Source organism: Diadema antillarum, unplaced genomic scaffold (assembly GCF_040938485.1).
Source record: "Diadema antillarum isolate AM-2024a unplaced genomic scaffold, OU_Dant_1.0 scf00000095, whole genome shotgun sequence".
NCBI classification, from domain to species: domain Eukaryota; kingdom Metazoa; phylum Echinodermata; class Echinoidea; order Diadematoida; family Diadematidae; genus Diadema; species Diadema antillarum.
In genome coordinates this window covers 2,311,225-2,455,403 of record NW_027270984.1, presented here as the reverse complement: position 1 = coordinate 2,455,403, position 144,179 = coordinate 2,311,225, and the positions used below count along the sequence as shown (strand labels likewise).

At 37.0% G+C, this 144,179-nt stretch overlaps 3 protein-coding genes across 3 annotated transcripts in view; all 3 read left to right on the top strand.

The window, feature by feature from the left end:
- The window catches only part of LOC139718515 (lactadherin-like), a 4,103-nt gene extending 2,832 nt beyond the window's left edge, over nucleotides 1-1,271 (top strand). Inside the window, exons 4-5 of the mRNA XM_071629988.1 lie at nucleotides 387-709; nucleotides 1,101-1,271. Coding sequence (XP_071486089.1) covers nucleotides 387-709; nucleotides 1,101-1,271 — 494 coding nt within the window. The remainder of the gene's footprint in view (nucleotides 1-386; nucleotides 710-1,100) is intronic.
- Nucleotides 1,272-18,740: 17,469 nt separating this feature from the next.
- Nucleotides 18,741-31,957, top strand: LOC139718514 (lactadherin-like). Its single transcript, XM_071629987.1, has 8 exons — nucleotides 18,741-18,744; nucleotides 19,712-19,897; nucleotides 21,444-21,548; nucleotides 21,862-22,191; nucleotides 22,970-23,304; nucleotides 27,358-27,514; nucleotides 28,564-28,781; nucleotides 31,814-31,957. The coding sequence occupies exons 1-8, from the start codon at nucleotides 18,741-18,743 to the stop codon at nucleotides 31,955-31,957; spliced, it is 1,479 nt and encodes a 492-aa protein (XP_071486088.1).
- Nucleotides 31,958-46,496: 14,539 nt separating this feature from the next.
- On the top strand, nucleotides 46,497-141,244 carry LOC139718513 (lactadherin-like). The gene is made up of 7 exons (XM_071629986.1): nucleotides 46,497-46,529; nucleotides 48,082-48,088; nucleotides 131,942-132,064; nucleotides 133,510-133,614; nucleotides 133,933-134,262; nucleotides 134,804-135,126; nucleotides 141,101-141,244. Exons 1-7 carry the CDS (start codon nucleotides 46,497-46,499, stop codon nucleotides 141,242-141,244), a joined length of 1,065 nt encoding a protein of 354 aa, XP_071486087.1.
- The last annotated feature ends 2,935 nt before the right edge of the window (nucleotides 141,245-144,179 follow it).

Here is a 144,179-nt window from a genome sequence, read left to right as displayed (position 1 = left end):
TCGGAAAATAACTTCAATCATGGAAAATAGCGATCCACTAAGAAGCAAAGCTTTGAGTGGGACGTGGATTGCTAGATAAATACTGAGTAAACAATATATTATTCAAGTTTTTTTTACAGCTATTGTATTAAATATAGATTGCTCAAGTCATTTGTAAAAATATAGTTATTTTGAGATATACTGGCTTCGGCAGTAATAAGAAATAAGAATGGAGTATCAATGCTAATAATTACTATTATAATTATACTGTACATGTATGTGTGCGTTTATATGCATAATACTAGTATTTTCATTCATGTATATTCACTGTTTATATATATTTGTTTTTCTTTCTTTTTACTGAACTGAATTAACGGTAAGAATGTTTGTCTCATATTTTCCCTCAGAGAGTCCCAGCATGTGTCCTGGTAGTCCTCTTGGTCTCGAAAATGGCGCCATTCCAGACTCCAGCATCACCGCTTCATCCTGCCACAGGGATGGCCTTTGCACCCAACACGCTCGTCTCAACGGACCCACCTCGTGGAGTACCAGCGTCCTAAACACATCTCAGTGGTTACAGGTTCAGTTCAGATCGAACTTTCTGGTGTCTGGTATAATCACACAGGGCAGGGCGTCATATGACCAGTATGTCACGTCATATAAACAGTCCTCCAGCGTAGACAGCATGGTTTGGACCGAATATAAGGATCCTTTCACAGACAGCGTTAAGGTGAGTTTGATGCTTCTGAAACCAGTGTGTTCATGCTGGCGACACACAAAAAATTGAGATCAAATATAACCATCTGCATCATGCAGATGACGAATGAAGGATTCTCTAAATAAAACCAAATTAATATCATGAATGATAAGGTAATAACTTTTAAACCCAATTTATCGTGATACCATGTATACCTATCGCAAATTCGAAGTTATTATAGTGTGATATAGTAATAATGCTTATAAAAATATTCATGATTTAAAATTTACGTTCGTGTGAACAGCTAGCTAGTTTGAGTTCGTCTCACTGTATGAACTTAACAGATACCTTTTTTAAAGTAATTGTTTATAAATTGTCGCCGTTTGTTCACTAGTGTTTTTCATAACTTTTTTTGCCATCGAAGGTATTCCCGGCTAATTATGATAGGACTAGTCAAGTGAGACACTACTTCAGGAGAGCCATGACTGCGCGATATATTCGACTCCATCCAAATACTTACTACCGGTACAAAAGTCTCCGACTGGAGCTGATTGGCTATGGACCTTTGCAAGATGATAGCGGTAGATATGCTTGAATTTTAGACGTGTAAACACACACTCATAACAGTTTATGCACGGTCCCATCTCTGTCGATGGTTATGTCGAAACCGGACAGCGATGTTAAAACACACTTGTTTTGAAGGTGTGTGTGCGTCCAAATAGTGTGTATATCAATTTTAACAGAACCACTTCCTCCAGCTGGGCAGTCTGTCAAAATTCGTGTAGATTGAAAAAACAAGTCCATCATTTTAAATTGATTGACCGTAGAAGGCATATACGAATGTATTACAGATTCTAATTGTTGGCATAATTGTAATGGGAATGCCTTAAAAAGTTTGCTAGAAGTGGTTCACTTTACCTGTAGGGGGAAGGCATATTAGTTTTGAAATGAAGGTAAACATTAAGACACGATTTGACACACATTCACACACAAACACGCTAATTCCACGTTTTCTAAACTCTTTGCTTTGATTGAGGACAGATGTTTGAAATACAGCTTATGACGATTTTTATTTGTGCAGCATTTCCATGTACTTACTCTGGATTACATTGAAAATCTTACACCCGTGTATTCACTACGTAGCTGTGTTTGCGTAACTGAGTCTTTGTGCGATGGTCTCTGTGTTTTGTTTGTTTGCTTTGTTTATTATTGTTTATTCCGGTTGCCAAGTCTTAAGAAAATAACAAAATAATATGTAGATATACAAATAACAATATATGCATGCTTCGAAGAAAGGCAATTAATCTTATATCAGCTAAATTACCACAATTTACGTCATAGGTATAGATACTGAAACTGTATGTTCGTCTTTATGAGGCCATTCGCTAAATAAAGATATCGACATATGAGGCACAATTTTTGTGAACAAACATTGACATGATAATGGAGCTCACAGTTTCACTTTGTACATGGTAATTAGAAGGTCATTTGTATAATCAGGCATGTTAGTTTTTAACATCACTGGGATAACCATCCTTAATGTAACAAAAATGGTCATGCAATCGCTATAAATGGTGCTTTTGAGCCCATCCGCCTTGCAACCGTGCCTCGTACTTGGTATACTAATAGATAAGGTCGTTAACGCTAAAAACAGTGGCATGAATGTTTACCGAATTTGCAATTTATTGATGACCCTTTCTGGTCACTTGGTCTATGGTTACACGCAAGCTCGCCCTTTGCTTTGAAGTAGTTCCATAGCTAGTTAAGTGAGGCAAGCTTGTGCATTATGCTACTTTAAAAAGTAGTTAAATGCCTTACCAACTGAGAAAAAAAAAACATAACTGAATTGAGCTAACAGTGAACTGGCTAATGGTTATTGATTCTAGCCGCCATTGACCACGATAGCGAGCTCTGTCCACTCGATCGGGGCGTCCCTCTCGGGGTCGAAGATGGTCGGATTCCTGATGCCAGCATGTCGTCTTCTTCTACGTACAACCACGTTACACTGGCGCGGCATGGCAGGCTGAACACAGAACCTGATTTGAGTGGTAACTCGAAAGCATGGACACCACAACCTACTGATCAAGACAAGTGGCTGAAAGTAAGAATCGGTTACTCCCTTTACTTTCACGAGACAAAAACTGGTAGCGGGTTCTCTTAACAAGTATTGTAGCATTTAGCGTTTACCTTCATTTTCTTTTTCATCCACTACTTGATTAGAGCAATTGAAGCGAAAAGCAAAAAAAAAAAAAAATGCACCGGTGAAGTTGCAGGTAAACACAAATGCACCTATATATATATATATATATATATATATATATATATATATATACCGGGTGTCCCAAAAAAAGCGGAACGGTGGATTTTAAGTACCTTGGGGTCTAAAAAGTTATATATCTTTTGACATCATTAGAAAGAGCATCTTCCGCAAAAGACTATGATACCAGAATCATTAAATTTGGTTCAGTACTTTTTATTCTACGCCAATTTCTGAAAATGCAGTCATTGTCAAATTTCGCCGGATTTTTGCGACTTATGAGATAATAATTTGAGCGCGACACGCGATCCATACGGTGAACACTGTGCAAGCTCGGTGATCCATGTCAACAAACGATACAGCTTTCACATTGGGCACGGGCCAGGAAAAAAACAGTGTGTGTGTGTGTGTGTGCGCGCCCAATATGAAAGCGTTATCTTTTGTTGACATGGATCAACGAGCTTACACAATTCACCGTATGGAACGCGTTTCGCACCCAAATTATTATCTCATAAGTCGCAAAAAATTGAAAATGACTGCATTTACAGAAATTGGCGTAGAATAAAAAGTACTGAACCAAATTTACTGATTTTGGTATCATGGTCTTCTGCGGAAGATGCTCTTTCTAATGATGTCAAAAAAATATGTCACTTTTAGAACGCAAGGTACTGAAAATCCACCGTTCCGCTTTTTTTGGGATACCCGGTATATATATATATAGGAGGTAAAAGCATGCTTGCAACGGATAAAAAAAAAATCGCCAGAAGTTAGGAAGGATTAGGAACTTGACAGGAAAGCAGAGCCTAATATATATGACGACAAATCCCGAAAACATGTACAGAGTGGACAACATCAAGAGTCTAAACCTGTTGCAAAAGCAAACATCAAAAAAGTATTCTATGCAAGCATACAAACACACACACACATACATACAAATATCTACACAGCGGATATTTAATGATAATGATAGAAACAATAGAATATAGATAATGATGATGATGATAATAATGATAATAATAATGAAACATTTATAAAGCCCATTTACCCTAAAACACCATACATCTTGAAATGTGCTGTGAATCAAACATGAAACAAGTGAGAAATTAGAAGTTATTGAAGACGATGAGAGATTGCTGGTTGCTGAGAGTTTGGAGTAGTTGATTCCACAGTATTTCACAGTTTCAGAGCAGCAGATGAAAATGCTTTATTACCAAGTGTAACATACATAACCTTCGCTGTGGATTGGTAGAGGGGAATTCTAGGGTGGATTCCTTGTGATTTGTCCCTGATCAAAGAGAAATGGTAAATATTTTTAGAAATTTGCGCCGTGTCAATCTGAACTTCTCGAATCCTTTTAGAATCCGCATTCCAAATGAAATTCATTATTCTGAGACGGAAAACATTCACACACAATGACGTCATTCTTTGCAAGTTAATTGGCGATTTGGTCAATTTCGAAAATGAGAAGATGCTTGTCTCCTCTGAGCATAGGTCATACATTTACACCCAACAGCCAAATTGTATAGTCTCGAATGTCAATTACGACTGACCCGTTCATCATTTTGATTCAAATATAAAATTGTAGTTTTCAAAGCTAAACGCTGCATAAAAAAATAATTGTTATCATCAGAAGAAGAATTACAAACTCACATGACTGACTGAAATTGGAAAGTATCGTAATGGAATGTTTGTTGATGAATAAGACTAGACGTGTATTTTCGGTCAATTTCATTTGCTTTTCCTTTTGTTCATGTGAATTGTACTTTCTTTTGTTTGTATGTTTGAAAAAAAAATGGTAATTTAGATTGACCTCGGGAAAGTGTTCGTGGTCACAGGTGTTGTTACCCAAGGCAGACCAACATACAACCAATGGGCAACGTCTATGTACATATCCATGTCCCTAGATGATACTGAATGGGCTTTTGCAATCGACCCGATTTCCCGTGGACGAAAGGTAGTTCATGTAGTTTGTATTTTCGACTTGCACAATAACTGTCAAAACTAATGCATGCGGTTATTTTATACCCATTATACGCGTGAAATTACTTGAAAAATAACAAAGTATGAGCTGTCAAACCTCAGAATACCGAGGCGAATATGTTTTTAATTCAAACTGAAAACAAAAATTTGGGGTGTTCCAAAAAGTAACCAAAGTTCAAAGATCAGCTATGTCAAGGATATATGGTTTATTCATATAGAATTTTTATTAAAATACAAAGTGGCTAATCCGCTTTAATTTGACACCTTGCTTGCGTCACCATTGTCACGGATCACATAGTTACGGTCCTTCGAATGTGAAAGGTACGAAACTTTTTTTTTCAAGTTTTTTGGTTTGTAAGGTACGAAACCATTTTCTTTTTCTATAAGTTTTTGGTTTCATCGTGTGTTTATTTTTTTTTTTCACACCAATTTTTAATAAAATGATTTCCTTTCTGTTAAGATTTTGCGATTGACTGTTAATTTCCAATCTCTAGTGAGCACATTATTCAGCCCTTACCTTATATGCACCAACACCTTCGACGTGTCCCCTTCCCCTGTCGACACAAAGTGTGTGTGATCGAAGCTGCATGTCTCGCACTGCTCGATAACCATTGCGGGATCATGGCGAAGAACATCCATCTCATGGCGAATACGCGCCTTCAAGTTGTCCAGACCAGGTGGTGGGAATGTGAATGCCCTGCTCTTTAGGTATCCCAGAGGGGAAAAAAAAGTCACAGTATGTCAAGTCATGAGATCGTGGAGGCCATTTCACCTTAAGATAAAGGGCTATTATGCATTAGCAAAATAAAGTATACCAGCGTCTAACGGACAGCTCGAAGACGGTGAGCTGCAGCACCATTCTGTAGACCCTTACCCACCAAAGATGCCGGAACAGTCCTCGATCCTACCTTTCAAAGTTTCTTCCAGCTGGGGCACAATGTCCTCATTGATTAAATCTAAGTACATGCTACCAGTCATGATTCTGTTGAAGAAAAGTGGACCAATCATTTGGCAACCTCTACACAGGCCAGCCCACACACCCCATCTTTGTCTGCTCATGTTAACGTCGTAATTGGATGTCCTGAAGCCGCATATTCCACGATATTGTGGGTGTTCACTTTCCCGTCCATGCTAAAAGCAGCTTCTATGCCAACAAGGTTTTGCAGGAGCAACCTCGAAAAGTTGAGCTTCCTCTGGAAATCACATCTCCGGCAGTTGATGACACTCACTCACTTTGTAAGGATACATGTACTTTACAAACCAAAACTTGAAAAAAGCAGGTTTGTACCCTTCACCTTCGAAGGACCCTAATTCTGTGATCCCCATCAATGTTGACGCAAGCATGGCGTCAAATTAAACCGATGAAAACTTATGTTAAACTGAAATGTAACTGATTAGTTACTACTTTATATGGCATACATTCCACAAGAATAAATTATATATTCTTGACTAGCTGACCTTTGCATTTCTTTAAGAACACCCTTTATATTATATGGTGGTTTTTTTTTTATTGCAGTGAGAATAAGAATCATAAACTAACTTTGCAGAACTTGGTGTACAATATTCTGCCCTGTTCGAAAGGCAGGTAATGACGTCTTCTTCAATAACATCATATGATCACTTTACATAAACAGTCTCACCTAAGATTATTTTCTTTGCCAATACGTGTATGCATGAGTGAATGCTCATTAAATATGTAATAAGTAGGATCACAATATTTTAAAATCTCAAGTATATCTAAGAAATCAGTTTAATTACTTTGATATGAAAGAACATTTTAAAAGAATTATGCCAGTTTTCCAAGGCATATGCCAATCAAAAACCGAATGCAAAAGTCCGCGGCCATTTTTTGCATCTACCTGATATTTTACTGGTTTCTGACCCATTTAGAATACTCGAAAAAAAAAACAGGCGTCGATGAGATCAAAGGATATAGGTGGTTCTTTACAGTGCTGTATAATGATGGAAATGAAATCATAGTATATTATTCAATCAATGTTTCAGCTGTAAACCTGAAAAAAAAAACACCAAACAAACATGTCATTCAAAATGAAGTGTCCCCTATCAGCTGTCATGCTCATATTTTGAACACAAACCATTGTGATCATGAGCTATTGCAATTTAAAAAAAAAAAAAAAACCGGTGTCTCATCTCGTCAAATATAATGCAAAGTGGACATAGAAGTCTGCATGCATGGAAATCCCATGTTTCTGCCTTATTGCCTCATTATCTCTAGTGTTGCGGTCTGACTATTATGCAAAAGTGAGTCTTTGTGTGTGTGTGTGTGCGTGTGTGTGTGTGTGTGTGTGTGATATTTTTTTCCTTAGCTATAGGTTTCGTCAACCTCAGGGTTTATCATCCACTCACCAATCATTCAATCACTGAATTCATTATTACGTAAAGAAGTAGCCATCACAATCAGCGCCAACTCTATGAAGCACATTCTCTACCATCCCCTGTTCCATTTCCCTTGTTCAGCGTGTAGGCATTCTCTCTTTTTCTTTCTTTCCTTCCATACTTTTCATCTATTTTGGCAAGTTGTGTCATGTTGTTGTGTTTCTTCTGTTTTGTCCCGTCCTGTCGTATATCATATTTGTCACAAGTGTTTGTAAATAAGTAATTCATAAGTTTTATGAGTGGTTCACAATCTACAAGCTTTGCTTTTTAGTTGACCTCTCTATTCTATCTTCCTTTTTTTCTTTCAACTGAAGCATGACTTTGTATTTTTTTTTTTTTTGGGGGGGGGGGCCAGTATGCGCTTTTAGGTTTATCGATATCATTTGTTTATTGCAAAGGGAAATGTTTTTTGTTTATGATGTATGATACCTGATTTATCTTGTATTATGTTTTTGTTGAAAGAAAAAAAAGAAGAATGAAAATAAATTAATTGAATTGAATTGAATTGATATCATCCAAGGTGTACCCAGCTAATTATGACAGAGAATCCCACGTGACTTCGTTACTACCTAAACCGGTGAGGGCGCGTTACGTCAGGTTCCATCCAATCACGTTCCTGAGCCATCCATCGATGAGAGTCGAAGTTTTGGGACATGAGATTTGATGACTTCTTTGTATAATGATCCCTCGCGTAAATTAATTTGTTTTATCTATTTGTTCGTATTGTCTCCTTTGTTTGTTTTTTGTTTTTGTCCGTATACGTCCTTTGTTGACAACTCAATCGGCCAAACATGGAATTCTATGGATATGCACTCTTTTGTGGAGTGGACTTGGAACGATTATGTTTTCTCGCCTATGATCCTTCATTATGAAATTGTATTTTTATTTTTTTTTAATTATCAAATCATTCTTTTCATGTCTATGAATTTTTGAATTTCTGTAGCATTATACATGGAAATAATTGCATGTCTGTCATTGTCATGTTATCAAATCAATTTCTATAGCATCATAATATCACTTTGATATCATTGATACAACTATTTTTCAGTTCATATAATCTTTCAACCTATGGGTATACGACCTTTTGTTTTTCCCATTTCCTCCCCATTCAGAACAATGTAAAATAAATGAACTTAAAACGGAACAAAACTACATGCAGCAAAGTTTACGAGGTTTATTTAGATCATAGTTTACAGTTTCTCTGGTTAATTTTCACTTAACTCTCGTCCTCCACAAAAAATATGGTTATTGACTTGAAACCGTAATGCCACCATGGTAAGAGATTCATTGGTGATAATATACGCTCTTGCCAACTATTACCATGGAGCTGCCATGCTTCTCACTATATCTTATCGTTATTGACCATTGAACCTTTTACTGGCATCACTCTCTGTGTTTTTCTAATGCATTTTTCAAATATATATATGTTCGACAACTGAGTGGCCAATTGCCACTTAGATCAGATATCGTGTTTCTTCGAAAGTACTCATAATATCAAATTGTGAGTGACGTAACAGGCCATGATTATGGTGGAGCAAAATAACTTTCCCAAATTTTTCTGGCTGAACCAGAGTATAGAGAATACATTTTGGCAAAACCCGTTGTGGTAAGCAAGTAAAATGGTCGAGAACTCAATATAATAAAAAAAATAATTGCAATATGATATAATTATGATTCTGGAATGGCCGGATGGGGAATGTGTGCATGTGTGTGTGCTTATATCATATCCCTATTAAAATGACTTGAAGTTTGTCATATTGCTGTTAAATAGTAGACTCTAACGAAAATATACTCCAAGTCTCTTGTGTCCTACTGATCATTCTGATTACACTGACTGTATTCGTCATAAGCAACTGTTATAAGATTATACAAACCAATGGATTGACTTTCGCGTTGTTAAAACAAGTTTAATCAGTATCACGTGCGTTTTAAAATGGCGAAACCTATATTCTTTTTTCTTGCGGGTATTAAGGTTGAAAAATCTCTATTCTTAAAATAAGATAAAAAAACTCTGAGAAGATGAAATTCATTTTTGCTCTGGTTTGAACTTTTTGATGTTTGCGTGGTATTGCAATGACAGTTCCCTGTCTTTAAATTAGTACGCAGTCATTACAGTGAAGGAATGATGCAGCTAGTATAGGATATTTAAATTACACTTGCTACACTACTTGACAACACGATATCTGAGCAACAAACTTACAATAAGTAGATATACAATCATGTAAAAATTGTGTTAAATTCTTTGTAACTAAGAAAAAAGGTGGTATCGCATACATCATAAAACTATTGAATGCAAATATCTGCGCCTATATAGGTTGCAGAATCGCTGTCTGAAAAAAAAAATTGTCAGAGAATGTAATGACTTCTTGTTTCGAATTTTCTGTCAGGCATTACATAAATAGTAATTATGATGTTGTGAAAGACGCTATAGCGGTACTTTAGAGGACAATTCTTTATCTATTATTCAGCGAGCAGTGAATGAGTGAAGCAGATCTTACAAGCTTTATGTTAACTTGCGCTTGCTATGCTGTTATATGCTGTATGCAATATGCTGTTTGAGCAAAAAGAAAAAAAATGCCATAAGGAGACAAAAAATTATGTAAAATATGTGCTGAATATTGTGTAATAGAAACAGATAGCATAGGATATGTAAATTACATTCTCTGGGTTTGAACTTTATGTCAAACATGTCATGAGTAGTAGTCATATCAAAAGTTGTGACACGTAATATGAAAGGTACTGAAATGGCAATTTCCTGTCTATTAATGAGTGTGAAGTGATTAAATGTTGCAGAATTTATATTTCATTTCATGTCATGTCATTTATTTGTTTCCACATCCAAATAATACAAAATAATCGCAAAGACGGATAATCAACTCGTATAAGAAGGTGAAATGTCTTATGTCAAATACAAATGCAAACAATAATACAGCTGTATTACAAACGTATAATATTAGGTGTTACAAAAAATTTCCACTTTTGATCGTTAATAGTTCACAAAATATATATCAGATGACACTGGCATTGATATGAACAATAGCTGAATACAATATTTTTGGAGGTATTTAAAAAATGAAACCATAAATCAGTTTTAAGTTAGGCTTCAGATTTTGCTTCTTTTTCAACCCCTGTACAAAACTTTAATTTTGCACAGGGGTCAATTGGTGTGTGTGGGTGTATGTGCTTAACACCCAGACAATGGTCCTGAACAATGGCAAGAGTTTGAATGCTCTATTACATATTCTTCTTCTTTCTCATTCTCTTCTCCTTGTGTGTAAATGTGTGTGCACACACGCTTGTCCAGGTGTACTTGCGTGCGTGCAGAGACTACACTGAGTGTGTGAGTGTAACTGCCTGCGTTTGAATTTCTTTCGGGGAATCTACTCTCACAAGCATCTGCTTCTATGTAGTTTCCTACCACACACAACTGTATCCGTTATCAATGTAATGTACTTGAGATTGATTTGAATTGATTTTTTGTTATGTAAATGTTATTTGTATATGTACTGAACTTATAATAATGTGTTACTTTACATTGTTATGGATGGATGCTGTAAATACAAGACTGTATGATTTGTGTGGAAACTTAATAAATGAAATGAAATGAAATGAGAAATTCCACTATCACAGCTAGTCGTTATTCATCCTGAGATGTAGTGTATGCAAGGACAAGAAAACATGTGCTTATTCTATTCATGTGCATGCATTTTACCCTTTAAACGGGGTTTCACACCGAGATTTGCAAAGAGTTGCGTAGCGACTACTCCGAAATCAGCTGTGTACCCGTGAAAAATAATTATGATATACGCGCAGGACTGGCGTAGTCCCGGCGTAGGGTTAGGTATGGGTGTGTAGGAAGCGCGTATCCACGTAGCGTATTTTGCGTATACCGGGCGTAGAGTTGCGTACATATACGGAGGTCGGGCGTACAGGCCGCGTAGAGTTGCTTACAGTTGTCGCGTGAAATTGCGTACCTCCGGTGTTTGCTCAAATTAATGAAATTGCAGCGCTACTTAAGCATATAACGTTTTGCTTCTCAGTTCACTCTTGCCTGCTGTTCGAACACGTAGCAAAATATCATGTGAAAGGTTAAATCCTTCACTACTATCCTAAGTATTCTCCAGCATTTAGATGCCCTAGAGATTCGCAGAATGCGAACGTTTTCAAAAACGAGAAAAGAGCAGAAAATGAGCTGTTGCAAGAATGGGAAGGAGTGTGTGGGTCAAACCTTGGATCCAGCGTCGACCCCTATAGGGGCAATATGAACAACCAATGAAAGAAATGCATGCCGAATATTTTTTCTTCATAAAATGAGCAATTTCATGCGAATGGCGCCACGGGTATTCAATAAACTCCTATCACGTTGCACTGCGAATAACAAAACACGACGCCAAATTCAGGAAATCTTTGGTGCCTGATACTTGCTGTAACTGTGAGGTTTGTGGCCACTGGTAATAGCAACAAGACCTTACAATATGGATTTCGAGTTGCTCGTGAACATGTCATTAAGAAACCTTAAAGACCGGAAGTTTGTTTTATATTAACTCCAAAGGTTTCTTCTCCAATATCCTGCTGGTAATAGATGCTCACTACAGGTTCATGTAAGTGGACATTGGACAGACTGGCTCCGGCTCTGATGCTTGGGTCTTCAACCAGAGCCCTTTAAAGACAGCCATTAAGACCGGGAAGCTGAACCTGCCTGCAGCAGACCCTCTGTCCCATGATGACCATGCAGCTTCTTGAATACTTCCTTGTGGGACGCTCTTGCGCTAAGGACATGGCTGATGAAGCCTATGTCACTTTGTGACATGACTCACCAGCAGGGAGTGTACAACTACAGTCTTTCACGGGCCAGATGGGTTGTAGAAAATGCGTTTGGGTCTACTATAGTGCTTGCGAACTGTCTGCATCTTGATCACGGACTAGAGGCATGTATAACGAACAAAAGAAGAATTCTTGCCCCTACCACACCTTTTGCTCTTCCTTTTCGGCATTTTACAATTATTAGGCCTACAGGGGAAACAATACAGACTCGGAGAGCACAGGTAAGTATACATTCACCAGCGATTTACAGTCCAGTGGGATGAATGACATCAAGCAGTTTTCCAACATGGGTCAGGCATTTGAATGCCAAATCTGCACCTTATCAGCGTACTCATGCACTATATGGCTTGGCAGACTTCAAGAATAAACTTGCATATCATTTCTCGACCAACCCTGAAGCTGTATGAAGGTGATGAATACCTCTCTCCAGTTGCAAGGTGCGTAAAGGTGCGGGCTAAGTGTAGTCCAGCCTGTAGTGTTTTTCTTTGATTTGTATTATGTATTCCTGGCGAGCCCTGGCTAAACCAGTTCATCAAAAGAAAAAAAATGTGCCGTTTATACTCTAAAAAAATTAAAGAATGATGTATCATCTATCCTCAGTTCATTCATGAATTTGGTGTAGTGTCCATACAATAACCTTCAGTGATAGCTGAACCAGGTAGCAACGTGGTCTTTTGTGCCTCCTTCTCATCCCCCCCACCCCCCCCCCCCCCGAACAAAAGAGATCTCAAGGGCAATAACATTCTGTTGAATAGCTGTAGCATGAAAACACAGCCCAGGGCTGCATCATTGGCAGGAGGTGTATTTTTTTTTTTTTTTTGTTGGTCCATTTGACTTCCTTTTAGATGCGATTTCAGATTATGGCGAAATATCCATTCAGTATTGGATGACTGTCAGATTGCCATCCAATTTCTAAACGATTAGTCTGACAGGTGTCGGGCGATTATCGGATGTGTTGGGTCAGTGTGAGATCATTCCCGAATTATCCTTCAGTCGCAATCAAATGAATCCAATGCAGACAGGGAAAACGCCTGGCAGATATCGGGCGGCTATCAGTCTTTCATCCGATTACTTCGATCAACGTTTCATCTTTATTGGATTTGCAAGAGGACGAGGTCCCCAAAGTTCCACCTGTTGGCTCAGATTCCATCGGAACTTATTATTTGTGAGCTTTTGGAAAATAGCTGAGACTCCAATGGCCAGTGTAATTGGACCTTTTGAAATAGCAGTACTACTTTGTAAAGATCTTAGTTTGAAACAGGTAGTCCATCCTAAACATAAATATGCTACCATGTACGAAACAGCTGGATGTCAATACATCACTAAGAACGAGAGCGTATGGTGCATTGCAGATTAGGAGAGATGAATAGAGAAAGTGAGGGAGACCGGGGTTTAGAGAGAGAGAGAGAGAGAGAGAGAGAGAGAGAGAGAGAGAGATGGGGGGGGGGGAGTGGGTACAATGATATTGAAGGAGAGGGGCTTGATGAGCACAACCAATTACACAATAGAAAGTACAAGGTGACATTTATCCAGCACGTTTGTGGGCACCTAACCTATGTTCTTTAAATCATTCATCTAGCGAGATGAATGCGTAGCTGATTGGATATCTTTCGTCAAGAATATGTTTAATTAAAACTGATTCCTCACTTACGTGAGCTGGTGGCGACAACACACGCAACCGTCGAAACAAAAATCATTGACGAGTTTGTTTTTTTTTTTCAAAATCGGCACAACTCAGTGTTTCAGTGTTCACAGTTTTGTTGTGTATGTTTACATGACATATTAAGGGAAAAACTGCACGTTGGTGAAAACAGTGTGTGCAAAATCTGAACAGGATGAATGGACTGAGGAATCTCTGTAACCAAAGGGTAAGTCGCCACCATTACCTGATAAAGATATCATTTTGAAAAATGGTTGTTTTCAGTTAACGCTGCGAACGATCCGATGCATTGAATACAGAACGCGTAACATGCGAAGCATTTGGAAACTGGAATTACAACCCGCTATCGTGTAGATTCTTGCACGAATCTACATACAATTTTATTTATTTGTCATGAATATAATTTGCTTGAAAATGGTTTCAATTGATTTTGTGCAATGTAAATGGTATTTGCATTTACATACTGAACTTATAACTTACAATTTATGTGTTATTTTACATTGTCATGCATGGATCGATGTTGTAAACATAGCACGTATGATTTGTATGGAAACTTTATAAATGAAATGAAATGGTAAGATATGACTAATACTGGAATATGAAGTATGCATATATTTATCTCCATTTCGGGCAACGTCATCTAATTGAGCAATATGAGGAGAAACTAAGGGTATGATATACAATCGCCGATAAACCAGTGAAGAAAATTAAAGGTACATTAGTGACTCACTGTCCTTTGCTTCGAGAGTAAAAACACCTATGCCGTGTTGCCCTTAACCAATGTTTCTATTATATTTGTGACCGCGCACCTCAAAACGAACATAAAGTCGCACACACTGATTTTGCGTGAGGACTGAAAATAAGTGAAATGGGTCAACCTAGCCGAACTTGAATTTTTCATATTTTCTGAAAGAGCGGGTCTTCTTTTACATTATGCTAAAATTTGGTATCATAAAACGGGCAGAAAAGTGTGTTTTTTTAAGCAGTTTATCTCGAACATTTTTGGTAGAATAGTGGGATTAGGTGTGTCTTTAGAATCCCTTTTTCATTTCTGAAAAACCTTGTCCACACTCTTCACTTTCAACTCTAATAACTTTTGAAAGGATAGTGCTACTGCTTTGAAAATTGGCATTCATTATGAACAGAATGTATTAATGAGGCGTGCTTAATTTCAGTCTAATCTGGTAATCTCTTCATTGTCGTTACTCTGGTGGTTTACTTCCTAATTTTTGTCCCATTCATCGCACAGCCAGCACGGTTTGGTAAAGATTAAGCGCTTGAATAGACACTGTACTTCAAAGCCTCTTTTCTTAGTTCACAGTTTTCCTGAGTGTGTGCTTTCTTTCCAATATTTAGATAGGTAAGGAGAGTCCATTTGATTGGAGTTATACATCATTTTAAAGCTTAAAGTCTGCTCTTTCAGATTATGGTTTTAACTAAAAATTCATGTCTGGCGACTTTTTGTTTGTTTTGAGGTGCAGGGTCACATTTATACTTTCAGTGCTTTTTATAATAACCTGTTATTTGAAACTGGGTATTTATGTGGACACATTTGGCATCTTTCAAGACATGATGTCAGACGATTTATCATTCTTCAATATGCCGAAATCGTTCTTAATAAGCCTATATCTCTACGTCTTAAAAGCAAAAAACAACAAAAAACAAAAATCTTTCTTGTAGTATTTCTGTTGCATTAATTGTTTGAAATGTTTATTTCTCTGTTTCCAAAATTCATTTCAGGGAATTCTGTTCTCACTTTGGTTTTTGTTTCTACTTTGGCGACCATCAGGTACGTAATGTTTTTTTTTTTTTTGTACGTTCTATTGTAATGATAACTTTAACTTGGTGATACATGAAAATAGTGATCAACTATGTCTGAAAGAGTTATTTGCGTACTATTTGTTTATTCATTTATTTATGTACTAATTTATTCATACATGTTTGAATCTTTTTCCTCTCTCCTATTCTTTTGGTAAAGTTTGTGGATCAATTATCTCAAACAGTATGTTGTCTTCTGACTTAAGACCCACAGCACTTATTTTCATGATTTTGGGATGGGGTCACCTTTTCCTCCTATGATCACTCAGACGTGAGTTCTGTTTGACGTCATATATTCGAAAATCACATCATTTTCTGTGTAAGAAATACGACATTACATGTGATTGGGTTCTTGTACAAAATGCAAATGTGTGAAAAAATATACATACCTTAAATGAAAAGGTTTTGTCCGTCTTATCCGTTAGAGGTTGTTGGGGTAAACTATGACCCCCTTTTTAACTTGTTTTTTTTTCACAAATTCTAACTGCTTTAAGGTTTTGAATTATGCGATTTGTGTGATTTGACAGTTCGCTGATTCAGAAAGATAGATTTATTGTTATTAGATATCAGTATGAAATGCAAAAAAAAAAAAACCCTGTACACTATAAAAATTATTTTGAATCGATTGTGAATTGATCACGTTCGTTCAATTGTCAATTGAGCTTACCTTTGTTGATAATATCATGAGGCGCTTTCACATCAGCCCGATAAAAATCCAAGCTCGAGATATTTTTTAACTTCCCAAGTCAGAAAATAGCGCGCTATTTCGAAACATCGGGCTGATGTGACAACGCCTATTGAGAATTTCCCTGGTGGTCTTTTTTTTTTTCTAAAAGATGTCCTTGTTGATTAAACAATGGTTAACTTACATTTTGTCTCAAAGGTTTTAACACATTATGGCTGACAATTCAAGCTCTCACGAGCGCTTCCTCTAACTTGTTTTAATAGATACCAAAACTAGGGGGCAGAATTATTGTGTCTAAGGTGTTGTTGAAGTTGAAACCTATATATAGGATTCGCTATAAGAACATTTTTGTAAAAGGTGTTGTCCATTTAACAGAACCATCGTTGTAATGCTTTTTTTTTCTTTATGAGTATTATAGGAAAAATATTTGAATCTGATTTAAATGATGCATAACTCAATTCTAATGGACTTTCCTAACCTATCAATGCATATTGGAAAGAAGCACAGACTCCGGAAAAGCGCGAACTGAAAAAAATGCTGTGAAGTACACACAGTCTGCTCATGCCCTTAATCATGCCGTGCCAGCTATGCAAAGAGAGTTAAAAACACAAAAAAAAAAAAACCAAAAAACGAAAAACAGGATGTAAACCACCGGAGTAGCAACAATGAAGGGATTATGTGATTAAACTTAATTGAGCATGCTTTATGAAAACATTCTGTCCACGATCAATCCCAAATTTCAAAGCAGTAACATTATCCTTTATAAAGTTATTAGAGTTGAAAGTGAAGGGTGTGTACAGTTGTGTTTGTAGGAAATGAAAAGGGGACTCTTTAAGACATATTTTATTGCACTACTCCACAAAAAGTATTTGAGAAAACAAAAATCAAGACACTATTTCATGTTCGTTTCATGATCCCAAAACATTAGTATATCAATGAAGGAGAAGACTTGATCTTTCAGAATAAATGAAAAACTTAAGATTGCCGAGGTTGACCCGTTTCAAATATAGTTTAAGTCCCGACAAAATCATTGCGTGTGACTTACTGCTGATTTTGTTATGTACGGTCACATATACATGTATATCATATGCCTAATCACCACCAAAAGCGGATTAAACGGATCATACCATTTTACAGACTTGAAAAAGTTTAAAGTCTATATTCACGCTTTTTCTTCTACAGATGATATCCTAACCCATGGCAAAACAGAGTACGAGAGTGGTTTGAAAGAGATGAGAGGGGAAAAAAATGAGTTATGATCCCTCAACAGTATCAAGCGATTCATGACAAGATAAATCTGAGTATATTTATCAGCTTGGTCGGCAACAGGCCAACATGCTGCCTATAACAAAAATAAATAAAATATAATTATGAAGTTCATAATTCATTGTGAAAAGTAAGTGCTTAAAGAAAGAGAGAGAGAAAGAGAGATAGAGAGAAAGAGAGAGAGAGAGAGAGAGAAAGAGAGAGAAAGCATGACGCATGTAGAGAATTGCTTGAGCGAGACTATAGTAAATGTGAATAGAAACTACTTCTGATGTACAGCAATACACCGCGCGCAATACCGACATGCGAAGGCCTAATATTGTTTAAAAAAACATAAATAACTTAAGCCAATCGTTCCACTAATGGAACTTGTCCAGCGCTCTCGTTCGTAATAGAAAAGTGATAAGTAAGTAATCTCCATATTGCTCAGACAGTTGCTTTTATCGTATTTCATAAAACATGAAACTCTCACCGTTTTGTGTCATTCAATCTATTTTTACCCATCATTCCATCATTGATGTTTTTTACGACGGTGGTAGTGGCCACGTTGGGGGGGGGGGGGGGGGGGGGACGGAAATGGAGGGGTAGAATATGTGACCGTGCGTCACAAAACTGACAAAAAGTCGCACCACTTGAATTTACGTGAGGACTAAAAAAAGGTGAAATGGGCCAACGAGTCAATCTTGAGTTTTTCATGTTTTCTGAAAGAGCTGTCCTTTTTCTTCATTATTCTTCAGTTTGGAATCATAAAATGAATGGGAAAGTGTGTTTTCAGCGCTTTTTCTACAAACCTTTTTAGGGGGAAGAGTAAAAATGCATAATGATCAGGTATGTCTTAAAGGCCAATTTTTATTTCTTGAAATCCTCGGCACTCTCTTCACATTGTAGTCTTATAACTTTTGAAAGGATAACGCTACTACTTTCAAAGTTGGCATTAATCATGGACAGAATGTGCCAATAGAACATGCTCATTTTTTACGTTAATCTGATTATGCCTTCAATCATTTTTGTTGCTCTGATGTTGTACATCCTGTGTTTTGTCCCTTTCATGTTTAGACAAGTGCACATTTATTGGTAATATGTATAATGTATCCAGCGTAGAATAACAACAAATGTATGTGCATGCAGGCTCCCTTTATTTCGTTTGGTAGCCATATAGCTTCCCATGACAATGGTCATGGGTATGGTCAGGGAGTATCGACTTGAGGACTTGTCCCCAAGAGAGTCCAGAATGACCCCTCTAACCATGTGAGGGTTACATAATGAGAGATGAGTGTTTGATGTAAGAATTAGTTTGGTTACATGTAGCAGAACTGGACAAAGGACTGACTGTGGGAACTGTAAATACAGGAGTCTGAATTACTTGGGGAACAAAAGAAAGGATTAAGTATAAAGTTCATTGAGGATGAAGGGGTATATTGTGATGGCTGGCTTTTACATGGGGAGTTTGCCTGGGAGTTTAATGACATTGTTGATGAAAGGATATAAGAACTATAAAACTGTGGGAATTGTAAACATGATTTGGAGTGGGCTGTATCTCGAAATGAATTAATGGATAATATCCTATTTTCCATCTTACAATCGTATTACTAAAGACCACCCCCCCCCCCCCGTTTTTGGTCCGGGGTAATGTGCAGTGTAACTCTCAAGCAATGTACCGCATTTAAGCTAAAGCAATATGCTAAAGCAACATTTCAAAGTGAATAATGATTCTTAGAAATTCCTTGCTGATAATTCAGGTCACATTTGAAAGGCTTCTTCCTTTAATCTTGTCTAATTTACACTTCGAAGCAGTTTCTTTAAATTACCTCTACAACTGGCTACTACGTCCATGGATTCAAGAATCCAGTGATCTAAATTTATGCGGTGTTTGGGAATTCGGGCCAATGTGCTTCACTCCACCGTTAATCAGTTTCATTATGAGGATTGAATGATTTGATCCCATTTAGATTTGCAGACATTAAGGACATGTTTGAATCAATGTCACCTTTTCTCTTCAGGTAGTATGCATCATGAACCAGTTTCCACATTGTTTTTCGAATATTTAATAGGGTGACATGTGTTACATTTTTGTTTTCAATTGAAAGTGGTGGAGTGATTATTTGAAATTAGTGACAATGTTTGCTCTATTTAATCTTCTTTTTTCAGTACAATACAATCCGGCAGTGTGCCCCCACCTCACCAAAGCCCCATGCCCTTCTGTGCTGTCGGATAATGGCGCCGTTATTCAGTACATACCTAAACCCGTGAAGTCGCACGCTTACACTTTACAGCAGCTGCCACCAGGAATGAAACTTCCCGAAAACCCGACTGGATACATCTGCACGAGACCAGGTATAGTCCTTAAAGGGGTGACATACATGTAGTTTTGGTTAAGGTGAGATGTCAGCCCTTAACTTTTTACTACATACCTGGAGACCACATTATGAAATGTTAGAGACCATGCGATTGTTAAAGGAATTCAAAATGTATTTGATGGAAATTGGTTTTGGAATGGTTGAGACATCCCCAAACAGTGTAAAACAAAGCGTTCCTAATAGACGGTGGGTCTCGTTTTTTTCATTAGAATCGTTTTGTTTGCTTTGTTATCTTAGCCATTTCGAAACAAATTTTCAACAAATAAACCTTGAATTCCTTCATGTCCTCTGAGGATTTTATTATGCTCTTAAATATTTCACCACAGGTTTTTCATTGTCTAAAAAAAAATATCATCAAAAACTTAGAAAAACCTGAAGCTGTAATTATCTCAACCGAAAATGTACCAGTCCTTTAATCTGAAGTAGGATTTTTACATACTATCAGTGACTATGATGTGCTAAGTGTCGATCACTGTTCCAATGTGCGGCTTGGTACGATACCATATTATTATACAAGCTGTCTCTCTGTACTCTTTGGTATTTATCCAACAGCTCAAGATGATGTGATTGATGTGAAGTCAAATTATTTGTTTCCTCACAACTCATCGCACAGCTGTTGCTGAAGTTGTTGAGGAGGAAGAGTTTATATTAGAATAACATAATTTCACTTAAAAGACTAATGTACCGTTGTACTGACATACAACGTAAATGATGCATCTGCATAGGTACCTATGCAATTCAAGCTGTGCTTGTATAGGTTGCTCACATTTCATGTTTGTGAAATTGTCTTTTCTCTTCAATGATTACGACTTTAAGTCTTTTTTTTTACCAAATACTTTCATCTTATTGTAGTCAGTGGTGTTCAGTTTTTTTTAATTCTTTTTAAAGCACCAACTCGCTGTTTTTGTGGTTGTTTTTTTCTGTGTTTTTCTTGAGGAAAACGTGTTTGGTATGCAAAGTTAAGATTAAGAGTTTTATGTGTAGGTTAATTGGTGTTGTATCATATTCGTATTTATAAGGTAGGGCCTCATCCACGTCAAGGTCTGCTTTTGATGACGATCCCATGTATTGATTTCTTCTTTGTTCACATATAAATATAGAATGTCTTAACCTGCTGCTTTGTAATGTTATTACAGATTGTTGTTGTTATGAAATTGATTATTGTTATGTTGATTAAAATGTTATACGTTCCCTGTTTTGCATACTCTATATCACTTTGTTTTGATTTGTTATTTTACTTGGAGAGAGAAAATGCAGCTATAGAACCAAATCAAGACAAAAATATCTTGTCTGATGTTCTATGGATTGTATTGTTATGTTGTTTTATATCTGTATATTGTATCATCAAAATATTTGTGCTTGGGAGTTGGAACAATAAAAGCAAATAAAAAAAATCAAGTCAACTGCAAGACAATCAAGTAAAGAAATTTTAAAATGAAGTTGCCTTTGTAAAAATAATCAGAGGAATAATATATACTGTCCATGTTTACACATTTATCTTTTATACACTCTTGTGAAAACAGCCTGTCTGTCTGACCCGTGTCTTCATCAGTCCCAGTGTACTGAGACGGACGACGGTTTCAACTGCACGTGTCTCGATGGTTGGCAAGGCAAACGATGTGAAAAAGGTGGGAAACAGAATTTCTTTTTTGGTAAATTTAGTTAGTTATCTTCTTGTTAAATAACTTTATGCAGAAGATAACCTCATGTGGTAGATTCCGTTGTATTGATATTTTGATTCTGATTTTTTTTTTATTATAAAAGGTGTGACAGAAAGGGATGTCGCATTTATTTCATACTCCGTTAGTTTTGTTGTAATCATATACTAGTTTTAAATTGTAACCTACATAATATGGTCGAGGATTTCTTTCTTTAGTTTTCGTATCTATGTATATTTCATTTGAGATATTCTTTTGTGGGACTTCTGATCACTCCTCTCAGCTACTTTCATCGAAACTGTGAGGATCCTTGGAGGAAACAGGAATGAAGGGAGAATCGTCCTTGCACCTCGTTACACCCCAGACAAATTTAGACTTATACACCAACGTGGGTGGACGGCACTTGTATCTCGTCTGGTCTGCCAGTACCTCGGATTCCAGGGAGTTTACGGAACAGTTAATGGAAACTTTTACGGCGAATCATCACAGGATGTGTACGCCAAAGTGGGTGTGGTCAGTTGCCCAACAAATGCCGCAAATATCACTGACTGTTGGATGGACGAAGAGACAGATGATGGTGTAGACGCTACCATCGGCATTGTGTGTTGTTCAGGTGAGATGTTTCATATTTACGTATGACGGTTATGTTTGCGTGTTTGTTTGTCTGTTCTCATTTTCCATCTGCAGATATGGCTGGATAGCCCGTATGCAGCTGTAATATTTGGGCTTCCATGGTGTCCATGCAGTTGTATGAATTTGTGGCGGACCGTATATCCTATGAAATCATATATCCACACACGCACACATACCAATTGCATATGAAATCTTTTTTTTCTCTCTCTCTCTCCATATATAAACATTGTAATAATTATATATGGGCCGTGACGCGAGAAAAAGGCCCTGAGCCAGAAACGGCGCGAAAGTTTGACAAAGCAATACGCGCAAATAAAAAAAAAAAATCAACTAGCTAAATGCGTGCACATGCATAGACGCATACAAATTTGACAGGATTTGGACAAAACATGCTTTTTTGAATGTCGTAAAGGGGTTATTTAGGATTGGAATTTCAGAAAAAAAGGTTTGCATATCTAAATAAGTCAGACTTCCTTCTACAATGTGGAGGTGAAAACTCATTTTCGGTATTTAAAGCCCTCAGGTCCCTTTTCTCGCGCCATGGCCCATATATCATGTATATATGCGTTTATATGCATATAGTAGTATTTCCATTCATGTATAGTCACTTTGCATATTATACACACATGTATATATATATATATATATATATATATATATACACATTATGTATATATATATATTTTTTTTTTTTTTGAGAACTGAATTAACGGTAAGAATTTTCACATCTTATTTGCCCGTGTCATATTTTCCCTCAGAGAGTCCCAGTATGTCTCCTGGTAGTCCTCTTGGTCTCGAAAATGGCGCCATTCCAGACTCCAGCATCACCGCTTCATCCTGCCACAGGGATGGCCTTTGCACCCAACACGCTCGTCTCAACGGACCTCACGCGTGGAGTGCCTCATTGACTACCAGCGTCCTAAATCCGTTTTTGCAGGTTCAGTTCGGATCAAACTTTCTGGTGTCTGGTATCATCACACAGGGAAGGGCCTCATCTGACCAGTATGTCACGTCATACAAACTGTCCTCCAGCTTAGATAACGAGGTTTGGACTGAATATACGGATCCTTTCACGGCTTTTCGCAGCGTTAAGGTAAGTTTGATGTCTCTAAGACCAGCGCTTTTATGCTGAAAAAAAAGTTTCAATATGAAACACACACACAAAAAACCCCTAAACAAACAAACAAACAAAGAAACAAACAAACAAATGAAAGAAAATATAACCAGAGACTCAATGTGTAAAGCGAAATATCACAAAGTACACGAGCATGAACAAATTTATTTAATTTTCTGTTTTGGTATAAATCTCTTTTCCTTATTTGTACTACCGATACAAAGGACATGAAGAGGGATGATGAAGTTCTGACACAATTTTTCTTTTTTACGTACCACAGGATCCCACATTCTTCAGAAAGGGCTTTTGGCAGTGATTATCATGGTATCATGGGTTGATTTTGCGCGAAAATGTTATTTTTTTCCACTAAGTAGTTTAATTCCTTGACAGTCTCTATTGTGTGTTGGAATTTTTGAAATGCCGAACAGGAACTATACAAAATTAGACAAGTTTCCTTGACACTTTCCCACTGAAACACATTTTTTTTTTTTTTTTGGCAAAGCTAAATGGTTATTATTATAATCACTACACTATCATTACACTAAGAAAACATCAAGCAATTAACATGGTTTGACGAAAGAGCTGTAGGATTTTTTTTTCGTCAGTCATTGCTTCTAGTTGGTGATCAAATGACAACTACTAGACAATCTCAGTATATTTCTTTTTTCAATTTCAATTCAATTTAAGGTTGTTGTTTTTTTGACAAGAACATACAAGTTACTTTCTTTGGAATTAGAGAATAAGGTAAGAAAAACTATGTGAAATGAAAAGAGTATACTATGATTGTGGAAGATTTTAAAAGTTCTACATTGTCATGAAAATTGAAGTTATCAAAGCAAAGCAAACCATACACAAAGTGAAAAACAAAACAACTACAGGGACCCACTGAAAAGAGAAAGCTTGTGGGATGTTTGGCCCCTCCGAAAAAACACACCACCAACATAAGATAGATAGTTGAATCACAGACCCCCACCGAAAAAAAAAAAATGTCTGGAAGCCCAATGAAAAGACAGAGTCTGTAACAAACAGACACGCGCATACACACACGCGAATGAGAATGAAACGAGACTGGGACAACAATAAAGCCACTAGAGGAAAAAAAATAATGAGACTAGACAATTTATCGAGACAAGACTAATACAACAGTAAAATAACAGGATAGACAAGAGCGTTAAACAAAGACAGCGATCTTCGTCTAAAGTGTGTCGAAAAATTCAAGTGACGCGTGAAAAGGAAAACGATAACAGAAATAATTTCGGAAAAAACAAAACAAAACTTGGAGTGTCGAATCCTATGGCCAAATAGGTGTGTTAGTAAATTGTGGTAACACACCTTCCTCTACAGGGTAATAAAATAATATTTGCCAACAGACTAATAACCATTCAATTCTGTAGATTCATAGGATTGCAATACAGAAGATTGTTGTCTCCTTTAAAATGAATATTGGATCATGATTCAAGGAATACCTGAATTTGGTCTGGAATAGATAAGTGCATTTTAAGCTTATCAAATCGTTCGTAAAAAGGGTAAATGATATTCATTAGAACGTCCAGTTGGGTATTCATGGAATGATTGATCTTTTAGGAACATTATATAGTCGATGATAGACGGAAGTGAAGAGTTGCTTTGTCATACATGTACATACATTTCCCTAAAATGAATGAAAACAAATCACTAATTCATGACAGCGCATAAGAAGGAAGCAATATATTTGTACAAAACAGTATGGGAAATAGCAAATGACGTGGTGAGCTTTATTTTACAAGAGGGACACTCCATCCAAGCTATAGACTCCGGTAAGGTAAGGCAATAATAATGACGAGAATAACATAAGTAATGATTTTTGAGGGATTGTTGTCAATTTATAACGCCAATGTTATGGCAGCTTGTGTTGCAACTATAATGATCAATTATGTGATTTCCAAGAATAGTTTTTCATATAGAATTACTAAAAGGAATTTGAAATGTGATACTCTTTCTAAATTAGAATCATCCAAAACTATCATCTGTATTAACGTGTCAACAGTATTAGCAAAATCATATCTAGTTTTCTAAAAATTGGGCGATAACTTATTAGCTTTGACCCAATTTGGTACATTTTTGTAATGCAATGTCAACTTTTTGAACAAGAACATGAAGATCACTATGGGAAAAAAATTAAAATGTATAGAGGATCTTACTTCAGGTACCTGACAAAAATCATTGATATTAGGAGTAGATAACCCCCCTAAAAGACTTCTCTTTGGAAAGCCGCATTTAACTTCTCTGACTAATGATGAATTATTTCTCATTGTAACAGACTCTCTTCCTTAAAGCTAAATAAATCCTGCATCCCTATAAGGCCTTCTCAAGTATTCCTTGATGCAGTAATTTGTAGAATATCATCATAATTAATTTTATCGAAGACCTTGGTGAGAGGTCCAAGAAAATATTAGTCAAGTAATAGTATTCATCTACTGCATGAATAAGCCACTTCATCAACGGAATTTAAAACAGCATTCTCACAAGAACCAAACTGAAAATTAGTGAAAAAAATGTGTAGCTTCAAATTAAGTAATAATTCTCTTATAATTAATGATTTTTTTCTAAAACTTTGGACAGCAAGGATAATGGAATTAGACGATAATTACTGATTTCAAATTTATCGCCCTTCTTCAATACAGGAATCACTACAGGCGTTCTCATTTTATTAGGAAACACGCCATTAGCAACACTTGAATATATGGACAAGTGGAGCAGCAACTGAGGATATTACACCTTTGGAAATAAAATTGTCTATCTCATCATAACCATAACGTTCTTCATCCTTGAAAGAAGATACAGTATTAACAATCTCAGATCTATCAGTAGAAAAAAAAAAAGATTTGGGGAAACACTGACTTAGGAAATCAGTAAAATGATTCGTTGTGGCAGGGGTATTTTGAGCATAGCTTTAACCTTTTTTATCACGCCACTCTCTAGAAGTTTTGGGTTGCGGACATTCCTTTCTTTTCTTTTCTTTTTTAATTTCTTCGACGTCTGCATTTCCCTTCTCCATTAATCGTCGTTCCTTTCAACTGTAAAATTTCAAGTAAGAATTCATCTCTTATCAGCATCTGGTAATCTACACCCTACAAGCAATGCTTCTACAATTCTATGTTGATTTCTCATATTTCACATATTCGAATATTCATTCATATATATATATATATATATATATATGTATATATTGGATATGTTTATGGATTATTTATGTAAACCTGTTTTGAGAAATAAGAATTTAAAAAATGTGCATTATATGAATGGTTCATGAATTATTTCATCAGTTAGCATTATTTCAACAACATCTAAATTTTTGCCGGACACATTCAGGCATGTTTTAAACTTGTCAAGTATTTTTCATATCAAACCAATAGGTCAGTAATTGCTGTATGTAATTTCTGTTTTGCCTTTAGTACTTAAAATCTGTGTAAAAGTATTTTCACTATTATCAAGAGTATTTATTTTCAAATTGCTCCTTTTTGTGCTCATTTTCCAATTTCATTTTAATACAACCGTTTTTTCCTATAATGATTGAACGAAGATTGATTTTGAGTCCCACGGTAACCTAGTTGTCTCTAATCTAATCTAATCTAATCTCATCTGCTTTTTTTCGGGGGGGGGGAATTACATCACGCAGATGATGATTAAAGGATTCTCTAAATTAATTAAAAGACAAATGAATATCATCGCTTTCAAACAGTTTCTATCTGTCAACATTGTCAAGAGCCATGTCAAGGCTTCATGCACGTAAGGAAGATAAGGGAATAGCTTTAAAACAAAACTTGTCGGAAAACTGTGCACCTATCGCACATTCGAATTTATTACAGTTTGATATAATGGTAATTTTTCTAATATATTTATTATTCAAAATTTACGTTCTTGTTAACAGCTAGTTATTTCGACTTCGTCTCATTGTTTGCAGTTAACAGATACTTTTTTATAATAATTGTTTATAAATTGTTATTTGTTTGCTTTACTATAATGTTTTCCATAACTTTCTTGCCGTCCAAGATATTTCCGGCTAATTATGATATGACGAGTCAAGTAAGGCACTACTTCAGGAGAGCTTTGACAGCACAATACATTCGACTCTACCAAAATACTTACTACGTTCATGTGAGTCTCCGACTGGAGCTGATTGGCTATGGACCTTTGCAAGATGATATCGGTAGATATGCTTGATTTTTAGACATGTAAACACACACGCATATTAGTATATGCACGGTCCCAACTTTGTATCACGCTATGTTGACACCGCGAACAGGGCAACAATGTAAACACGCATAATGTGTGTATAAAATGCGTGTGTGTGTGTGTGTGTGTGTGTGTGTCCAAAGTGTGTGTATATCGATTTTAACAGAACCACTTCCTCCAGCTGGGCAGTCTGGCAACTTCCTGTAGTCTGTCAAACTGCGTGTAAATTGAAAAAAAGTAAATCGTTTTATACTGATTGACCGGAGAAGGCATGTCCGAATGTATTACACATGCTATTTGTTGGTATGATTGTAATGGGAATATCCTTTAAAAAAGTTTGCGAGAAGTGGTTCACTTTTCCTGTAGGGTGAAGACTTGTTAATAGTGAAAATGAAGGTAAACAGTAAGATACAATATTACTCACTTTCACACACAAGTACACTAATTCCATATTTTCTAAACTATTTGCTTTGATTGGGGACAGATATTTGAAATATATTGTATAGCTTATTTCGATTTTTTGCAGCATTTCATGTGCTTACTCTGGATTAAACTTAAAATCTTATTTTTCACTTTTTTTCACAGTGTATTGGTGTTTGCTTATGAGTCTTTGTGAGATGGTGTCTGTGTTGTGTTTGTTTGCTTCATTTTCTTTTTTTTTATTTTATTCATACCGGTTCCCATGTTTTACCAACAAATGACATTGATTGATTGGTTTATTTTTCTTTTCTTTTCAACATAGTTTTAAAATCAAATTTCCTTTCGGCAATAATCAAAAGAAATATCGATTTGAATATAGATAACAATATGCATGAATCTTACATCAATTATATTACCCCAATCTATATCACAGGTAATAAAGACTGAAACCCTAAATTCGTTTTGATACGAGGCCATTCGCTATCTGTAAAGAAATTATAGATATAATGTGAAGCACAATGCCGACCACCTGAGAAAAGGAGAAAGGTGAATTGACAATTCACATGAGCTAACAGTACACTGGTTAATGATTATTTATTCTAGCCGCCATTAATCACGAGAGCGAGCTCTGTCCACTCGATCGAGGCGTCCCTCTCGGGGTCGAAGATGGTCGGATTCCTGATGCCAGCATTTCGTCTTCGTCGTCGTTCAGCGACACTACCCTGCCGCAGTATGGCAGGCTGAACATAAAACATGTTTCGGGAATTACCTCGGCAGCTGCATGGACACCACATGATGATGATCACGACAGATGGCTGAAAGTAAGAACTGACCACTCCCTATTCTTTCACGAGACAAAAAAAAAATGATAGCGGGTTTTCTTTGAACGTGCCTAGCATTTCGTATTTACAACTATCACATTTCATTCAATAGGTAATAAGATCAAGAATATCAAACAACAAAATATTCTAAGCACGCATACAAACGCAAACACATACAAATACTCATGTTATACATAGTGGGCATTCACACATGGATAAAAAGATGTCAATCTCAGGTTATAATTTCATTGCATATGAATATTCAAAGAATCTGTAAGATGATTTTTGATCATCTGCAAAAAAAAAAAAGGAAAAAAAAATCTGGAAACCCATCCAAGATTTTTTTTTTCGGTCCACTACACAATGTTGACATTTGAAGACCTGAATATAAGAACGACCCAAGTCCAATTTTTGGCCAAATTCAGCTTGACGTGGGAAATTGTAGCTTATGCATGGACTCATCTTGTGTATAAATGATAAATCCTAATTACCCCCTTAAGTGCCTGAAGTAAATGAGTTAAATCTTACATGAATGTAAGAATGAAGGACTTGGGTCATGCTTACATTCATATTATAGCGCCCTCTCTCGTCCTTCTCTCATCTCTATAGCAGAATATCAATTCAATTCAATTCAATTCAATTCTATTTCCATTTCCATTGAATAAACAGAAAAAATATATACAATACATTTACAGAACAAATTTATAACAATTTCAAAGAAAACGTACAAGTGGTCACGAGTAACAACAGAATTTCGTTTCTAAGGTATATACCTAATACAAAGATTATAATGGAAATGGAGGGTCCCACTTAAAAAGCAAAGCTTGTAGGGTATGGGACCCTCAAAAAATACGTACACAAAGTCAAAGAAACCAATGTCAACTGACATGAAATTATTAACAATATTATACAGGGCCTACTAAATGAAATTGGAAAAGGTGGATAATCCCTTTGATATAATGCAGAAACGGTTTAGTGATGAATAATCAAGACCTAACATTTATTTTCAGTCAATTTCAAATTCCTGTCGCAATTGTATTTGCCTGAGTTGTAATAATAATAATTGTAATGAAATTTTTATAGCACATATAACAAATGAATTTTCCCTATGCGCTTAACAATCTCATCTCAAAACACAATGTAATTAACAATGTTATTTGTTGTGCATTGCTTTGTTTGTGTTTTTGCACACACACACACACACACACACACAACTATTACTTTAGATCGACCTGGGGGAAGAGTTCATGGTTACAGGCGTTGTTACTCAAGGCAGATCAAATACTGGACAATGGGCAACGTCCATGCACATCTCCACCTCCCTGGATGATACCAGTTGGGTTTTTGCAACCGACCCGCTATCCCGTGGACCCAAGGTAGAGCTATACGTTTCCGACTTGCACAATAACTAGTGCATGTGCCTTTTTTTTTTCTTTACACCGAAAATCATGCTTATGCAAAAAGAAAAATAATAATGAGATAAAGAAATACTGGAAAGAGGATAAACGATAATACGATATTAGCTGTCAAACCACACAACAATTTCAAAAAGCAGTATCTAATCTTACCAAGTATAATGCAAAGTTCAATTCAAGTTTACTTTTTTTTATCATATTTACATTTTCTCCATAATGAAATTAAATTGAACTGAAATGATATTACAAAGCGATTGACAGTAAAACAAGAATACTAAATACATACAACCAGATCTTTAAACTGAAGAAGAAAGAAGAAAGAAAAAACTTAACACAATTGTATAATGTGACCGTGCACCTCAAAACGAACATAAAGTCGCACACACTGATTTTGCGTGAGGACTGAAAATAAGTGAAATGGTTTAACCTAGCCGAACTTGACTTTTTCACATTTTCTGAAAGAGCGGGTCTTCTTTTACATTATGCTAAAATTTGGTATCATAAAACGGGCAGGAAAGTGTTTTTTTAGCAGTTTATCTCGAACATTTTTGGTAGAATAGTGTGATTAGGTGTGTCTTTAGAATCCCCTTTTCATTTCTGAAAAACCTTGTTCATACTCTTCACTTTCAACTTTAATAACTTTTAAAAGGATAGTGCTACTGCTTTGAAAGTTGGCGTTAATTATGGACAGAACATGTTGATGAGGCATGCTTAATTTCAGTTTAATGTGATAATCCCTTCATTGTTGTTACTCTGATGGTTTACTTCCTGTTTTTTTGTCCCATTCATCGCACAGCCAGCACGGTTTGGTAAAGATTAAGCGCTTGAATAGCAGGGCCTCTTTTCTCAGTTCACACTTTTCCTGAGTTTGTGCTTTCTTTCCAGTATTTAGATAGGTTAGGAGAATCCATTTGATTTGAGTTATACATCATTTTAAAGCTTAAAGTCTGCTCTTTCAGAATATGGTCTTAACTAAAAATTCATGTCTGGCGACTTTTTGTTTGTTTTGAGGTGCAGGGTCACATATGGTCATATCATCTGGATGTCACAAGTAAATACAATATATATATATATATATATATATATATATATATACATATATCCTGGTCGCTGATGAAGAATGCGATGACTAACCTGTTTGGTGTCTTGTTTCTAAAACATGCGCTTAATTTCCTCGCCAGGATAAAGCGTTTTAATGCCATTTTAGGTTTTAATCTCATACATATATATATATATATATATATATATATGTATATATGGGGCCTACATAAAAGCTATAACGCTTGTAAAACTGTAGGTTCCCGAATTCATTGGCATGAAGTTATACCCAGAACGGATATGTTTATCTTGACCAACTACAATTATACCGGTACAAAAATCAGTATAAAGAATGAAGTGATGAACCTCATGAATATCGCTCAAACCAGATTGTACAGATCTCACCGTTTTTGAAAAACAATGTTATACGTTTAATAAAACAAAAGTGGGCAGAGAAGTCTCATGTGTCCTTGGGTAATGCATGCAAACCCCAGGTTTTCGCCCCATTATCTCTAGTGTAAGTTGTGGTCTGACTGTTTAGCTCAAGTTTGTTTTTCTTTGTGTGTGATATCATATCAGGTGTACCCAGCTAATTATGACACAGACTCCCACGTGACTTCATTACTACCTAAGCCGGTGAGGGCGCGTTACGTCAGGTTCCATCCAATCACGTTCAGGAACTATGCATCGATGAGAGTCGAAGTTCTAGGCCATGATATTTGAGGGCTTCTTTGTATAATCATCCATCTCGTGGATTATCTAATTTAATTTTATTTATTTGTATCATCTCCTTTGTTTATGTCCATACTCGTAATGTGTTGATATCTCAATCTGAAAACCTAGGATTCCATGGATATGGATTTTTTTTTCCTTAAAGTTGAGTATAGATAAGTATTAGTTTGACGAGTATTTTTGATGAGTTTAGATGAGTATAGACTTGGAATAATTATGTTTTCTCCCCCAATAATGATCGTTGATTATGAAATTGCATTTTTTTTTTTGCTGTTTTGAATTATCAGATCATTCTTTCCATGTCTATGAATTTTTGAATTTGTGTAACATTATACATGAAAGTAATTTCATGTCTGTCTCCAGCAGTTATTGCCATCATATCAATTTCTGTGTCATCATGATATCACTTTATATCATTGAAATAAATATTTTTTAGTGCACTTACTAGTAATCTTTATACTTAGGTTAGAAAAGCTTTTATTTCTCATACCCCCTGCCCATTCAGAACAGTGCAAAATACATGAATTTAATTAAAACGAAACAAAAACACAATACAACAAAGTTTACGAGTTGTATTGAGCTCATAGCTCATCGTTTATTTTGTAGATTTTCACTTAACTCCCCTCCCGTCTCCCGCACGGTAAAAAAACAGTTATTGACTGGTTGAAAACCTTAATCATAGCACTATAGTAAGAGATTCGCTCTTGCCAACTATTGCCGTGGAGCTACTACTTGTCTTACTTTCTTATCGTTATTGACCATTTATCCTCTAGTGCAACCACTCTCTGTCTTTTTCTGATGCACTTTTTTCAAATATGTGTTGGACAAAGGACAGAGTACTACTAGATCAGATATCGTGTTTCTTCGAAAGTACTCATAATATCTAAATGTGAGTGACGTAACATGCCACGATATACGGTGGAGCAAAATAACGATTCCCAGATTTTTCTGGCTAAACCAGAGTGTACAGAATAAATTGTGGCCAAAAACGTTGTGGTAGGCAAAAAAGAAAAAAAAATGATCGAGGTCTTATCAATACAATAAAGCATTAATTGCAATATGAAATGATTACGATTCTTGAATGGCCGGGCGTGAAATGTGTGCTTATAATATATCTGTATTAAAAGGACTATATGTTTGCCTATATCACTGTAAAGTAGTAGTTTCTAACGAAAAAAAAAATCCTCCAGGACTCTTGTTTCCTACTGATCACACTGATGACACTGACTAAATTCGTCATGAGTTACTGTTATAAGATTATATAAAACAATGAATTGAATGTCGTGTTGTCAAAACAAGTTTAATCGGTATCACGTGCGTTTTAGAATGGCGAAATCTTTATTTTTCTGGGGATATGAAGGTTACAGAATGTTAATTCGTGAAAAAAAAATCTAAGATGGTAAAACACATTTTACTCTGGTTTGAACTTTTTGTCACGCATGCCGTAAAAAGTGGACATAATGAATAATGTATCATTATGTTTGCGTCGTATTTAAATGACAGTTCCGTGTCTGTAAATAAGTATGCAGTCATTACATGTATATAGTGAATGAGTGATGGAGATAGCATAGATGTAAATTACACGTGGTAATTAACACCATGATATGTGATCAACAAACTTACAGTAATACAATCATGACAAAAAATCGTGTCATATTCCTTGTAATAAAAACAAGTTATAGGTAGTATTGCATGCATCATAAAGCTATTGAATGTGAACTATTCTGCGCGTATATATGTTGCAGAATTGCTGTCTGTAAAACACTGTCAGAGAATGTTATGACTTCTGTTATCGAATTTTCTGTCAGGCATTATATGTATAAGTAGTAATCATAAAGCTGTTAAGGACTCTAGCGTGGTACTTTAATTACAATGTATTATCTATTATTCAGCGTGTAGTGAATGAGTGATGCAGATCTTACAGGCTTTACGTCAACTTGTGATCTCTATTTCACAATATGCTGTTTGAGCAAAAAGAAAATTGTAAATTTTTTTGTTGTAAAGAATTATTGTGTAATAAAAACAGATAGAATAGGAGATGAAAATTACAATTGCAACTTAACAAGATGATATCTGAGCAACAAACTTTTTAAGTAGATATACAATCATGTAAAAATTGTTCGAAATTCCTTGTAATTAAAAGAAAAATAGGTGGTATCGCATGCATCTCTCGTATCGCAGGAGACTTTTGAACGTAAACTATTCTGCGTGGATGGAGATTGCAGCATCGCTGTCTGTGAAACACTGTCGGTGAATTTAATGACATCTCTGGGTTTGAACTTTCTGTCAGACATGTCGTGAAAAGTAATTATAATGTTGTGAAAGACGCTATAAACACCGTGCTAATGTGAAAAGTATCTATTATTTAGGGTGCAGTGAATGTGTGATGCGACTGTACAAGCTAATGTTACTTGCACCTGCTACTTGACAACATGTTGCTTGAGCTACAGAATTGGTACTGTGCTGACTATCGTGTAATACTAGGTGTTTCAAAAAACATTTTCCACTTTTGATCATTAATAGCTCAAAAACTATTCATCTGATAAAATTGTAATTGATATAAATAATAGCTGAATAGTGTACAATTTGGTTGAAGGTAATTTGAATGTGAAAGCTTAAATCAGTTTCATTAAATCTAAGATTGATTTTGAAGTAAGGTTACAGATTTTGGTCAAATTCTAATCCTCTGTAAAAAATTAAACTTTGCACAGGAACCAGTGATGTGTATGTGAGTGTGTGCTGACAATGGCCCTGAACAATGGACATGCCTGAACCACCTGTTGACTAGGCGTCAGTCTCGTGCTCCCAGGCACATGAATGCTTAATCAATAATTCATGTGGATTGCCCTGGGCACTGCCAGTCTGGATTCAAGCACGGTAAAGGGTAAACTGCATGCACATGGAAAACGGAAGCACACGTTTCCATGTGCTTGCAAACACCACATTCCATTCCAGCTGGCAATCATTTTAAATTTTTGCTTCACATATCACTAAATTTGGAATATGAATAAGCATAAATGATCTAAAGTTCTTCATTCTAATACAACTGTCTACTAGTAATTAAATATTCTGACAAATTTTTCGCTTTTTGATAAAAAGAAATCATTTTTGGTAAAGAGTTCAGCAGCATTTATCATTGGGGCGATATGTTTCACAGTAGATTTATTCAAGGCTCCGTTTACACAAATGTATACTCTTATTGATTGTCTTTGCTTCCTGTCACCATGTTTACGATAGAACGGAAGGTATTCATTGTAATTTCGTTTGTCAGATGTAGGGAGAGCACTGTCGAGACCCAACGACAGTATCGGCAGGCGTTTGACTTTACACAGATACTGCCAGAGGCTGAATAAAGACTAGTTGTGATAGTGGAATTTCTCATGAATAAATAATGAAGCATTCAAACCCTAACCATTGTTTAGGACCATTGTCAGGGTGTTAAGCACACACTCCCATACCCACCCATTGACCCCTGTGCAAAGTGAAATTTTGTACAGAGGGTTGAAAATAGAGCAAAATCTGAAACCTAACTGTGAAATTAATCATGGATTTCATGAAACTGATTTATGTTTTCATATTCAAACCACCTTCAACCAAATTGTACACTATTCAGCTATTACTCATATCAATGACAGTGTTATCTAATATATAGTTTATGAATTATTAAGAATCAAAAGTGGGAAGTGTTTTTTGAAACACCTAGTACAAGCAGTTTAGGGTGAAATAACATGCGTCTTTGATCTTAAGTACATTTAGCGTGTAGGTGTAGACTGCAGAATCGCTATTATTGTGTGGCACACTCCGTATGAATTTACAAAAAATAGTTCTCATCTAGCTTTGAAATTTCTGACGGGAATGTCATGCATAGTAAGCACAATATTCTTACACACGATGTCGTGGTACTGTTATGACAAATTTCTGTGTATTAATTAATATGCAGTAAATAGTGATGCACATTTTACAGTAGTGATAGATTAATTCTGCTTGCTATTTGAGAACATGCTGTTTCAGCCACAAAGTTGCAATATGTAGACGAAATAAAAGTGTGAAAAATATAGATAGGATTTCGTGTAATAAAAACATTGGGTGAGCCTCAGAAGAAAAAAAAACGATATATATATATATATATATATATATATAGAGAGAGAGAGAGAGGGGGGGGGGGGGGGGGAGGGAATGAGAAACCGGGGAGTAGAGGGGGTGGGGGGGGGGGAGATAGACAGATAATAAGGGAGATGAGCTGATGAGCACGATGAAGCACACAAATTATGGAATTCCCACGAAAAATATAAAATATTATATTAGTTTGAAATCGTTTTTTTTTTTTTTTTTTGATTATAACGAAATATTTTAGTAGTTTATGATATTTACCCATGATTAGTTTACCTGAACTGGAATTGCTGTTGTTGACGTTGTTTTCTTTTTCTTCGCCGTGCATCGAGAATATTCTGATCGGCCTTCGTTCTTTCTACCCCATCTCCTTCTCTCCCCCCCCCCCCCACCCCCGCCTCTTCCCTTGTTCTCTTCCGCCCCCTCATTCTTCTCTGTACTTTATTGGTTGACACATATCCAGGTGACTTTGTTTTGTGCGTTCTTGCTTTCTCTAGCGCCAATGTGAAGGTGCGCGCGTGTATGAGTGTGCACAATGTGTGTGTGCGTGTGTGTGTGTGTGTGTGTGTGTGTGTGTGCATACGTATGCCTCATGTTACCATCGATATAATGATAAGTGTATACTCATTATACTTGCGTTGATTTATTTGTTCGGTACATGTATTGCAGTTTTGTAAGCTTTCTATTAAAATGTATTGTAGTAATGTACGGTAAGTAAGGGGACAGCACGATACAAGTTCGCTTTTTAGCAGCCCCTCATTCTTTATTTCCATCAAGTCCTTAAGGACGTTCCTCAGTTGAGTTTGTACGCATCCTAGCTGCGCAGGTTTCAGTGACGTAACAAAGAGCGTAGAAGCGCACGCACGAGTGATGAGCTGACCAAGCTGAGCTGAGCAGCTGCTACCGTAGTAGATCGCGCTAGAGTGTGGTACGTACGGATACCCCGACAGCTGTACAGCTCCCTACCGCGGCTGCGCTGGGCGGCCTCGCTCGGCTCGCACGCCAACTGTACGCTTTACAATGTACGTACTACGCAAAGTTCAGCGGTCCGAGCCGCATATACATAGTCATGGTAGCACAACACTGATCGACGGAATCGGGAAGCTTGGAAGTGGAACTGAGCTGTTTCCATTTTCAATACATCGATCTGTTTTGTGACATGAAGTTCATTATCTGTTCAATTAACATGGTCAAATCGAGTGCTAAGGTATCTAGGGCCTATAGGCCCTAGTCGGGGACTACTAGTCTACTAGACTAGGTGTTAAAAACAAACAAACAACAGCAACAATAACAACAAAACAAACTATGACACAAATTTCATCTTTAGGTCTTACAACTAAAACAATCTGAATATCTCTGTTAAAATCTAAATTAGATCTAAACTTGTCATTACTACATTACAAAAAAGTGCGGTGACATCCTCCATAGGAAACGAGCGTTTTAAATGCACCGCGCAGAGCGCACAACCAGGTATAGGACACATCCCCGGCCCTCGACTTTGCGAACTCATACCTCCCAGAATATGTCTTTTTGCTTAAATGCACCTAGTTTTTATGAAAATCTAGATTTGAAGCTTGCTCTACATACCTCATTTGTAGAGTTTTGTGAAATTTTTACATCGGTACCTTTCGAGTTGAAAATTAGGTGTCATTTCTCACGCAAACGTACGGAAGCCCATTCTTGCCACGCAGGATAAAACTTTCAGTGGAGCTAACTGGCGGCCGCCAGAAAATTTTCTTCTGGCGGCGGTCAGATGATTATCGTTTAGCGGTATCGATATCGATGATTATCTGGCGGCCGCCAGATAAGTATCTGGCGGCCGCCAGTTAGCTCCACTGAAAGTTTTATCCTGCGTGGCACGAATGGGCTTCCGTACAAACGCAATCAGCTCTACGACAACACGCAATTTTACATTGACGGCGCGTTGTGCCAACTGTAAGCCTGAAGGCCATTTTGGAAGGGCTTTTTTACTGCCATACCTGTTGTTTATGTACAATGCACCTGCCTAGTGAGTTGCAGCAAATACTCACGTGTATTTATACTGATAGTACAGTCTACTATGTCGAAATATTGGATCCCGTGAGATTTTCGTGCCGAAATTGATTTTTTTTTTTTGGCTAACTTGGTCAATTTGGGGGTGCTGAATCCAAAAAACTTTGATTCCATTTTTTCCAACCACGTCTTCAGCCGCCATTTTGAATTTCAAAATGGCCGCCATAGCAAACTGTATTTTGACCCAATTCTCATAATGTGAGCATCGTAGAAGGCTCAAATTTGATGAAAAAAGCATGTTTATGATGTCAGACATTCTGGTGCACCATTTTCTGATACTGTAGATAGTATTAATACAAGTTTTAGGCAGCCATCTTGAAATTCAAAATGGTCGCCATAACTAAATATATTTTACCCATATCTTAGGTTGTAAGCATTATGGAAAGTATAAATTCGGGGTAAAAAGCATGCTTGTGATGTCAGGCATACTAACATATACATTTTTTTTTTAAATGATGGATTATTTTATTGGCGGCCATCTTGAAATTCAAAATGGCCACCATAACAAATGTAATTGGGCCTGTATCGCATATCGTATACATTGAGTAAGGTTGTAATTCGGGGCAAAGAGCATGCGTATGTTATCAGACATTCTGAAACATCTTTTTTTCTGAAACGATGGTTCATTTTGATATTGAAGGTGGCCATCTTGAAATTCAAAATGGCCGCCATACCAAAACGTATATTTTGACCAATATCTCATGTTGCTAGGGGCTGTTGTAAGCAATAAAGAAAATTCACATTTCGGGCATATACCAGGCTTATAATGTTGAACATTCAGATGCACTTTTCCCCTCCCTGAAATTGCAGATCACTTTCGACGCGACCATCTTAACATTCAAAATGGCTGCTTTTCAGCTAGTATCTCTGGTTACAAGCAATGAATTTCCATGGTGGCTTACAGTGTACATTCTTTTAAAAACACACACATAGGGCCTTTACATTCTGTAATAATGGATTATTCGCATTGGCCGCCACTCTTGAAATTCAAGATGGATTTCGACCATATTTGGTGCTGTAAGACCATTAAACTGCAAACCCAAGCATGCTGGAACACTCATGTGTAAGTCAATCACTTCAGTGAATTGCGTAGGCGGGACTACTTCCTGTCCCGTAGGTACACTGCCATGTTGAAATGCAAAATGGCAGCCATGGGAAACATTCCTTTAAAAGCGTAGCGTTTAGGTAATAATTGTGAATGGGAAATCATGTGATTCTGACGTCAAAACAAATGACTTTCAAAATAACCCCTTGATAACTGTGTCTGAGTGACTAAATGCCCCATTTAGACGATTTGGTTGTAGAGTTTACAATATTAGCCCTATATTCTAAAAATTTGTGGGATAGTCACTTTAATAGATATAATGTCTTCTAGGCTCATTCCGTGCATGAGTTTTTGAAGTCACAGCACTTTAAGGCTGTACACGAGGAGGATCGGTTCTATAAAATTCTTCCCGAAACAATGACTTTTGCATTTCGTTGGTGTAGGAAGCTCCAAGTATTTAATTTAACAGTTTATGGATACCCTCTGGAAATAGCTACAATTTAATATATCATATTTCCCTGTAGAAGAGGCACAAATTAGGTTGTGAGAGTTGACGAGGTTTGCTCTCTCGATGTGTTGTATCAAGACTCTACTAGGGTAAAGCGGGAGATTGTCCTGGTTGAAGTCATCCACGCTAAACTTCTGGAAGACATGGACTGTGTCATTTCACATTCTACATGATTTCAGGTTCAGATACTGCTTGGTCCATCTGCTCTTTGAGACATCCTCAAATTTTCAACTTCAGCCAGCACCATGAAAGGCATGAAAAAGCAGACCTTTATAGTTGTTGTTTTTTTCACAACGAATTGCAGAACACAATCTCTCAATAATGTCAATTGTACTTTTATCATTTTAACAATTTTCCAGTGATGGAGCAGACATCATGCAATGCAGTATAAAGTAAAGCAAACTTACAAGATCCATCAGGAGAATTGAAATGTCAGTGTAAACGTAATAATCATCAATATCTCTGATTTTCCCGTTGCTCTTGAAGTAGCATCGAATACAAGCAATGGAATGAGGCTATCTGTTTCTTCGTTGTGAGTGACGGGTGACAGCTCCCATGGCATCTTTGATGAACCCTTTGTTTCGTTTCTTTCCGTGATGTGGTCTCTGTGTCAGATAGAAATGACTGCTAAGTATTTCAACTTTCAGGCCAATTATTTGGCTCAGTTTTGTGGATTTCTAAGGCATGGGTATGAAAAATGAACCTTTGTTAGTGAGAATGAGGAGAAGGCCATGAAATTATGAGATGAAGAGTGATTGTAGAATTACTTAGAACTTATACTTTCCGATAAATGTATCGTCCAGCAATGACTGGATAATGACAGGTCTATTAGACTGTAGAACCTTTAGAAATGTTTTGAGAAGTTGGTGATCCTCTTATGCTTAATGACTTTGGACCCAATCTTACATGGTGTATATTTTGATTGCACGAGCTGAATGTCTGGCCTTTTCATACTATCCGAGAAATGAATATATTTTCATTCTCTTAGATACGAATTCTTTGTACAGAAGATGAAAACTGCCCTTTTCATCTCTTTCTAGAATATCCCCCTTGCATGTTTCCGATAGCTGACTGCCAAACACCATATTCATCAGCTTCAAGGCAGTGACAATTTTTGAGATTACCCTCATGTGATGGTCTTCTAAATTGAGGAGGAATTCTGATACATGCAAAGTGCCACAGAACTGAGCTATTATTGCTCCTTTGTTGTTTTAGAATCATAGGCATCTTGGAAGTCTTAATAATTGAAGATGACCCACTCAAGGGGAAAGAGGCTACTCATTCCTTATTCATTCTGCATTATTCCAGAAATAATATATCTCGTGTCTAGCAAATCTAGTTTCAGTTTGTGGCCAACAAACAAGCTTGTGAATGGGGTGGCTGGTAGGGTGACCGTGGCATTTCTTGCCATTGCGAGACTTTTTCTTGTTTGTCTTCAATCTCTCGAGGCAGCATCACGTTTTTGAAGATCACCTTCAATTGTATCAATGGTTGCTTTTGTACAAATATTTTACTGACTGGGATTAAATGTAATCATTAACGACGTTCCACGATGCAAAGTGATGTGTTCCCTGAGAGGCAAAAACAAACCGCTTTAGCGCGCAATTCGGGAACCGCATATACCCGCCTGGCTATATGGGATATGTAACGCTTACATGCTTGCTTGCTTGCCCACATGTATGGGACAGGGGTATGCCCCCCCCCCCCCCCCCCATGCTCAGTTTTTGCCCCTCAGCATGGCTTGATGACGTCATTGGAACCTCGTCCTTACATTTTGAATTTATGGTGACCATTTTGCGAGATGGCTGTCATTTTGAATTGAGAGATGGCTGTCATTCTGCTTGAAATGGAAATGAATTCGGTCTAACTAGAACTATTCTGGCATATTCATCTAAGGCGCTTACAACAGTATTATATGTTTTCTATATAGCAGTCATCTTGAATTTCAACATGGTTACCTGTCTAATGATCCACAATTAGGAAACAGCTGTACTGGAACGTTGGACACCACAAGCATGCGCATTCTTGAAAACTTGATGCTTCTACAATAATTGCAACCTAGGATATGGGTAAAAACGCTACGGCGGCCATTTTGAAATTCAAGATGGCAGCCTACAAACTGGACAAAACAATGCACAATATTAAGAAATGATATATCAGAGTGTCTGACATCACAACGAGGCATTTTTAACCAAATCTGAAGCTTCTACAATGCTCACTCTATGAGATATGGGTCAAATTAGAGTTTCCCATGGCGGCCATTTTAAAATTCAAGATGGCAGCCTACAAATTGTATCAAAACAATCCACAATATCAGAAAAAAGATACATCAGAGTGTATGACGTCACACTCATACATTTTGCACCAAATTTGAAGCTTCAATAATGCTCACTTTATGAAATATGGGTCAAAATACAAGTTTGCTATGGCGGCCATTTTGAAATTCAAAATGGCGGCTGAAGACGTGGTTGGAAAAAATGGAACCAAAGTTTTTTGGATTCAGCACCCCCAAATTGACAAAGTTAGCCAAAAAAAATCAATTTTGGCACAAAAATCTCACGGGATTACATAGTAGCCTCTACTATGAGTTTGGAGGAATTTCGTGAAACTTCGCCATCGATACCTTTCGATATTCATAAACCATGTCAGTTTAGCCCCGAGTGATTAACCCACCAATATGTTGATACACTATAAAGCAATTTCGCGTCCCTGCGTGCTACTCACTTGAATACGCTACGCTGATTGGCTAAATGTCATTGGCCTTACGACGTCGCATCGGGTCAACGCGTGATCGTGACGTAGCGCGTATGCAAATTCGTGACGTGACAATAGGTGCGCGCGTCTTTATTACTATTTAGATTTCATTAATACATTAGCTCAACGTAGCATTTGCGGCGCGTGATTGCATCATGAATATGTATTATTCTTTAACGCTCAATGCACTGTGATTGGTGGTAAGCAAATGACGGATCTACGTGACAGCTCATTATCTCTTTGTCACCGTTCGCGTGTAGACTTTTTGTAATGAATGCAAAATATTGTTTGTTTGTTTGTTTTTATTTTTGGTTACAATATACAAGGTCACGAAAGTATTATTAAATGTGTATTTATCACTTTCACCATTCAGATATTAATTTTTGATTACCAAATCTGGTGTAACAAAAGGAGAATAAAAAAAAAAAAAAGGTCGGGGGGGGGGGGGAGGTACTCAAGGTACATGTTATCCATAGTTTACAACACGCACTTTACCAACCACTGCAACAACCAACACATGCAACATAATTAAGATTTGTTTTTCCTTTGGAGGACCGTTAAACTAATGCCAAAACTCCCATTTCCTTGTACTTATTCTTTTTCCTCCATTAGAACTTTCTGCACATGGTAACAGCAAGTGGGTAAAACAAACAAACAAACAAACAAGCATGTTAATGTGGAGTTTTCCACGCTTACGTCAACATGATATCATGGCTGTGTAAAGGGAAATAACATAAACGCACTTGGACCTTAATTTCTGGATATTTTTTCCACCATATCACTGCAATTGTGACACGTTTTTGGTTTTTGTTTTTTTTTGTTTTTGAAAAGAAAGAAAGAAAAGAAAGTGGGGTTTTGAGTGAACGACATCGGAGATTCATGCATTATAGCAGGGTATATCCCTACGTTGGTTCCTGACCAGATTTGGGGGTCTTACGATGATTTCTGTCGCAAGGAGGCTCTGCTAGCACAAAAACGAGCGTGTGTTAGTAAATGAACCTCCCATTTTTACAATTGTTCTGCATAAAGTAATCCTTTCTGTACAATTTGATAAAGTTTCGCAAAAATGACATGCGTATTGAATGCACAGCATGACATTCATGAACCCCACCTAATCAGGACACCCGTGTTAGGTTTATAACCACATTTGGGGGTCCTCGGATGATTTCTATCACATGGAGGTGCTCCCAGCACAAAAACTAGCACATGAGCCCCACTTTTCATTATTTTTCTGGAATAAGTAAACCTTCTTTTACAATTTGGTCAAGTTTCGTGAAAATGACATGGGTTTTGAATGTACAGTGTGAGATTTATGAAAGCATCCTGCCAGGACATCCTTGCATAGGTTCCTAACCAGATTTTGGGGACTTACGATGGTTATATGTCGCATGGGGGCGCTACTAGCACAAAAACGAGCACATGAACCCCCACTTTTGATTGTTTTTCTGGAATTAGTATGCCTCTTTATACAATTTGGCCAAATTTCGTGAAATTGACATGGGTTTTGAATGTACAGCATAAGTTTTATGAACCCACCCTGTCAGGGCATCCCTGCATAGGTTCCTGACCAGATTTTGGGGACTTACGATGATATATGTCGCATAGGGGCGCTGCTAGCACAAGAACTATCGCATGAACCCCGCTTTTGATTGTTTTCCTGGTATTAGTGAGCCTCTTTCTACAATTTGGTCGATTTTCATAAAATTGGCATGGGTTTTGAATGTACAGTGCGAGATTTATTAACCCACCCTGTCAGGGCACCCCTGCATAGGTGCCTGACCAGATTTTTGGGACTTACGATGATATATGTTGACCCTGCACCTCAAAACAAACAAAAAGTCGCCAGACATGAATTTTTAGTTAAGACCATATTCTGAAAGAGCAGACTTTAAGCTTTAAAATGATGTATAACTCAAATCAAATGGACTCTCCTAACCTATCTAATTGGAAAGAAAGCACAAACTCAGGAAAAAGGTGAACTGAGAAAAGAGGCTCTGAAGTACAGTGTCTATTCAAGCGCTTAATCTTTACCAAACCGTGCTGGCTGTGCGATGAATTGGACAAAAGACAGGAAGTAAACCACCGAGTAACAACAATGAAGGAATTATCAGATTAACTTGAAATTAAGCATGCCTTATCACAAACACATTCTGTCCATAAAATGCCAACTTTCAAAGCAGTAGCACTATCCTTTCAAAAGTTATTAGAGTTGAAAGTGAAGAGTGTGGACAGGGTTTTTCAGAAATGAAAAAGGGATTCTAAAGACACCCGTAATCACACTATTCTACCAAAAATGTTCGAGATAAACTGCTAAAAAACACACTTTCCTGCCGGTTTTATGATACCAAATTTTAGCATAATGTAAAAGAAGACTTGTTCTTTCAGAAAATATGAACAAGTCAAGTTCGGCTAGGTTGACCCATTTCACTTATTTTCAGTCCTCACGCAAAATCAGTGTGTGCGACTTTATGTTCGTTTTGAGGTGCACGGTCACATATGTCGCATGGGGGCGCTGCTAGCACAAAAACGAGGACATGAACCCTCACTTTTTATTGTTTTCTGGAATTAGTAAGCCTTCTTCTACAATTTGGTCAAGTTTCGTGAAAATGACATGGCTTTTGAATGTACAGCATAACTTTTATGAACCTTGTCCTTTTGCTCACTCCTAACAGAAAACGTCGATGAGAAGGATTTGAGAGATTTCCGCGTGAATGAGAGTGTAAGCACTAACTTTAAAACTTTTCCCTCGTTTTGGGTATCCTTTTCTGCAATTCTTGGAAATTTGGAGAAAATAACGTGAGTTATGGGGATTTAAGTTTGTCATTGCAGACTTTGTTGCCAATTGTGGTCTTGATCCTGTAACGCTATACTATTTTGGTACAGGACGGCAGATTAGTCATATTCTTCAAAGTCCCGTAGAAGAAAAGCAAGGACATGAACCTATGGTTTTATTTACATATTTGGGGTTCGGATGGGTCAAAGTTACGGTATGGAAAGTTGGAAGAAAATAGCATGGACTTTACTTTAAATGAGGAACGTCCTTAATGAAACACGATGCATTCCCACTGATTATGTGCCATTATAATCATGTTACAAGAATGTACCATCGTTTTGACGATTGAGTATCTGAATTTAAGAACGACCCAAGTCCATTGAAGACCATTTCGAGTAAACTTTAAAAAACTTCAGATCTTTTTTATTTGTCCAACAATATTCTATCTAACTCTAATGGGAAGGCAACATTGTATATACAAATTAGAACATATATTATTATGACAATTAACATTTACATTAATTGTGGAGAGGCCATTTTGTGTGATGGACTTGGGTCGTTCTTTGATTCATATGGACTTGGGTCGTTCTTTGATTAATATACATGATATTCCGCTATAGAGATAAAAGAAGGACGAGAGAGGGCGCTATAATAAAAGTGTAAGAATGACCCAAGTTCTTCATTCTTACATTCATATAAGATTTAACTCATTTATTTCAGACACTTCCAGGGGTAATTAGGATTTATCATTTATACATAAGATGAGACTATGCATATTTAAAGCTTCAATTTCCCATATCAAACTGAATTTGGCCAAAAATTGAACTTGGGTCGTTCTTATATTCAGGTCTTCGATTGCATTACCCTTGTGTTTGGAAATGGAAAGAAAACGGAAATGAATGAATAAATAAAGAAGAAATTCCAAGCTGACAAGAGCTTTTTAAAGTACACCTGTTGGCTCTTAGTCCACGAATTATTCTTTAAATCATTCCTCTAGCCAGTTGAATATGTAGCTGAGTGCATGTCTTTCGTCAATAGTAGGTAATTATGCTTTACAGTTCCTCACGTGAATTTGGGAGCCGCGCGACAGCACAAGCAGCCGTAAAAATACAAACCATTGACGAGGCTTATCAAAATCGATACAGCTGAGTTTCATGTCACAACTGAGTTTTCATGTTCATGGGAGAATTTGTCTGAGCACAGCATAATAAAGTTTACATGACATGTTATGAGAAAAACGGCATGTTGGAGAAAAACAGTGTCTGCAAAATCTTCTAATACAAACAAGATGAAGAGACTGAGGAATCTTTGTGACAAAAAGGTAAGTTGTCATTATAAACTGATGAAAACATTATTTTGAGCAGAAAGTGATCAGCGAATGCCGTGAACGAGCCGACGCATTGAAGCCAATACCCACGTCACATCCGAAGCATTTGGAACTTGGAATTATTGAATGATTCAACCCGCTGGCGTGTGGATTCTTGAACTAATACTGGAATAGCAACTATACGTATATGTATCTCAATTTCTAGCAGCATAATCTAATTGCGCAAAATTAGGATAAAACGAGTGTACATTAGACTTTAAATATTAGGCCATCGCCGATGAACCAGATTTGGAAAGTATACTCGACACAAAACGTCTAGAATAGAATATTGTGCTTTTTTTATAACTTAAATATCTTGGTAGAATTTGTCAATTAAACGCGTCATATATTATTGCATGTCGATGTTATTTATTTATTCTTTTTTACTTCCAGATCTGATATCAATATTATTAGATAAGTTCGAAAACCTGTTTCTAAGACACTTGTCTAGATGATGATAAATGACTTCCTACTGGTTCCTTTACGACGGAAACAGAAATAATGTGAAGCACTTCATTTTATTTACCTTGAATTGAATTTGAATGGAATTGAATTACTGAAATCATGAGTACGCCCTGCTTATCTTAAAGTTCACTTTGTATATATGACGTAGGAACAATTTTCCTTTGTTTTGGTTTCTGTCAATTTTTTATCACGCTTTGGCACAATAAGCCAGTCCGTACTTCAACCTTCCCCATGGGCAGAAAGAAAAGATCATCCTTTAAAATACCAACAACCGTGTTGGTTCCTAAATTAACTGGGGTAAGCATCTGTGATGTAATGATTATTCATGTAATCCTTATATGCCGCTTGTAAGCACATCCACATGACAGGAAAGGTAGTATTTGGCAATATGAATAGAACGAGATTGTAAATATGAAAAGTTTGCTCCCGAAAAAAAGCCAAATACATCATTTTTTAATGGATTTACTACCTTCTGTGAGCAAGCTCTTCATATAGTGAAAATCATGAATTGGGCCCTTTCCCAAACGTTAATTGACAAATCATTCTGGTCATCTAGACTACTCCAATTCATTCCTCATTTGAATGAAATCTTATAGATATCATCACTAAGGCTTATTTCACTCTGAAAACAAGTCAGATACCCCTCACCAAATAAGAAGATCGGCCATTCGTACCCATGTGCTTTAGTGGATAATTGAGTTATAATGCTGTTATCATGATATATATAGCACATTGAAGTATCCGGTGTTGCTTCTAGTATTCTAACCAATGTTTTTTAACATAATAGCGGTTTTCAAATAGCCCGGTTGTGGATACATTAATTGGCATCAATGAAGACATGATGATGTCAGACGCCATTATTTTGAATGACTGCTATAGCGTCCATTAGGCCTACTTAGTACTTCTTGAAAGTAAATACAAAGAACAGATCTTACTCGTTATATTTTTGTTACTTATTATTGAGGAACGCTTCGATTTTTTTTTTCTCAATGAATTCCAGGGAATTTTAGTCTCAATATGGTTCTCGTTTCTGCTGTGGCAGCCGTCTGGTAAGTAATGCCTTGTTGTTGTTGTTGTTGTGGTGTTGTTGTTGTTGCTGTTGTTTTTGTTCTCTCGTCAAATAACTGTTCCGTGTAATAAGTAACCAACTGTGTTTGAACACATTGGTGTGTTTGTTTGTTTGTTTGTTTGTTTGTTTCTTTAATTGTTTTCAAACCTGTTTTTTCTTTTTATACATTGCTTGTGAATCATTAATTGTCCCAAGCAACAGTTTAACGTCTTTTGTCATGAAACTTACATCACTTATTTTTCCATGATCTTGGGATGGACTCAATATTTTCCTCCTTGCGATCACCCAACCGTGACATCTGCAAGACGTCATATTTATTCTCCAAAAGCATCGTTGTCTGTATCTCCAGCGCTAGACATTATTTTTATATGAAACCTGATAGCAACATATTTTACGTGATGATCCAGCTATTATATTTATAGACAAATTTCCCAATGTTTGTATATTAGATGCGGAATATGATTATGTTGGGTGGATCTACTGAAATGTATTATTATCATTTTGGTATAATTCAATGAATGATCAGAGTAGTTTGTTTGTTTGTTTGTTTGTTTTTTAGGTGATGTCAGGTTAATTGTTTTTGGAAATAATTTCATTTATATTTTTTACCTCTAACAGCTGATCAAATGTATTACATGTATGCTGTAAAAGTGGATATTTTCGCGCGACTGATTTTTCGCGCTGGGCTGGGTCAGAAGAGAGTGTTTGGTAGTTAATGTGTGAATATATTTGTGTCCTTGTCAATTGTCAGTGGTGTAATGGCAAATTGCATTTTTCTTGACTCCACCACGAAGTGTCGCCGGTTGCATAAACTTGCGTTTGCTCTTATTTATTTTCTCACTTTTCTTGTACACCCATATGCGCATAAGTGAAGAAAAGAGGACACGTCTTTGAATTCGATTGAATTCTTGTGAAATACACAATGAAAATGTGTGAAAAATGTCTACTTTAAATCCGTACCAGCTTGTTAGGGCGAACTATAACTGTCCCAACCACCACCCCCCCCCCCCTTGTTTTTAACAAATTCCACATGCTGATGAGTTGTAGACATGATGGTTCATCGATTCTGAAAGATCAATTTGAATTTATTTAATTAATATTGCATGTAATACAAGAAGAAAAATACTCTCACCTTAGCATATTTCATGTATTCTAGACCAATTTTTACCCAAATTTCCATATGCAGTACCATACGTAACAAATAAAAATCCTTGCACTCATCAACACGATTATTTGATTTGATGACGCTCTTACAATTGAACAGTCAATTGAGTTTACCTTTAAAAAAAGTACTGCTTTGCGTGTTATCTCCACGTCAGTCGGTCCCTTTCAAAATGCCATTACATCTGTCTTTGTTACTTGAGCAATGGATAATATCATTCTCTTCATCTTAAAGGGGAAGGCTAGTATGATAACTGATCAGTGGGAATCAGTGGAAATGCTGGGAGATGATTGTTCCAATCCTTATGGGATTCATTCAAGAGTTCATTGTATATCTATTGTTGTGTGAAAATGATTTGCTTCAGAACGGTCTCATATTCAAGTAATGTGCAGATTAATGCTCCGTCACTGACCAGGGACGCTAACCTGGAAGCAGTAAACTGCACATTGCTTGATATCCAATAAGGACTGCAAGATTGAGGCCCCGCCAACCCCTGCCTCCCCCCCCCCCCAAGAAAAATAAGGGGAAAAAAAGATGTAGAGGAACAGTCAAAGCCGTCTATAGCGGCAACCCAAGGGAAACAAGAAAAGAGGCCGCTATGGACAGGTGGCTTCTATAGAAAGGTCCGTGACCATTTTGAGTTTCAACGCTTGCATTGTATTATGATATAAAATACCGCATGTTATTCTTGAAAAATAAAAGAACCAAGCAAGTAAGTTTGCATGGGCAGCTAGTATATGTTGATTTTCTTTTTGGTGAGTTGTTGTTGTTGTTGTTGTTGTTGGTGGTGGTGGTGGTGGTGTTTTTTTTTTTTTGTTTTTTGTTTTTCTTTTGTTTTTCTTTTGTTTTGTTTTGTTTTGTTTTGTTTTGTTTTTGTTTTTTTTTTTTTGGGGGGGGGGCTATTTCTATCCTTTTTTTAAATTTTTGATAGCATATCTGGCCTGAGCAACTGCATTGGTTCGTACCGGTTGACATGGATGGTGTTCACGTATGAGTGTGAGGGGATTAATATTGTGTGAAGCTGACGTAGGCAACAAATAATGCCCAGACATGAACCCTATTACCCTTAATCAAAAGTATTTTAATCACTAATTGTTTGCATTTTGGTCAAATTCTACCATATTATTAGCAGCTTTCTTTGCCTTTGTAACATCTATTTAGAGCGGCATTACGTTATACTTGAGTCTAGATCTGGTCAGGTTTGAGGTAAGACGGCTTTTCATGGCAAAGAGCATGACTGATTGTGACTGAGGTAGGACTCGGTACAATGCACACAGTGAACGTGAAAGTCAACGTATTCATGGCTGATTTAATGGTTCAGTTAAATTTCTGTGGCTGCTAAACGCATGTAGGTATTCACCACGGGACACCAAAATGAGTGGCCGTTGACCGAGTGAGGCTGGTGACTGCTATATAAAGGGTCCATAATACAGGAATTTCGTGAGGGAGATTTGTCAGTGGCCGCTATAAGCAGGTGGCCGCTAAGATAGGTTTGACTGAACACTATTGGAGGGACACCCCTGAATCCCCGAGAACAACATGGATACTGCACTCTCACCGCATAGATGGAGGAAAACGAAATTGTGACCGTGCATAACAATAAAGAAGAAAAACAAGTAGCTCCCCTTGATTTCACGTGATAACACAAGAGAAACTCAATATTAGGTTTTTCATATTTTCTGATAGAGCTACCCTACTATACTGTATTATTCTTCAGTTTGGGATCTTAAAATAAATGGAAAAGTGCATTTTCATTTGTTTTTTCTACAACGCTTTCTTATATAGAGTAGTAAGATCAGGTATGCCTTAGAGGCCCCTTTTCATTTCTTGATAACCCCTTGCACACTCTTCACTTTGCAGTCTAGTAACTTTTGAAGGCCTGGGATAACGCTACTGCACTGAAAGTTGGCGTTGATCATGGACAGAATGTTTTAATAGAGCATGTTTACGTTCAGCCTGATCTGATGATTTCTTCATTGTTGTTGCTCCGGTAGTTTACACCCTGTTTTCATTTTTTATTTTTGTTTGTCCCATTCATCGTATAGCTAGCACGGTTTGTTGAAGATTAAGCGCTTGAATAGACTTTGTACTTCATAGCCTCTTTTCTCGGTTCACTCTTTTACACAGTGTGTTCTTTCTTTCCAATATTTATATATGTTTAATAGGAGATTTAATTTGAATTGAGCTTTACATCCTTTCAAAGCTTGGAGTCTGCGCTTTCAGAATCTGCGCACATTTAAAAATTCTTGTCAAGCGACTCTTGTTGGTTGTGGGATGCAGGGTCACAATTAAACAAATTGAATCGTCGGCAGCCGAATCACCGACCTTCGCTGTAAAAGAGGACTAATTACGCTTTTCTTTTTTTTATCAGGGCGATTTGCGCTACCCATGATCGGCTGCCGGTATTCTGTAATTTACTAAAAGAAAAAGAAAAAGAAGAAGGAAAAAAAAAATATATCAGATGTCCGATCGCCCCGAATCGATGATTAAACGGATCATATTATTTTACCCTCTTGACAAATTTCCCTATAGCAACCTCGTGTTTTCTCTTCTACTTGATATTCTAATCCATACCAAAACAAAATATAAGAGTCATCTGAAAAAAAGATAAGAAAAACTATAAGCAAAGAAAATAATTCGGTTCTGATCTCTCTTAGCAGGAAGGAGTTCATGACAAGGAAAAATGATCATATTGCTAATTTTGGTATCGAGACCAGGAAGCTGCCTATAACATGAATAAACAAAACGTTTATTCTCTAAATAATTATGAATTGTTAATGGCATCTAAAATACATGCACACACATACATACACACACACACACACACAAACGTAGCGCATATAGGAGATTTGTGCGAACGAGACTAGTGAATGTAAATGTACACTAGTATTATTTTTTATCCAAAAGTTGATGCAGATTATTCATCACCAGACATTTGCCAGCTTATGCCTTGGTATAAAAGAATGAAAATTACCATATGTGACCGTGCATTACAAAAGAAACAAAAAGTCGCACCCCTTGATTTTACGTGAGGACTCAAAAAAGGTTAAATGGGTCAACCAAGTCAATTTTGAGTTTTCCATACTTTCTGAAAGAACTTTTCTTCTTCTACATCATTCTTGAGTTTAAGATCATAAATTGAATGGGAAAGTGGGTTTTCAGCAGTTTTTCTACAACCCTTTTTTTGGGAAAGTATTGTGATCAGGTTTTTCTGAAGAGGCCCCTTTCATTTCCTGAAAATGCTTTGCACCCTCATCACTTTCAACTCTTATAATGTTTGAAAGGATAATGCTACTGCTCTGAAAGTTAAATTTATCATTACCAGAATGTGGTAATAGACCATGCTCAATTTCAGCGTAATCTGGTAATCCCTTAATTGTTGGTGCTACAGTGGTTATCATCATGTTTTTGTCCCATTCCTGGCAAGGGTAGCACGGCTTAGTAAAGATTAAGCGCTTGAATAGACGCTGTACTTCACAGCCTCTTTTCTCAGTTCACACTTTCCAGAGTGTGTGCTTTCTTTCCAGTATTTATATAGGTTAGGAGAATCCATTTGAATTGACTTATACATAATTTTCAAGCTTACAGTCTGATCTTTCAGAATCTGCCCTCAACTAAAAGTCCATGTCTGGCGACTTTTTGTATGGTTTGTGGTGCAGGGTCGTATATGACGTACCCCACAACGCGCGCAATAGTGACATTCGAAAGTCGTATCGAACACAAATATTAATAACTTTAATGAAACCAGTCATTCCACTAATGGAATTTGTCCAGGTCTCTCGTTCATATAGTTGATTAGTAAGTGATCTCCATAGGCCCAAATTCCCAGAGATTTTTTTAAATCGTATGTCGAGAAGCCATGAAACTCTCACCAGTTTTGTGTCATTCAATATATATATATTTTCTATCACCTCCTCGTTACCATTGTTAAAGCGCCGTTACCAAAAAATAAAATCATCTGTCACGTTTATAACATTGTTAGGGCGAATGTGATCGTGACGTTTCACGGTAACGGTGATGCAATGATCAAAATTGCTGCTTTAGCCTGCAAAGAAAAAAAAGAAAGGGGGAGGGAGGTGACAGATATAAATTACATAGCCTGACAGTTACCAATTGTAAGCTTTCGAAGGGCAAAAAAAAAGTACAACAAAATGGAGGGTGGGTGATGGCAATTTCTTCACGATAGTCCAAATACTCCTCGGGGTAGGTGGAGACTTTTGTTTTCAATTCAAAGGTGCCCTCTGTAGCTACATAACACAAAAATAGTCTTCACTCTTGCACTGTGTAGTACTTTTGAGTGCCTAGATTGAAAGTGACACATTGAATATTGACATTCGAAAGTCGTATTGAACACAAGTATTAATAACTTGATTACTGAACCATGCAGTCAGTTCACTAATGGAACTTGTCCAGGGCTCTCGTTCATAATAGATAGTTGATTAGTAAGTGATCTCCATAGGCCTTATTTCCCAAACAGTTTTTTATTCTTTAATCGTATGTCGAGAAACCATGAAACTCTCACCAGACTTTGTGTCATTCAATATATATACATGTATGTCACCGTGCATCACAAAACGAACAAAATAGTCGCACCCCTTGATTGTACGTGAGGACTCGAAAAAGGTGAAACTGGTCAACCCAGTCAACGTAGAATTTTTTGATATTTTTCTGAAAGAGCTACCCTTCTTCTACATTATTCTTAAATTAGGGATCATAAAATGAATGGGAAAGTGCATTTTCAGCAGTTTTTCTATATCAACCATCTTTTTTTTGTACAGTAGTGAGATCAGATATGCCTTAGAGGCCCCTTTTTATTTCATGATAATCTTTTGCACACTCTTCATTTCTAAGTCTGATAACTTTTGAACGGATAACGCTACCGCTTTAAAAGCTAGAATTAATCATGGACAAAATTTGTTAATGAAGCATACCCATTTTCAACTTAATCTGACAGTCCCTTCATTGTTGTTGCTCCAGTAGTTTACATCCTCTTTTTTGTTTGTCGCATTCATCGCACAGCTAGCATGGTTTGGAAAAAAATAAGCGTTTGAATAGACAGATAGACGCTGTACTTCAAAGCCTTTTTTCTTGCTTCACATTTTCTAGAGTGTGTGCTTTCTTTCGTTTAGATAAAACAGAGTCCATTTCAATTGAGGTATACATCATTTTAAAGCTAAGAGACTGCTCTTTCAGAATCTGCCCACAACCCAAAATACATGTCTGGGGACTTTGTGTTGGTTTTGTGATGCAAGGTCACATATTACTCATATATCAATGAGTAATTAATAGTATATAGAAGAATTTAAAATGAATATGTTTTATTGGTATAACAAATTGGTGCTGTTGTTGTTTTGTCCCAGTGTTCCACGTCTTACAAGCTTGGCTTTCTGATAATAGTTGAACATTATTTTCCATCATTGTGATTATTTACTATTTTTGTTGCCATGGCAAAGTCAATTGTTTCTTTTTTATGATATCATTCGTGCATATACTTTATATTGTATTTGAAAAAAAAAATCCTTTATCAGACGAGAATAAGAACAATGAAAAAAGTGTATCACTTTGAATTATGTCAACTTTTCTTTCCTTTTTGATGATGGAAATAAATACACTATTGAATTGAATTGAATTACTTTCCTATCACCTTCTCGTTTTTTTTTTTCTTTTTAAAAGCGCAGTTACAAAATCACCAGTCACGTTAAAACACTGTTAGCGTAAATGTGGTCATGACGTATCACAACAGTGATACATGATCAAAAGCGCTGCGTTAGTGTGCAAAGGGAAAAAAATCAAGGGGGATGAAAGATAAATGACAAAGCCTGACAGGGACCAATCGTAAACTTGCCAAGGGCAATCAAGGGCAAAAAAAGGAGAAAACAGGGTGGGTGGGTGATGGAAATTTCTAAACGATCGTGCAAATATTCATTGGGGCAAGCGAACACTTTCTTATACTGTGTAGTACATTTGAGTGCCTAGCTTAAAAGTGAGGACAAGGCCTGTACTGAGGAAGAAGACCTATCTTCTCCCGGGAAGGGGGTGCTGTTCGTTATTCCGAAGGTTCGCTATTCCGAAGGTTCGCTATTCCGAAGGTTCGTTATTCCGAAGATTCGTTAATCCGAAACACACAAATTCCTGTAGAAAAACTGCTGTTGCTTTATGTGTCTGAAGTAACTGTTCAATAACATTGATCTTGGCTTTGGTTAGGCCTTCTACGTTTAGTTGCAGCACGGAGACGCCTTCCTGTATGACATCAAAAGATGCTTGCCCTGATAACTTTGTGTCAGCTTCAGGCTGTGAACATGAAGGATTCATCTTATTTAGAGCTTTACTGTTGCTGCTGCTGTCTCAGATTGTTGTCATTCACCTGATGAATCAGTCACCTGATCGATCAGTTGCCCCGGGCCCACCACAAGGAGGTTGACAACACGGACCCACAAACACTATTCGGTGCTACTCGATATTCGTGTGTATCGACTGGAAGGCTATTTATAGCTGAAAGTTCTAAAGGAGAAAACAATTCGACGTGTCCTTTAGCTCTTGTGACGTCACAAAAATGAATTGCGTCAAATCTGGCTGCTTACGGGTGCTTTGTGTGCGTTCCTGAGAAAGTTAGCTGCGATGACTGTAAGGGATGACGTCACAATGAAGTTTGTTGGCTGAAGATGCGCACTTGTTGCATGTTTCTAGCGTATACGCCTAAACCAACAATATGGGAAAGACAAGGCCCACACTCGATCTGTGAAACAGGAGACTACCGACCTGTGGCAGGCCCCGGGAGTGGATGGATGGTTGTCGACCCCCTTCTCTCAGGTGGAGTTAGCTAGTGCTTTAGCCCTACTTAGGAGTGGAAAGGCCCAAGGTCCGGACAACATCCAACCGGAATTCCTTATTCATTGCGGGGTCAAATGTCAGAAGTGGTTAACAGATTTCTATTCTTGCTGTTTCACCAACCAAGTCATCCCTAAGATATGGAGAAAAGCCACTGTAATTGCTCTCCCAAAACCAAACAAACCAGTTGATGACCCCAAGAGCTACAGACCAATCTCCCTTCTCTGTGTCCCTTACAAGCTTCTGGAACGTCTCCCTCTGGCGAGGATAGAACCTGTGGTTGACCCACAATTACCAGATGAACAAGCGGGCTTCCGCCATGGTCGGAGTACAGTCCACCAAATTGTCAAGCTGACCAATGACATCGAAGACAGCTTTGAGAAGAATCACAAAGCCGGCGCCATCTTTGTCGACCTCACTGCAGCCTATGACACTGTGTGGCACCAGGGTCTCACTCTGAAATTATTAAAGACAATCCCTGATCGCCACATGGTGAGGTTCCTCTGCAACATTCTAGCCAATAGGAGGTTCCTTCTGAAGACTAGTGATGGACAGTGCAGCAGACCACGCCAACTGCGAAATGGAGTTCCTCAAGGCTCTGTACTATCCCCCATGCTCTTTAACATATACATCAGTGACATCCCCTTCACAACCTCACGACAGTATGGCTATGCAGATGACCTTGCCCTTCTTCACTCTGACAGAGCCTGGTCAAATGTAGAGAATACCCTCACTGCAGATATGTCGCAAATCGCGAAGTACTTCAGGATCTGGAGACTCAAGATTAGCATGTCCAAGACAACGGTAACAGCCTTCCATCTGAACACCAAGGAGGCTAACCGGCAACTCAGTGTCATTTTTGATGGAACACCTCTTCCATACAATGCTACACCAACCTACCTTGGAGTGAAGTTGGATAGGCAGCTGACCTACAAGGAACAACTCAAGGCCATAAGTGGAAAAGTGTCTTCACGTAACAACCTCCTTCGCCGACTTGCAGGCTCAAAATGGGGTGCCAGTGCAACCACTCTCCGCACTAGTGCGCTAGCACTGGTATACAGTGCCGCGGAATACGCCTCCCCTGCGTGGTGTAGGAGCTCTCACACCAAGAAACTTGACTCAGTTCTGAATGACACCATGAGATTAATTACAGGATGTCTCCGGCCTACACCAACAGAATTCCTACCTGTTCTCTCAGGCATCGCTCCCGCCCCCATGCGCCGAGAACATATATACACATATAGGCTGGTCACCAAGGCCTCCAGCAACCCGGACGACCTCCACCACGACGTAGTTGAGGGCTCTGTAACTCTGGGTCAGCGGCATCAGCGACTGAAGTCTCGCCACCCTTTCTCCCGTCATGCAGCAACGCTGAGAGGATCAGACTTCAACATCTGCCACACATGGAGAACAAGCTGGGAAGACACCCAACGACCTGCCCAACTCGTTGTCACGCCCAATACATCTGTCCCCCCAGGAGCAAACCTCCCAAGGAGTGAGTGGGTGTCTCTAAATCGGATTCGAACGGGAGTTGGGCATTTCAATGCAGCCATGCATCGTTGGGGGCTACGCCCGTCAACAGCTTGCCAGTGTGGTGCACCACAACAGTCTGCTCAACACATCTTGAGTGAGTGCCCTGATCTCCGCCCTCCTGACAACATGGACCTGACACACCCTACTCCACAGACTGTAACTTGGCTACAACAACTGAGGGACATTATTTAGCCGCTGCTGCCTCATAAGCAAGAAGAAGAAGACACAAATTCCCTATACCTAGAGGGACGTTAATCCGAAAATGAAAAATGTGTTCGTTAATCCGAACATTTGTGGTGTTATTCCGAAGGTTCGTTATTCCGGAGATTCGTTAATCCGAAAATGAAATTCCGAATAACGAACCTTCGGAATAACGAATCTTCGGGCTAAAGAGCCTTCGAAATAACGAACCTTCGGAATAACGAGCTGTAACCGGGAAGGGAAATGGGTAGAATAAGAATAGATGAAAATGTGATGACTTTTTTCATTTAGACGTGCTCTGCCTCGAAGCCATCCATCCCCATGGTGCCCGGGCCAAACACTTACTACTCTATCGAAGAGCTTAAGTTTGACGACACAAACCGACACGAACTTTTTCACATTCATAATGATAATTGTAAAACAAAAGCTATCAATTACCAACCTTCTTAATATTAAAAAAGAATTGAATTACAGCAGCACTGATTTATTGAAGTAAAAATGATTCTAATCTCCACCATCATAGCCAGAGTTTAGGGCTGGATTAGAAGCAGCGTGTACTGCTGACTGCTCCCCTCCTCCGGTTTACACCATATTCTACACTACCTCGAGATATGACAGGTTGTAGTGCTTGTTAAAAATGCTGGTTTACCAAATCTAGCTGGAAGACCCTAAATACCATAATGTTATCATGACAAATTTATAGCAATAATGTCAGGGCACATATTATTTTAGTACCCAATAGTCCTCAGCATGCGTGCAGAGTGTGTGTAATGTGTGGGTTAACTGTCTGGGTTTGATTTTTTTTTTTTTCTGTAGACCTACTCTTACAAGCATCTGCTTCTATGTAAGTTCTCATCGCACAATTTTATTCATCCGTCATGATTGTAATGTACTCGAGATTGATTTCATTTGATTTTTTGTCATGTAAATTATACTGAACTAATGCGTATATTTACATTGTTATGGACGGATGTTGCAAAATACAACACTCTATATACTTTGTGTGGAAACTTAATCAATGAAATGAAATGAAATTCTACGTTGGCGGCACAGGTTCTGCTTAATTGTATGTGGAAACAAAGTTGAATTGTATTTTGAAACTGTTTTGATAGCTTGGTTAAAATAGTTCCATCTTGATGATAATGGGACAGTTCTATACGAATAAGTCCTACCTCTATATGTTTATATCTTTAAAAAAAATAGCTCAGTAGCCCTGATATGAAATCGTAAGATTATATTTTATATGTTGCACTATTGGTTTTATGTAAACTGTGTTTTACATGTCGAGAGGGTTGCATGTTCGAATTCATTACGAGTTGAATTGAGACAATTTGAAATGCATTTTTTTCGTATCTTACAAACTTTACATTTATCAAATTTGGTAACATTTTCATTCCAAAGTCAAGTGGCCAGACTATGTATTCATCACCTAATACTAAGACTAGAGCATAAGGGTATAAAGTTTAACTCTTATCAACCATTTCTAAATCCATGTAATCTTAATCATAAGAGATGACGAAACACCGTTTATGAAAATAAGCCAGCAAATAGTAGTTTTGCCTTCACCTAGCACAATTGCTGTTTTAATATCTCCTCTCACAAATAAGCGGCTCTAGTGCCCTATGTATTATAGAAGAACCTGTTTTTAGAGGGATACGTATTTAGTGATACTCTCTTCCAATGTGCCGCACTGAAATTAGAGCAATACGTTAAAACAAGGACATTTATTTAGGCTTAAAATATACTTAATTTGATAACTGCCACTCTGTTCAATTAACACTGAAAGCCGTATTCGGCAGAAATCCTTAGGTCATGAATGAGCGCATTGGTATCTGTGTAATTTCGCACACAAAAATCTTCTGTTGAAAAGTCACCTCTACAAACTATGAATTATTTTGTAACCTTCTTTCATCTCCTAAAGTATTAAGACCGCCTTGTATCTGAGTAAAGCTTATCTACATTAATTTGATATACATGTTTTATATATATATATATATATATATATATATATACTCCTGGAAGAAACCTTAGGGAGACGTTCGTGAAATACATACCTTACAGCGACAATATGGTAAACTCTGAAAAGAGTGATTTTGTCATAGTTTCTATTTTTGCATATTACGTTAAAACATTGGAAATGAAGATCTCTTTTTAATCCGAAATATAAATTGGAACCAAGAAAATTCATTTCAGATATTTATTCTAAAAGTGATAATTTTGTCTCCTTTAGGTTTTCTAACCCAAGAGTCCACCTTAGGGAGACACTTTGAAAAATAAGTATCTTAGGGAGACCTTTTTCCATAATGTGCCAATATCAAATTTCATATTTATGTATCACATATTAGGGAGACAGAGTTTAAGTACACACGTATTCATATACATATTGACAGCAATACGTACATTATTTTTTTTCTTCCTTCTTTCTCTTATTATTTTAATAGCATTTCTGTTGCTATGCTGTTGCTATTGTTCACAAGGAAATATTCAATTCTTATGTTGTTTTAATGATTAAGTACTCGTAACTTAAAGTTTCATACCCTTCCCCGTAAGCTTAACCCTTTAAAGCCCATTAAGGGGAGGGGGGCATTGAGCCCGTACCAGATTTTCATTTGCCTTTCCTTTGCCCTCTATCCAGTTTCAACCAGATTTAGTGACTTATCCTAACATCTTATTGCAAACATTTCGATATACATTTAGCTCTATTTGATATTGCTGGCTACCATGGCAACCATAAACTGATAACCATGTCAGTCAGATTCATTTTTTTTTTCTGTTCCACTTTCAATTAACAAAATTACAATGAATGGAATGGGCGTTTCTGGGCTGAAATTTGCTGGAGAAGCAACATGTGAAGTGATTATGGTCCTAAAAATATTTTTCTTATCATGTCCATTGTTTGTATGTGACAAAAGCATCAAACGTTGATAGCGAAAATAAAAAACCCGCTTTTTACAACGATTGCCCTTCTATAATGTATCATTTTGATTCTTACACTCTAGTTATGCCTGTAATATCATTACATTATCATAATCAATTATTATCTATCTACAAACTCAAAATTCCAATATCATGCAAATGTGAAATGTGATAACTATACACGTACGCCTACCTATCCCAGGTCACAGGTCTCAAAATGTATTTTTTATGTCATATGAATAGCGCTCCATGTGATGATCTTGAGAAATTTCCACCATAGCCAATAATGAGATTCTACTTACTTATCATTTGTGGCAAATATGAGAATGATTGGTCTATAATAAGACATGTATACCGAGATGAAGATATTACACAGGAAAATCATGTTTTTAGCATATTTCTTATGTATTTCTTTATCGTTTCTCGTAAATAGCGCCCTCCATGGGTGACCATGAGAAAATTCAAATGTACGGTCATGCAGCATGTGAGTTGCTCTATCCATGTGCCAAATATGACGGTGATATATTAAATGATTAAAATAAAAAGTTAGCCCCCCCCCCCCCCCCCCGCCCCGGGCTTGGGAAGGGTCGAAATAGCTTGGGCTTTTTTTTTTTTTTTTTTTTTTGGTGGGGGGGGTGGGGGGGGGGCTAAATCCTAATAAATCCTAAAATCTGTCAGATGTTGCCACAGACTATAGGTGACCCTGCATCACAAAACGCACAGAAAGTCGCCAGACATGAAATTTTAGTTAAGAGCATAATCTAAAATAGCAGACTTTAAGTTTTAAAATGATGTATAACTCAAATCAAATGGACTCTCCTAACATATTTTTATCTAAATATTGAAATGAAAACACACACTCAGGAAAAGTGTGAACTGAGAAAAGAGGCTCTGAAGTGCAGTGTCTATTCAAGCACTAACTAAATCTTTACCAAGCCGCGCTGGCTGTGCAATGAATGGGACAAAAAACAGGATGTAAACCACAAAAGTAACAATGATGAAGAGATTATCAGATTAAACTGAAATTGAGCGTGCCTTATCAACATATTTTGTTCATAAATGATGCTAACTTTCAAAGCAGTAGCATCATCCTTTAAAAAGTTATCAGAGTTGAAAGTGAAGAGTACGCACAAGGTTCTTAAGAAATGAAAAAGGGACTCTAAAAACACACCTGATAACACTATTCTACCAAAACATGTTCAAGATAAACTGCTAAAAAACACACTTTTCTACCCGTTTTATGATCCCAAATTTTAGCATAATGTAGAAGAAGACTTGCTCTTTCAGAAAATATGAAAAACTCAAGATCGCTTAAGTTGGCCCATTTCACTTATTTTCAGTCCTCACACAAAATCAGTGTGTACGACTTTTTGTTCGTTTTGTGGTGCACGGTCACATAGTGTCATGGGTGTCAATCGTAAGAAAAAAAAAGCTCGCACATTTGTATTTGTAGTATTTTTTTTTTGACTATTCTTCCATGATCAGTACGCAAGCTTATACAATTTGCAAAATCTCACGATTCAATGTTTCAGAATTTAAGTAGCATGACAATGACCCTACCACGAGTACAAGGCATGGGCGTAAATACTAGGGGATGGGGGTATGAATCCCTCCCCCCCCCCCCCCCGAAATACAGGTAACAGAACTGAACAGTATTCTATCTTGTAGGATGTTGTGTAAATACATATTTTTCTCAAGCGCTGAAGAAAGTAATAATCGACATACACTGTAAGGAATGGCCCAGACGTTAACAACGTCAATAGATATAGACCTACATGTAAACATGCTATGACGCGAGCAACTCGGGACCATCTGCAAAATATGTACGAAAAACAAACAAACAAACAATAACAAAAACTATACCGCCATAATTGAACCCTCTCCATTAATTCCTGAATCATTCCTGAGAAACGATGATGACTCTGCTGACTCAGTCAGGATACATCTATGGGTATACTAAGGGATGATCAGGGGCGTCGAATCTATCTGGGGGAGGCAAAGGGGCATTTGCCCCGCCCCTATGGGAGTGTTTGGGCAGACAAATCATTTGTCCCCCACGAATTTTCAAGATGAGGACAAATCTCGAACTCTCTTCATGGAAAATTGACCAAATGCCGCCAGAGCTATGCCCCAGATCGTTGAATTGCACTCATAAACCTGCAAAAGCTCCGCTATATACTGGATTCCTAACAATATACTTTGTACACTTTTGAGATTGACGTATATTTCCAAATAATTTATCACAGAGTGTGCAGCAGATCATTCCTGAGAAACGATGATGACTCTGCTGACTCAGTCAGGATACATCTATGGGTATACTAAGGGATGATCTGGGGCGTCGAATCTATCTGGGGGAGGCAAAGGGGCATTTGCCCCGCCCCTAGAGGGGTCGGTGGGGGGGGGGGGGGTTCCCCAATAAAAGTATCGTGGACAAACATATCATTTTGCTCCTCCTCGTAACTCCCGAGATGTGGAAATGTTCTTACCTTTTTTTAAAATAGAAAACTGTTTTTATATTTCACCAAAAGATGGCGGAATTTCAATTCTGAAAATACATAATCTCCTTCGAGTAAGAGGGGGATAGGCCTAGGCCTACCCCCTCCCATACCCTCCCCGTACACTTCAGATTGACAGATTTTAAAATGTTTCATCTAAAGTGTGCACCAGGTCTGTTACTTCAATTAAAAGAAAATGCAAAAGTTCAGTGGGTGGGAGGAGATATCTAGATGCTTTCAATTTTTGAAGGGTCCCCCCCCCCCTCAAAAAAAAAAAAGTATACACTTCTGGGATTGAAATTTTCCCAGATTACCTTATAAATGTGTTTGCGACATATTTTCATCTGAATTCTAAAAATGCAAGGGGGTACCAAACATATAATTTTGATCCCCAATGATTCCCGAAATGAGGAAACTTTTCTTGCGTTTTTGGATAGAAAACTGTCCAAACATCTTATCCAAAGTGTGCAACACATTGCAGAATTTCAATTCTGAAAATGCGAAAAAAAAAATATCTCGCGTGGGAGGGGGTACCCCCTCCCCTTTCGGTCCTTTTCTTTTTTTCTTTTTAGATTGCAAGATTCCCAAAAGTTTTATCTTAAGAGTGCACCAGGTCTCTCACTTCAGTTACAAGAGAGAACACGACAGATCCATCGCGGTGGGAGGGGATATCTTCTTTGAATCCACCTTTTCCTCGCTTTGTTTCCCATTAAAAACCTTATAGTACATTCTGGGGATTGACAGCTTTCCAAATTTTCCATCGAAATTTTTTCATTTGTATCTGTATTCTAAGAACGCAAAAGCCCAGTTCGTATGCAGGGACGTAGATTCTGGACGACGGGGGTGGGGGCAAACATGTCATTTTGTCGCCAAATAATTCCCGAAATGAGGAAAATTTTCTTGCGTTTGTCTAAATATCTTTTCCAAAGTATGCACCAGAATGCATGCAATGTAAAATCTCTTGTGCTTACGAGGGGGATCGTACCCCTCCTAACCCCTCCCGCTCTGTGTCCCTTTCCTGAGCCTGTTGCATGTGACCAAAAAAAAAAAAAAAAAAAAAAAAAAAAAAAAAAAAAAAAAAAAACTCATTCAAAATTGTTTCATCCAGTAAAACAAACTGGTGACAGAACATTGAGAGATATATTTTTGGAATGCATGTGCAGCTTATCATAATCCTTTCCATATTAGTTCCGACTTCCAGTTGTTTTGCTGGTTAGGAAACATTGATGTGTACACTATACGTAAAAGATTACAGCCGAAATAATTTATGAAATTATCGTGATGTCCATTATTATTTCACACTGTATCTATACAAATAAATAATTTCATTCTTTCAGAATGGCCGTTATAATGAGGAAGAGATAGGCGTAAAAAGGATCACGAATTCAACCATGTCGTCTACCTTTCCAGAACGCATGTATAAAATGCGAAAGATTTTGGGGAGAAAAATACAAAACGCATTTTCAACCCCTGCTGATGCAGACATGGAATACAGCCTAAATATTTAATGTAATCATCGCGATCCCGCTGGGCGCACACAGCGTAAAATACACAACACACGCGAAGAGATTTTTCGGAAGAAAAACAAAGAACACGTTTTCAACCCCTTCTTTTTTATTCTTTTGGCTACGGTATCAACTCACAAATGATTCCTTCTTATTCTTTCTCAATTATAATGATATATTTACTTGTGTAATGTAATAACGCAAAGTGCAGACATGGAATACAGCCTAAATAATTCATGTAATCATCGCGATCCCGCTGGGCGCACACAGCGTAAAATGATTTTGAATAATGCATGTTACTCTGCTTGCACCCATGTTCAGAAAAAAAGTAACAAACGTTTTTAATACAATATGACTTTGCTTATTAAAATTTTATACTGTGTTTCACAAACGATATTTCTATTCTTTCAGAATGGTTCAAAACAAGAGGAAGAGACAGGTGTCAGTGTAGAAAGGATTACGAGTTCAACCCTGCCGTGCACTTTTCAAGAACGCATGCACAACACACGCGAAGAGATTTTTCGGAAGAAAAACAAAGAACGCGTTTTCAACCCCTTCTTTTTTATTCTTTTGGCTTCGGTATCAACTCACAAATGATTCCTTCTTATTCTTTCTCAATTATAATGATACATTTACTTGTGTAATGTAATAACGCAAAGTGCAGACATGGAATACAGCCTAAATAATTAATGTAATCATCGCGATCCCGCTGGATGCACACAGCGTAAAATGATTTTGAATAATGCATGTTACTCTGCTTGCACCCATGTTCAGAAAAAAAGTAACAAACGTTTTTAATACAATATGACTTTGCTTATTAAAATTGTATACTGTGATTCACAAACGATATTTCTATTCTTTCAGAATGGTTCAAAACAAGAGGAAGAGATAGGTGTCAGTGTAGAAAGGATTACGAGTTCAACCCTGCCGTGCACTTTTCAAGAACGCATGCACAACACACGCGAAGAGATTTTTCGGAAGAAAAACAAAGAACACGTTTTCAACCCCTTCTTTTTTATTCTTTTGGCTACGGTATCAACTCACAAATGATTCCTTCTTATTCTTTCTCAATTATAATGATACATTTACTTGTGTAATGTAATAACGCAAAGTGCAGACATGGAATACAGCCTAAATAATTAATGTAATCATTGCGATCCCGCTGGGCGCACACAGCGTAAAATGATTTTGAATAATGCATGTTACTCTGCTTGCACCCATGTTCAGAAAAAAAGTAACAAACGTTTTTAATACAATATGACTTTGCTTATTAAAATTGTATACTGTGTTTCACAAATGATATTTTTATTCTTTCAGAATGGTTCAAAACACGAGGAAGAGATAGGTGTAGAAAGGATTACGAGTTCAACCCTGCCGTGCACTTTTCAAGAACGCATGCACAACACACGCGAAGAGATTTTTCGGAAGAAAAACAAAGAACACGTTTTCAACCCCTTCTTTTTTATTCTTTTGGCTACGGTATCAACTCACAAATGATTCCTTCTTATTCTTTCTCAATTATAATGATACATTTACTTGTGTTATGTAATAACGCAAAGTGCAGACATGGAATACAGCCTAAATAATTAATGTAATCATCGCGATCCCGCTGGGCGCACACAGCGTAAAATGATTTTGAATAATACATGTTACTCTGCTTGCACCCATGTTCAGAAAAAAAGTAACAAACGTTTTTAATACAATATGACTTTGCTTATTAAAATTGTATACTGTGTTTCACAAACGATATTTCTATTCTTTCAGAATGGTTCAAAACAAGAGGAAGAGATAAGTGTCAGTGTAGAAAGGATTACGAGTTCAACCCTGCCGTGCACTTTTCAAGAACGCATGCACAACACACGCGAAGAGATTTTTCGGAAGAAAAACAAAGAACACGTTTTCAACCCCTTCTTTTTTATTCTTTTGGCTACGGTATCAACTCACAAATGATTCCTTCTTATTCTTTCTCAATTATAATGATATATTTACTTGTGTAATGTAATAACGCAAAGTGCAGACATGGAATACAGCCTAAATAATTAATGTAATCATCGCGATCCCGCTGGGCGCACACAGCGTAAAATGATTTTGAATAATGCATGTTACTCTGCTTGCACCCATGTTCAGAAAAAAAGTAACAAACGTTTTTAATACAATATGACTTTGCTTATTAAAATTGTATACTGTGTTTCACAAACGATATTTCTATTCTTTCAGAATGGTTCAAAACAAGAGGAAGAGATAGGTGTCAGTGTAGAAAGGATTACGAGTTCAACCCTGCCGTGCACTTTTCAAGAACGCATGCACAACACACGCGAAGAGATTTTTCGGAAGAAAAACAAAGAACACGTTTTCAACCCCTTCTTTTTTATTCTTTTGGCTACGGTATCAACTCACAAATGATTCCTTCTTATTCTTTCTCAATTATAATGATACATTTACTTGTGTAATGTAATAACGCAAAGTGCAGACATGGAATACAGCCTAAATAATTAATGTAATCATCGCGATCCCGCTGGGCGCACACAGCGTAAAATGATTTTGAATAATGCATGTTACTCTGCTTGCACCCATGTTCAGAAAAAAAGTAACAAACGTTTTTAATACAATATGACTTTGCTTATTAAAATTGTATACTGTGTTTCACAAACGATATTTCTATTCTTTCAGAATGGTTCAAAACAAGAGGAAGAGATAGGTGTCAGTGTAGAAAGGATTACGAGTTCAACCCTGCCGTGCACTTTTCAAGAACGCATGCACAACACACGCGAAGAGATTTTTCGGAAGAAAAACAAAGAACACGTTTTCAACCCCTTCTTTTTATTCTTTTGGCTACGGTATCAACTCACAAATGATTCCTTCTTATTCTTTCTCAATTATAATGATACATTTACTTGTGTAATGTAATAACGCAAAGTGCAGACATGGAATACAGCCTAAATAATTAATGTAATCATCGCGATCCCGCTGGGCGCACACAGCGTAAAATGATTTTGAATAATGCATGTTACTCTGCTTGCACCCATGTTCAGAAAAAAAGTAACAAACGTTTTTAATACAATATGACTTTGCTTATTAAAATTGTATACTGTGTTTCACAAATGATATTTTTATTCTTTCAGAATGGTTCAAAACACGAGGAAGAGATAGGTGTAGAAAGGATTACGAGTTCAACCCTGCCGTGCACTTTTCAAGAACGCATGCACAACACACGCGAAGAGATTTTTCGGAAGAAAAACAAAGAACACGTTTTCAACCCCTTCTTTTTTATTCTTTTGGCTACGGTATCAACTCACAAATGATTCCTTCTTATTCTTTCTCAATTATAATGATACATTTACTTGTGTAATGTAATAACGCAAAGTGCAGACATGGAATACAGCCTAAATAATTAATGTAATCATCGCGATCCCGCTGGGCGCACACAGCGTAAAATGATTTTGAATAATGCATGTTACTCTGCTTGCACCCATGTTCAGAAAAAAAGTAACAAACGTTTTTAATACAATATGACTTTGCTTATTAAAATTGTATACTGTGTTTCACAAACGATATTTCTATTCTTTCAGAATGGTTCAAAACAAGAGGAAGAGATAGGTGTCAGTGTAGAAAGGATTACGAGTTCAACCCTGCCGTGCACTTTTCAAGAACGCATGCACAACACACGCGAAGAGATTTTTCGGAAGAAAAACAAAGAACACGTTTTCAACCCCTTCTTTTTTATTCTTTTGGCTACGGTATCAACTCACAAATGATTCCTTCTTATTCTTTCTCAATTATAATGATACATTTACTTGTGTAATGTAATAACGCAAAGTGCAGACATGGAATACAGCCTAAATAATTAATGTAATCATCGCGATCCCGCTGGGCGCACACAGCGTAAAATGATTTTGAATAATGCATGTTACTCTGCTTGCACCCATGTTCAGAAAAAAAGTAACAAACGTTTTTAATACAATATGACTTTGCTTATTAAAATTGTATACTGTGTTTCACAAACGATATTTCTATTCTTTCAGAATGGTTCAAAACAAGAGGAAGAGATAGGTGTCAGTGTAGAAAGGATTACGAGTTCAACCCTGCCGTGCACTTTTCAAGAACGCATGCACAACACACGCGAAGAGATTTTTCGGAAGAAAAACAAAGAACACGTTTTCAACCCCTTCTTTTTTATTCTTTTGGCTACGGTATCAACTCACAAATGATTCCTTCTTATTCTTTCTCAATTATAATGATACATTTACTTGTGTAATGTAATAACGCAAAGTGCAGACATGGAATACAGCCTAAATAATTAATGTAATCATCGCGACCCGCTGGGCGCACACAGCGTAAAATGATTTTGAATAATACATGTTACTCTGCTTGCACCCATGTTCAGAAAAAAAGTAACAAACGTTTTTAATACAATATGACTTTGCTTATTAAAATTGTATACTGTGTTTCACAAACGATATTTCTATTCTTTCAGAATGGTTCAAAACAAGAGGAAGAGATAGGTGTCAGTGTAGAAAGGATTACGAGTTCAACCCTGCCGTGCACTTTTCAAGAACGCATGCACAACACACGCGAAGAGATTTTTCGGAGGAAAAACAAAGAACACGTTTTCAACCCCTTCTTTTTTATTCTTTTGGCTACGGTATCAACTCACAAATGATTCCTTCTTATTCTTTCCCAATTATAATGATACATTTACTTGTGTAATGTAATAACGCAAAGTGCAGACATGGAATACAGCCTAAATAATTAATGTAATCATCGCGACCCCGCTGGGCGCACACAGCGTAAAATGATTTTGAATAATACATGTTACTCTGCTTGCACCCATGTTCAGAAAAAAAGTAACAAACGTTTTTAATAGAATATGACTTTGCTTATTAAAATTGTATACTGTGTTTCACAAACGATATTTCTATTCTTTCAGAATGGTTCAAAACAACAGGAAGAGATAGGTGTCAGTGTAGAAAGGATTACGAGTTCAACCCTGCCGTGCACTTTTCAAGAACGCATGCACAACACACGCGAAGAGATTTTTCGGAAGAAAAACAAAGAACACGTTTTCAACCCCTTCTTTTTTACTCTTTTGGCTACGGTATCAACTCACAAATGATTCCTTCTTATTCTTTCCCAATTATAATGATACATTTACTTGTGTAATGTAATAACGCAAAGTGCAGACATGGAATACAGCCTAAATAATTAATGTAATCATCGCGATCCCGATGGGCGCACACAGCGTAAAATGATTTTGAATAATGCATGTTACTCTGCTTGCACCCATGTTCAGAAAAAAAGTAACAAACGTTTTTAATACAATATGACTTTGCTTATTAAAATTGTATACTGTGTTTCACAAATGATATTTTTATTCTTTCAGAATGGTTCAAAACACGAGGAAGAGATAGGTGTCAGTGTAGAAGGATTACGAGTTCAACCCTGCCGTGCACTTTTCAAGAACGCATGCACAACACACGCGAAGAGATTTTTCGGAAGAAAAACAAAGAACACGTTTTCAACCCCTTCTTTTCTATTCTTTTGGCTACGGTATCAACTCACAAATGATTCCTTCTTATTCTTTCCCAATTATAATGATACATTTACTTGTGTAATGTAATAACGCAAAGTGCAGACATGGAATACAGCCTAAATAATTAATGTAATCATCGCGACCCCGCTGGGCGCACACAGCGTAAAATGATTTTGAATAATACATGTTACTCTGCTTGCACCCATGTTCAGAAAAAAAGTAACAAACGTTTTTAATAGAATATGACTTTGCTTATTAAAATTGTATACTGTGTTTCACAAACGATATTTCTATTCTTTCAGAATGGTTCAAAACAAGAGGAAGAGATAGGTGTCAGTGTAGAAAGGATTACGAGTTCAACCCTGCCGTGCACTTTTCAAGAACGCATGCACAACACACGCGAAGAGATTTTTCGGAAGAAAAACAAAGAACACGTTTTCAACCCCTTCTTTTTTATTCTTTTGGCTACGGTATCAACTCACAAATGATTCCTTCTTATTCTTTCCCAATTATAATGATACATTTACTTGTGTAACGTAATAACGCAAAGTGCAGACATGGAATACAGCCTAAATAATTAATGTAATCATCGCGACCTCGCTGGGCGCACACAGCGTAAAATGATTTTGAATAATACATGTTACTCTGCTTGCACCCATGTTCAGAAAAAAAGTAACAAACGTTTTTAATACAATATGACTTTGCTTATTAAAATTGTATACTGTGTTTCACAAACGATATTTCTATTCTTTCAGAATGGTTCAAAACAAGAGGAAGAGATAGGTGTCAGTGTAGAAAGGATTACGAGTTCAACCCTGCCGTGCACTTTTCAAGAACGCATGCACAACACACGCGAAGAGATTTTTCGGAGGAAAAACAAAGAACACGTTTTCAACCCCTTCTTTTTTATTCTTTTGGCTACGGTATCAACTCACAAATGATTCCTTCTTATTCTTTCCCAATTATAATGATACATTTACTTGTGTAATGTAATAACGCAAAGTGCAGACATGGAATACAGCCTAAATAATTAATGTAATCATCGCGACCCCCCGCTGGGCGCACACAGCGTAAAATGATTTTGAATAATACATGTTACTCTGCTTGCACCCATGTTCAGAAAAAAAGTAACAAACGTTTTTAATAGAATATGACTTTGCTTATTAAAATTGTATACTGTGTTTCACAAACGATATTTCTATTCTTTCAGAATGGTTCAAAACAACAGGAAGAGATAGGTGTCAGTGTAGAAAGGATTACGAGTTCAACCCTGCCGTGCACTTTTCAAGAACGCATGCACAACACACGCGAAGAGATTTTTCGGAAGAAAAACAAAGAACACGTTTTCAACCCCTTCTTTTTTACTCTTTTGGCTACGGTATCAACTCACAAATGATTCCTTCTTATTCTTTCCCAATTATAATGATACATTTACTTGTGTAACGTAATAACGCAAAGTGCAGACATGGAATACAGCCTAAATAATTAATGTAATCATCGCGATCCCGCTGGGCGCACACAGCGTAAAATGATTTTGAATAATGCATGTTACTCTGCTTGCACCCATGTTCAGAAAAAAAGTAACAAACGTTTTTAATACAATATGACTTTGCTTATTAAAATTGTATACTGTGTTTCACAAATGATATTTTTATTCTTTCAGAATGGTTCAAAACACGAGGAAGAGATAGGTGTAGAAAGGATTACGAGTTCAACCCTGCCGTGCACTTTTCAAGAACGCATGCACAACACACGCGAAGAGATTTTTCGGAAGAAAAACAAAGAACACGTTTTCAACCCCTTCTTTTCTATTCTTTTGGCTACGGTATCAACTCACAAATGATTCCTTCTTATTCTTTCCCAATTATAATGATACATTTACTTGTGTAATGTAATAACGCAAAGTGCAGACATGGAATACAGCCTAAATAATTAATGTAATCATCGCGACCCCGCTGGGCGCACACAGCGTAAAATGATTTTGAATAATACATGTTACTCTGCTTGCACCCATGTTCAGAAAAAAAGTAACAAACGTTTTTAATAGAATATGACTTTGCTTATTAAAATTGTATACTGTGTTTCACAAACGATATTTCTATTCTTTCAGAATGGTTCAAAACAAGAGGAAGAGATAGGTGTCAGTGTAGAAAGGATTACGAGTTCAACCCTGCCGTGCACTTTTCAAGAACGCATGCACAACACACGCGAAGAGATTTTTCGGAAGAAAAACAAAGAACACGTTTTCAACCCCTTCTTTTTATTCTTTTGGCTACGGTATCAACTCACAAATGATTCCTTCTTATTCTTTCTCAATTATAATGATACATTTACTTGTGTAATGTAATAACGCAAAGTGCAGACATGGAATACAGCCTAATAATTAATGTAATCATCGCGATCCCGCTGGGCGCACACAGCGTAAAATGATTTTGAATAATGCATGTTACTCTGCTTGCACCCATGTTCAGAAAAAAAGTAACAAACGTTTTTAATACATATGACTTTGCTTATTAAAATTGTATACTGTGTTTCACAAATGATATTTTTATTCTTTCAGAATGGTTCAAAAACACGAGGAAGAGATAGGTGTAGAAAGGATTACGAGTTCAAACCCTGCCGTGCACTTTTCAAGAACGCATGCACAACACACGCGAAGAGATTTTTCGGAAGAAAACAAAGAACACGTTTTCAAACCCCTTCTTTTCTATTCTTTTGGCTACGGTATCAACTCACAAATGATTCCTTCTTATTCTTTCCCAATTATAATGATACATTTACTTGTGTAACGTAATAACGCAAAGTGCAGACATGGAATACAGCCTAAATAATTAATGTAATCATCGCGACCTCGCTGGGCGCACACAGCGTAAAATGATTTTGAATAATACATGTTACTCTGCTTGCACCCATGTTCAGAAAAAAAGTAACAAACGTTTTTAATACAATATGACTTTGCTTATTAAAATTGTATACTGTGTTTCACAAACGATATTTCTATTCTTTCAGAATGGTTCAAAACAAGAGGAAGAGATAGGTGTCAGTGTAGAAAGGATTACGAGTTCAACCCTGCCGTGCACTTTTCAAGAACGCATGCACAACACACGCGAAGAGATTTTTCGGAGGAAAAACAAAGAACACGTTTTCAACCCCTTCTTTTTTATTCTTTTGGCTACGGTATCAACTCACAAATGATTCCTTCTTATTCTTTCCCAATTATAATGATACATTTACTTGTGTAATGTAATAACGCAAAGTGCAGACATGGAATACAGCCTAAATAATTAATGTAATCATCGCGACCCCGCTGGGCGCACACAGCGTAAAATGATTTTGAATAATACATGTTACTCTGCTTGCACCCATGTTCAGAAAAAAAGTAACAAACGTTTTTAATAGAATATGACTTTGCTTATTAAAATTGTATACTGTGTTTCACAAACGATATTTCTATTCTTTCAGAATGGTTCAAAACAACAGGAAGAGATAGGTGTCAGTGTAGAAAGGATTACGAGTTCAACCCTGCCGTGCACTTTTCAAGAACGCATGCACAACACACGCGAAGAGATTTTTCGGAAGAAAAACAAAGAACACGTTTTCAACCCCTTCTTTTTTACTCTTTTGGCTACGGTATCAACTCACAAATGATTCCTTCTTATTCTTTCCCAATTATAATGATACATTTACTTGTGTAACGTAATAACGCAAAGTGCAGACATGGAATACAGCCTAAATAATTAATGTAATCATCGCGATCCCGCTGGGCGCACACAGCGTAAAATGATTTTGAATAATGCATGTTACTCTGCTTGCACCCATGTTCAGAAAAAAAGTAACAAACGTTTTTAATACAATATGACTTTGCTTATTAAAATTGTATACTGTGTTTCACAAATGATATTTTTATTCTTTCAGAATGGTTCAAAACACGAGGAAGAGATAGGTGTAGAAAGGATTACGAGTTCAACCCTGCCGTGCACTTTTCAAGAACGCATGCACAACACACGCGAAGAGATTTTTCGGAGGAAAAACAAAGAACACGTTTTCAACCCCTTCTTTTCTATTCTTTTGGCTACGGTATCAACTCACAAATGATTCCTTCTTATTCTTTCTCAATTATAATGATACATTTACTTGTGTAATGTAATAACGCAAAGTGCAGACATGGAATACAGCCTAAATAATTAATGTAATCATCGCGATCCCGCTGGGCGCACACAGCGTAAAATGATTTTGAATAATGCATGTTACTCTGCTTGCACCCATGTTCAGAAAAAAAGTAACAAACGTTTTTAATACAATATGACTTTGCTTATTAAAATTGTATACTGTGTTTCACAAACGATATTTCTATTCTTTCAGAATGGTTCAAAACAAGAGGAAGAGATAGGTGTCAGTGTAGAAAGGATTACGAGTTCAACCCTGCCGTGCACTTTTCAAGAACGCATGCACAACACACGCGAAGAGATTTTTCGGAAGGAAAACAAAGAACACGTTTTCAACCCCTTCTTTTTATTCTTTTGGCACCCATGTTCAGAAACAAAGTAACAAACGTTTTTAATACAATATGACTTTGCTTATTAAAATTGTATACTGTGTTTCACAAATGATATTTTTATTCTTTCAGAATGGTTCAAAACACGAGGAAGAGATAGGTGTAGAAAGGATTACGAGTTCAACCCTACCGTGCACTTTTCAAGAACGCATGCACAACACACGCGAAGAGATTTTTCGGAAGAAAAACAAAGAACACGTTTTCAACCCCTTCTTTTCTATTCTTTTGGCTACGGTATCAACTCACAAATGATTCCTTCTTATTCTTTCTCAATTATAATGATACATTTACTTGTGTAATGTAATAACGCAAAGTGCAGACATGGAATACAGCCTAAATAATTAATGTAATCATCGCGATCCCGCTGGGCGCACACAGCGTAAAATGATTTTGAATAATGCATGTTACTCTGCTTGCACCCATGTTCAGAAAAAAAGTAACAAACGTTTTTAATACAATATGACTTTGCTTATTAAAATTGTATACTGTGTTTCACAAATGATATTTTTATTCTTTCAGAATGGTTCAAAACACGAGGAAGAGATAGGTGTAGAAAGGATTACGAGTTCAACCCTGCCGTGCACTTTTCAAGAACGCATGCACAACACACGCGAAGAGATTTTTCGGAAGAAAAACAAAGAACACGTTTTCAACCCCTTCTTTTCTATTCTTTTGGCTACGGTATCAACTCACAAATGATTCCTTCTTATTCTTTCTCAATTATAATGATACATTTACTTGTGTAATGTAATAACGCAAAGTGCAGACATGGAATACAGCCTAAATAATTAATGTAATCATCGCGATCCCGCTGGGCGCACACAGCGTAAAATGATTTTGAATAATGCATGTTACTCTGCTTGCACCCATGTTCAGAAAAAAAGTAACAAACGTTTTTAATACAATATGACTTTGCTTATTAAAATTGTATACTGTGTTTCACAAACGATATTTCTATTCTTTCAGAATGGTTCAAAACAAGAGGAAGAGATAGGTGTCAGTGTAGAAAGGATTACGAGTTCAACCCTGCCGTGCACTTTTCAAGAACGCATGCACAACACACGCGAAGAGATTTTTCGGAAGAAAAACAAAGAACACGTTTTCAACCCCTTCTTTTTTATTCTTTTGGCTACGGTATCAACTCACAAATGATTCCTTCTTATTCTTTCCCAATTATAATGATACATTTACTTGTGTAATGTAATAACGAAAAGTGCAGACATGGAATACAGCCTAAATAATTAATGTAATCATCGCGACCCCGCTGGGCGCACACAGCGTAAAATGATTTTGAATAATACATGTTACTCTGCTTGCACCCATGTTCAGAAAAAAAGTAACAAACGTTTTTAATAGAATATGACTTTGCTTATTAAAATTGTATACTGTGTTTCACAAACGATATTTCTATTCTTTCAGAATGGTTCAAAACAAGAGGAAGAGATAGGTGTCAGTGTAGAAAGGATTACGAGTTCAACCCTGCCGTGCACTATTCAAGAACGCATGCACAACACACGCGAAGAGATTTTTCGGAAGGAAAACAAAGAACACGTTTTCAACCCCTTCTTTTTTATTCTTTTGGCTACGGTATCAACTCACAAATGATTCCTTCTTATTCTTTCCCAATTATAATGATACATTTACTTGTGTAACGTAATAACGCAAAGTGCAGACATGGAATACAGCCTAAATAATTAATGTAATCATCGCGACCCCCGCTGGGCGCACACAGCGTAAAATGATTTTGAATAATACATGTTACTCTGCTTGCACCCATGTTCAGAAAAAAAGTAACAAACGTTTTTAATACAATATGACTTTGCTTATTAAAATTGTATACTGTGTTTCACAAACGATATTTCTATTCTTTCAGAATGGTTCAAAACAAGAGGAAGAGATAGGTGTCAGTGTAGAAAGGATTACGAGTTCAACCCTGCCGTGCACTTTTCAAGAACGCATGCACAACACACGCGAAGAGATTTTTCGGAGGAAAAACAAAGAACACGTTTTCAACCCTTCTTTTTTATTCTTTTGGCTACGGTATCAACTCACAAATGATTCCTTCTTATTCTTTCCCAATTATAATGATACATTTACTTGTGTAATGTAATAACGCAAAGTGCAGACATGGAATACAGCCTAAATAATTAATGTAATCATCGCGACCCCCGCTGGGCGCACACAGCGTAAAATGATTTTGAATAATACATGTTACTCCGCTTGCACCCATGTTCAGAAAAAAAGTAACAAACGTTTTTAATACAATATGACTTTGCTTATTAAAATTGTATACTGTGTTTCACAAATGATATTTTTTATTCTTTCAGAATGGTTCAAAACACGAGGAAGAGATAGGTGTAGAAAGGATTACGAGTTCAACCCTGCCGTGCACTTTTCAAGAACGCATGCACAACACACGCGAAGAGATTTTTCGGAAGAAAAACAAAGAACACGTTTTCAACCCCTTCTTTTCTATTCTTTTGGCTACGGTATCAACTCACAAATGATTCCTTCTTATTCTTTCTCAATTATAATGATACATTTACTTGTGTAATGTAATAACGCAAAGTGCAGACATGGAATACAGCCTAAATAATTAATGTAATCATCGCGATCCCGCTGGGCGCACACAGCGTAAAATGATTTTGAATAATGCATGTTACTCTGCTTGCACCCATGTTCAGAAAAAAAGTAACAAACGTTTTTAATACAATATGACTTTGCTTATTAAAATTGTATACTGTGTTTCACAAATGATATTTTTATTCTTTCAGAATGGTTCAAAACACGAGGAAGAGATAGGTGTAGAAAGGATTACGAGTTCAACCCTGCCGTGCACTTTTCAAGAACGCATGCACAACACACGCGAAGAGATTTTTCGGAAGAAAAACAAAGAACACGTTTTCAACCCCTTCTTTTCTATTCTTTTGGCTACGGTATCAACTCACAAATGATTCCTTCTTATTCTTTCTCAATTATAATGATACATTTACTTGTGTAATGTAATAACGCAAAGTGCAGACATGGAATACAGCCTAAATAATTAATGTAATCATCGCGATCCCGCTGGGCGCACACAGCGTAAAATGATTTTGAATAATGCATGTTACTCTGCTTGCACCCATGTTCAGAAAAAAAGTAACAAACGTTTTTAATAGAATATGACTTTGCTTATTAAAATTGTATACTGTGTTTCACAAACGATATTTCTATTCTTTCAGAATGGTTCAAAACAAGAGGAAGAGATAGGTGTCAGTGTAGAAAGGATTACGAGTTCAACCCTGCCGTGCACTATTCAAGAACGCATGCACAACACACGCGAAGAGATTTTTCGGAAGGAAAACAAAGAACACGTTTTCAACCCCTTCTTTTTATTCTTTTGGCTACGGTATCAACTCACAAATGATTCCTTCTTATTCTTTCTCAATTATAATGATACATTTACTTGTGTAATGTAATAACGCAAAGTGCAGACATGGAATACAGCCTAAATAATTAATGTAATCATCGCGATCCCGCTGGGCGCACACAGCGTAAAATGATTTTGAATAATGCATGTTACTCTGCTTGCACCCATGTTCAGAAAAAAAGTAACAAACGTTTTTAATACAATATGACTTTGCTTATTAAAATTGTATACTGTGTTTCACAAACGATATTTCTATTCTTTCAGAATGGTTCAAAACAAGAGGAAGAGATAGGTGTCAGTGTAGAAAGGATTACGAGTTCAACCCTGCCGTGCACTTTTCAAGAACGCATGCACAACACACGCGAAGAGATTTTTCGGAAGAAAAACAAAGAACACGTTTTCAACCCCTTCTTTTTTATTCTTTTGGCTACGGTATCAACTCACAAATGATTCCTTCTTATTCTTTCCCAATTATAATGATACATTTACTTGTGTAATGTAATAACGCAAAGTGCAGACATGGAATACAGCCTAAATAATTAATGTAATCATCGCGATCCCGCTGGGCGCACACAGCGTAAAATGATTTTGAATAATGCATGTTACTCTGCTTGCACCCATGTTCAGAAAAAAAGTAACAAACGTTTTTAATACAATATGACTTTGCTTATTAAAATTGTATACTGTGTTTCACAAACGATATTTCTATTCTTTCAGAATGGTTCAAAACAAGAGGAAGAGATAGGTGTCAGTGTAGAAAGGATTACGAGTTCAACCCTGCCGTGCACTTTTCAAGAACGCATGCACAACACACGCGAAGAGATTTTTCGGAAGAAAAACAAAGAACACGTTTTCAACCCCTTCTTTTTTATTCTTTTGGCTACGGTATCAACTCACAAATGATTCCTTCTTATTCTTTCCCAATTATAATGATACATTTACTTGTGTTACGTAATAACGCAAAGTGCAGACATGGAATACAGCCTAAATAATTAATGTAATCATCGCGACCCCGCTGGGCGCACACAGCGTAAAATGATTTTGAATAATACATGTTACTCTGCTTGCACCCATGTTCAGAAAAAAAAGTAACAAACGTTTTTAATACAATATGACTTTGCTTATTAAAATTGTATACTGTGTTTCACAAATGATATTTTTATTCTTTCAGAATGGTTCAAAACACGAGGAAGAGATAGGTGTAGAAAGGATTACGAGTTCAACCCTGCCGTGCACTTTTCAAGAACGCATGCACAACACACGCGAAGAGATTTTTCGGAAGAAAAACAAAGAACACGTTTTCAACCCCTTCTTTTTTATTCTTTTGGCTACGGTAGCAACTCACAAATGATTCCTTTTTATTCTTTCTCAATAATAATGATACATTTACTTGTGTAATAACAACACAAAGACTGCTCATAAGTTTGATTCCTTGGTATATGCGACTCCACGCTTATGTTTTTCTTTGTTTTTAGTGCGTACGTTGATAACGAGGAACCAGTTATAATTCGGCGGTCCCACGGACCTCGTTATAAGGGGGTTTCACTGTATATGTTTCTGGCGACTGGCCTGTCTTGCGAGTGTGACTGCGATATTGATTTCTAAGCTTGAGGAGACAGGTCAAATGATATTTTGCTTCCATTGTAATGACATCTCCTACGACTATTCTGGCCATTAGTAAGGTGTCATTGAGCTCTGTGATCATGTCAATGATATTTTTATCAGCGTCGGATGTTGACACTTCATGGAGGACATCCTCCACCCTCTGCTCCTTTCTCACAGAAGAAACATATTTGAACATCTCTGCGCTTGGTGAGCCTTTTTTGGTCTTTATTTGGGGTGTGAACTCTCTTTTCTTTGGCTTCTCCACTTTAGATTTATTGAATTGCAAATGGTAAGCTCTGTGCCATTGAGCAGAGTTTAGTTGTAAGAAAGCTTTCAACACTTTCTTCGTTCCAAAACAGAGTTAAACTGGAACAGCATTAATGACTCGGAACTGTTCGACATTCGACAGGAAAGACTTGTAGGGATCTGTCTTGTCACCACTTGCCCTTGAACTCTTGAAGGGACACTTCAAGGGTTCATCGGTGTCTTGCTGGCAAATTACGCAACGATCCCACTTACCATGATGGATTACATTCTGAAAAGCAAAAGTATTGGAATTTAATCCAATTATCGTATAAACCTTTGAATTCCATTCAATCATTTCACTTAAAGGACAAGTTCACCTTCATAGACATGTGGGTTGAGTGAATGCAGCAATATTAGTAGAACACATCAATGAGAGTTTGAGGAAAATCGGACAATCCGTTCAAAAGTTATGAATTTTTGAAGTTTCTGCTCAGTCACGGCTGGATGAGAAGACTACTATAGCTTGTGATGTCATATGAGTACAACTACATAAAGAAAGTATAAAGAAAATTAAAGATATTCTCACTTTTCTCACATAATAAAAGAACACTCGACTTCTCTCCTTCAGAAGTCAGGGGAAATAATATTACCCCTAACATAAGTCAGTAACATGTCGAAAAAATGTGCATTTTATTGAAAACGTCAAGTTTTGTGAAATTCTCTTTTTATTTTCCTTATATTGTTGTACGCATGTGACATCATGCACTGTAGTAGTCTTCTCCTCCAGCAGTGATTGCACAAATACTTTAAAAATTCATAACTTTTGAACGGATTGTCGGATTTTCCCCTAACTTTCACTGATGTGTTCTACTAATATTGTTGCCATCACTCAATCCATATGTATATGAAGGTGAACTTGTCCTTTAAGGTGGATTAGAGTAATATTGTCATGTATTTGGCAGCAAAGACATTTTCTGGTGAAAATTGATCTCTAGGTATGTACATTTATGATGGCTTGGGCTGTTACAGCAGAAAACACATATACATGATAAAGGTAATCCTCTGGGGGGAAAAAGGACAAAGCGACTATGCCAGTCAGCTAGTTTCTTTCGTCTGATGAAACATTCTGCAAAACAAACCTCCCTCATCCCACAAAACTTCAAACATCTGTAAACACAAATATAGATTATGGCCAACACAACTATGACAAGACATCGTGTACATTTTTCTGTCCTCATTTGGTATGATTATCTGATTCAGTGAAATTCCTGGTAAAAGATAAAGTTCACCCATAATCTCAGAAGGGAAGTTTTCGGTTGCTGAGACACGTTTCGGTGGCACAAGAAGAATAATGCAGTAGCTGAATGTTGTCAAACATCCTCACTAGTGGTTTCTAAGATGTCTATCTTTGGCTGTTTCTAGATGAATAACTTATCTCAGCATGACCTTCCATGACACAACAGGAAGTTGTTCGTGGTTTAAGTAATTAGTAAATCGATGACCATTCAATTTCATGCAATTTAGACCTTGCTAGATTTACGATGGGAGTCAAAATACTGTTTTCTAAAAGACTGCAGTACAATGCACCCCCATTATAACAAACGTCGTCGGGACCAGCAGTTTTCTTCCCGTAATATCGAAATTTCGTTACAACCGAACAGTAAAGTATTAATAGAAGGATATATGATAGCTTTGGGACCTGGTTTTTAAGGTTTATTGTCACCTCGTCTACAGCCACTTCGTCTATTTTCCAATTGGTCTACTGGCATATCGTCTATTACCGATTAGTCTAATACCCATTTGGTCTACATCTCGTTTTGTCCAGTACCCATATTGTCTAATAGCCACTTTGCCCACTACCCGTATTGTCTAATACCCAACTCGTCTAAGGAGCATTTCGTCTACAAATCAATTGATCTAATAGCCAAATCGTCTACACTCACAATGTCTATTTGCCATGTCGTCTATTATTTACTTTGTCTACTACTAGTTAGTCTACTCCCACCTCGTCTACAAGTCATTCAGTCTACATTCACTTTGTCTAGTTATCATATTGTCCAACCCTAGTTTGTCCATACCCAATATGGTCTATACCCATCTGGTCTACTCCTAACTCGTCTACTCCCAATTGGTCTACTCCCAACTGGTCTACTCCCAACTGGTCTACTTCCAACTGGTCTACTCCCAATTGGTCTACTTCCAACTGGTCTACTCCCAATTGGTCTACTCCCAACTCGTCTACTCCCAATTGGTCTACTCCCAATTGGTCTACTCCCAATTGGTCTACTCCCAATTGGTCTACTCCCAATTGGTCTACTAACTCTCTACTTTGTCTACTCCCAACTGGTCTACTCCCAATTGGTCTACTCCCAACTCGTCTACTCCCAACTCGTTTCCTCCCAATTGGTCTACTCCCAGCAACTCGTCTACTCCCAATTGGTGTACTCCCAACTGATATAGTTTTACTCTCAACAATTTACCCAAACTTATCATTTCCATCTGGTCATGCTTATAATGAATATACCACTTTGTCTAGTGTCCAGTCCGTCTCACTGTCATGAACTATTCATATTAAACCTGCCCTTGATTAGCACAAAAATCAATATTACTATTAGACTATTCTAGTTGTTAATTATTCCGCACATGCTGAATATAAAGACATACTAATCAATGGTGAGACATGACTATCCAGTCTACATTCTGGCCGTAAAATAACTAAATAATGATAAACTAGCTCAGTTACAATCCTCCATCACAAACGAATTGTCAGTCATACGTAGCAGAATTACATTTCGACCGACCACCCCAGTCCACCCGTACCTCCATGTAGTTTGCAGGCACAAACCCTTGTTGGTCGTAGAGGAGTCTGCGCCAAGACTACTATATGCACCACTTCGGCACTGTCCCATAGGCCCTGTGTTGTAGCTTCTCCCAACAGCCTTTGAGTCCAGAAACACCTTTTCATGTTTATTAGGCAGAGCTTCATTCTGAGAGGATTGTCATGGTAACCGTGATTGACATGTCCTATGGGGGCCTGTCTGGCTAACCCCCACTGAGATAAAGGTCAACCTGAGTAGAAAGCCAGATGGTGGTTTGAACTGTTATATAACACCTCGGAATGTACTTTCTGGAGCAAGAAATGCTCCATTCTGTCTGCAATGAGAGACCTCCTTGCATGAGGAACCAAGGAACTATCCCAGCCATTCCCTTTCTGTTTATTCGTTTTCTTCTTTTCTCTCTTTTCAAGCTCTCACTAGATCTTTTTTCTTTCTGTCCGTCTGTCTACTCTTCATAATTACTGAATCATGTCAAGACCAACATGATTTTTCCCTCTATTTTCACCTTTCTCTCAATAAATCTCTATATGAAAGAAATACTACAAAAGGCCTAAATCATTCTCTGTTTTTGTACATTGAAAATTCACTCCCCATTTGCATTAATAGCTGAACAAGTTTGTAGGTTTTTGTTGTGTTTTTTTTATATCAGTCTACCTTACATGTATAGTTTTCTTGGCCTCTGGCCGACATACTTATCCAATGTGTCATATAACTCCTTCTTTCATATTTCTATAATATTTCATGAAGGGCTATACAAGATTGTACAAAACTACTGATATGTCTATACGAGCCTAACCTTTATCTGTTTAAGAAAAAAAAAAGATAATAGCTATAATAAGCTTTTACATTGTATGTGACATTCTGATTTAATTGTGAATGCGAGTTTACATATAGGGCCTATATTAAAACCCAAGTTAATTCACCTATTTATGCATGGTGCCTGCTTATCATGCATTTTATCAAATTCGCCTTCTTGGAAGTTTGAGATAAATCTACTAAGGCTTATTCATCTACAGTAATAGATTACTATACTTAATGATTTGGTGACTTTTCCCTTCAGGCCTACGTAATGTCTTGTCGTGCTATTGCTAATGCGTTGTACATGTACCAAAGCAAAATCTCAACGAAATAGTTTGCCAATAGGCCCATAGGAGCTGAGATATAAGATTAGCTATAACCTGGATCAATCCATTCAAGTAAAAATCTGACACCAATGTCAAATTTATAATTGTCATGCATTCAAACTGTTTTAGCTGAATTAGTCAATAAATATAGGCGTTCATGTATCTTACGAATAATGTGGATAATATTATAGAGCCTAATAACAAAGTTATGAATTTTTGAAGTTATAACTTGCTCTTTATCTAACTTTCCTCAAACGGTCACTGATGTGTTTATTGTTCTAATAATGTTGCTGAATTCTCTCAATCCACATGTATTTCAATGTGAACTTGACTTTTACGATATCATCAAAATATTTTTTGCGATTGTTTGATATTTCAATTAAACAGTTTTATGTTGTCATAAAGCCATGACCCTGATAACTGTAGTATTATATATGTTGTAATGCTTTTGGCTAATTTGGGGAGTAACAGAAAAGAGATTAGATATGTTTTGATGATATCGTAAAAGTAAGTACTGCGCAAGTTCACGTTGAAATCATGTGGATTGAGAGAATTCAGCAACATTATTAGAACATATCAGTGACAGTTTGAGCAAAATTAGAAAAAGAAAAAGTTATGAATTTTTGAAGTTTCTATAGCCAGGTCAAAATATCAAGGTCCCACACATAATGTGGGCTACATTGCCAAGGAATATACGCCCATTTTTTTTTTTTTTAACAGAGAATATTACAGTTTAAAGAACAATAGCCTACCTACATTTCTTTCAAAAACAACAACAGAAGTTCATTGAAATGTAAACAAACAAGCAAAAATGTGTTGCTCAGAAAATAATAAGAATGTACCACAGAGGACTGGCAGCAACAATACATGCAATACAGACTAGAACTATCACTAAATGTGATTAATACCCCATGGACCTCAAACTGAGGGAGTTAGGTCAATACACAATGCTTCTGTATGCTTTTTATCAGAAATAAAAAAAGTTGCTACCATGGCAATGCGTTATTTAACATTGACAAAGATGTGTTTTTCAATATGCATATCTAAAATCTATAATGGTTTACCAAAATGTGCTAAATCTAAAGCTATAACAACATTCTCAAAACTGAGGAAAATAGCGTAAGCAATGTTTTTGTTTGATTGATTTTTATTCAAAAAGTTAATTATTTCTGTGGCAAATACTGTCTGTCCCTGACGAAAGAAGTGAATATTTTTTAATGAAAAATGCCGTTACAATGGCAACACGGATTTTCCATACTCCAAAGATTGAATTTAAGTATCAACATGCTATATAGTGGTCACATGTACCGAATATCAAATCAAATGTTCAAAGACTGAGGGAGTAAGCTCTAATATATATATATATATATATATATATATATATATATATATATGTGTGTGTGTGTGTGTGTGTTGATAAGGTAGTCCACGTGTTGGCAAGATAAAAAGAAAAGTAACAAAGCTGCAACAAAGTTCATGCTGTATTCACCAACGGTTTATTTCTTCAACAGTATCAACACTTGAGAAAGGGCGGCGAGACGCTCGAAAATTTGTGTGAAGAAATAAACCGTTGGTGAATACAGCATGAACTTTGTTGCAGCTTTGTTACTTTTCTTTACATATATATATAATTATATATAATTATAATATAGAAAAAGGATGTTGCCATGGGATCCCATTGTTTGATATTGACGAAAGAAATACTTTGAGCAATTGAATTTGTATTGGTGTTATGTGTCAAATCTCAAGTCAAATCCTACAAACTGCTGGGTTTAGCTATTAAAAATCAACTAACAATTTGTATGATGTTTAATTTAAAAAAAAATGCTGTTATCACGTCAATACATTGACCAGCAATGACAAGAGATGAAGTTTGCATGTCTTCACTTTACAGTAGCGGCCACATATATGCGACATTTCAATTCTAATGCTCAATAAGTGAGGGAGTTAGATCAATCCACATAATTCTGTAATTGTAAGATAATACTCATGTCATGGCAACAGACAGACTGAAAACCACACACACACACACACGCACACACACACACACACAACTGTCTTGCTAAAATGAAATAGTAGGCCCTATTAAAGGACAAGTTCACCTTCATAAACATAAGGATTGAGAGAATGTAGCAATATTAGTAGAACACATCGTTGAAAGTTTGAGGAAAATCAGACAATCCGTTCAAAAGTTATGAATTGTTGAAGTTTTTTTGCAGTACCCGCTGGATGAGAAGACTACTGCAGTGTATGAATATTAGATGTCACATGCGTACAACAATATAAGGAAAATATAAAGAGAATTTCACAAAATTCCATCTTTTGAAAAAAGTACACATTCCCCTACCTCGTTACCGATAAATGTTATGGGTAATATTATTCCCCCTGCCTTTAGAAAGAGGCAAGTCAATTGCTCTTTTATTATGCGAAAAAAAGTGAAAATATGTTGAATTTTCTTTTATATTTTCTTTATACTGTTGTACGCATATGACTCACAAGTTGTAGTAGTCTCCTCATCCAGCGGTTCCAACACAAAAATTTAAAAAATTCATAACTTTTGCATCGATTGTCCAATTTTCCTCAAACTTTCACTGATGTGTTCTACTAATATTGTTGCATTTTCTCAATCCTTATGTTTATGAAGGTGAACTTGTCCTTTAACATGCAAGAGTGATCATTATAGTCTCTCAACTTGCAAATCAATTGTTCAAAAAGTGAGCAGTTTGTTCCACAAAATTTTGTATGTTTTTTTTTAATGAAAATGCTGCTACCATGGCAAACACTGTTGACAATGACAAAAGCTAAAATTCTACAATGGCGGTCTCAATGTCATGTGCCAAATTTCAAGTCTAATGCTCAAAAATCGATGGAGATACAAAGTGTAGGTCAGTTCATGTGATTTTGTATTTATCCATAAAAATATTGTTTAATGGAAAGAGGCATATTGAAAATTCTATATGTATCATATCTAAGTGTTGTCAAAAGTCGATTAGACATCACGGTCCGGATACATGGAACACTCTTCCTGAAGAGTTGAAACAGTGTGCCTCCTTGTTTTCATTCAAAGCAAACTTAAAGAAGCATATTTTATCACAGTATACTTCAAATACGAATTAAGCCCGAATAATTTATATGACTTATGTTGGTCTCCCGATAGTAGCAACATCGTAAGTCATTCCCTCTTCCAGCAAACCAATTTTATCATTCCAAATCCCAGCCTATCTGCCCCTGTGCACTCTCAAGCACTCGCACGCACATTCACCACCTTCACACATCAGAGTTTATTTTCCCCTGCTATCCTCGCAGCAGAATTTGTATTGTTTACCAATTTACCTACCTACCTTTTCCTCGGGCCGGCCATCTTTTCAAGCAATGCTTACAATGGCGGCCCTCTCCATTATCATTTCCTAAATATAATATTGTTATTGTAATCCCAGCTGCATAGACATGCATACTGTAATATCATTAATTTCCTTTTATATCATTGTTTATGCAAGTCAAACGACTCTGTTTCAAATATACTTTGTATATTTCCCATGTTCACGATTATTCAGTTTATGTATATTGATTTGCAGAAAATAAAGTATCTATCAAACAAACAAAACAAATAACATTAGGCCAACCATAGAGTGGTCATAATTCCCAAATTGCAACTCAAATCCAACATACAACTCAGCAAAAAGTTTGATCCACAAAATTGTAAATGATTCAAAAAAATATGAATGATGTTGTAAATCATGGCAAAACATTGGACGACAGTGACAAATATTACGTTGTTGCCAACGTACTGCAGGTTCATTTCCAAAAAGCACGTAATTAGATTATTACAGCTATGACACAGTAGATTCAACTCATTTTGAGTGAACACATAACAACTAAGTATTAGCTCTTTCAGTGTTTTGCAATTAATAAAGATGGAAAAAAATTGATGGCAACCAGCAAATGATTTTAACTAGTATAGAATAGAGAATTGCAATCAATTGCAAGTTATGATCAACTGCAGCATCCAGGAGATTTTACATTGATATCTATCAGTATCACAAGTTTTAAAAGATGTATGGATACATACATTCACTCTGGAAATGTATTGTTTTATCAGACCAATGAATAGGGAGGAATTTACAGTGAATTTGAAACACTGTCGGAACTTACTAGGAGAGAGATCAAACTAGGGAGAGAAGTTATACAGAAGACCATCTCTGACTCCACTTATTAAAAATTCCTCCTGGAAGTAGAAAACCTCTTAGAAGTAAAATGTTTTTCTGGGTCTGGTTCCTGCATAGGCACAAGAACTGTTCTTTGCTTTTCAGCATTGATTTTCTCAAAATTAAGGTTTCATTCAGAACCTACACATAATGAAATTCAAGGGTATCAATTTTAGATTGTCATATACACTAGGTTGGCATACACTTACAATGAACCTAGGTTTGTGTTAGGGCCCATGAGTACACAGTATACCAGCGAGAAAAAGAAAACAAGTAGGTGTTAAAGGATGGTAATTTTGGTTGAGATGATGATTCAGCTTTTGACATTTTGCAAGATAGAAACTACTCGAGATATTATTATCAAACAGAAGTTAAAATTCTATTTGATGAAAGTCGGATTTGGAAATATCCAAAAACAAAGTAAAGCAAGGTGGTCCATATAAAAGAAATTTCCCACATTTCATTAGGACCACTCTGTTTTGGGATATCTCGACCATCTCAAATTTGATTTTCGTCTCTTAGAATAATATGTATGCTCTTTTGATAAGGGGAATCTCATGAATTGTTGCAAAAAGTTATAATATGCCTTGAAATCTTGTTCAGAATAGTAAATAATGCCCCCAAAATATCTCATTACATTTTAGTCATTTCATGGTTTACACGTGAATGAATCCACATATATCTGCATAATATGTTACTCCATGGTTTACAAAGATGACAATACGGACTAATGTGCAGAGTAGGAAGAAAAGGTCACCTGATACACCCCTTGGAATTTGGTGCACTGGTATAAGGGTTGTCTGACCAGGGAGGTCACCTCCCTGGTCTGACCAGTGTTGTTTTTATTTCACCCATGGACTGGTGATATCTGCCTAATCTGCCTTTCTAATTATCCAGTTACTGGGTGCTGCCAGACAAGTCCCAAGAGATGGTGATGGACATTGGAAAGCAACCAATCACATGGGTGGAGTTTGATTTTCACCGTGAGAAACTGATTTTAGAAGTCTGTACAAACCCTTGTTGGGAGAGGCTGCAGTGCAGTGGTACGTGTATAATTAGTCTTGGCACATGCAGACTCCTATTACGACCAACAAGGGTTTGTGCCTGCAAACTAACCTACATGCGCGTGCATGCATGCATGCAGCGATCTTGGCGGGATGCGATTTTTTTTTTGAAATTGCCAATTGTGTCACTTGAGCAAAGACTATCAGTGTGCTGGCTGGTTTTTGTACGCATGCGCGTGGACTTCGTTAGGTTCCTCGCGAAACGTGTATTGAGTACATTGCAGGCTAGTAAATTATTCATCTCAGTAGTAGCTATATATTGTACATGAATCATATTTTTGTGCATATGTTTCAACCTTTTTTGTACATTTAACCGTTTACATACATCAGTACGTGGCAGACAGAATAAAGAATACTAAAAATGTACTTCTAAAGTGTTCATTTTCATTTTTACCATACTTATGATTGTGTATCAAAGTTGAATGGATGGAGTGTTGGAGTTTGGACATATAAATGCTGCATGATTGCTTCTGATATAAATTACACATCCACCACAAAAATAACACAGCAAGTTTTTCACACTGTGACATTATCTTTTTTTCCTGAAAAAGTGTCATAATTAGAACATAAAAATTTAAAATTCAAATGGGGCACCAAGAGTGTTCAACCTATTTCACTGGGAAAAAAGAAACTGGATGAAGTAGACTTAAATAACAAAAAAAAACTACTATAACTAGTAGTAGACCAGTTGGGAGTAGACTAGTTGGTAGTAGACGAGTTGGCAGTAGACCAATTGGGAGTAGACGAGTTGGCAGTAGACCAATTGGGAGTAGACGAGTTGGGAGTAGACCAATTGGGAGTAGACGAGTTGGGTGTAGACGAGTTGGGAGTAGACCAATTGGGAGTAGACGAGTTGGGAGTAGACTGACTGGTTATTAGACTAGTTGACTATTAGACAAGGTGGTTGTAGACTAATTGGCTATTAGACAAAATGAACTGTAGACTATTTTATTCATAGACCTAATGATTAATAGACGAAATGGTCAATAGACATAATGGGTGTTAGACGAAATGTGACTTAGACAAATTGGACTATAGATAAAATGGCTAGTAGACGAAATGACAATTAGACTAATTGGCATATAGACAAAATGGTTGGTAGAGAGTTGGTAGTAGACGAAGTGGGTTTAGACGAGATGGCATTAGACTAGGTGGACAGTGGACAGGGTGGGTGTAGACGAGGTGCCAATTTACCGTTTTTAACTTTAAACGAAAACGTTCATAATGACGAAAATTATTACCACGTTCGTTATTACAAGGGTGCACTGTACCTGAAAACAGTTCAAAATCTTACTGCACAATAATTTCAGTGTAAAACAAGTCTCAGATTATGGGAGAAGCAGGGACAGATGCAGGAATTCCGTGAGGGGGAGGGGCGCCTTTACAAAAATAAAAAAGGGGGGTACGTGCTCCCCCGCTATGTTTTTTTCTATTTATTTCTTTTATTTCAACAAAGAAGAGGGGCCGGTGCGCCCTAGTTTGCAGGCACAAACCATTGTTGGTCGTATTAGGAGTCTGCATGTGCCAAGACTAATACACGCAAAACCGCACTGTTGAAGCTACAACACAGGGCCTATGGGACAGTGCCGAAGTGGTGCATATAGTAGTCTTGGCGCAGACTCCTCTACGACCAACAAGGGTTTGTGCCTGTAAACTAGGTGCGCCCCCACCTGGATCCACTATATAGGAAAACCGCTTATGTCAGAAACTATTTTCTTTTTAAACTGTATACATATATTTGATTGGTATGTAATATATGTATTTATAAAATGGGTTCAAGAATGTAGCCAATAGGAAGCGCAGAAATGAGTCACATGTGCTTTGGTTACTCAGTCCCATTGCACTGCGTGTTAAATCCTATTGCCGATCGTCTGTGCGCGCGGCGGCTCCTGCATCACGTCATACGCGCTGTCAATCCTGTAAACAACTTCTAGTTCGGACTGCCGGCCGGCCGGCCTTTCTTCCTTTGTGCATGCATATATATTGTGTGGCGTACGTATCATACGTACAGTGTACAGTAGACCAAGCGTTGTGGGACCGGACGCGTACATGGAGTCACTTTCATTTCATTTTTTATTTCATTTCCGGCCAAACCATATAATATGACATTGCATATACACAAAGTCAGTACAAAGTAACTTTTACATGTCCAAATGAAATTTAAATACACGTCATTTGTTTACATGAAACAAAAAACATATTTTGGTAGAAGAAGTACAAGGACAAAATGTGACTGAATCATAACAAAGAAAAGGTCCGAAATGGAGGGGACTGCTAAAAAGCCAAGCTTGTAGAATGCAGTCCCCTCGGAGTCGCTTTATAATAGTAATACACGAGACATTTTAACATAATCCACGGGAACCAGAACACAAAACGAGTACGCACTCAAACGCACACACATATAACACAGTAACAAAGCAGCTCTCTTACATACACGTGGAAAGGATAAAAAGGAGATAGAAAGGGACAGGAAGACAGAGGGAAGGGCAAAGGAGAAGAGTATTGGGGGTCGATGCAGGACACAGGAAGTTGTTTTCATATGAATGATATAACATAATGGTTATGAAATAAAGTAAACAAAATAAAGGCGTTAGCAGCAAGAGAAATCAGTTAGGAGCTTTCAGAATGCAAATCCCCAGTAATATAAGAATTAATAAGCATTTTCTTTAATTTTAAAGTAAAAGTGTTGAAACTTAGAGATTCTTTTATACTGCTGTCAAGGGAATTCCAGAGTTTAGGTCCAGCGAAGGAGAATATAGACTTTGCAAAAATTGTCCTAAACAGTGGTAAATGGAATTCATTGGTTTGTCTAGTGGGGTATGAATGTACAGTTTTATTTTGGATAAACATAGAGTCAGACACCAAAGGGAGGGAGTGATTTATTAATTTGTACATAAACTGACCTAAATTCAAACAATATAAATCCTTAATTTTTAAAATATTATTTTGATGAAACAAGTCATTAGTATGACATCTCCACGATTCTCTACAAATGATACGAAGAGCTTTTTTCTGCAATAATAATATTCTTTCTAAATATGAGGAGTAAGTGTTGCCCCAGGCGAGAATGCCATAGTTTAGATAGGGTAAGATCAAAGATGAATATAACATTAACAAAACATTTTTCGGAAAATAGAATTTAACTTTATTGATAACACCCACATTTCTAGAAATTGTGCGGCAAATTGAATCGATATGCAAATTCCAGGTGAGCTTATTATCAAGAGTCAAACCTAAAAATTTAATTGAGGAAACTTCTTCAATGGCTATATTGTCTAAATAAATATTCTGAGATAACTTTTGTAAAGAATTATTGAAAAGTATACATTTAGTTTTTTTAAGATTAATTGACAATTTGTTAGCTCTAGTCCAATAAAGTAACTTTTTTATCTCGATGTTCATAGTATCGATCAAATACACTGGATCAGAGCTAGAAAGGAACACATTTGTATCATCAGCAAATAATAAAAAGGAAAGAATACTTGATGAATTTATGATATCATTGATGTAAACCACAAATAAAAGTGGTCCAAGTAAACTTCCTTGCGGTACACCACAAGTGATATCATGCATAGCAGATTTGTGACCATTAATATAAACAAATTGTTTGCGATTGGTAAGGTAACTCCTGAACCACTCCAAGGCCATGCCACGAATACCATAATGAGATAATTTGTAAAGGAGTATTTTGTGGTCAATGGTATCGAAGGCCTTGGAGAAGTCCAGGAACACACCTATAGTATGATGATAATTATCAATGGCTTTGGAGACTTTGTCTAGGAAAGTGAGAACTACATGGGATGTGTTGTGTTGTTGCCGGAAACCAAATTGATTATTTGAAATAATCTTGTGCTTATTGAGAAAATCCAAGAGTCTAAAATGTACAACTTTTTCTAATAATTTAGAGATAATGGATAACAAAGATATTGGTCTATAATTACTGATGTCTTCCCTATCCCCTTTCTTAAAATTGGAATAACCTTAGATACTTTCATTTCCTCGGGGACAACCATTACTTAAAGACAAATTAAACACATGAACCAAAGGATCCACAATGCAGTTTATAATGTGTTTTAAAAGAACATTATCAATATTATCATAACCAACACTTTTTTTACTCTTTAAATTCTGAACTATATCAATTAGTTCATTCCGGTGAGTGGGAGCAAAAAAACAGGAGCTAGAATTGGGCGTATGTAAAAAATCGACAAATAACTTTTGGGACTTGGGAATCTTTCTAGCAAAACTATTTCCTATTTGTGAAAAATATTGATTGAAAACATCAGCTATAGACCTGGGGTCAACAATAATAAGATCATTATGTTTGATTGTAGTAATACGGGATGTTGGTTTGTTTCTATTAATGGCAGAATCAATAACTTTCCAAGTATTTTGGATATCATGTTTAAAATAATATATGTGTGGCGCTCCGACAAAATGAGTCATAAGTCGCACGGGGAGTTTTCCCGTAATGAGCCGAAAATGAAGGGGAAGCACTGCTCGGGTCGAAATTTTTTTATGACGGATTTTGATTCCTTGATGTTTTTTCTGTTTGTACAGAAAATTTCAGCGTGTAAAAATGAGTACAAGTGTCCCAAATCACAGTTTTTCTGAGACAATTTTTTTCGGTTACATTTTTTTCGAACGCTCGCCTTTGCGTTGCGTTTCGCACCTATTGTTCTTGCCCGATCGAGACTCCGCCTCCGTTGCCAGGGTGTATGCTAATAAGGCATTGCTCTTGACCCCATTAAAGACAAAACATTTAACAAAGCATGGTGCGCGCGGCGGCGTCGGCGGCCAAGCGGCGAGGGCTTTAGAATTACGCAATAATAGTGAGCTGACCGAGGCTATCGATTGCATGACCAGCGAGTTTCGTGTGATACATGCACTCCATTTCATGAAGTGGTGATTGATGTGACGCACAAATCGCGCTGAAAACTGAATTTCAACGAACGATCACGCAAAATCTATGATACTTTATCTATGAGCTAATACAATTTTCACATATCGAACTTGAAACCTCTTTATGCGTGTTTGTACTCTTACAACGGTTATTAATTGGCCTCATTAATGGCTTCATTCAAATAATCATAACTTTCGTTCCCTGGTATGTGACTTGCTGTTTTAAGTTCATCTCTGGAGATATAGTAAGGCCTAAGTTGTCAATTATTCTCGTTTTTATAAAGTCGACAATGCGTGTGATAATTCGCAAAATGTATGTAATGCGTACTATTATTTCCCTGGTTAATAAAACTTATTGCCCTATTTCTTATGATGGTTTGGGCCGTGACGGCATGGAGAGAAATCGGAAGACAAACATTATTAATGCCCAAATAGCTCGTGTTCCCTTTGGAGGATATTCTCACCCTTGTCATCTGTGTATTTATTAGAAGTAGGATCTATTTGAGAAAGGGACAGAAAGCTGTGTCGCTACTCAAAAGTGTGCTTCTTCATTTTTTTCAATCAGAATGTTTGTAATGATAGCTGTTTGTCGTGTATTGCGTGTATAGCTGACATGTGAGAGGTCAAGTCTGCAAAGAATTTGGCTAACAGCTTTGCGAAGTAGCAGCGCTAATTGCCCATTGAATTTTGTATTCTGAGGAATTTCGAATGAAAGAACGCGGACGACACTGTTCACGCTTTGTATCCGAGTAAACCCTGCATCAATAAAGCCTTAAACAATGAAAGGTAAACTTCCTGCTATCAAGGGGTGGATAATCACGCAACCAGTATTCTTTTTTCGCCATTGATAGTAGAATCAGTGACGGAATGGAGCAACAGTGCTGGAGGATCGGCACTATGTCTGCTAATTTGTAAAAGAATTTTTCAGTCCCCTTTTATGTTCAGAACCACAGTCAGGGACGCCAACTTCCCTATCTCCTATAAAGCTATCGTTACTATCTTAAAACGTGAATTTTATGAAAGGTTAAAAGTGATCGCGGAATCAGTTCTTCTGCTTGACACATGCAGGCTTTTATAATAGGATACCAAGCTTACCTGTATAGAAAGGGCGGGGATACACACTTATCGCAATCATCCGGATTTGAGAGTGATACACTCTACTACTTTTCTTCATCTTTCCCCCGACAAAGACCATGGTAGTTCAAAACAAACAAACAAACAAACAAACAAACAAACAAACAAACAAACAAACAAGCAGTTGCATTATATCAGAACGTACAGAATTTTTGTTTCATGTATGTATAGGTCATCTCTTGATGTATAGTAGGCATTTGTAGTCGTTTTTACAGCGTTTCCTAATAAATGCCTATAGCGAAAACCCAACACAACTTTTATCAAGGAGGGAAGGGAACTTAAATTTAACTGCAACATAGTTTACAGAAATCAGACATGTAAATAAGGCAATCATATACATCCGCACGGCCGAGTGTAATCTCTTACTTTGATTATCAACATGATCGCCTGCATTTACGTGTTTTTTCTAATTTCTTGAACTTTGCCTCATTTTCTCTTTTTTTTTTAAACAATTGCTCGAAACATTTAAAAATCGTAACACAGTCTGCTGTCCCACAACATAATATTCCATTTGATTTGCCACTTATTGTTGGTCGGGTGACGCCAAATGGTGGAATCTCGACCGATGATACACGGCATTTTGTTTGTTGGTTTTCGTCTCATCGCTCAAAAGAATTTTGACTACGATTACAGAGGTATCATCTACAAGACATAACTGATGGTTTACAGAAGAGATCATCAATTCAGTAAAAATTAGTCAAGTCATGAATTCACTTTACCCATCATGTCTAATCGACCTACGACATTGTTTGGGTAACCGCGCTTTTTTATTCTCGTAGTTCAAACTAATTCTTGACATAATCAAAACAAATAATTCTTTATAAAATTTCTCAAAATACTCAAAAGATGGCCCAAGTCAAAACTTTCTACAAAGTTCCCCCTATGACGATGACTTCGATTGCGTTTTGAACTTGTATCGAACTACTTTCAAAACAGCTATTACCTTTATAGTTCGATTAATAAACAGGTCTTTTGAATTCATAACCAACATTCGTAATCGTAACCATACAGTAACATAATACTGCATGTCAATAAAAGTTGAAAAATGTAAATGCTATAATAGTAGCGCAAGATAAATGAGTAAGGATTATCTTCATACATTCTAATTCCTAAGTGATGTCGCTACGAAAATGACACACGGTTTGACGACTGCTTCAAGCAAATTAAAAAAGAAAGGGAATGGGATATACTTCTAATGATAGTACCACGCCGTACAATGCATTTCACTGTATTTGGTAACGTTTGGTTACGTTTCTGTGCGCTTTACGTACGGAAAATAAAAGGCAGATTGATGCTATTAACATGCTAACACACAACGCATTCAAAATGTTTTTTTGAAATACACCGTGTACTAATGTTTTAGTATACGGTTTGAAACTTTTAATTTGCGAGTCCTTTATAAAGTTATAAGCAGGGTTATTACATTATCAAGCAAAAATTAAAGTATTTAGGGATACGGATTAGCGCAGAAGACTAACAGTCCTATATATGGCGATCGTTCGCAACAGAAACAATCCTCTTCAATAGATACAATGTAATTCTGTTTTCATGAATTGAAAGAGAAACGAAAAGAAGTCAACTTTTTAACTTCATTTAGATTTCTCACCAATTGAACTTGATTTGATCTGCCACGCACGATCGCTGTGTGTTCTATTAATTTTATTAAAATATTATTTAATCGGCGTGCTTGTTTTTTATGCAGAATGTCACAGGTAAGTTTAATTCATTAAAGTTCATAATGTTTGTACATATGGCGTATTCGTTGTTTTGTATTTGTATTTTTATAATATATCATGTGTCAAATCTGATTCTGACCACGAAAATATGGCGACTGTTTAAATGCGGAGCATGTACTGGAAAACTGTAATGTCTCCTGCCAGTATAGACAAACTAATTTCTAGTCTATCCCCGCTTGAAATGGAAATGAAATTTAAAAAAAAAAAACGAAGTTCGACTTTCAGTAGATTTCAACCGTTTTGTATAGTGCCTGATTCATGTAATGGACACAATTCTTTAGCACATAAGCAATCACACAACTTTCGGGAATAGATGTGCGTCTTAATGATTGTATCTCATGGAAGAAAACTCGTCTCCTTGCCTGAATTTTAGCTTTTTCCTGTTCAAGCTTGCGTGAAAAGAAATAGTTGAACATCAATCGCAATCATTGAGAGAGGCACACCCTTAAAAATAAGTACAGGAGTACTGAGACGCACTACGAAATAAAAACGGGCCTTTTATCACTATTGACAACGCATGACATTGAACTGTTTTTTTTCTGGGGGGGGGGGGGGGTAATACACTTGATTATTCTGAAGGTTCGTTAATCACAGAATGAAATATGGTTCACTATTAGCTTAGGTTCGTTAACAAGAAAATTAAATGCGGTTCCTTTCCGGTCATTGCCGGTGGTTCCTTTACCCGAAGTAATCAAGCAATCATTTTTTCTAATAAGGTTTGTGAATACAAAACGAAATGAAGAAGGCCTAAGTATTAATTCCGAATATTTGTCAGTATTATTATCTATACTCCACTTCTCAAATGCAGAAAGATTGTAACTGCAAATGTGATGTTAAAAAAAAAAAACAAACATTCAGCTTAAGCTACAAGTTAATGGTTTTTTATATGCTATGGTATTACAAAAGTGACTAAGAATAAGAAGTATATTTATGATACAATCATTGTAAACCCAACGTGAAGCTGTCAAGCCTATACATCAACCTTTGCTTCCGATACGTATAATATGTGCAGCATTGGCAAGCGTGATAAGCGATAATTACTGTGCACGCAACGCCTATAAAGGAAATGTGCCTAATATGGCGGGAATTCAGAATGTTACGGCTGTATACAGCTGCGGCAGAACAGACGCGAAAGCAGTCTTTGATGCTCTGCAACATTACGACCATGTGCGTAATTTGAGGGTTTTTAGTACACGCAAAGAACACGATCTCAAAAGACGACTATCGTTAATTAACTTCATTGACTTTTTCTACCGATGCTGTCTTTTGAACCCCCGCCTACAATAGGTTCTCGGGTTCTATTTAGGTATTGGTACTTGCATACTAAACGCATCCTCTTTAGTTTCCATTGACAACAACATTGGAGGAGAATGGAAGCGAACGCCCTCGCTACAAGACGCTTCTCGTAAGACGCATTGCGTGCCCACCTACAATAGGTTCTCAGGTTCTATTTAGGTATTGGTACTTGCTAAACGCATCCTCTTTAGTTTCCATTGACAACAACATGGGAGGAGAATGGAAGCGATTAACGCCCTCGCTAAAAGACGCTTCTCGTAAGACGCATTGCCTGCTTTTTTTTTTTTTCTTTTTACTGTTTCCTATTGTTTGTGAGTTAAAAACTTGCGGCAAACCACAACGCAGCCGACACACAACGCGTACCGACTCATTCATGCGGCGGCAGCGGCACGGACACAAACGCACCGAAGTTTACATTCGGGCTGCCGTATTGGTCAGAATCGTTAATGACAGACCTGTCCTGCGATTGGTTAATTATCTTACATACCCAAGCTATCGCCTTATACGGTAGTGCGTGCGATGGAGCGTAAACGCCGTCGCTAAGCAGGACTGCTGTATTGTTTCGTCCCGTGAAAGAAACAGGTTGTGAGCTTGAACGTAGCCTGAACTTTGAGAGCGATTTTCTCCGTTATTTAGAAAATGGACTTACATCATAAACGTAGTTTATATTCGTCTTTATGATCTATAGGGATATCGAAATGAGTTGTATTACATATCAGTGTAAAGCTTAGAGTCTGTAGAATTCACATATAGGCATAACTACGATTTCATTTTTTGCGACTTTTGACTCATTCCGACGGAGCGCATCACATATCTGGTCACTGAAATATTTTCGCTTTGCACAACGCAAAATTTGAGTGAGAACATTCTTATATGAAATATATTTATGACGAGATTCCTCAGTGTGTTTAATTTTATCGGCATAATACAAATTATTTTTTCGGTTAATTGACCGCAGCAAAGACTTCGATATCCACGGAAGTCTCGGGGATCTTTTATAATTGCTATTATTTTTCTTAACTAAAGGAACATGGTCGTCTATTTCAATTTTCTCATGAATAAATCATAAGCATTATTTGGGTCCTCAGCATCATATACCTCAGACCAATCTACTTCATTAAGGCCATTTTGCAACCTAGCTACATTATCGGGGGTAATCTTTCGAAAATACATTGCAGAGGAATTCAGATTACGTTTGCGATTATAAGGAATATGGGTAAATATGGGGTAATGATCGGACAAATCTGATAAAACAATGCCAGAAAAGGGTAAGGGGTTAATATTGCAAAATATGTTGTCAATTAGAGTTGCTGAGTGATCAGTTACTCGAGTTGGCTTTGTTATAAGGGGTAAAAAGGATGAGGACATCATAATATCTAATAAATTCTGAGCTGAGTTTAATGTCTGAAACTTGGATAAATCTATGTTAAAATCTCCCACGATATAACAATCTTTATTGTTGAAAAGTGGACTTTGCAGTAATGATTGCAAATAACTAAAAAAACCTTGCATCTCAGAATTAGGGGGTCGATAAATGACTACTACAAGTATATTCCTAGAACAAGGCACGTTAACTTCAATAAAGAGTGATTCTACAGCTTCACTCATGCAGTTCAATCCACTGTGAATAATGTAATCAAGGTCTTTCTTTACGTATAGGGCAACTCCTCCGCCTTTCTTGTGCTGACGACTGTTTTCTATGAAGTCATAACCGGGAAGAGAGAACGTAGGGATAGAAATCGGACTGATCCATGTTTCACTCAGTCCAATTACAGAGAAAGATGATTTATGAATGTCATTCATAAAACAGCAAAAATTATCGAAATTACGATTCAAACTCCTTATATTGAGTTGCATCAAGGAAAAACTTTGAGATGATTCAGTTAGAGCTTTGAATTGATTAATTGTAAAATATTCAGAACTAAGATATTGTTCATTATCATCTCCACCAAAAGCTACACTTCTAATATGAGAATTGAAATCATAATTTGCGTGGAAACATTTACTGTCGGATTCATTCATTGCATGAGATACCGAGCCATGATTAAACATATCAAAAAATCTTCATTGTTTAGAGAGTGAAAAGGAAAATTCACAATCTGTGACGTACTATCCATCATAAATAAATGGAATTACAACATCCGCTGGTGGTAAGAACAAAGGTACATTCAAGTGTACGAGGCAAAGACCCAGAGAGAAGTGCAGAAGAAGCAGGGGCAGAAATGTAAGTGATATACGGAATGCAAGAGAGCGGCGCATCGACATTTTGAACTCACAACACAATACTAGACAAACACACGAAAAAAATAAGCGAAACAAGGAATACATGTTAAGCCCCCGTTCCACTATCACGATTTGGACCCCGATCTGTCCCGATCTAGCAGATCGGGAGAGAGCGGCAAAAGCGTACGGGGATCGGAAGCATCGTAGCAGCAGCGTGTGGAGGTCGGGGTTGGAGCGGGCAGTTTTTCAGATCGGGAAGAAATTTTGAACCGGTTCAAAATTTCTTCCCGATCTCCCCGATCAAAATTGACATATTTTTAATCGTACGGCAAGCGGGGAGAGCGTAGTGACAGCGTAAACGCAGCGGGGAGAGCGTAATGACGGCGTAAACGCAGCGGGATGAGCGTAACAAGGTCTTTCTGAGCGTAGTAACATCGGCACAAGAACGGGAAGTAATTTAGCTGTAATTTTCGAAGAAGAAGAACAGATGAAGAACAGAGAAGAGAAGAAAGCAGCGAAGCAGCTACCCAAAAGGCGAAGAAAGAGAGACTGCACGTGATGCTGAAAGAGGAGGAAGAGGACATAGCAGAATTTTGAAGAATATGAAATCATCTACAACTGGAGGAAGACGGACTATAAAAGCAAGGACATCAAGAAAAATCCTTTGAAAAATCAGCACGTCTTTGTTTATACAATGCATTGCTGCAAAAGAACCGTGAGTTGAGGAGGCTCTTCAAGTTCAAGTTCAAGTTGATTTATTTCACTTCCAACAAACAAATACTAAAAAATACAAAGAAACGCTCATATACACAGATGTCATGAAATCAGTACCACAATGCGATGAACAGAATAGCATTGTAAAAGAGATACAGGCAAAATATATCAACAGAGATACAAATAACAGTTACGTCACTGTGGTAAATGCATACAAAATATTGCTGGAAATGGAGGGGACTGCTAAAAAGCAGAGCTTGTAGTATTAGAATGCAGTCCCCTCATAGAGAAAAATATATAATTGCAAAAAACAACAACAAATTTTCCTAAGCGGTAGCAAAAAAAAAAATGACAGACAGAGTAATACACACATACATGCACACATGCGGACGCACATTAACAAACACATGGCGGCTCTCTTGTAAGGAAAAAATTGATGAGAGGATAGAAATATATAGTAGTGAAGAAGGTAGTAGGTCCGAGGTGGACAAGGGGGGGGGGGGGGGGAGGAGGGGAGAGGAGAGGGAAATGGTGGGTCATAACCAGGGCACTGGAGGCACAGAAGCACGGGCTCGCTGATGGAGAAAGAGTAGTGAGAATAACGAAGCAACAACAACTTTGAAAATCAAAAGTAAAAAAAGAAGAATGAATCTTCAAGGTCCACAGTATATTTCTTCGGTTCTGCATTGATGCTAATAAGTTGACTGACTGCTGACCCACAGTCGAATCGGGGTACATCGGGGCACATCGGGCACTTTTCAGCTCTCTGAACGGGGTAACAGCGTGATAAGATCGTATAGATCGTTCAGAGCGTAGATACAGCGTGCATTGATCGGATAACATCGGCAACATCGCACTAACAGCGTAGCTACATCGTTCTAAAGCGTACCGGCAGCGGCAGAGATCGCAATGTCTAATTCCCGATCATCGTAGTAAGAGCGTAGCAAGCACTTGGTAGTCGTAACTGCAGCGTACTTGGAGCGTTCTAACATCGTACTGTGTCCAGATCGGCTCAGGTTTTACCCGATCCTTCCCGACCTGAGAAAATTGTCAGATCGTAGCGAGAACGGCATAGTGGAACGGGGGCTTTACATAATGGTAGGAGTAGAAGCTATGAATATAAACTATATACACACTCGACATACAAGGAACTGCCGCCACTCGCTAAAATTGATGAATGTCTGGAGGGTACAAATGCAGTGGAATACACTGGAATGTAATGTAAGCACTGTGATACAATACTCAAGTCTGTGACTTACAGACCATGGAATTAACTAGGTGTTATATAATAACTGCGGAGCAGTAGTGAAACGTGGGCAGAGAGAAAAAAAAAAAACAACACACAGATAATTAAAATTATCAGTGAAGACGATTTATATCCCTGTCCCGAGTGTTGCTTTAGAGTAGGTGATATCATGAGGGCAATGACGTTAATACCAAATACACCGAATTTAACCTTCATACCTTAAATGGTCTATTTAAATACATAGGTGAGTGGTTACCATGGCAACACATTTTCCTTATACTAACACATTGGTGTCTTGCAAAACTACACTTCTAAATCAAAATACATGCTAAATTTGACTTGAATTGCTTGAATACTGTAGGTGACACATTATACAGACAGTCATCCTGCTGTATTTACGTATTCAATGTCATGCCTTATGATGAAGAGTAGCAATATACATGTACAATATGATGACATACGAATTGGCTTTAGCTTGTACGATGGATGTGAAACAATACTTTTCAATTATTCATAACTCTCATTAGGCAGTTAATTAAAGAGGGTGGAGAAGATAAAGAACCCAGTTGGTTACCTGCATTTCGCCTCAAACTATCTGAATCACAGAAATGAACTGAGTGATGTATATTATCTGCAATATTGGAATGTGGGTAGAAAGTTAAAAAAGCAACTATCTCTACACACAGACACCGGTAAATAAAGGTACTGTAGCTGTAACTGCGGAATGCCATCTTGGAGGAAGTATAGTTCAATCACAAGCATTTGGAGTAATAAAAAATGAAAATAAAAAAAATCGGTTATAGCGCTAACAATATAACAAGCTCACAGGTATGAAACAAATAGGCCTAATGTTTATACGATGTGCTTTAAAAAGACAGTTCCGAGGGAAATTGTCGCAGTGACAGTGCGCCAGGAAAGAAGACTACCCAGTGAATCAGTCAATCAGATTATTTCGGTATAATACCAAAATACCAAAACATTAATTAGCAAGGAAAACACAACAACAAAAGAAAAGTAACTGTCCTTTATACCACAAGGTGTAAAAGAGGATAACATTGGGCGATGTAGTACAGGTCATAGATGAAAACAAGACGACATTTAAAACCTTAAAGACTTGCACGGAAAAAAAGATGTCCAATTTACGAATGGTGATGTTCGATCGATGCATAAGCTGATCGTCGGGCATATAAGAGAAAAACACGTGGTACAAATGTAGTGCATATCCCCTCAAGCTGGCCGGTATGGCAGGGGAATACACCGAATAATGAAAACAAAATTCTGATATTCGAAACTGTTATTGCGATGCAGATGAAATTTGGAAACAACTCGTATGGTTTTAGCATTAACATTTCCGTATGTACATCAGTGGTAAATAAAGAGTTGTTCATAATAATTGCAGCTGCACTAATTACTGTCTAAGAAGTGGATCGACTCAGGAAACGAATTACAGACAGGTGCTTACTGAAGATCTACATGCATGCATATTGTATGTCTACACGCATACAATATGATATGTAACAGAAAGCATGCATCCGTGTTATCAATCCAAATTTCACAGCTTCAAATTTTATGTCAAAATATAATCAGGAAAAACTTTACTTCCAAATAAAACATTATATCCTGAACTTCATACTCAGGCGATCGATTACAGTGTGGTCAAATTATGCCATAGGAAAAAAAAAAAAGATTGTGTTAATATGTATGATGTTCCAGAACGCGTGAGCATGAATGTACAGTCAACAGCGTTCAAGTACTTTGCTTTGGATGGTGGTACTGCAGCCAGAAATGCAATTGCTCGTGACATTCACCTGGTGTTTACCGCATAGGGTGGTTTAAAAAAAAATAGCGAAACCCAGGTGGATACCTGCATGCCGACTTGTTGTAAACAGTAATCATGGGTATTTGTTGATAGGGTAGTATAAAAACCAGTCGATCAATTTGGAAATGCTACCATGCCCGACAAACAAACTGGTTGTACGTTAAAATTAAACAATAGAAAAAAGAAAAAGAAAAAGTGCTTGCGTTCGTGTAGAATTTCACGGAGCTTCATACTAGGAATGTACAAGATACAGAGTCATAGAATGCAATTGTACTCTTAGGCATGGTGGTTTTACAGCCAGCAATGCATTTGTTCGTGACATTCACCCGGTGTTTGCTGCATAGGGTCGAAAGAAAGAAGAAGAAGAAGACGAAAAAAAAAAAAAAAAAACGAATCCAGGACTGGTGGTTACATACAATTTTACATATCATCTCAAACTCTCTGAACTGAGATCTGTGTGATTTTTAACTGTCACAAAGCAATCATTACACTGCAATGGCATGCGGGTTCGAAAGAAAAACGACTGAAGTGATTTTTTTTTTTCGTGTGTGTACGTGTGTAGGTCAATCACAGCAATAAGGGCATATTGCTCACCAAAGCACCCCCTCGATACAGTATCTAAATTAACATTATTATGCCGGTTCTTAAAAACCGGGAGACGCCATAAGTATATAATAAGCTCAGAAGATCAATATGGGTAGGGGAAAGGAGTAATTAGTAAACACTACAGTCCGTACTATCTTCTGATTAGTTCACATAGTTGGAAAAACTGATAAAAGCTGTACCATTTTTCAAAGAAAAAAAGAAAAAGAAAAAGCGCCCCCTCGATACAATAATTAACATTATCATGCTGGTTGTTAAATACCGGGAGACGCCATGTGTATAATAAGCTCAAAAGATCAATATGGGTAGGGAAAAAAGAGCATAAATATCTTTTTTGAGCAGTAAACATACAGTCATTACTGTCTTCAGATTAGTTCACATGGTTGGAAAAATTGATAAAAGCTGTACCATTCATCCAAAGAAAGAAAAGGAATTCAAAAACGGTCATCGTTGTTCATACATCTGTTTATCAAATAAATGAAAAGCTGGGAAATTTGTGTTATAAGGTAGGCGTGTTTATCAACAAACTATTTGTTGAATATCTGGAAACTACTGTAAAAAAAATAGGTTAGAAAAAAAAAAGTTTATTTTCAAGAGTAAAAACTCTTATTGGCTGTGACGGAGACTTGAAACAAACAGAATAGACGTTAATTACCTGAATTACATTCATATCATTATGATAACTCATATCAAACAGGGTTTTGTGTAGGTACTGGAGAAGCCAACAGGCTGGATAGGTGACGCACCAGGTATAGGCCTCATAGCTCTATAATTTTCACTGTGAAATGACGGACACATAAACAGCGTGTGGGTTGCACCATTAAATCCAAGTAGTCCAGAGTGAACGTCCTAAACTCATTAAATCGTAATTGTTTCTTATACAATGAATCAAGTCATAACAATCCAACAAATGAACATTTGGTACATAACACTTCAATTAAACATGTCTTTTGACCTGTATACTGTATAGGACATAAGGTCAATCGTCAAAATGACATCCGAACAATCTGCCAGATTACAACCAGGATCACTATGGCCCACAAAAACCAAACAAAAAAAAAGTAAGTACATAAATTATACACAGTCTAAGCCTATTTTATTCTTCTTCTTTTTTTTTTTTTTTGTAGTTTCCGTTGTGTTATGGGATGAAATTTCAACATGACAGTATGGTTATAGGGCCTAGTCCTCATCAAAGCTCACCATTCATTCTTTGTATGGTTGCCACTCTGTAGCACTCTTTGCTTTGGAGAATAACAGGACCCTGGTACCAACGACAACGATCTTGGTGGAGAGATTTTGTTCCTTCCTGAGCTTATAGCTTGAAGGGCAAATCCAACGATTTAGCAGGTTAATTATCACGCCGTTTTCAGAGTATGTTGTCTAGTAGGCCTATATGAGGAGTCTATATCAAGTCTTTAAGGTAAAGGGTGCATATTCTATGTAAAATAAGTAAGTTTTCATGCGGGAACTTAAGTGTCCGGAAACCCAACCCCCCATTATACTTATACTGTATGTGCGGGATTTCCGAGTGCGACGCGCGTAAATGTTTGGGACGAACATCTTCGGACGTCTTGACCCACAAAGGTACGTGAAAAACGCTGAAAAATGCTGTTAGTTTTCGAATTTTGGACCCATTTTATAAAACAAATGACGCACAGGATTATTTCGTGGCTTTAGTGGAGGCGTAGCTCACTCTCGGGTATCTACAATGTAGTGCATGTTTCACAATTGTAAATACCCTCGAGTGCACTATACGCCTACACTAACGCACTCTATCCTGTGCATCATTTGTATAATCATATTTGATCGGTAATTAATTCCACCAACTCCATGTTTCATATGGTTTGATGTTGATCATGGTTTCAAGTTTACGTTAAATATTTTCAATCCATGAAAACATAAATCAATTCACAACAGATCTGAACCTATATGTCACCATATTCCCCTATATATTACGCAAATACGGTAATAGAGAAATATTGAAATTCAGCATTTTCACCCTAAAAATGAAAAAAAAAAAAATCCAGAGGGCTCCTGAGTAGGTCCTAGGGGATCACCTCTCCAAATTTGGTGATTGTATCCGCCCTGTAACGGTAAGCCCAAATTTTGACATTAAGCGACCTATATGGGGGCCGGGGACAATATTCCCCCCCCCCCCAATATTTTTATTGCCAACTGCCCCCACCCTTCACGAGGAAAAATCAGGCGATTTATTAGGAACACATATATTTTACTATCTCTGAAACCTGCGGGGAATGATTGTGCATATACCACCCCCCCCCCCCCCCTGCTATCTACGCCCCTGCTTGGTGGGGAGGGGTGCTCTGGGAGATGGGAACAATATGTTTGCGAAATATGATATTGCTGTAGAAGTAAAGGAACGACCATAATATACATAAATGACAGGTTTATGAACTGAGCTGCCTTCTCCCCCCCCCCCACCTCCGTAAATCGATCTATAAGCTTGACTCTTGTATCTTTTTTTTTCTAGTTCTTGCAGCTTGTCAAAAAAGTTAGTGCTAGTGGCCGTAGATAAAATCTATGCCCTCTCCCCATTCCGCCCTTGGTAAAGCAATGCTATGTGTTGATATCACATTTTGTTGAGAAATGCTTATGATAATACTTGTGTCAATTGTCAACGCTTATTTAATGATTCTATTTTTTTAAATTTCCAGAGTGAATGGCTCAACAGTCCATGTCTTTGATTTGGTTTTAATCCCAATTAGTTGCATAATTTATTTTCAGTTTTTCCACAAAATTTCAAAATGTCAAATGAAGAGGCTTATTTACTGTCGCAATTTATTCCTATAATTTAATATAATTTCAGATAGTTTAAGATGTTTTAAAGAGCAAGTTGCTGCCTTCCGTCTGTCAAATACGTATTCCAGTACTATTCTTTCCATGACAACAATTTGTGGAATATGGCAAATAGCTTACAAATCAGGAAGAATGTCAATTTTTCCAGATATTGCTGTCGTGTGGAAGAGAAACTCAGTATGCAAATCCACGACGCAATGAGGTTGCAAATGTCGCAAAGAAATATGTATATTGACTTGCCGAGTTTCAACAACACGGCTCCTTGTCCCCTTGTCCAAACAACTTGTCATCTTGTTTTCTTGTCCTAAACATGTCGACTTGGAGAGTTCCAACAGCTCATCATCTTGTCTTCTTATCCCCCAAAAGTCAATTTCCGAGTTTCAACAACTCGTTATCTTTTTCAACTCGGCCTCTTATCCCAAACAACTTGTCATCTTGAAATCTTGTCCCAAACAAGTCAACTTACCGAGTTCCAACAACTCGGCTGCTTGTCTTCTTGACCCAAACAAGTCGACTTGCCGAGTTCCAACAACCCGTCATCTTGTATTTTTGTCCAAAGCAAGTCGACTTGCCGAGTTTCGACAGCTCATGATCTTGTCTATTCGTCCCAAACAAATCGACTCAACAACTCGGCTTCTTGTCTTCTTGATCCAAACAAGTCGACTTGCCGAGTTCCAATAACTCGGCTTCTCGGTATTTAACTTGTCTTCTCGTCTTCTTATCTCGTCATCTGGTTGGCGCTTATAAGCTTCCGTAGATCGCCAAACGAGCGTGAAGGTTCGGAAGCGTCGTTAATCGTTCGCGAATATCGTTTTTACTTCAAACCGCAAACTGTTCGCGTACTTTCTGAGGCATTCTCACGCACGTTTAGCGCTTGTTTGGATGACCTACTTTTTCTCCAAACATATTGTAGCATATATCTGAACAACTATTAATAACTATATAGTAAAAAAGAAATTAAAGACCACCAAAGAGAAAGAAATGTTTGATGTACAAAATATCGCAGAATCTAAAGTATGCCAAAACTACATCTGAAACTAGAGATTATGTGTTGGAGAAACTGCCCCCCCCCCCAAAAAAAAAAAAAAATCAAATGATTTACTAGAGGAGATAATTTATGTCCCATAAAAAAACTCTAGGCCAGCACACAATAGAGAAATGAGAGAAAAAGAAAGGAAAATTTCAGGAAAGAATAAAAAACTCAAGACAGCTCCCACCAACTCTTGGGTACATTAAAAATTTGGGTTGTTCGCATTTCCTTCGTGCGTTCTTCGTGCACGTAACATGCTGTACTTTATAGCAATGATACACACGACATTCGCACATAGTACGTCGTGAGAACTTCGCACAAATTGCGCAAGAATGGATTCAGCTTCATTGTCGGAACACACTCGGAGAAAAACTTTTCCGAATATTGGATGTTTCCATTCTTGTCCTTCGCGCGAATCGTTCGCGTGCTTGGACTTTTTCAAGTCGATAAAACACGCAAATATGCATAAAATTGCACAACTTACAACATCAAAATGCAAAAAGTTTTCACCGTCGGAGGAGGACACCCCTCTCCCTCCCACCCACCACCGCCCCCGCCCCCTCGCTCCCTCCGCTCGCTCGTGTTCATGATATTCAGTGTAACGCCCTCCCCACCCCCCCCCCCCCAACCCCACCCACCTTCGCTCGCTTCCGCTCGCTCGGGCTCGGTTGCGTTCATGATATTCAGTTGAAGAATTAATACAAGTTTATTTAAATGATGCTATTAAAGGTAAATTGTTCAATAATACATCAAAATTCATTGCCACCTTAAACAATTGGGACTATTTGAAGTCGATAAAACACGCAAAAACATGCATCAAATTGCACCATGTTCAAAATCTACAAAAAGTTCTCATGGGAGGGGAGATAGCCCCTCGCACGGTGATGATTAATACAAATGTACAAGAAGTTTATTCAAATGATACAATTTTATAGTTAAAGTTGTTCAATGATAATCCACCTCAAAATGTACTGCTACCTTAAACAAAAATGCCTCAAATTGCACCATGCACAACATCATAATGCAAAAAGTTCTCATCGTGGGAGGGGACCCCCCCCCCCCCCCCTCGCTCCCTTCGCTCGCTCGGGCTCGGTCGTGTTCATGATATTCAGTGTAATAATTAGTACACGATGTTTATAAATCATAATATATTATACGCAAAAACTTTCAATAATAATCTATATCACAATTAAGTGCTACCTTAATGATGTGGGACTGTTTCAAATCGATAAAACACGCAAAAATTGCATCAAATTGCACCATTTACAGATTGAAAATGCAAAACGTTCTCACCGTGGGAAGCGGAAGGCCTCCCTACACCCTCCCCCCTCGCTCGCTTCGCTCCCTCGCATCCCCCGGCTACGCCGGTGATAGGCCTTCACAGTTATGTCGCACAGGCGGAGCAAGAGCTGAAATACCCCGATTTAGTCATTCAATTATATTCATTTTCTTTTCTTTTTTGTATTTTTTGACAGAAAAATGCACAATTTCACCAAAAGTGTGCACCATATCGCTGGAATTCGGGTCTGAAAATGCAAAATCTTCCTCTTGTGGGATACCCCCCTCCCACACCCTTCTCCCGCTTGGTCGCTCCTCTTCCTGGCACAGATATTTCAAACACAGAAAAGGTCATCATACTTTTAAGGTCTGATTTTCCGCCGAAAGTCATCTGACAAGCAAAAAAAAAAAAAAAAAAAAAAAACAACAACCAACAACAACAACAACAACAACAAAAGTATTTATATTTTTGCTGCCACTTTCCTCCCACTTTTTATTTTATACAAAAGAGTGGGACATTCAATCCCTGTGAAGTGTGTGTGTGTGGGAGGGGGGCACCAAGCTTCTCTCTCTCTCTCTTTCTCTCTCCCCTCTTCCCCCCCCCCCCCCCCCCCCCCCCCCCCACCAAGGCTGCGCCGGTCCGGTTATGGGCTTGCAATCGTGGTGATGGTGACTATCGCCGATCATCGATCCCCCCCCCCCCCCCTCCCCCCACTCGTCAGTACAGATTTACGCCGTTGGTACAATGTAGAGAATAACGTTAGTAACTGTCTATATTTTAGGTGTTTTCTTTCTTTCTTTCTTTTCTTCTTCACACGTTCTGGGTGCAAGTGTTTTGGTACTGCCGCGACATTATCATGCAACGGCGCGCGCGGGGGAGGCGTACGTAGCGCGCAAGCGGACGAAAAGCCGATCGAAAGCGAACAGTGCGTAAGGGTCAAAACGTGCAATTTCGGGGGCCGTTTTTCAATTAAGTGCATGTTTAATGAACAACTCGGAAGTATATTTGATGATACCAGTACCAGAATGTATAGAAAAGATATATTTGTTGCTGCCACCTTTGTAATGAAGATATACAGTTTCCTCTTCCCACAATAGGCCAAAAACTAAAAGTCTCCTTTATGTCGCTTTATAACCCCTACAGATATACACGATGAGAACAACTAACCTATCCCGTCTTCCACCTTTAAATCATAATACAAGACCGAGTGGTATTGCAGACTTAGGTTGGTTCCCTCTAAACGAAAAAGAGTGCAAAAGACGCCAACATCCTTTCAGCAAGATGGTACAAGGTGTAAATCATTAAGGAGACAGCAAATTGTCTCCTTTGAGAAATTGTCTCCTTAATATCCACATTATAACCCCCATTTGTCTCCCTATTGTGGGCGTCAGGCAAATATATATACATACATGTATATATATATATATATATATATATATATATATGAAGAGTTTGTTTGCAAAAACCGATAAGTCCATTTTTGAAGATTTTTAAGTACAGTCTCTGTCATAAAGTACAAAATAATACCTTTTAAATGATACATTGGTCACTACATATAAAGGTATATTTTTGATGTTATGGTCAAAAGAAACAAAAATTTTCCTATTACTCTCTTTATTTTTCTTGACCTTTAATCGCAAATATCTCCATTTGACAAATATGGACTTATCGGTTTTTGCAAACAAACTCTTCATATATATATATATATATATATATATATATATATATATATAAATTAACGAATCAGTAGAAGAAGAACGCCGTAAAAAAATAATGAATCCTAGATCTTGAAGATCTTAAAAACGGAGCATAGCTCTCAAATACTGAAAGGCAAGGTCACACTCTTCATCAGTGCCCATGGTGTGACAAAAGATCTTAATCAAACCCGTTTCTGAAACAGACATGAAAACACGTGTGATCATGGGCATTATATTATTATATATATATATATATATATGTTTATTATTATACCATGTACGACCATTTTTGTATATCTTTGAAATATTCAAAGACTAAATTTCAAATTCAAATTAGTCCTTTACAATATTGAGATTACTGTGGAGGCACTGTGACATAAACGTTTTACTTTTAGCATTCAATCAAAGGACCCGAGTTCGATCCCGGTCTAGTGCTTTCATATTTGGGGAAGGTTTTATCACGAAAGGTTTTACAAGAAATTATACAGTTCATGATTATCCAACTCGTCAACGTTACGCATATCACCTCCCACGTACCCGAACAATTTTCGCGAAAAAAACCCATTATGTTCGCTGGGCCCAAATATTGGATCGAACTCCCTATGGAACTTGTAAGTTGTACCACTGTAACCTCATTCAAACGAAAACTGAAGCAATATCTTCTTAGCAACTACATTGTACGGCATGCATAGTGTATAGTTCTTGTTGCTCTTTACATGTTACCCCTTGTCTATCCCACCTTAGTCCGGCGGATCCTAACCATGAACACTATTTTTGAAAAGTCTGCCTGTTGCGCTGTTCATGCACCTATTGTTCCACTCGGTTATCGAAATTCTCGCGCGTGACAGCTGTCGGTTACTATGGTCACACGGAATGCTTGGTTTTAAGACCCATGCTGGAATGTTACTCCTGAGCTTTCGGTATTGTTTACATTCACGACAAATCTCATTATCCCACCTTCTACTTATGTATTTATGACATACAGTTACGCCATTTTCTATACTCTGCAACACACCCCTTGAATCTCTGCAGTTGTTGTTCACTGCTGCAACATGTGACCTTTCTGTTTTCTGTTTTCTGTATTTTTATTTAGTGACATATATTTAATTGGATTTTTTGTTTTGTCTGTTTTAATCGGTTTCCCCAGATATACATACGTTACGTTCAGACGGCAGGCCCTAACCTCGAGGTTAGGAAACCTCGAGGTTTAGCTCTTGCCCCCTAACTACGACGTGTGTCCACACGACGAATCTTAACCTCGAGGTTACGAAACCTCGAGGTTAAGCTTCTGCCCCCCCCCCCCCCCCCCCCCCCCGTAACTACGAGTGGGTCCCACTCGATGTTAAAACCACAAAACCGGAAGTTTCAGCCCACACTGCTAACGAGGCGTCTATTTATTCTTTAGTCCAACCCTGTCGGACTCGCTTAGAGATAGCACTGCACTGATGACTTTATGCCTTTATGAAGATATTCGTCGAAAACATTTCTTTTTTAGCGTCGGAGAAGAATATAGAATACAGTAGCGAGTTCGACGTGTTCAGTTTCAGAGATCAAGCGCATGGGAAGAAAAGATGATGTTGTTGTGTCGTGCGTCATAGGGTTTTCACGTGTAGTGTATTTGTGGTGTACGTTTGGGAGGTTGACCCGGAAGCAGAGGGAAATTGTGGGGGCTGGAGTTTACGGCGAGGTCACTCTTAACTTCGAGTTCGTTGTTTTTTGTGTCCACACGGTGCTTAACTACGAGTGGGGACCCCCCGCGGCTCGTGGTTAGAGCGCTAACCATAAGATTTCTCGTGGCTCGAAACATCGAGCAAACCTCGAGGTTTGCTAACTACGAGTGCGTCTTCACGGTCCCTAACTACAAGCTCTAACCTCGAAGTTTCCTAACTTCGAGGTTAAGGGCTCCCGTCTGAACGTAACTATAGTTGGTCTTAAAAAACATCCGTACTTTAAACTTCCCCTAATCTGATTACTCACGGGACCTGCGGCTGTACAAGCTAATGCTTTTACGCAGGCCCCATCATATTTTTTTCGCATTATGACCACAGTTTAAATTCGCATGCATACAGACCTCATGTTTATACCAAATCAAACTTCTGTACATTCTGATGAAGTCTCATCTAAATTATGTTTTGTATAATTTTCGTATTTATATACTTTATTGTGATATATGTGAGAAATATGAAAATAAAATTGAAATGAAATGAAATGAAATCACAACGACAATGACCCTTTCGATGATCTATCACTTGGTGTACTCCCACTTCGTTTCATCGCCATTTAATTTCAACCCACATAGTCCAATCATGTTTCGTGTACAGCCAGTTCGCCTAATGATTATTTAGTCCAACTGCCACTTAATCTAATTACCAGTTGGCTTACTACTTCCATATGGGCTATGCCCATATCGTGTAATACCCACTGTTTATTAGACAAAGTGGGAAAAATCCAAGGAGACAAAGGTGCAACTAGACCATCTGGTCAGCAGACGAAACGATAATTGGCCAAACTGGGCATTAGACCGCACGGGCACTAGATGAATTTGATAGTAGACCAAATGAGTTTAATCCTGTAGTATTAGACGAGCTGGGAAGCAGACTATCTAATAGTAGACCAAGTGGCAATAATTAAACCTCCCTCTCGACCCAGTTGTAAAAATGGGTAGACGTACCCAAGAACGCAAGGGTGATATTACTAGCAAGGCCATCTGTTACAGCGTGATCCACCCTAAAGAGGCTACCTTTGACAAAGAAAACTATATCATCTTGTTTTTATTAGGTGATACGCTATCAGCGTATCACCTATTGTGATTGTCAAAATCTCTATTTCTTTTTATTCTTCTTTCTTTCTGGACAATTTTGTGTCATCAATATCTCAAGAATGACATTACGGAATAACATGACATTTTCAGGGAACATGTCTCATGACAATATCTAGCCACAATAAGGTTTTCATGACAGTAACATATCTATGACGTCATCTAGGCGCCATTTTGTGATTTTCGGACCATGTTACATGATCGATCATAACTTCGTAACTAAAGGTTTTCTTTTGATCTATTTGTCATTTTCATTGTCAACAATCACAGCAATTCCTCGTAACCGAGATAGGAACATTCTGGTTGGTCGCTTAAATGGCAGCAACTCATACATTTTTTGTTTTCCTTTTTCTTCCGCTAAAGCAAATCAGATATTAATGTATTATAACATTGAATGCAGAAAACTTGCAATGATGTCATTAATATGCTCGTTTCTCCGTTGATCAGAGTTAGTTTGAGATCGGAAGATATGGACTGTCATTGTGTGTGTCTTGTAATCATGATGGCGTTGAGCCTGCGTAATACACTGAAGTGCGGGGGAATGTGACACGATATGTAATATGCACATCAATATTTGTGATAATAACTGTATAATATGGAGCTGTTTTATTTGTTTGACAGCAGTAATATGAACATGATTTTGAAATAGGTTTCTGAAGTTACAGAGGGTTTTTTTTCCCCCTCTTTCTCTTCTCATCTAATTGTCAATTCCCTCGTCAAAACTTACCCAAGCAATCACAGCAATCCCTCGTAACCGAGATAGGAATACTTTGTTGGTTGCAGTAACTCATTCATTTTTTTTTTACTTCTTTCCTTCTTCCTCTAACCAATGTTTTTGGACAACAGAGGTTGGGATATCATTTTTTTTTTAAGACATCATTATTCCTCGTATCAGGTAACATCATATGCGTTAAATTTGGTTCAACGTAGAATACATTTTTTTTTTTTTGCTACAATCTGTTCTAAATGGAAACGAACTAGATTCTTGTTAATACAAGCGAGTTAGAACAATCTGCGCTTGTCGTTTTTTGTTTGTTCTGTTGGAAGACATTGTTACATAACCCAGTTGGTGTGTAATGAATGCATGCAGATTGCATGCAGATGGAAGCAATGCAATTATCTGTCTCTATGGGTGTGTCCTCCAAAAATAGCTGCACTGTTTCATTCTTGTCAGTTGATTGTTTGGTTAGGTTTTCATAGTCACGACCTCTCAAGGCGTTGCCCTCTTTTTCTTTTCTTTTCTGGCCGTGATGGAAAATAGGAAACTGGGCTAAGGCACGTTATTATGATGGCAGTATTAACGTCTTTTGTCTGGCCCACTAAAAGTTTGAATGGAAAACAAAACTTACAGCAGTGGAATTTTCACAGGCATTACAGCTAGAACCTCCTTTGGTGCGGGGACGTACTTACTATTGGTGGTAAAGTACAATTACGTAAGGCGTGTCCTTTTAGAGATTTCTTTTGCTTTATCTTGTTTCGTTTTTGTTTTGTCATGCCCGTGGACTGATCTGGTTTCGGGAGTGGTGCGAATCGTTTTTATATGGCCATGGGTCTTTCAAGAGCAATATAAAGCTGATGTACTGATTTGCTTAAGAAGCCAGGTGTTTAGTTATGGGTCAATCATGAATGCATGTTCGAAGCTCTTTTGTATTGCAATTCTCTTGTAATACCACTGAAAACCCTTTTGTATCAATATGTTAGTCAATGACCCCTCTTATTGGTAACCAGTTTTGCATGTTTGTCGCCCTCAAGCGCCGATAATGAGTATAGACACACAGATAAATCGTTCTGCATAGTGCATAGTGCAGTAAATGGGAAGGCAGGTGGTCAAGCCTTAATGGCTTCTCAGGTTTTTTCTTTTCTTTTCTTTTCGTACCCTTTGTTTCTTTTGTCATGTCCCCATTTTTTCTCTCTTTTTTCTCTCCTAAGCAGATGTTGTGTTATTACAAGAGACGTATAGCTCTCCTGAAGTTGAAAAAAAAAGTGGAGAGAGGAGTGGGACGGAGTATCCTATTTTAGTCATGGTACACCACATAGTAAAGGTGTTTGTTTGTTGGTTAATGCAAATTTAAAATTGAATGTTTTATATGTGGATATAGATCATGAAGGTAGATGTATTGTGATGAAATGTGTTTTACAAGGTATGGAAATTGTTATTTTAAATGTATATTTTCCAGTGAGGGGTAAAGAAACAGAGAGGAGAGACTTTCTGTCTGAAGTTGAAAAGATTCTGCATCCTTTTGTTGATAATGGAAACTTGATTATTATTGGTGGAGATTTTAACTTGATACGAAATTTTGAATTAGATTATAATGGGAGAGCAATGGTAAAGAAGTATACAAATTTTGATCAGTGTTTTGATAATTTTGTCGAGGAATGTAATTTGATAGATATATGGAGGGTCACCCATAATTTAGATAGACAATATACTTATCGACAGGTATTTCCGTTTATGCAAAGTAGACTTGATTATTGGTTTATTTCGAGTGAGTTGCATGATATTGTAAAGGAATGCAAGATATTAACTTCTATTGCGCCAGATCATTCAGCAATTTTTTTGCAACTTTTGAATAAACCTAATGATGATAAGGAAAATGATAGATGTTTTAAGGCGTCATATTGGAAATTTAATAACAGTTTGTGTAAAGATAGTGAATATGTCAATAAAATGAAAGATGAAATAATAAAAATATTGGGAGAATTTCGGAATGAAATAAAAGATAAAAGGGTTTTGTGGGATTTTTTGAAAATGAAAATTTGTAATTTTACTAGGAAATATTCTATACATTTGGCCAAACAACGTAAGGAAAAAATTCAGAGAATTGAGGAAGAAATTGATTTTTTAGAAAATGATGTATTTTTGAGATCAGATAGTGATAGAATCACGTTGTTGGAAGATAAAAAGAAAGAGTTGAAAAAATGTTATGATTACGTGAATGAAGGGTTAAAAATTCGTTCAAGGGCTTCGTGGTATGAAGGTGGAGAAGGTGACTCATCTTATTTTAAACAGTTAATGGAATTTAATAAGAGGAAAATGATTGTTAAAAGTGTGCGGGTTAATGATGAGGTAGTTTGCGATTCTAAGGAAATAATTAGAGAAATAAAAAGGTTTTATAGTAATCTTTATTTTGAGAATTTTGATTTTATATCTGGTGATAGTAGATATTTTTTTCAAGATTTGCCAACATTAAGTAGGGATTCTATTCAATCCTGTGAGGGGTATATTTCAAAAAGAGAATGTGAACTTATTTTGAATCAGATGAAGTTGAATAAATCTCCAGGAAATGATGGATTAAGTGTAGAATTTTATATTACATTCTGGTCAGTGATAGGGGATGTGGTGTTGGACAGTTTTAATGAGGCATATAACAGAAGAGAATTGTCTGCTTCTCAAAAACAAGGTGTAATTACTTTGATTCATAAGGAAGGAAAAGATCCTTTATATATAAAGAATTACAGACCTATTTCATTATTGAATGTAGATTATAAGATACTTGCGAAAGTTTTGTCAAACCGTATTAAGCATGTTTTGCATGAAATAATCAATGTTGATCAAGTTGGATATATAGAAGGAAGAAATATTGGAGAGGCTATTCGATTGATTGATGATATGATCTTTTATACATCGAGCTGTGGTTTACCTGGTTATATGTTTGCTATTGATTTTGAGAAAGCTTTTGATTCGATCCGTCATACATTTTTGCAGAAAGTTTTGAATATATTTGGTTTTGGATCAATGTTATGTAATTGGGTTGAAATATTGTATTTGAATAGCTGTAGTTGTGTTATAAATGGTAAGGAGTCTACTGGTTATTTCCCAATACAGAAGGGGGTAAGGCAAGGAGATCCTTTATCCCCGTATTTATTCATTATGTGTATTGAAATTTTGGCTCAGGCAATAAGGAAGAATTCTAATATTCATGGGTTAATGGTTGATAATGTTGAAATTAAACAAATTCTGTATGCTGATGATGTTACTTTATTTCTTCAGGATCGATATTCTGTTGAGGAGGTTAAAAGATTATTTGATGTATTTTATCAAATTTCGGGTTTAAAAGTTAATAATGATAAAACGTATGTGTTGTTATTAGGTATTCCGAGGGAGGATTGTGTGTTGCCTTTTGGTAGAGTAGAACAGGTGGTAAAAATATTAGGAATATATTTTTCTTTGAACCCTGATGTTAAAGAAGTTATGAATTATAAGGAGATTTTGAGTAAGATAAAGAGATTATTATTATGGTGGAAACAGAGAGATTTAACGCTGATGGGGAAAGTTCAATTGGTAAAGGTTTTTGTTTTACCAAAGCTGATTTATATTTCTTCACTCATGGTAACACCTGATTGGGTATTTGAGGAGTTAGATAAGGTGGTATTTGATTTTATTTGGAGGGGTAGAGATAAAATAAAAAGGAATATTTTGTATTTAGATTATGATAGGGGAGGATTAAAGTTAATTAATTTCCGAGTGTTTGTTAAAGCACAAAGAATTATGTGGATTAAGCGTTTGATTTCTGGGGATCATAGTATGAAGTGGAAGTTATGTTTTAAGTTTTTCACTAAATCGGTGAGAGGTATTTTGATTTTTTATAGTAAGGCAATTTTAGGGTTGTTGAGGCTAACTTTACCAGAATTTTATAATGATATGTTGCAGGTTTGGATGGGAAGTAGAAGTTTGATTCTGAAAGAGGATTCAAAAAGGAATGAGGTAATTTTTGATAATAAATTCATTTTGATTGATGGATATACAATATTTGATAAAGAGTTATTTCTTAGGAATGTATATAAAGTTCATCATTTGGTAGATGTAAATGGGGACTTTAAAGGGAGAAGGGAGTTTTTAAGATTAGGATTTAGTGAAGAAATGATTGGAAAAATGTTTGAAATATTTTTAGCTTTACCGTCATCATGAAAGGGTACATTAAAGCGAGAAATGAATATGGAGGATACTCAACTGAAAATTGAATTATATTTGCAGAATAAAATATATCATATACAGGATATAACATCAAAACGTATATATAAAGCATTGATGAGGGATGGAATTGAAACATCATCAGCATATAATAATTTAGTTGGTTTATATAATTTTGAGGAAATAGATATTAGATTGATTTTTTTGAGGCCTCGGAAGTCTACTCTTGATTGTAAACTGCGTGAATTTCAATATAAAATGTTGTATGGTTTAATATATACAAAAGCTAAGTTTTTTTTTTGGGGGGGGGGTTTTGTAGGAGATAATCAATGTACATTTTGTTATTCTGAGGTTGAGACTTATGAACATTTGTTTTTTCATTGTAGGAAAGTCAATCAGATTTGGAAATTGTGTAGTGAAGTTTTTGTTTTACCCCAGATGCAAAAGTTAGATTGGCAATCTGTTCATGTTGGTATTAAAACGCAGGATATTGGAAAAGGACAACTCATAAACCATTTGATATTATTGATAAAATGGATGATATTTGTATTTTCGAAGGAAAAGAGCAGGCCCCCTTTGATAAGAGAAATTAGAGAAAGAATGTTAGAAAGTAGAGAAGAAGAAAGGAAATTAGCAATGAAACGAGGTACGCTGGCCCTGCACAGCAGGAAATGGAATCAATTAATGACACGGGATACTTACTGCACTACTATTTGATACCTTTTTTGTGCTTTTTGTTGTTGAGTGTTTGGTGAACAGTTTCGATGTTTGTGGGCGTGTGTGTGTGTGTGTGTGTGTGTGCGCGCGCGCAAATATGTGTGTGTATCTGTGCTGGAGTGAGGTATACCTGGAGTATGCCTATTTAGAGGGGGGTGTGTTGTTGAGGTTATACGGGTGAGCGATGAAGGGGTAATGTTTATAGGTATGAATTATGTACAGACATTGATCATGAAGATTTGTAAAATGTTTGTATATTGGATTGTGTGTACATAGGTATGTAGGCTTTTTGTTGACACCTGATGCATAGGTATGCAGACCTTGTGTTTGACCCCTTATAACAATATTGATTTCATTATCTCATGTATAATCACTGCTGTGACGAGTATACGGACGCAGTCAATGGGTATATTTTGTAATGTGTATTGTACATACGGTTTTGCTGACCCATTAGGCATTAACAATTGATTTTATAATTATTGCGGGGATGATTATATTTGTGAAGCAGTTACTGTGTATTGTATACTAGTAGTAGAACAATCGAAAATTTACACAATGACAGTCCTAAGAATTATTTTGTAATATTTTGATATACGTTTGAAATGTCACGCTGCAAGCAACACAATTAAATATTGAATTGTAATCAATGATGGATGATGAAATCGAAATAAAATATTGTTTGAAACAAAAAAAAAACTAAAGGTCATTTCTGTATCATTTTCGGTGGACATTAAGTTCAGGTCACGCTCTATCTTACATTTTAATGCTAATTACCTAGGACATTATTACGCGCGCGTACGCGCGCGTCAAACTTTAAAAAGGCTCAAAACAACTTACCAATGGGAAATCTCGAAGTTTCAGACAATTTTAAGCGTTTCGCGCGTTCGCGTCCGTCCGCACATTTTCGCGCGTAGTGCGCGTAAGCAAAATGAAAATGCATATTTTTTTACAGATTTGGATTCCTGATACATTAAGTAACAATATCCATTGATTTCCGATCAATTTTGACCTATAACAAAGGAATGCGTTGGCGTCGAAGTTGAAATTTCGTGTGCGCGTCTATGTGCAAATATAGCGAAAAACATGTCTTTGTTTATTTCGCCATAGCTCTTTAAAACGTCTGGTTACCCTATGTTTTTATTGCATATTACAAAAACATATGACTTGGAAATAACGTTTCAAGTATTAATATTTCCATGAATACATTATGACGTCATCATATCATCATCTGAAATAAAAAAAGTGGAATTACTTTTTTTGAGGTACTGTTTCTGACATTCATTTGCTCGTAGCTCTGTTGTTTAAGCTCAATATTATCCCAAATTCAGATATGTTGTACTTTGAACATTTGCCTTTCAGGTCCATGTCATGGTTTTGAAATTTGATGACGTCATCATACTTCAAATTGTGATGAAAGGTAAAGACTCAAAATCGGACAAGTTTACGTGTAATGTCTATGGGAGGTGATTTTCTTTTAAACCATGCATTGACTTGACAATGTTTAAGCACCTTTATCTCAGCTGATTTTGTTCCATTTCCTCTGAAACTTAAGTATGTTGTAGCTTAGACAATAAGCTGCAGTCATCATGCATTTTATATTTTCAAATCTCCTCATCAGGTCGACAATTTTGTAGTTAAAAACTGAAAATGAGAATGCAATCTGTACGTAACGATTCGCGATTGTTCTTTGCAACTGTATATTGGTCGAATCCACGCGGCCACTTGTGGGAAGTTGAATAGCGCCATCTCAGTCGGCACTGTCACGATAGAATTATCATACATTTATGTTTCGCATAGGATCTTCAGGACAGCCGTGTGGCGTAATCGCTTAGCGCGCTGGGTGTTCATAACGCCATACCTGAAGGCGAGAAGTTCGACTCCCGCAGGAGTTTTCTCTTTCTTTCTTTTTCTTTTTTTCTTTTCGGCAGTTCAGCTTTACTCCGATGTCATTTATCGTATTATTTTATCAAGTATATGTAACCCGTGAACACAGCTGCTCAATTTCCCTTGTTTTATATTGGAGTTTGGAGATTGGGTTTGCTTCATTAATTTTGTCACACTTATAATGTTGTAAATTGCCCCTTGTTACAGTGTCCCGCTTGCCACCTTTCGTTTGCTCTTTCCTTTTCTCTTCATTGGTTCTTGTTATATTGTAACAGGATAGGTAGGAACATGTACGTTTAGATAACTGGCAGGAATGAGAGCTGAATTGATTAACTCTAGTCCAGGTGTATGGCGTCTCGCTCATCTCTTTGAAATTCCAGGTTGTTATTGTTTGACCCAATAACGGAGTTGTAGACAGGTTTTATGTTGCTATAGAGGTATCTTGTGTCACATGAATGGAAGGCATCACTGTTTAGTAGTAGTAATGAACTTTTTCATGTTGTAAATGATATAAAGATATGAATTTCACATCCAATCTTCGGGACAGCCGTGTGGCTTTAAAGTCGCTTTGCGCGCTGCATGGTCATTATGCACTACCTTAGGATGAGATGTTCGGGACCCGCAGGATGCTATTATTTTTTTTTCTCTCTCTCTCTCTTTCTTTGTTTTTCTTTTGGCAGTTCAGCTTCATTCCGATGTCATTACCCCACGACACACAGTCACTCAAGTTCCTTTTTTTTTTGTCGGAGGCTGGAGGTTGAATTTGCTTCATTTATCATACGTAATGTTGTAAATTGCCCTTGGTATACAGTGCCCGGCTTGCCACCTTTCGTTTTCTCTTTCCTTTTCTCTACGTTTGTTCTTGTTACACGGCACAAGACAGGTCGGAAAATAATTTACATAACTCAACTGGAGCAGGAATGGCAACTGAATGAATTAACTCTAGGCCAGGTGTATGGCGTCTCGCTCGTCTCTTTGAAATTCCAGGTTGTTATTGTTTGACCAAATAACGGAATTGTAGACAGGTTTTATGTTGCTATAGAGGTATCTTGTGCCACATGAGTAGAAGGCATCACTGTTTAGTAGTAGTAATGAACTTTTTCATGTCCCTCCATGTCAATTATAGTGTGTTCAAAGGGGTTGTGTGTCTATCTGCCAAAGAAAAGGAAAACCTTATTTTCGTCATGGCTATTTCTCTATACGTAATCGTAGGTGATGAGTGTTGTTGGTATCTGAGCAGTGAATAACACAGCATCAGGCTAAAATTCCCCTTAGTTATACGCGCTAAGCGTTCAGTTTGATATATCTTTATTTATGTAGTCAATCACTGCTAATGGAGTTACAGAATTATGTTATGACACCTTTCACTGAAAGTTTGTAAAGCAAAGTTTATGGACAAGGCAAGCAATTGTACATGAATAATAATAATATCTTAGCATGAGGGCTTCCACCTCTAATAACTGATCCCTTTGAAGATGTGTCGGTCACGGGTGATCGTCATGATTCATCTTTCACATAGAAGCTTCCGTTCCACACTCTTAGTTCGAGAAGACTTACCATCATACTTCAAATTGTGATTAAAGGTAAAGACTCAAAATCAGACAAGTTGACGTGTTATGTCTATGGGAGGTGATTTTTTCTTAAACCATGCATTGACTTGACAACGTTTAAGCACCTTTATTTCAGCTTATTTTGCTCCATTTCCTCTGAAACTTAAGTATGTGGTAGCTCAGACAATAAGCTGCAGTAATCATGCATTTTATTTTTTCAAATCTCATCAGGTTGATAATTTTGCAGCTAAAAACTGAAAATGAGAATGGAATGTGGACCAAACAATTCCTGAATCATCTTTCATATATAAGCTAACATTCCTCATATTTTCTCGTCAAGACGTACATGGCCGAGAGGATAAAGGCGACGTCACAAGAGACGTGAGGTTGCACACGTACGGGTTCGAACTCCATAAGAGCACGAAACAAAATACTTACATCTTTTGCTTTTTTTCTTTTATGGAGTATTCACCTTCGTCCATGTAGAAATCACGTTTTCATGTAAACGTACACACACTCACAGGCACACACACACACACACACACACACAATATCCCTTTGTTTTGTGTTGGAGACCACGTTGCTTTGACTGGCAACTTGGACTTGAAATTACAAATGTTAAAGTAAAGATGACTCTTAAAAGACCGCATGGCCATGTTTGATTTTCTTTTACAATATAAAGACCTATTGGTAAATATTCATTCACATATCCTTTCCAATCAACTTACTTGGACACGCCGACACCACACGAAATTTTCAATTGGTTGCATGACAGAAACAATTTCATCTGAATTATGTAGGACTGTATAAAGAATTGGGCTTCACGAATATTTCTCAATATTACTTCAAGTCGCTACTTAACATTATTTTCGTTGTCGATCACTGAAAATGAGAATGGAATCTGGTCGAAACGATTCCCGATTTATCTTTGCAACTGTATATTGATCGAATCCACGCGGCCACTCGCGGGAAGTTGAATAGCGCTATCAGTCACTTGACGTATATCGCCAAAAAACTGAATATCAATGTAAATTTGTGTTGTGTATAGCATACATAGATAGATTTAAGTTTCGCAGGAGATCTTCGGATCTTCCGTGTGGCAGAATCGCTTAGCACGCTGAGTGTTTATAATGCCCGACCGGAAGGAGAGAAGTTAATCGAGTCCCGCTGGACTTTTTCCTTTTATTTCTTTTTTCTTTTTTTCTGCAGTTCAGCTTCACTCTGATGTCATAAACAGAGCTACTCTATTTCCCTTGTTTTGTATTGGAGTTTGGAGGTTGGGTTTGCTTCTTTAATTTTGTCACACGTAATGTTGTAAATTGCCCCTTGAAACAGTACCCCACTTGCCACCATTCGTTTTCTCTTTCCTTTTCTCTTCATTTGTTCTTGTTATACTGTAGCAGGATATTTAGGAACGTGTACGTTTACATAACTAACAGGAATGGGAACTGTATTAATTAACTCTAGTCCAGGTGCATGGCGTCTCGCTTATCTCTTTGGAATTCCAGGTTGTTATTGTTTGACCAAATAACGGAGTTAAAGACAGGCAGGGAAGGAAGTGACTTGATATTGCTTCATAATGAGGAATTTCGGGCAACACCTTTTCAAGTGTAGTGATTATGACGGGGTTCTCTGTCGTTTATTTTCGTCATGGCTGTTTCACTACTTTAGCCGTAGGTGATATATGTTGTTGGCATCTGGGAGAATAGAACAGATCAGTACCAAACTGGAATAGCCCTATAAGCAATGTGGTAAGCGTTCAATTTTTTGCATTATCTTTCTTCTTTAAAGTCAATCACTACTGATCGAAATACACAATATAATATGACACGTTCCACTGGTAGTTTAGGAAAAGGGAGTTAATGCACGATGCAATGATAAATGTGGTACCATTGATTTTAGAGACGTCATTGTGGTGTGGTACTGGTGATGGTAAGGGAACCATAGATTGCTTTTAAAGTAATGAGAAAATCATTGGACCTTTGCATCAAGACCGTATTCCCATCTAGAATATAATGCATGTTCGTGCGGCGTTTTTTTTTTTTAATCCTGACGTGGACATTTTCTTTTTCTTGTTTTTAATTTAAGAATGTTATATCTAAATTTGTTTCTTTCCCCTAACATTTTTTTTTTTGTTGAATATAAAGTTGGACGTTCCGTGATCGAGTAGAAGAGCAGCGATTTAGTTACAGTTTCAATGCATCTTGTTTACTATCTTCTCTGGCATTAAATTGATGGTTTTTATCTTTGAAATTGTCTGTCTCTTTGTCTGTTTATGCTCATAAAACACTGCTATAACAACTAATACATTTGCTTCACTTGTCACACGCAATGATATGGATTGCAGTTGTGCATGCAGTTTTACTTCTGCCACCTCTCGTTTTTCTCTCCCCTTTTCCCTCACTTTGGTTTTGTTATACTGCAGAGGGAATGATTACAATAACATAACCCAACTTGAAGTAGGAATGAGAACTGAATAAATTAACTCTAGGCCAGGTGTATATAGCGTCTCGCTCATCTCTTTGAAATTTCAGGTTGTCATTGTTCGACCAACGGAGTTGAAGACAGGCTTTATGTTGCTATAGAGGTATCTCGCGCCACATGAATGAAATGCATACGCTGTTTAGTATTAGTAATGAATTTTTTCATGTCCATCCCTGCCAATAAAAGTGAAGTGTGTTTGACAGGGTTCTGTGTCATTCTGCCTATGAGAAAGCAAAGTTGTATTTTCGCCATGGCTGTTTCTCTATGCGTAGCCGTGGGTGATGGGTGTTGTTGGCATCTGGGCAGTAAAGAACCGAGTATCATGCTATAATACCCCCCCCCCCCCGTTAGGTTCTAAGCGTTCAATACGGTGATATATCTCTCTTCTTTATCATGTCAATCATTGCTGATGGAATTATAGAATTATGTTATGACACGTTTCACTCAAAGCTTAAAAAACAAAGTTTATGCACGATACAAGTAATGGTGCATGAGTCCTATAGGCCATTGATTTTAGATGAGAAATTATGATATGCCTATAGTAGGGGTGTCATTGATTAGGAATTAATGACACGATTAAGCACTCCTTCCACTTCTAAATGTCCCCTTTGAATGTGTGTCGATCACGTGAGATCGTCATGAATTATCATTCACGTATAAGCTTACGTTCAAAGTGTACTCTTAGTTGGAGAAGACCTATAGTTACATGGTTAAAGGCGATGTCTCTTTCGCTGGAGCCGTACGTTTGGCCCGTTTTTCTTTTGCCCTTTTCTCTTTAATTGAGGTATCACTTTCGTCCAGGATAAATCACATTCTCATGTAAACAGACTCACTAGCTCTATATCCCTTGTTTTGTATCGGAGGCTTCATTGGTTTTACTGCTGGTAAATCTCACAGGCTTGTATATAGCTGTAAGAGCTCTCTGAACTGATCATTATGATACCATGATTAGAGGGAGTCATATTGGTTATGTAAATAATGGTCAAAGGTCATGTTTTAAAAGGCCACTGTTAAAGCCAGGATGGTTATAAACACTTAATTGTCATGTTTTATTTGTACGTGCCGAGGATCACTTGGACCCCGTTTACAGTGCGAGGCTCGGCCGCGGCTCGGCCGCGCCGAGCCCACCTTCATTTCGGTGTAAACGCGCAAAAGGCCAAATGCGGGGCCAAAATTGGCCTCGCATTAGGCCACGCTCTGGAGGTGGTCTCGGCCGCGGCCGAGCCGCGGTCGCGCCCGGCCTTTTTCTCAGTGTAAACGCAAACTGGGCTAAATGCGCGGCCAATTTTAATCTGGCTTCCAAACCCTAGCCTGTACTATTTCGCTATTCAGGATATTAACCACTTCAACGTCGAAAACTAGTATAGTTTAAGGTGGTTTTGTCCTGCAAAGGATTTTCTCCTTCGGCAAAGGCCTTTGCCAGAGCGGCGACTTCGTCGCCACGGAATTCAGTTGGCAAAGGATCTGAAAACCAGACAATACCAAATTGCGTTTCTTTACAAGTAGAGCGCCACTACGACAAAATATTGAAAGGTTTGAATCAAAAGCGCGGCCGAGCCCGGCAGTGTAAACGGACTAAATTGCGGGGCTCGGCCTCGCAATTGAGGTTGGCCTTGGTCGCGGCTCTGCCGCGGCTCGGCCCAGCCCCGCACCGTAAACGGGGTCTAAGTCACTGTACGTACTCAAAAAGTCCGTAAATCGACTTAGTCGCACACGCACAGAATTTCCACTTAGTTTGTGTGACAGAAAAACAAATGTGATCTGAATAATGTAGGCCCAAAAAAGTTCAACTAAGTATCTCATTATAACTTCAAAGTGCTATACTACATTCTTTTCTTTGTCGATCACGGATGACCGACATCTGATGACCCCAAGCGTATCACCTAACTCGTCTTCAGTGTGACGAGTTTCATATCTCGTTTCTTTTTATTCTTCTTTCTTTCTGGACAATTTTGTGTCATCAATATCTCAAGAATGACATTACGGAATAACATGACATTTTCAGGGAACATGTCTCATGACAATATCTAGCGACAATAAGGTTTTCATGACAGTAACATATCTATGACGTCATCTAGGCGCCATTTTGTGATTTTCGGACCATGTTACATGATCGATCATAACTTCATAACTAAAGGTCATTTCTGTATCATTTTCCGTGGACATTAAGTTCAGGTCACGCTCTATCTTACATTTTAATGCTAATTACTTAGGACATTATTACGCGCGCGTACGCGCGCGTCAAACTTTTAAAAGGCTCAAAACAACTTACCAATGGGAAATCTCGAAGTTTCAGACAATTTTAAGCATTTCGCGCGTTCGCGTACGTCCGCACATTTTCGCGCGTAGTGCGCGTAAGCAAAATGAAAATGCACATTTTTTGACAGATTTGGATTCCTAATACATTAAGTAACAATATCCATTGATTTCCGATCAATTTTGACCTATCACAAAGGAATGCGTTGGCGTCAAAGTTGAAATTTCGTGTGCTCGTCTATGTGCAAATATAGCGAAAAACATGTCTTTGTTTATTTCGCCATAGCTCTTTAAAACGTCTGGTTACCCTATGTTTTTATTGCATATTACAAAAACATATGAATTGGAAATAACGTTTCAAGTATCAATATTTCCATAAATACATTATGACGTCATCATATCATCATCTGAAATCAAAAAAGTGGAATTAATTTTTTTGAGGTACTGTTTCTGACATTCATTTGCTCGTATCTCTGTTGTTTAAGCTCAATATTATCCCAAATTCAGATATGTTGTACTTTGAACATTTGCCTTTCAAGTCCATGTCATGGTTTTGAAATTTGATGACGTCATCATACCTTAAATTGTGATTAAAGGTAAACATGCAAAATCGGACAAGTTTACGTGTTATGTCTATGGGAAGTGATTTTTTTAAAAACCATGCATTGACTTGACAATTTTTAAGCACCTTTATCTCAGCTGATTTTGCTTCATTTCCTCTGAAACTTACGTATGTTGTAGCTTAGACAATAAGCTGCATCATAATCATGCATTTTATTCTTTGAAATCTCCTCATCAGGTTGACAATTTTGCAATTTAAAACTGAAAATGAGAATGGAATGCGGACGAAACGATTCCTGATTCATCTTTCACGTACATAAGTTTACGTTCCTCTAATTTTCTCGTCGAGACGTACATGGCCGAGTGGTTAGAGGCGTCGTCTCAGAAACGTGAGGTTGCACACGTACGGGTTCGAACCTGACAAGAGCACGAAAGAAATTAATTATTTTTTTTTTTACTTTTTTTCTTCAATGGAGTACGACACCTTCGTCCATGTAGAAATCACGTTCGCATGTAAACACACCTATACGCACACACTCACACAGTATCCCTTATGTTTTGCGTTGGAGACTACACTACTTTGACTGCTGCAAAATTTTGCATGCTGGGCTTTTTAAACTGATCTAGTATATTGTAACAAAATGAAATTTGTTCATATCAATTCAGTAACACAATGTAGTCGTGGTTACTTTGTGCTGATTTATACATGTAACAAGCTATACATTGTAAAAAAAGGTATTTGGATTGTTCCTTTAAGTCAGTCTTCTGTATTGATGATTATTTGTCAATTAGTGGTTTTTGTGGAGTTTCAGATAGTGATAAAAAGTATGGATGAAAAGTGCAGCGATAATTCCTACAGTTAGTTCAAAGTTGTGTTACAGAGGTTTGATACATACATTTAGCATTGTGTGTGTGTATACGTGTGTATACAGGTTGGCCATATGGCACATTCTAGACAATTAATCTTAATCAATTAGCAAACGTGATCAGCTATGGAACTGAATATGGTACTAATGTATGATGTTAATTATTCTAATTCAACTGTGAAGAGTTTAAAGGGATAGCTTAAGTGTGTGTAAAAATAAAGCAATTATAAGGAAATTTTAGGGGAATTTGATAACCATGTCTACAATTATTTCATACAGGTATTAACAGCTGCCTCATGTTCGAATGCTCGATTGTTATGTCAATAGCAAACTGAAAACGTACGATGAATATGTTATACATTGAACAAGTGTCTTTCAAGGCCATATCGATGTTTTCTAATTTGATGACGTCATCATGCTAGAAGTTGTATTTAAAGGTACGATACCGAAATCAGCGAAGATTATACGTTATGTCTATGGGAGGGGATTTTTTGTTTTTTAACCATGCATTGACTCGATAACGCTCGAGCACCTTTACCTCACTTGATTTTGCTTCGTTTCCTCTGAAACTTAAGTATGTTGTAGCTGAGACAATAAGCTGCAGTAATCATACATTTCATTATTTTTTTTTTTATCTTCTCACCAGGTTGAGAATTTTGCAGCATAAAACTGAAAATGAGAATGGAAGGTGGACGAAACGATTCCTGATTCATCTTTCACATATAAGCTTACGTTCCTCATATTTTCTCGTCGAGACGTATGACTGAGAGGTTAAAGGCGGCGTCTTAGAGACGTAAGGTTGCACACGTGCGGGTTCGAACCCCATAAGAGCACGAAACAAAATACATATTTTACTTTTTTTCTTCAATGGTGTATTACACATTCGTCCATGTAGAAATCACGTTCGTATATAAAAGCACGTATACACTGCCACACACCCACACACACAATCGCTCTGTTTTGTGTTGGAGACCACATTGCTTCGACTGCAGCAAAATTTTACAGGTTGACTTTGTCAAACCGATCATAGTATGTAATGACGACGACTGAGGTGTTGTACTTTGAACAATTGTCTTTCAAGACGATGTCATTGTTTTGTAATTTGATGACGTCATTACACTGAAAATTGTGATTAAAGGAAAGGTATCAAAACCAGCCGATTATAGGTTTTATGTCTGCGGGACGTATTTTTCCCAAGTTGCCAGAAATGGCATAGCGACCTCAGTCGTTACAAGGCCGCTTTTCCGTCTAGCAATGCAATAGATGTTCACATGGCCACGTTAGTTGAGTGGGCATTGACTTTCCCCCTCTTATATCTATACATTGTTGGGTTTTTTTTTTTTTTGTCTTACCATTTCCGTGGATGACCCGTGGCCGAGTGGTTACAGAAACGGTTTCGCATGCACGCTCAATATAACTTCAAGGTGCCTATATCACATTTTTTTTCTTGTCGATCACAGATGACCGTCATCTAATGACCACAAGCGTATCACCTAACTCGTCCTCAATGTGACGAGTTTTCATGTCTCGTTATTATTTTTGTTACTACTACTATTACTACTACGACTAATAATAATGATATTATTACTAGTTTTATTATCATTATTATTATCATTATTACTATTACTACTACTACTACTACTACTACTATCATCGTCATCATCATCGTCATCGTCATCATGTCCTTCTAAAAGGTTTATCTTACTTCCTCCGCCACGTCAAACAGCATTGAACAATGTGTCCAGTCAGTTATTCTGCGCACCACTCCATCGTTTGTGTGTTTGTTTTTTTCATCATGAGGATTAAACTGTCTGATCCCATTTGGACTTGAAGGCATTTGTGGTAATCAAGTTTTGAATGACACTTTTCAATATTTGGGTATGAAAGTAATGCATCATGCCAAAGTTTCCATGTTAACATGACAATATTTGCTGGGTTTACAAGGGTGTTGATATCTTGTGATTCTGTCTTTTCTTTTTCTTAAGAAAGTAGTGACAATGTTTTTTTGCAGCATCGTACGAAGTTGCAGTGTGCCCCCAGCTCACCCAAGCCCCATGCCCTTCTGTGCTGTCAGATAATGGGGCCGTTGTTCAGTACATACCTCAACCCGTGAAGTCGCACGCATACACTTTACCGCAGCTGCCACCAGGAATGAAACTTCCCGAAAACCCGACAAGATACATCTGCACGAGACCAGGTACGTCCTCAATCTTAAATAGGATTTTACGTAATACAACATGGTATACTGGAGCACTGTTCCGTTGTGCGGCTTGGTACAACTTAATAAACAAGCTGTTTATCTGTACATTTTTATCAAGTTCAAGTTCAAATTCATTCTTATTTTCATCAAAAAGTGAAATTATGTACAATTCATAAGCAGAACGTAATAGTTGCAAAAACGTAAATGAAAAAAAAAACATGTGAAGATGGGTAACAACATGAAGAAAGCATAATTGTATCGTTTAATATGATAATTATAAGTATGCATAGTACAAATTGAATAAGGATGGGACCCTCAGAAAATACATAAGCAAACTCTCTTTCCAATAGATTAATATGAAGACACAATTATTTGTTCCCTTGCAACTCATGGCACAGATGTTGCTGAAGTTGGTGATGTGGAAAAAGTTATAGAAGATGAAAATCATCTCACTTAAAATACTAATATACATTTGTCCTGATATAAACGTATGAATACAACGTATATGATGTATATTGAGTCTACTTTAGATGTACAATATTGCGAGTCTGAAATTCTCGGGTTTTTTTTTCACATATTCTATATACGATTTATGAACTGGTTGTAGGGAACACCCGGACAACCGAGACAAGCATTCGTCATCATTATTGTTGAGGAAAGAATATATTTACTTTAGCTAACTTTGCATTCAACTTTTCTGATGTTAAATGAAAGAAAGAAAGATATTATTCAGTGGGGTGAAGGTGCAGGTGGGAGTTTCTTCACTTTGTCTCCCTCTACCTTATCTTCCTTTCTTTCATTTAATATGCTTTGTCCGCCTTGGACTACTTAACATAACAATGTCGGAATTTCGGAGCTTGGGTATTTGTTCCATGTTCATCGTGTCACTGCCGGCAACCAGGGACAGCCTGGTGGTAGTGTCGCTGCCCGAAAAGCAGTAAATGACAGGTTCGAGTCAGATTGGTTCCTTTTCCGACATATTTGTTAATTTTCTGATGTTCTTGGTGGGTTTAATCTATCTTTTGGTTCTCCTTTCCTGTAATCCCTGCTTCATTCTTTCAACATTTTCGTTATTATGTTGTTTAATAAGACACTAACGTTATCATCTTGGCATATATACAATGCAAGCTCTGCTTTTTAGTAGGTTCTCAACATTTCATGATGGTTAAATTATCTGTTCTCTTGATTACGACGTTGTGTCTTGTCTTATGTTCTATGGATTGTGTTGTTATATTGTATTACATCTTTATATTGTATTATTATATTTGTGCTTGAGAATTCGAATAAAATCAAATCATAACTCAAATTAATTGCAAGAACATTGCAAGATATTTAAGTAAAGAAGCTTCAAAAATACTTTTAAGTTACCACGGTAAAAATAATCAAAGGAATAACATAGTGTTTACACATTTACCATCTATTATACACTCTTGTAAAAACAGCCTGCCTGTCTGACCCGTGTCTTCATCACTCCCAGTGTACTGAGACGGACGACGGTTTCAACTGCACGTGTCTCGACGGTTGGCAAGGCACACGATGTGAAAAAGGTTGGAAACAGAACTTCTGTAGCATAAATGATGTCTTAGTAGTAAATTTAGCTTCCTCTTCTTGAATACCTTTATGCAGAAGATTACCTCATGCGGTAGAGTCCATTGTCTTGATTCTTTTCAATTATAAAACGTGTGTTAAAAAGAGATGTATAATTCTCATCATTGTTTTCCGTTGGTTTTACTATAATAATCACAAACTAGTTTTAAATTGTGACCTATATACATGGGTGAGGAGTTTTCTTTTATTTGTTTTCGTGTTTATGCATAATTTCATTTGAGATATTCTTTTTTGGGACTTCTGATCACTCCTCTCAGCTGCTTTCATCGAAACTGTCAGAATCCTTGGAGGAAACAGGAATGAAGGGAGAATCGTCTTTGCACCTCGTTACAGCCCAGACAAATTTAGACTCGTACGCCAAAATGAATGGACGGTAAATGCATCTCGTCTGGTCTGCCAGTACCTCGGATTCCAGGGAGTTTACGGAACAGTTAATGGGAATTTCTACGGCGAATCGTCACAGGATGTGTACGCCAAAGTGGGTGTGGTCAGTTGCCCAACAAATGCCGCGAATATCACCGACTGTTGGATGGACGAAGAGACAGATGATGGTGTAGACGCTACCATCGGCATTGTGTGTTGTTCGGGTGAGATGTTTCAGATTTACGTATGGCAGTTATATTTGCGTGTTTGTTTGTCTGTTCTCATTTTGCATTTGCAGATATGGCTGGATATCCCGTATGCAGCTGTCATATTTGGGTTTCCATGGTGTCCATGCAGTTGTATGTACTTGAGGAGGACCGTATGTCCTATGTATTAGTATACGTACAGCTTAATGCTTATTCGTAGTATAGGATGAAAGACTACTAAAGTTATTAAAAAAGAAATCATGTTATATCCACACACGCACACATACCAATTGCATCTGGAATCTCTCTCTCTCTCTCTCTCTCTTTCCATGATATATATATATATATATATATATATATATATATACATATACTGTATACAATATAATAATTACACTGTACATGTATGTATAGATTCGTCTATATATACGTGTGCGTTTATATGCATAATACTAGTATTTTCATTCATGTATATTCACTGTTTATATATATTTGTTTTTCTTTTTTTTTACTGAACTGAATAAACGGTAAAAAATGTTTGTCTCATATTTTCCCTTAGAGAGTCCCAGCATGTCTCCTGGTAGTCCTCTTGGTCTCGAAAATGGCGCCATTCCAGACTCCAGCATCACCGCTTCATCCTGCCACAGGGATGGCCTTTGCACCCAACATGCTCGTCTCAACGGACCCACCTCGTGGAGTACCAGCGTCCTAAACACATCTCAGTGGTTACAGGTTCAGTTCAGATCGAACTTTCTGTTGTCTGGTATCATCACACAGGGCAGGGCGTCATATGACCAGTATGTCACGTCATATAAACTGTCATACAGCTTAGACAGCATGGTTTGGACTGAATATAAGGATCCTTTCACAGGTAGCGTTAAGGTGAGTTTGATGCCTCTGAAACCAGTGTGTTCACGCTGGCGAAGGTAGGGTTGTGACACACACACACACACACACAAAAATGAGAGCAAATATAACCATCTGCATCATGCAGATGACGAATGAAGAATTCTCTAAATAAAACCAAATTAAGATCGTGAATGATAAGGTAATAACTTTTAAACCCAATTTATCGTGATACTGTGTATACCTATCGCATATTCGAAGTTGTTATAGTGTGGTATAGTAATAATGTTTATAAAAATATTCGTGATTTAAAATTTACGTTCGTGTGAACACCTAGTTAATTTGAGTTCGTCTCAATGTATGCACTTAACAAATACCTTTTTATAATAATTGTTTATAAATTGTTGTCGTTTGTTTACTAGTGGTTTTTTTTTTCAAAACTTTCTTGCCATCGAAGGTATTTCCGGCTAATTATGATAGGACGACTCAAGTAAGACACTACTTCAGGAGAGCCATGGCAGCACGATTCATTCGAATTCATCCACAAACTTACTACGGTCATATGAGTCTGAGACTGGAGCTGATTGGCTATGGACCTTTGCAAGATGATATCGGTAGATATGCTTGATTTTTAGACATGTAGGCACACACTCATAACAGTATATGCACGGTCCCAACTTTGTATCAGGCTATGTCGACACCGCGAACAGGGCAACAATGTAAACACGCATTATGTGTTTATAAAGAGTGTGTATATTAATTTTAACAGAACCACTTCCTCCAGCTGGGCCGTCTGTCAAAATGCGTGTAAATCGAAATAAAAAAGTTTAACAATTTAGAGTGATTGACCGGAGTTGCATACACAAATGTATTATAGATAATAATTGTTGGCATGATTGTAATGGGAATGATCCTAAAAGGTTTGCGAGAAGTGGTTCACTTTACCTGTAGGGCGAAGACTTATTAGTAGTGAAAATGAAGGTAAACGGTAAGTTACAATTTGACTCACATTCACAAACAAGCACACTAACTCCATGTTTTCTAAACTATTTGTTTTGATTGAGGACAGATATCTGAAATATAGCTCATTTCGATTTGTATTTTTGCAGCATTTCCATGTAATTACTCTTTCACTTGTTTTTTTCACAATATATTCACTACGTGTCCATGTTTGCATATTTGAAGTGAGTCTCTGTGCTATGATCTCTGTGTTGTGTTGGTTTGCTCTATTTGTTTGTTAATTATTACTTCCTCCGGTTCCCAACTTGAAAAAAAAAATAGATAGCATTGTTTGATTTGATTGTTTTTATTTTATTTTCATCATAGTTGTACACATAAATGGAATTTCCTTTTGGCAATATTACAGGATATATTGATATACTGATAACAGACATGATTTGAAGAAAGAAAATAAATTATGTATCAATCACATTACCATAAGTTACATCATAGGTATAAAGACTTACACCGTACATTGCATGTTCGTTTTTGTATGAGGCCATTCGCTATGTTTTTATTACAGTTATAAGAAGCACGATTTTTGTGAAAAAAACTTTGACGTGATAATTGAGCTCACAGTTTCACTTCGCACATCTTAATTAAAAAGTTCTTTTGTATAATCAGGCATGTTTGTTTTTAACTGAGAGAACCATCCTTCATAATGTAACATCAATATCCATAATCGCTATGCAATTATATGGTGCTTGTGAGCCTATCCGCTTGGTAAGCGTGCCTGTATTTGAAGAGTTTGTTCGCAAAAATCTATAAGTCCATTTTTGAAGATTTTGAAGTACGGTTTCTGTCATGAAGTACAAAATAAGACTTTTTAAATTATATATTGGTCGTTACATATAAAGCTACATTTTTAAAGTTATGGTAAAAAAAAAAGCAAAAATTTTCTTATTATTCTCTTTATTTTTCCTGACCTTTAATCGCAAATATCTCCATTTTGGCAAATATGGACTTATCGGTTTTTGCGAACAAGCTCTTTATTTGTTGATACTAATAGAAAAGGTGGTTAACATTATCTATACAAAAATGAAAGCATGTACGTCCACTGAAGTGGTAATTGATGACCCAATTCTGGTCAACTAGTCTACACGCAAACCCACTCTCTGTTTTGAACATGAATTTCATGAATTGTAACATCGGGCAAGCTTGTGCATTATGCTACGTAAAAAAAAAAAATAATAATGAAACGCCTACAAACTATTGAAAAAGAAAAAGTGAATTGTATCATTGCTCACATAAGCCAATTGTGAACTTTCTAATGGTCATTGATTCTAGCCGCCATTGATCACAATAGCGAGCTCTGTCCACTTGATCGAGGTGTCCCTCTTGGGGTCGAAGATGGTCGGATTCCTGATGCCAGCATGTCGTCTTCTTCTACGTACAGCCATATTACCCTGCCGCAGTATGGCAGGCTGAAAGGCGAACATGTTTCAGGAATTCACTCGGAAGCATGGAAACCACATAATGATGATCAAGACAAATGGCTGAAAGTAAGGACTGGTCACTCCCTATCCTTTCACGAGATAAAAGTTGATAGCGGGTTTTCTTAATACGTGCTTAGCATTTCGCATTTACAATCACATTTCATTCAATACATAATAAGGTCAAGAATATCCAACAAGAAAATACTCTCAGCACGCATACAAACACAAATACATACAAATAATCACATTATGCATAGTGGGCATTCACACACGGATTAAAAGATATCAATCTCAGATTTAGAATTTCCTTGCACATGAATATTCTAAGAATCAAGTGTAAAACAAAATAACTCTTAAGATGATTTTTATCACCATCTGGAACCCCATCCCAGATTTTTTATTTTTGTCCACCACACAATGTTGACATTTGAGGCAAGTTTATACAGAGGTATAAAGTGATGATAAAACAAATTAAAAATAAAAACGCTTATTGGTACACATGTATGCATCAGGCTATTAAACTTAAAGCAATTCGTCAGAGACACAGGGAGCATAATATGTAATATTATTACGAGAACATGCACGTGAATATTGTACATTATGATATACATAAGTACATTAATCACTGTGAAAAATAACTCGAATGCCATTTTTGTGTAATTTTAAAAGCCTTGGCATGTTATGTTCATTGCACTTTGCCCAGATTTTCATACAATAGTTCTAAAAGGGTAGAATTAGAGGATGGGATACACTCTATAGGGACATCTATATGAAAAAAAAGACATAACAGCCTATCAGTCTTCTTGGTTAATGAAAAAAAAATCATATATTAAGGTATGACTGTAGTACACAAGGTACCGCGCATTAATTTAGATATTCAATAATGTATTCACTCTTCTCTCTGTGTCCAGGACTGCAATTTCTAAATTCAAATGTGCTTAAAATAGGGTATCCCATAATCCCTTGAACCACATACAAATTTACAAAGGGATACCATAACATTTAGTTAGGATTGGTATAGAGGTTTCAAGGATGTATTCCTTGTGATTTGTCCATGATCAGAGAGAAAAGTTGTGAAGTATTTTCAGAAATTTATGCCATGTCAATCTAAACTTGAGCCTTTTGATTTTTTTTTATTTCAGTCCTTTGTTTCTCCTCTCATTTCAAAGTAAGTTCATTATTCTGAGACGGAAAACATTAATACGCAAGAAAACTATAATTCTTTGGAAGTTGATTGGTGATTCGATCAATTTCGAAAATGAGAAGATGCTTGTGTAGTCTGAGCTTAGGTCATACATTTACACCAAACAGTCAATTAATGAATGTTGTGTAGTGTTGCATATCAATTTCGTAACTTTCATTCACGCGTCCGTCATTTTCAGTTGATTCAAATTTAAAATGATAATCATCAAATCTAAAACTTTTTAAAACTCTACAATACATATTTCTATCATCACATAACAATATTATACAGGGCCTACTAAATGAAATTGGAAAAGGTGGATAATCCCTTTGATATAATGCAAAAACGGTTTAGTGATGAATAATCAAGACCTAACATTTATTTTCAGTCAATTTCAAATTCCTGTCGTAATTGTATTTGCCTGAGTTGTAATAATAATAATTGTAATGAAATTTTTATAGCACATATAACAAATGAATTTTCCCTATGCGCTTTACAATCTCATCTCAAAACACACTGTAATTAACAATGTTATTTGTTGTGCATTGCTTTGTTTGTGTTTTTGCACACACACACACACACACACACAACTATTACTTTAGATCGACCTGGGGGAAGAGTTCATGGTTACAGGCGTTGTTACTCAAGGCAGATCAAATACTGGACAATGGGCAACGTCCATGCACATCTCCACCTCCCTGGATGATACCAGTTGGGTTTTTGCAACCGACCCGCTATCCCGTGGACCCAAGGTAGAGCTATACGTTTCCGACTTGCACCATAACTAGTGCATGTGCCTTTTTTTTTCTTTACACCGAAAATCATGCTTATGCAAAAAGAAAAATAATAATGAAATAAAGAAATACTGGAAAGAGGATAAACGATAATACGATATTAGCTGTCAAACCACACAACAATTTCAAAAAGCAGTATCTAATCTTACCAAGTATAATGCAAAGTTCAATTCAAGTTTACTTTTTTTTTATCATATTTCCATTTTCTCCATAATGAAATTAAATTGAACTGAAATGATATTACAAAGCGATTGACAGTAAAACAAGAATACTAAATACATACAACCAGATCTTTAAACTGAAGAAGAAAGAAGAAAGAAAAAACTTAACACAATTGTATAATGTGACCGTGCACCTCAAAACGAACATAAAGTCGCACACACTGATTTTGCGTGAGGACTGAAAATAAGTGAAATGGTTTAACCTAGCCGAACTTGACTTTTTCACATTTTCTGAAAGAGCGGGTCTTCTTTTACATTATGCTAAAATTTGGTATCATAAAACGGGCAGGAAAGTGTTTTTTTAGCAGTTTATCTCGAACATTTTTGGTAGAATAGTGTGATTAGGTGTGTCTTTAGAATCCCCTTTTCATTTCTGAAAAACCTTGTTCATACTCTTCACTTTCAACTTTAATAACTTTTAAAAAGATAGTGCTACTGCTTTGAAAGTTGGCGTTAATTATGGACAGAACATGTTGATGAGGCATGCTTAATTTCAGTTTAATGTGATAATCCCTTCATTGTTGTTACTCTGATGGTTTACTTCCTGTTTTTTTGTCCCATTCATCGCACAGCCAGCACGGTTTGGTAAAGATTAAGCGCTTGAATAGCAGGGCCTCTTTTCTCAGTTTACACTTTTCCTGAGTTTGTGCTTTCTTTCCAGTATTTAGATAGGTTAGGAGAATCCATTTGATTTGAGTTATACATCATTTTAAAGCTTAAAGTCTGCTCTTTCAGAATATGGTCTTAACTAAAAATTCATGTCTGGCGACTTTTTGTTTGTTTTGAGGTGCAGGGTCACATATGGTCATATCATCTGGATGTCACAAGTAAATACAATATATATATATATATATATATATATATACATATATCCTGGTCGCTGATGAAGAATGCGATGACTAACCTGTTTGGTGTCTTGTTTCTAAAACATGCGCTTAATTTCCTCGCCAGGATAAAGCGTTTTAATGCCATTTTAGGTTTTAATCTCATATATATATATATATATATATATATATATGGGGCCTACATAAAAGCTATAACGCTTGTAAAACTGTAGGTTCCCGAATTCATAGGCATGAAGTTATACCCAGAACGGATATGTTTATCTTGACCAACTACAATTATACCGGTACAAAAATCAGTATAAAGAATGAAGTGATGAACCTCATGAATATCGCTCAAACCAGATTGTACAGATCTCACCGTTTTTGAAAAACAATGTTATACGTTTAATAAAACAAAAGTGGGCAGAGAAGTCTCATGTGTCCTTGGGTAATGCATGCAAACCCCAGGTTTTCGCCCCATTATCTCTAGTGTAAGTTGTGGTCTGACTGTTTAGCTCAAGTTTGTTTTTCTTTGTGTGTGATATCATATCAGGTGTACCCAGCTAATTATGACACAGACTCCCACGTGACTTCGTTACTACCTAAGCCGGTGAGGGCGCGTTACGTCAGGTTCCATCCAATCACGTTCAGGAACTATGCATCGATGAGAGTCGAAGTTCTAGGCCATGATATTTGAGGGCTTCTTTGTATAATCATCCATCTCGTGGATTATCTAATTTAATTTTATTTATTTGTATCATCTCCTTTGTTTATGTCCATACTCGTAATGTGTTGATATCTCAATCTGAAAACCTAGGATTCCATGGATATGGATTTTTTTTCCTTAAAGTTGAGTATAGATAAGTATTAGTTTGACTAGTATTTTTGATGAGTTTAGATGAGTATAGACTTGGAATAATTATGTTTTCTCCCCCAATAATGATCGTTGATTATGAAATTGCATTTTTTTTTTGCTGTTTTGAATTATCAGATCATTCTTTCCATGTCTATGAATTTTTGAATTTGTGTAACATTATACATGAAAGTAATTTCATGTCTGTCTCCAGCAGTTATTGCCATCATATCAATTTCTGTGTCATCATGATATCACTTTATATCATTGAAATAAATATTTTTAGTGCACTTACTAGTAATCTTTATACTTAGGTTAGAAGAGCTTTTATTTCTCACATCCCCTCCCCATTCAGAACAGTGCAAAATACATGAATTTAATTAAAACGAAACAAAAACACAATACAACAAAGTTTACGAGTTGTATTGAGCTCATAGCTCATCGTTTATTTTGTAGATTTTCACTTAACTCCCCTCCCGTCTCCCGCACGGTAAAAAAACAGTTATTGACTGGTTGAAAACCTTAATCATAGCACTATAGTAAGAGATTCGCTCTTGCCAACTATTGCCGTGGAGCTACTACTTGTCTTACTTTCTTATCGTTATTGACCATTTATCCTCTAGTGCCACCACTCTCTGTCTTTTTCTGATGCACTTTTTTTCAAATATGTGTTGGACAAAGGACAGAGTACTACTAGATCAGATATCGTGTTTCTTCGAAAGTACTCATAATATCTAAATGTGAGTGACGTAACATGCCACGATATACGGTGGAGCAAAATAACGATTCCCAGATTTTTCTGGCTAAACCAGAGTGTACAGAATAAATTGTGGCCAAAAACGTTGTGGTAGGCAAAAAAGAAAAAAAAATGATCGAGGTCTTATCAATACAATAAAGCATTAATTGCAATATGAAATGATTACGATTCTTGAATGGCCGGGCGTGAAATGTGTGCTTATAATATATCTGTATTAAAAGGACTATATGTTTGCCTATATCACTGTAAAGTAGTAGTTTCTAACGAAAAAAAAAAATCCTCCAGGACTCTTGTTTCCTACTGATCACACTGATGACACCGACTAAATTCGTCATGAGTTACTGTTATAAGATTATATAAAACAATGAATTGAATGTCGTGTTGTCAAAACAAGTTTAATCGGCATCACGTGCGTTTTAGAATGGCGAAATCTTTATTTTTCTGGGGATATGAAGGTTACAGAAGGTTAATTCGTGAAAAAAAAAATCTAAGATGGTAAAACACATTTTACTCTGGTTTGAACTTTTTGTCACGCATGCCGTAAAAAGTGGACATAATGAATAATGTATCATTATGTTTGCGTCGTATTTAAATGACAGTTCCGTGTCTGTAAATAAGTATGCAGTCCTTACATGTATATAGTGAATGAGTGATGGAGATAGCATAGATGTAAATTACACGTGGTAATTAACAACATGATATGTGATCAACAAACTTACAGTAAGTAGATATACAATCATGACAAAAAATCGTGTCATATTCCTTGTAATAAAAACAAGTTATAGGTAGTATTGCATGCATCATAAAGCTATTGAATGTGAACTATTCTGCGCGTATATATGTTGCAGAATTGCTGTCTGTAAAACACTGTCAGAGAATGTTATGACTTCTGTTATCGAATTTTCTGTCAGGCATTATATGTATAAGTAGTAATCATAAAGCTGTTAAGGACTCTAGCGTGGTACTTTAATTACAATGTATTATCTATTATTCAGCGTGTAGTGAATGAGTGATGCAGATCTTACAGGCTTTATGTCAACTTGTGATCTCTATTTCACAATATGCTGTTTGAGCAAAAAGAAAATTGTAAAATTTTTTGTTGTAAAGAATTATTGTGTAATAAAAACAGATAGAATAGGAGATGAAAATTACAATTGCAACTTAACAAGATGATATCTGAGCAACAAACTTTTTAAGTAGATATACAATCATGTAAAAATTGTTCGAAATTCCTTGTAATTAAAAGAAAAATAGGTGGTATCGCATGCATCTCTCGTATCGCAGGAGACTTTTGAACGTAAACTATTCTGCGTGGATGGAGATTGCAGCATCGCTGTCTGTGAAACACTGTCGGTGAATTTAATGACATCTCTGGGTTTGAACTTTCTGTCAGACATGTCGTGAAAAGTAATTATAATGTTGTGAAAGACGCTATAAACACCGTGCTAATGTGAAAAGTATCTATTATTTAGGGTGCAGTGAATGTGTGATGCGACTGTACAAGCTAATGTTACTTGCACCTGCTACTTGACAACATGTTGCTTGAGCTACAGAATTGGTACTGTGCTGACTATCGTGTAATACTAGGTGTTTCAAAAAACATTTTCCACTTTTGATCATTAATAGCTCAAAAACTATTCATCTAATAAAATTGTCATTGATATAAATAATAGCTGAATAGTGTACAATTTGGTTGAAGGTAATTTGAATGTGAAAGCTTAAATCAGTTTCATTAAATCTAAGATTGATTTTGAAGTAAGGTTACAGATTTTGGTCAAATTCTAATCCTCTGTAAAAAATTAAACTTTGCACAGGAACCAGTGATGTGTATGTGAGTGTGTGCTGACAATGGCCCTGAACAATGGACATGCCTGAACCACCTGTTGACTAGGCGTCAGTCTCGTGCTCCCAGGCACATGAATGCTTAATCAATAATTCATGTGGATTGCCCTGGGCACTGCCAGTCTGGATTCAAGCACGGTAAAGGGTAAACTGCATGCACATGGAAAAAGGAAGCACACG

What these genes read in the sequence shown, in the direction of transcription:
- LOC139718514 (XM_071629987.1), top strand. An exon ending in ATACATCTGCACGAGACCAG is followed by an intron (nt 19,898 to 21,443) that starts GTATAGTCCTTA and finishes TTGTGAAAACAG; the next exon opens with CCTGTCTGTCTGACCCGTGT. An exon ending in ATCACGACAGATGGCTGAAA is followed by an intron (nt 28,782 to 31,813) that starts GTAAGAACTGAC and finishes ATATCATATCAG; the next exon opens with GTGTACCCAGCTAATTATGA.
- LOC139718513 (XM_071629986.1), top strand. Translation starts at nt 46,497, where the DNA reads ATGAAGAGACTGAGGAATCTTTGTGACAAAAAG. An exon ending in ATACATCTGCACGAGACCAG is followed by an intron (nt 132,065 to 133,509) that starts GTACGTCCTCAA and finishes TTGTAAAAACAG; the next exon opens with CCTGCCTGTCTGACCCGTGT. An exon ending in AGGCACACGATGTGAAAAAG is followed by an intron (nt 133,615 to 133,932) that starts GTTGGAAACAGA and finishes CACTCCTCTCAG; the next exon opens with CTGCTTTCATCGAAACTGTC.